Source organism: Conger conger, chromosome 9, assembly GCF_963514075.1.
Source record: "Conger conger chromosome 9, fConCon1.1, whole genome shotgun sequence".
NCBI classification, from domain to species: domain Eukaryota; kingdom Metazoa; phylum Chordata; class Actinopteri; order Anguilliformes; family Congridae; genus Conger; species Conger conger.
The window spans coordinates 48,366,598-48,510,776 of NC_083768.1; the positions used below are offsets into that span (position 1 = coordinate 48,366,598).

Here is a 144,179-nt window from a genome sequence, read left to right on the forward strand (position 1 = left end):
TTTTATAGAAAGAAGACTTTAGGGGGTTTATTATGTTTCATACGTTATATAATTTGTGTAAATTCTAGTCAGGAAGAAGTTCTGCACATCTGCTGCACATCAGAGCAAAGTTAACTATTGACTTCACCAAATTGGCTTCTTTTGGCAGCGGCCAAATATGCATCACAGCCATTGGATCAATTCTCTGTCAAGAGCCTTACCTGTGGGACCTTTTCCGACTCATCAGGGAAATTTGTGTTAATGCTGAGGCAAATCCAAACTGTTAAGAACTCCACTGTGGTCTCATGGGGCAGGACTATTTAATTTTTTATTTTATTTCCCCATAAACAAATCCAGAATATGGGGATTATATCACCTTTTCATGATTCAGACTCCTGTATTGAGTGATGTCTGGAGAGAGGCACTGGAAACAGTGCCTTTCATCTCTGATGAGTGATGGACAAGTCTGAAAAAGAGTGGTTTGTTCAACCTCAAAGTAGCTGACTATGTTTATTGTTTTGTAGAATGTAGAAGGCGGATATAGACCTCAATCACCTGTGAAATGGAGACGTAAAAAGAGTCGTACTGGACTTCTTATTATCGAGTGACTGACATACCTTATTAAAACATGCATGCGCGAGATGGCTTACACAGTACAAAGATAAAGAAAGCTTTGCTTTATTTTGCCCAGACAGCTACCTATAAAGCAGGCGTCAGTATGCAACCAGCCAACAATTTTCCTGTCTGTCAAAATGGTGGATTTAGAATTTGCTTTCGCATTTTGAACACACAAGAAACTGAAAGGTGGATTGTAACCAAGAGATCAACAAGTAAAGTTTTTACAATAGAACTTGGCAAATGTTCGTCTTGATGAATAAATGCAATGCATGTTTGCTTCCGATCCAATGCTAAAATTGTTTGACCTCTGACCTTAATGGCAAGGATTGGTATGAATTCCAAAGTGTTCAATCATTGTCCATGGTCCTGAATCCATAATGGCGTGAACAATGTAGTTGCTGTTTTTATATATATATATATATATATATATATATATATATATATATATATATATATACATATATTACCATAAAAATGACAAAACTATAATTACATTGAAATGATAAACTTGCTCATGTATTTGTACCTGTACTTGTGTTGTACAATACTTGTGGTGATGAAGGGGGTTAGGGGCTGGCAGGGGTGGGCTCCCTGCCCCCTTAAGGCTATTGAAGGGGAAGCTCTGGCAATACAATAACATCCTGAAATATACTTGGATAATAACGCAGAACCAGTGGATTGCCGGACCTGTCACTTACTCCACCCTTCTGTAAAGGCGTGATAACACATAGTTAAAAATGATTGTATTTGAGACTGTACAGCCATCTCTGACTTTTTTTTTCTCATTAAAATCCACATATGCCTTTCTGCAATAATGGCAACGTTAATTAACAAAATCATGATTCTGTCCAACGTCTTTCCAAAACAAATGTACACTTCCATTTTAGGACACTCCGATGATACAATACCAGTGGAATTTTGTAAGGCTGTATGTACTTTATCTGCTCAGTCCATCCTCTGGTGTACTCTTGGGTTCCTTCTTTTCTGACTCAGATTTGAGCAGTTCCTCCACCTCCCTCTCCAGCTGCTCCTGTTCTTTTGCTTCCATCTCTTTCAGCTTCACCTCCACATCTTCAGGAATGTCCACTTCCATCAGGTTTTCCATTCCAGGCTCCGGTTCATCCCCAATCAAGACCTAGGAGGAGGCAACACAGTGCAGTTTAATCAGTATGACCAGATAATTAACTCCTCTCATTTATCCACTTTCCCCTAGTGGCTGACCTGATTAAACAGGACAATGCAAGTTACCAGACCCAGTCCCATGAAGTGACAGACACATGAGGACACGGTTTACTCAAACATTAGAATGAGGATGAAGAAGACTAGGAAATCCAAGTTGAGCCAGACCCTGGGTACCACCTGGGGAACAACCTCACCCAGAAACTGAAGCGTGCAACTTTCACCAATTATCCAATCAGAACAGCCATACAATCAACCATACTTGGGCCAGCACTGCTATTTGGCAATATATCTGCCAATGTTAGCTATTAACTGATGTAACAAAATAAGTAAAGCTGTGAAGCTAAAGAATGTTAGCTTTAACTGAACAAACTGTATATCCTGCTACCATAGTGATTGAAAATTGCACCAAGAAAAAGGGAATGAATGCAAAAAACCCAGGCTGGTAAGACTTAAGGGGTTAAAGCAGACAAGGTTGTCCAATTAGATGTTTTATGAAACCAATTTTATGAACTAGAAAAAATTAAACAAATGAAATGCTTGTGTGTTCAAGATTCAAGTTCAAACTAATCTCCCAGACATTATGAAGAATCTTGAGGTTTAATGCAAGACAACGTGGCATCTTCTCCTCTAAGCAGCTCCCACTTATGAGCCTTGCCACTCCATGGCATGTTTTTTGTCCAGAAAATTAGTGTGTCCATTTTAAAAAACGCCGAAGCTGTAAATTTCTCCACAGAATGCTGGGCTTAATTAACTTCAGAAACTGGTCTCTTCCCAAGTACAACAATGGGCATAAATAAATCCAGTACACGGTTCTCCGGTGATGTACTGCAGAGTTATAATGGAATGTTGCTGGAAAATACACGTGCTGGAACTCCTTTCAAATGGTGAAGACCGAGCAGCAGTCAACAGATGGACAGATTCTGTGGTCACAAATTAGTAAGGGGTTTGACAAAAAACAACGGCCTGGTTTTGCTCTTGAGAGAAGCTCTTACTGTACCTGTACAAGCTTCTCACAGGCAGCCTCAACATGAGGTTCCTTCTCCCACCTGTGGAACTCCCTCATGATAGGGTACACGTTCTTATTCTTCAATATCAGGCGACCCGCCTTGGTAGCCGTTAGCTAGAGAGGGGGGGGGGGGGGGGAAGATCATCAGATCTGGACTCAAAACGTTCAGCCCCTGAGAGCATGCTACCTCAGATGAGAAGTATGTGGAATAACAAATGAGCTCATATTTTAGTGTAACAGTTATTACGATACATGATAAATTAGGTTTTTTTTTTTTTAAACTGCCAAATAAATCTAGATGTGCTGCATATTTAAATGACAGTTGGTGATCTCTGCTGAAAGATTTTAGTCTACATGCAACTACTCTTACCAGGAGCAGAGTCTCCACAAGCATTTTGCGAATATCAGGGTCTTCTTCTCTCTCCTTATCCTCTGGAAGATACTGCAGATCCACAGGTAGTCCTACAGTTGGAAAAGCCCAGTAACCACTGTGAAATTCAGATACTGCAAACAAACCTTTTTACTTATTTTCTGGGTTTTTATTCAAATTTGGAGTTGGAAGTTGTTTAGAATTGATTTAGAGGTACAATAGGTAATTTTGGACTTCTAACGGTCAAGAGAGGAATTGCAGCAACACACAACAACACTGTTTATCCCTCCCTGACTGTGGCAATTAGAACCAATTTTCAACCAATGAGTTGCCTTATTGTACAGCTATACAATGTTTTGGTACACAGTGTCGGTCCGTCAACTGCATATTTTGAAACCCGAATTTAAGGACTATAAACACAGGCAGAGGGTGAATCAACAAGTCAGTGAGCCTTTTTCAATGATAGGAAGGGGTTTACAATGGTCTTGTTTTACAATGTTTTAACACAAAAATATAACCTATTGTACCTTTAAGAACAATAACAAACGAATACCTTACCTTCGTTCTCTTCCTCAGTCAGTTCTTCAGGCCCAGCAATGGGCAGCAGGAGGAACGGTAGGATGTCCACCGCATCACTTAGTAACCACTCATGATAGCCTGGACAAGGGGCACAATCAACCCATCAACGCATGTCATTTCTACAGTTCCACACATCATTGCTGCCAGCTTTCTCAATCTAATGGTATTCTGAAGGAGTAGCCAGCTTATGCATTAGTGTTGCCCCAACTCTACAACCACTTTTTGACTGTCACCTAGAGTCTGCCATGACTTCATGTGCCAGGAGTGTACATCTTAGATTCTTCACTTACTGTAGTCAAAGCAGCAGTTTCTTAATGTGCCCACAACTCCACCACGCCTGACTGTCGACTGATCGTACTGTGTGTATGGCAGGAGTCGCTGGACCACACACCTGAAGGAGGAAAATGGAATACTAAGGCTGAGGCCAAGCAATTAAAAACATGGGCTAATTACTGTATGGTTTTAACACTGGTTCATTACAGGCAAATGCAGTTATGTTCCAGGAGGACAACAGGTCAGGAATTTCCTTTCCCATACAGCCAGCATTTATTTTGACCAATCACTGCTTCAGTGTAATAAATTTAGACAGCTGAAACACCCAATTGAGCATTCACACTGGGGCATGACCATGAATGGGCAGTGAGTACCCTTGCGTAATTAGAGTTAACCCTTCTTTTAGGGTGATACTGCAAGTTAAAATCCTGTCCAACTAAAATAAAATATAAATGGTGTCAAGTTACCTTTCCTTATCCAGGATGAAGTGTCTGGCCTCTGGGAGTTGGGTGAGGTTTGACAGCAGTGGACCCAGGTAATGGAGGGGGGCCTTCTTGTTGTACCCCTCAGTGCAGAAGATCTCCACTATTTTTGCCAGGCCAATTTCCTGTTCCTGGAGCACCCTGAACACTTCCTTACAGGTCTTCTCGTGGCGAGAGAGGTTGGAAAGAATGGTACATATCCTGTCCGCAAAGTCGTAGTCCGGGTCGAGGAGATTGGCAAAAAGACTGGGTAAAATGTTTGCCTCCTTCACTAGAACCTGATGCAAGGTCTCGTCTGCAGAAAGGTTGACGAACGCATGGTAGCAGTCTTTAACGATGGCAATGGAGTGGTCCTTAGTGAGGGTCAAGAGAGCCCGGAGGAAGTCGGGTTTCCCCCTCAGGTACCTGCAGCCATCTTTGGTGCCAGTGAGACCCAGAATATATACGGTGGCTTGACCCTTCACATCGGGCCTCATTTCCAGCGTGAGGAAAGACAACAGTTCTTTAGCCTCCTGGTCACTCAGCATCTTCGTTGATGTCCGTAAAATACTCAAATTAAGTTGTTTACTGGACACTGAACCAGGAACAAGTTAAGTACCTGTCAAAACAGAATACAACAGAATACAGCTATCAATTTCTGTAAATGTCACAGCCATTCTGAAATTCAAATTCTTAACAGACAAAACACCATCGTGTTTCCATCGAGAAGTAAGATGTGAGGATACGCGAAAGCGCAATTAATGCAACTAACGCGGGCTGGTTAGAAAGCCACTGTAAGTAAGAATAAATATTCTATTTGAATTAATAGATATGACAGAGAGCAGCTAACATGTGTAAAACCTATTTTTTTAAAAATAGATCATGCACCTACCAGACAAGATGATCATGTAACTATTATCCTGCTAGTCGGTACGGTAACGTGTTACGTGTAAAAAAGTTGGTAACGTTAAATGGACGCTTCCTTACCGAAATTTTTCGTTTTCTGAAAATACATCCAAACCAATATACACTCATTGGGAATAACGCTATATTATATCAGATAAAGGCTGCATACTTCAAACAAATAGGCACTCTACGTCCACAACATCGGTCCACATGTCAACATACGCAACATGCGCTGTGCTGCGTTGGTAGTGACATGACGCTCATCCAATAAGAGCTCGAGTCTTTGAACTATTTCCGGTATTACAGTGACTGATGCCTTCCGGGAGATGCAGTCTATACCACCTAAACCAGTGAGTTACTTCTGATAGGCTGTTCAACTGTCAGGACTACCTAGCAAACATCCAGGATTGGTGAAAGTATGAACGTCAGTTTTACTGCGCGGTAAAATTTCAAAGCACCAGTTCTGCAACAAATGAAGTGATTGTGAGCTGATGTGAGCAATCCAGAGGAATAGAGCAACTGTTTTGTGCAGCTATTGTACATTGACTAGCTATCAATTAGAAAATGTGATCGTAACGTTTCTACTGTCATACTGTACTACTGCTGAAAGCTACATGCCGAGCAGGAGGCAAGCTACCCTGTCTCAACTCACGGTAGGCTGGACTAAGTTCGCTAGCTCCAGAGCATTTTTTTTGCCTACTTCTTAGCTAGCTTGCTAGTTAAAGACTTACTCAGTAATACTTTCTCCGTTGTTGAGTATGAATTCAAATTTGGACAAAGAGATGGATCGATACAATGATGTCAAAGTGCTGCTGAAAAACTGGGAGCTGTCTTTTGTTCAGCAAAACAACAGGAAACCAAACAAGGTAGGCAAAGGAAACTGATGGGTTTAGCTAATACGTTTTTCGTATACATTATCCTGATTTGTATTTCAATTCACTTGCCTTGTTTTATTTCTTTTCAGGATGATATTGATACGGCCCCTGATGATACTAAAAGTAAGTTTATTTACGTACATAACCTTTGATTATACATTTTTTGCACGGTAGCTAGAGGGAGTCTTGTATATGCATTTTTCCCAATATTTTTTTTATATTTTTGACAGAAAACCTTGAATTGTGCAAACTATGTGGTTTATTTGTACTTTCAGGATAATTGCGAAAGTATAGCAAACGGTTACTGTTTAATTGCATGGCCAATTCTTGGTCTGTTCAACAGAACTATACAGAGAGTACAGAATGCTTAAACAAGCCAAGGAAACTACGTGCAGTGGGACGTCTGGACATTCAGACAATGCAAAGCCGGCAGAAAGTCAAAAGGAGACGGTACAACATTACTTTGTGATGATGTTTATCGTGTTCATTTGTTGTAAAACATGAGCTTGCCCCCATGTCATACAACATGATGAATGTCATCTCTGTCCCAGTGAGACTTGGTCTTGGTCTGCTGTTTGTGTTTCAATGTCTTTCTTTTGCAAACAGGAATCTGATTGTTGGGGATCTCATCTTAACCGCAAGAACATGCCCACAGCTGTCCCAAAGCTGACATCGCCGGACAGAGATTCACTGCGGGCTTCTGCTCAGTACTACGGCCTGAAGCTGAAGTCAAACTTAGGAGCCTCAGTAAAGGCAGGTTTTGGAGATGTGTTTATATGTTTTTGCATGTCAGTGTGTGAAATTGCATCTTTGGCAGGGAGAATAGCAGTACAGATTGCCACAATTTTTTGTTTGGCAGGTCATGTCTGAACATCCAATTCCTGTTAGAAACCATGTATTTCTGTGTATTATCCATGATGGTAGTGGCCTTGCGCTTTTGTCTGCCATTGTGAGTGCCTAGCTAAGAATTACTTCCTGTGTCATGAGTGATCCTACAAAATGTTTTTTGATTCAGATATTATGGCTCATGCATTTAAATATTACTAAAATTGTATTCCTCAGTCTTTTTTACTTGCAAATATTTTTAGCCCCCATGTTTTATTGACAGCCATTTTAACAATCATGTGGTGTTGCAGAAAAATGGACACAATGTTTTAGTGAGCATTTATTTAACATTTTGGTTTTAATCGTATTCCTACATATATGGCCATCCGTGGAAGTCACACATGCACATAGCCACAAAAAGGAAAACTAATACATTTAAAATAAAACAGCACTAACAAACTTACAAATAAGGTTAATGAGGAAGAGGAATTTCGAAACACATTTTTAAACTAATGGTAAGATCTGTATATCAAGATCAGGCCTGATCAGATAAATCTGGGCTATTTCATTTTATTTCTCCCCAAAAGAAAGATTTTATTACAGCCTGGGTACAGGCCAGGGTGTGCTTGCTTTATTATTTGAGAAATATCCTTTGTCTCCTGTGTGTCTAGGAACGGTCTGTCTCTCTGAAGAAAACCTACACTCCGCGGAGAGCTGCAGTGAAGTCATGGAAAGAGGGCCCGGGTCCAAGCGACGAGGCCAGCAGCCCGGGTCTCCAGCCCCGGCCGGCCAACACTTGTCCGGATCCGTGCGCGGCTCTGCCGCAGACCTCCAACGCCCCGGCGGGGATGGAGCCCTTTGAAACCGTACCCGCCTTCACGCCGTCCAAGGCCCTCTCTCCAGACGCTCTGGCGCGGAAAGCGCGGCTCTTGAGACAGTCCGCCACCAGGAGGCTGACTTCGGTGGACAGCGGCTGGCTCAAGCGCTGCCAGGTGTTTGATGAAGTGGAGAACAAAGAGAAGCCCGTCTCGGGTAACTTCTCCCCTGCGGGAGGAGGGGGTGCGGTGGTCCCTGAGGCTGCTGGTGACTACCCCTCCCCTGGCACGCCCGCGCGGTCCAGCGAGGCGACCGTCAAAATTTTGGAGGGTGCCCACGGGAGCGGGCGGAAGCCGTTGGCCGCACGGGTTGCCAGCGCGCCGTCCCCGGCTAAAAGTCCCCCCTCTCGACCTGGCGGACCCGGCCCCTCGTCGAAGGCCGGCAGGGAGGACGGAGATGGGGAAACCAGACGGGGCCGAACGGGAGAGGCCCACGGAGGAGCGGAGACCCCCGCCGTCGACGCCGCAGAGACGGGTCGGCCCCCGGCCGGGGACGGCGAGGACACGGCGAGGGGCCCGGAAGCTTCCAGAGCCGGGCCGGAGGAGAAGGGGCCGAAGAGGAAGAGCCGGAAGAGACTGAGGGAAGGTGACGCCGTCGAGGGAGAGAGGCCCGACGAGGCTGAAGAGGGCGCGGCAAAGAAGAGGCGGCGTACCAAAAAGGGCTCCGCCGAGGGCCCTGCCAAGAGCCCCTCTGCGCGGGGCGGGAGGAAGAAAGCGGCCAAGGTGTCTGGAGGAAGCGTCGATGACCCGGAGCCTCCTGCTGGCTCGGGGAAGACGGCCAAGCCGAAGGTCCCACTCCACAATATCCTGGGGGAGGAGGAGGCAGAGGACATCAAAGCCAGGTCTGCTAGGATGAAGAACACGGTGAAAGTGAGGTATGATTAAGGCACGGCTGTTCAGCCCTTTACCCCATAACCACATGGGGTTGTGGAGTGTGCATTTAACGGGGGAGTTAGTCAGCTGCTGTGGTTAAATCAGGAATGCTGGAAAAGTGTTTACTGTTATCGGATGTGTTTTAGGAAATATGTTATCTATCATTTGAAATATAAGAATTTGCTCTGTTCTGTATCGATCATTGAGTGCACGTTCAGGTTCATCATTTAAAATATGTGAGTACTGTATGCACATCATCTGTGTTTCCACTTGTGGCTGTGATGTCCCCGCCCGCCCTCCAGAGCCCCCAAGAATTCGGATGGGAACTTTGTGAAAATAAACCTGAAGAAGAAGAGTCACGTCAAAGGCTTTGCGCTCAGAGGGGCCGCCCTTCGCAAGCAGGTCAGCGGGGGTCACGGGTCTGGGGGCTGGGCGGACCACCTCAGGGATCAAACCCAATGCAGCCTCTGCTGTGGTCTGTGGCTGTGCCTGCACTGAAAGCCATTCAGAATGACTGAGTTTGACTCGCGGTGTTTGATGGTCGGTTGGGCTAAGTGATCTCTTTCCGTTGTGCAGCGTTATCTAGCTTCCTCTGAAATGCACGTAGCAGGTAAACTGCTTTTTAATTGGTGAGCTGAGCCTGAAGACTGTGCATGTGATGTAGCTGGTGCAGGCTGACTGGCTGAGAAGCTGCTGGTGGGCCTTACCCTCCTGGTTGAGGTTAACACTCACTCATTGGGTAAGGGTAATGCCCAGTCCTGGCCCCATTGGATCCCAGCATCAGTTGACTTTGAAATGAGTCAACTACAGTCTAGAGTCAATTCCAGCATCAGGAGAATTTTTCTAGAATTTGTTTATTGGATTTTTTTGGGCAATTCGGGGAATCTTTCACAGACGCAGATTAGGCTTTGTTTTTTACTAAATTGAGTTTCGTCAATTTTGTTGAACTAGACTTAATGAAAGTATGTCTGCAAAACTGACCCATAAAGTTGTGCCAACAAACCACACAAACCTGACGCAGCATACACAAGAGAACCCCCGCGCCCCCCCAAAAAAATGTATCCATCTATTCTTAATCAGCAAGCCACGTAAGAAAGATGGCTTGCTGATTCAGCTCATTTTGTAGTCTCAGCCACAGTCACAAAGCACCTGGAGCTCAGCTTGTATATTATTGTTATCAATTAATAAATAATTATATCATGTTTTTAGATATAATGCTTTTATTACATTCATCACTAAGGACTTGAATGATTGTAGACTTTATCATCGCGGCTTGCGATTAAATCAGGAATTTACTCTGAATGTCCGTAGTATGCTGGAAGTGTCTGCAGTTATCAGATGTGTTTTTGGGAATACGTTATCTTTCATTTGAAATATGAGTGTGGCAGAATGCATTGTGGGATTGTCCTGGTTTCAGATGTACCTGGAGAAGTTCCAGCTGAAGGGCGAGCGATTCGGCGGAGGCTCGGGCCGAGGCGGGCGGCGGTTCGGCGGCTACAATCCCCAGGGCGACAGCTGCTTCAAGTGCGGGGGCACGGGGCACTGGGCCCGCGACTGCAAGGGGAGGGGTGAGGAACCGCACCGTCACCGTAGCGACCCAACATCATGAGAGCTTAAGACTCCACCTGATTGGACCATTTCTCCTCTCACTCCTATTGGTCCTTGTAATGTTAACAATGTAATAAGTAATTGAATTGGCTGTATAGTTTTAGTGAGAAAGGAGCTACTGGAAAAGTGTGCTGTGTCACTGACGCCCCCCTGCGTGGTTCTGTAGCTGCTGCTCCCGTGGCGACCGGTGGAGGTGCAGAAGGAGAGGAGGAGGCGGCTGAGTTGGAGCCATTTGAGCTGCCCACCCTGAGGGAGGTGGCTCTGGCCACGGGCACCCTGAGCGCAGAGCCTCTCGGTGAGTGACCTCAGACTCCTCCAGCCTTCTCGCTGAGCCTGCTGGGTAATGTAGTGCACCTGCACAGCGTAGTGGTAGTACACTATAATTCATGGAAGGCAGTGTGTCTGGTTTTGGTTCTTAAAAAGTAGTGGAAGAGGGTGGGTGAATTTCCTTATTTTCCTTTAACAAGTTTACAGAATTATAGGGTGTACCCTGTATCTACAGTATGGTAATTGTATGTAAATATAACGGTGTGATTAAAATAGACAGCCAAACCAACAAAAAAAGAGTACCAAATTGAAGTTTTGCCATTTACGGAAGGGGTTTCAAACCTGTTCTGAATCACGGACCCTCACCCGTGCTCAAAGCCATCCAAATGCACCCTCATCATAGTTAAAAAAGGTTATATTTAAAGGAAAGATTTAGTATTTCGAAATATTTTCCCAAATCTATATATAGTCTGCATATCACGTCTGGCCAGAGCAGTAGATTCCGGGATCCCGAGCCTTCTGTGGAAAACCCCAGCTTTAGCGGAAATGCAGGATGTTAAATTATCGTTTAAATGCCCCTAATTCAAAGACTTGAAAGGATATTAAATCCCTTCAACAGCTTAAGTAGCTCTGTGATTTGGTTTAGTTTGGCTTGGATTGGTTTGGTTTGGAAAGGAGCCGGTACAGTTTGATTGGGAGGATACTGGTCTACAGCATCACCGTCAAAACCTGCGGTGAAATATCAATGAGAATACGAGGGGCATTGGAGCCTTCAGGACACTTTCAGACCAGAGTGGGGAAAAAGTCCACTAGATCCAAGCAGATGGCCAGCACAGCTCCGATCTGCACAGAAGAGAAACCGCATTTTACTGAAGTAGCTCATTAGCTTCACTGAAGCTGTACGGCTTTTAAACCCGCAATAAGTATCCAAAATGCATTAAAGGGGGAAAAAATGCACCCAGCACAATTACCGGAGGGCTAAATGCTTGCAAGTTCGAAATGTACGGCAATTTCCAGAGAAATTTGGACAGGCAGCCTACGCAAAGACGATGTCCAGCGTTTAAACGTTCACGAAAATAAACCCGGAGCCCGCAGTTTGACACTTGAGCAGTCTTGCGGCTAAGCAGATGAGCATAGCAGGTCTCCGTTCGTCTGGCGATGATGTCATGCTAACCTGTTTGCCAACAGGTCGGAGCTTATAACTTGCGCACGCTTCTTTCTTTACCCACCTGCTCGACCCAACAGCGCCCCCCGGCTGCGCCGAGGGGAATGGCGTAACGGAGACGGAGAACGAGGAGGCCCTGCTCAACGTGATGCGGCCCGACTACGAGAAACCGCCCCCACCCCCGCCCATGGAGCCCCTGTACGGACTGGGGGAGGACGGAAAAGTGCAAGGTACGGCAACTGCTTACTGTCCTCTCCTGACACTGCCACCTGGGTGGGTAATGCTTTCTTTTACAGTCCCCTAGGTACTAGGTGTTTACCTGGTAAATGTGTGGTGATAATGGCACATAATTGGGTAATTGGCAGAAAAAGGTTTTGTTATAGCCTGAGTGTGATTGTGTGCTTACTTTCCATACTGATAGAAGTGCTCCCAAGGAAGTATCATCTAAATTCCTAGGGAGTACATAATTAAACTCAGGTTACAACCAAGCTTGAGTTATAGTTTCTTATTTTTTACCCATTACATTACATTACATTACATTAATGGCATTTGGCAGACGCTTTTATCCAGAGCGACATACAACAAAGTGCATACCCATAACCAAGGATAAGTGCACTGAAAGACCCTATTCTAAACCAATATTGATTATTATTATGTGCTATTTACAATATGCTCACAGTACTGGGTAAATATACTCATACTTGTGGGACTGTAAAATATAGGCTAACCGAGAGGTGATGCGAGGTCCAGCTTCAGTGGTCTTTGAAGCACATCTTTTGGTGGAATAACATGGTTCTTCTCAATACTTGGTTCATTAACAAGCCACTGATTTTTGCTCTGGTGTTTCCCAGCTGCCCCTCCGGAGGTCTATGAAGCTCTGACAGACTTTGGGTACAAGAGCTTCAGGCCTGGACAGGAAATGGCCATCATGAGAATCCTCTCAGGTTGGTATCTGTCTGGATGGCTGGAGATGATGCTGGAGGGCCATTTTGAGGGCCGCCAATGAGAAGTGAACTTGAAGTGACTCTCCATATATAATGAACACACCACATAAAATATCCAGCCCTCCTGTGTAGAAATAGCATACTTGAATCAAATAGATGATTATTTTCTAATTTAAAGTTTATTTAATTTTGCTTAATGCAATGAAATAAATAATGCGCTTTAAGCAACTGGCCTTGAAAGTAGCAAAGTATGTAACCTGAATTATTATGTAGTATAATACAAATTTATTTGCAGAACAGTTTATTTGGATAAGAGCATCTGCTTACAAAAAAAATCTATAATGTAATGTAGTGAAAAAGTTATTTTTTGACTGTTGGTGGTGCCATCTGTGTTATTTTTCTTAGGTCTGTCCACTCTAGTTGTGCTTTCCACTGGAATGGGGAAGTCTCTCTGCTATCAGCTCCCAGCCTACCTCTATGCCCAGAGGTCAAATAGCATTGCGTTGGTGGTGTCCCCTTTGGTTTCTCTGATGGACGACCAGGTAACGGCACATATTATTTCACTGCGGGCTCGATGACGGTTGCACAGTAGCATCTCCAGTTGCTGCCTGTCTCCATCTTTCATTTTACTGTCACCAGAAGTAGACAAGTGCTCTCTCAGGATTGAATTCAGCCTGCAGAAATGTTGCCAAGGAATTGCTGTAAAATATGTATAAAATATGCTGTGTAATTTTAGACAGCAGCTCTCTTAAACGTTCTTCTCCTTGGTATGGAATCTGTTTCCCCCACTGTTGGATAAGGAAGAAACGCTTCTCAAGAAAACGTCTGCAATGTCTGTTCGAATAGACTATATCGTATAGATTATATAGTGCTGTAAGTGTAAGAGTGGCAAGAGGAAAACGGTGTGAACTTGTTCGTTGTCAGTTGAGGCAGGATGGCCAAGAGTTCATAGCTTTGCATGAGGCCGTTTTCACATTTCATTGTCTAATGCTCGCTACTTAAGACACGAGTCATTACCAGAATGGATGGTTTCCCCTAAGCCAGCTTATCTGCTGCGGATGTTTCTGGAAAAGCGCCAGTAGAACGTTATTTCAAGGGCGCAGGTGTGGGTTTTTTTCCTCCATGATACGAAAGCCAGAGATAAAGTGTCATCATTAAAGAGACTAGGGGGGAAAAAAGGGTTTTTCAATGTGCAATGACTTATAGATCACAGTTTGCTTTGTTTTCTTACATTTCCAGCATTTGTTTTGTGTGAATGTTTCGGTTTTGACAGTTTTAGGCCTACTGAAAAGAAATATTTGGACAGCATTGATCACTTTATAACATATTTTCTCTCCCCAAGTTGTCTGGACTCCCTCCAAAACTTAAAGCTGCCTGTATCCATTCCAACATGTCCAAGAAACAGCGGGAGGCAGCGATCGAAAAGGTTTTTCCCCTTCCACCGAAATTTGAAACACTGCATTTACACAGCTGTATTTTCTAAATCAAATTCAACACGGTGTGGCATTTTACTGCAGTTCCTGTGATTGTTGCTGTTGGTTTAGGACGGTGAACACTTTTTTTTTTTTTTTTTTTAATGTTGCCATGGCTGGCTTGCCTCCTTTAAAGGCCCACACGCATGAGCGTGTTCTTCCTCGTTTTAATATCTATAACGCCCACAAAACATTCGCAAACAGCAGTGACGTAGTCCAATTCCCCCACCCCACCAGCTCCTGTGGCTGTGTTATATATTTAGCATATTATATTTTGCAAAAATGTACGTCATAATCGTTTTGGGAACCTTTTGGAAAAATCGCAGTTAGACCTTAAAATATGCATACTTCTACCAAACTTGCAATAGTTTTACTTTAATCAGTATGGAACACAAATTGAAAGATCCAGCATGATATGAAAATCTCAAGAACACAAAATCTGCAGGTGGGCCTTTAAGCTGGTCTTAATGGCGTGCTTTTAGCATGATATAAAAATCTCAAGAACACAATCTGCAGGTGGGCCTTTAAGCTGGTCTTAATGGCGAGACGGTGCTTTTGGTGGTAATTCACACCTGGACTGGTGTGTTTGTGTAGGTGAAGGCAGGCCTGGTCCACGTCCTGCTCCTGTCTCCGGAGGCTCTGGTGGGCGGGGGGCACTCGGGGTCTGCCTGCCTCCCTCCGGCAGACCAGCTCCCCCCGGTGGCCTTTGCCTGCATTGACGAAGCCCATTGCGTGTCCGAGTGGTCTCACAACTTCCGGCCCTGCTACCTGCGGCTGTGCAAGGTGAGTGAGGCTCAATATGGCGGGTTTCTCCACTGCGTTCATTTGTGTCATGTAAGTGAAGGGTGCCTGTCTCTATCTCTCTCACTCTCTCGCTCACTCTCTCACTCTCTCGCTCACTCTCTCACTCTCTTGCATACTCTCTCTTTCTCCCTTACTATCTCTGTCTCTTTCTCTCTTTCTCTGTCTTTCTGTCTCCCCCCTCTCTCTCACTCTCACTCTCCCCCTTCTCTCTCACTCTCTCCCCTCTCTCCCCTCTCTCTCTCTCCCTCTCTCTCTCTCACTCTCTCTCTCCCTCACTCTCTCACTCTCTCTATTTCTCTTTCTCTCCCTCTCACTCTCTCTATCTCTCCCTCTCTCACTCTCTCTATATCTCACTCTCTCACTCTCTCCCCTCTCTCTCTCTCTCTCTCTCTCTCGCTCTCTCTCTCTCTCTCTCTCTCTCAGGTGCTGAGGGACCGTCTGGGCGTGCGCTGTCTCCTGGGTCTCACCGCCACGGCCACCCTGTCCACGGCTCTGGACATCGCTCAGCACCTGGAGATCAGAGACCAGGAGGGCATCGCGCTGCGGTCGGCCGCCGTACCGCTCAACCTGCAGCTGTCCGTGTCCACGGACCGGGACAAGGACCAGGCACGTCCCCGACACGTCCACACTGATCTACAGTCTGCTTCAGTCTGATCATTTGAATTAAGTTATTGAGGCCAGAGTTCCTGCTCACTGACCTCAGATCAGCGCTGCTACTCTGCAAAGCTTTGTGAATGTGGGATGGAGAGCTCTGTTTTCTTTAAGATACTGGAATCTCATACTTTCAGATACTCAGTTAGTGAACAGTCACTCAAACTGGGTGTAAAACTGTTGTGTCTTACCAAGCTCAGCGTTATCTCTGATGCAAATATGTTTTGAAGGGAATTAATTTGCATTCATATTAGTTGAACTCATATTGCATTTATAACATCCATATGTTAGCATATTTATGTATGACCAGTATACTGTATTTGTTTCTCTGAATGTCCGATTCATAACTGTGTTGTGTTTCTGGTCCAGGCTCTGGTGACCTTGCTGAAAGGGGAACGGTTTGGCTCTTTGGACTCCATTATCGTTTACTGCACCCGGCGGGAGGAGACGACCCGGATCTCCGCTCTGCTGCGGACCTGCCTGCAGGGGGTGAAAGTGAAGGAGTCGGCCAACGCTGTAAAAGAGGGGGAAGGCGCAGAGGAGAATCCCGTTAGTAAGAAAAAGAAGGCCCTGGGTGTGTGTTTTAAATTATTGTTCTTGTATAGTTGAGGGAATATGTGCAGGATTAGTTTACTGACTAAGCATGGAGTCTGGGGAGTAGCTAGGATTACAGAAAGGAGCGTGCTTTACTGGCAGGTAGAAAACTGCTGTATTTCTGAGGTCGAGTTTCATCATCCAGGTGGTAATCTAGGCAGTGCATACAGGGACATACTCAAGGTGACCTGGGTGAAAGAGTGAGTCAGGTGGAGAAAGGGGTGAAAGTGAGTCAGATGGAGAAAGGGGTGTAAGAGTGAGTCAGTTGGAGAAAGGGGTGAAAGAGTGGAATGTCAATGATGTAATGATAGGGAAGAGTAATCGGATATAAAACAGAAGGGGGCCGATGACTCCTTTTATGACCCATTCAAGCGGTGAACCATCTCAGGGCAGTGTCTGTGAGATTCCAGTGCCATGTACATAACTATTCAAGACCAACAACACTAGTGAGAAAATTCCGGCTATCGAATGCCCGGAGAACTAATGCAACGGTTTTCCATAGCCAGTCTTGAAATATTTATAAATCAGAAAATACGGAATGCACGTAAGTTTACATGGCTGCTGACAGGCAAAATGATAAAACATGCAAAGTTTGAATGTAAAGACTCGCTTTTAAAAGGTACGTTTTATGCGCGTAAGTGAATATGTGTGACTCTGAATCCCAGCCCGGAAGAAGATCCGGAAGCCGCTGAAGTGGATTGCGGAGTCGTACCACGCGGGCCTGTCGGCCGGGGAGAGGCGGCGGGTCCAGAACAACTTCATGTGCGGGGAGCTGCGGCTGGTGGTGGCCACCGTGGCCTTCGGGATGGGCCTGGACAAGTCGGACGTGCGCGCCGTCATCCACTACAACATGCCCAAGAGCTTCGAGAGCTACGTGCAGGAGATCGGCCGGGCGGGCAGGGATGGCCACCCCGCGCACTGCCACCTCTTCCTGGATCCCGAGGTGAGTCCGGGAGAAATCCGCCATCGAGTTATGTTATGTTCTGAGGTCAGCATCTGATTTGATTGGACCATTGATAAACCCAATCACAAAAAAAGAATGTGGAGTCAGTATTTGTCATGCCTGGACAAGGTGTGGTGGTCGGAAAAAGCTAGCATTGCTGGGCTAAATGGCCTGTTCTCGCCTTTATGTTATGTTATGGTAAGAGTCTTGCAGCATCCAGTGTGCTGGTTAGTGTCATGGATGCAGGAGACATGGGTTTGAGGCTTACCACGTTGTGACCTCTGACCTTTCCTGTGCAGGGTGGAGACCTGCACGAGCTGCGCAGACACATCTACGCCGACACCGTAGATTACTTCACCATTAAGAAGCTGGTGCAGAAAGCCTTTCCCTCCTGCAAGTGCAAGAAGATCCACCAAAAGCGCCAGGACCTGACAAAGGTTGAGCTTCTCTCTTACTCTTCTCTCTTACTCTTCTCAAAGCCTCTTTTGCTCTAAGGTTTTAGCCATCATGTCATAATGATGTGAATTATTCAGCTGTCCGCTGATGTGAGGTACTGAGTGTTTTTACTGGTTGCTGATTTAGGCGTGGGAGGTGGATGACAGCGAGATGATGGAGCTGATGGAAACCTGCGAGGATGCCGCGCCGCGCCCACGGCAACAGGACGGTCAGCCGACAGAGGACGGGGCTCCGGGGCCGGAGCCAGAGCTACCTGAAGGATGGGAACACAAACAGGAGGAGGAGGAGGACTCTGATGTGGATCGGCTGCAGGGCGGGAGTCGGGGATCCCCCGTGGTAGCAGAGCGGAGGGGGGATGGCGGGGAGCAGAACAGCCCAGAAGAGCCGAGCGCAGAGCAGCTGCACCTGGACGGACAGACGGACGAAGAGCGAGGGGAAGGAGACCTACCACCACCCCGCGTGTGCCACACACACGAGAGGGCCATACCCATACAGGATATGGTGGAGGCCCTGGACATCACCGAGGAAGGTAGGCTGTTCTGTACAATACACACTTTTATTCATTATATTAGAATGTGTTAGGCAGCCTGTAGCCTAGTGGCTCAGATACATGACTAGAACCCGGAAGGTTGGTGGTACAAGCCCCAGTTCAGAATCAGTATGATCTGCCCAGCTGTTGGGCCCTTGAACAAGGCCCTTATAACCCCACATTGCTTCAGGGGGGATTGTCCTCTGCTTAGGCTAATTGACTGTAAGTAAGTAACTTTGGATAAAAGAGTCAGCTAAATCTTAAATGAAGTAATTAAAAGTATGGAAGTCCAGGAGATTGGAAGAGGAAAATATACAAGCCATAAAATGTTATTCTGCAGCAATTATGTGATTTTCCTGAAGTAGATTATTGACGAAATTGTACTTGAAATAAATGTGGTGGTTACACTTAGATGATTGATAAAATCTCAGTCCCAGGCAGCCTGGATTTACTGGCACCCAGTCCAGCATTGTGGGTAATATCTTCTCTGGGGCAGTTGAGGTCTAACATGGACTGGCTTTTCTCTTTGGGAGGGCAGGGAGAACAGGCGTTGCACCTGCTGCTTGACTCGGCAAGCTCTGGAAAAGAGTCCAGGCAGTTGACCACGGTTTTTTATCACACGGTGTGTGTCACACTGTCAGTGTGTTGAAGCATAAACCTGTCCTGTTGGGTCTCTCTCAGGCTTGGAGACGTTGCTGTGCTACCTGGAGCTGCACCCGCAGCAGTGGGTGGAGCTGCTTCACCCCACCCTGTCCTCCTGTCGCCTGGTGTGCTACAGCGGCCCCCAGCAGCTCCGCAAACTCACCAAAATGTACGTCAAAAACTACAAGTGCGCTTCCTGTATGTGCCGCACTCTCAGCATGTCAATGTATGAAAATGGTAAATGGACTGCATTTATATACCGCTTTTATCCAAAGCGCTTCAGAATTAATGCCTTTCCTTCACCCATTCATACACACACTCGCACACCAAGGCTGAACGGCTGCCATCCAAGGCAGCAACCAGCTTGTTAGAAGCACTTTGAGGTTAAGCGTCTTGCTCAGTGGACATTTCAACACACCCAGGGCAGGGGGTTGATCCAGCAATCCTCTGACTGCCAGACAACCGCGCTTACCTCCCCGGTGTAACTAGCATGTAAAATGTATCCATGTTCTCCCAATGTGTCAAAGCAATGTTCTTTTTTTTTTTGCGTCCTGCAGCTGCCCTCCTGTGGCTGTGGCTCTGGCTCGGAAGCGGATGGCCGGGGAGAAGGTGGAGGTCATGGACTCGCTGGAGTTTGACGTGGTGGAGCTGGCCGACACTATGGGCTGGCAGCTGCCCCTGGTGAAGAGGGGCCTGAGGCAGCTCCAGTGGAGCTCAGAGAGGGGTGAGCGAGCCCTGCTTCAGCCGTTTGGGAGAGAGGCTGATAGTGTGGTGTGGTAGTACATGACATTACAGGCTTCTGCCAGACGCTCTTATCCAGAGCGACGTACAATAAAGCGCTAAACCATAACCAGTGTGTTGAAAACCAGTGTGCGCTGGGAACCCAAGAGAAAAGTTCAGTTCTAGAAGTGACCACATAGATAAAAACTTGAACCATTGTAAATGAATCACATAAGTTGTCAGGGAACTGGACTAATAACCAGTGTGAACCTCAGGTGGGACATTTTGATTAGCTGTATATGTCATCCTGTAGCAATAGTGCATTTGAATGCAGTGATCTCAGTGAACTCAGATGCTGTAATAGCAGATGAATAAAGATTTGTGCACTTGCGGTGATGTTTGCACAGGCATGTTTGGGGGCACAGGAAAGAGTGGAGTCCTGGTGGAGCTCTCCAACCTGTCGTTCTACTTCCGTTCCTATGGAGACCTGACGGCAGACGAGATGGACGGCGTGTGCGAGTTCCTCCACAGACGGGTCCAAGCGCAGGAGAAAACCCAGCTTTACCAGCTCAAGGCCTGCTTCAAAGCCTTCCGCAGGTAAGTAATGGGGAAATCCCCTCAGTCACTATGGTCTGCTTTGCAGTTCGGTTGTTCCAATCCCGGTGTAGCCACAATAAGATCCGCACAGCCGTTGGGTCCTTGTGCCAGGCCCCCGGTGTAGCCACAAAAACATCCGCACAGCTGTTGGGCCCTTGAGCAAGGCCCTTAACCCTGCATTGCTCCAGGGGAGGATTGTCTCCTGCTTAGTCTAATCAACTGTACGTCGCTCTGGATAAGAGCGTCTGCCGCAGGTAAGTAAGGGGGAAATCCCCTCAGTCACTAAAGCCTGCTTCAGGGCCTTCCGCAGGTAAGTAAGGGGGAAATCACCTGCCTAACATTCGCAATTCAATTCAAGAAAATGAGTGTCTTACCAACCGCAGACCTAGAAAAGATGTCCTTCTGATTCTGATATTTGTTTTCCTGTTCAGTGTCGCATATCGAAACTGCAGCTACTGCACAGAGGAAATGGACGAAAGCCGAAGTCTGATGCTCAAGGAGCTTCTGAGTGACTACTTCGATAAGAAGAGGGACCTGGACCTGAGTAAGAAGTACAACACGGAAGAGGAGGATGAGGAAGATGAGGAGCTGAGTAAATTTAAGGTGGGTAGTTGAGGACAATCACCCAATCCACTCGAACGTGGGCGTATACCAGCACACTTGTATACATGGTGTACGAATTGGACATTCCAGACTGCGGTGGGATTGACGACGCCAAATAATATTGTAATCTCTATGAATAAAACACATTTACAGCTGTACCTGTATGCTACTACATTTTTGTATGTGTTCGTAGCACCAGTGCCATGCCCCGGGAGGTAAGCGTACAGCCCTGGGGGTTTTGTGGTGCTCTCTCACTGAGACGATACGCCGGTGCGTTTTCAGATGAAAGACTGGGAGGACCAGATCCGGGCTGACATCCGCAGCTTCCTGGCCTGTCGCAGCGATGAGAAGTTCTCCGGCAGAGCTGTGGCCCGCGTTTTCCACGGAATCGGTTTGTTTGAACATACACACTAATTAATTTTGATATTAATAATTTGATATTAATAATTACCATTTTAATCTAAGGGTAACTACAAGTGCCACTTTTTAAAATAATCCTTAAAAAGATTACCACAAGATTGTTGGTTTTTGATTAAGGATCATTGCACAAGATTGGCCAGGTGCAGCCTAAATTGCAGTCTTCAGATGCAATCAATGTTTGGTTCCACCTGTAGGCTTCAAAGTGTGGAATGTAAAGTGGTGGCTAGCTTTGCTCTTCCCTGCACTTCACACAAATTCTTCAGTCATTATACAAGTGTCTGAAATACATTGTTCTGTATTTTGGTATAAGATGGATGCTCAGTGCATTGTCAGTCTTGATTTTCCACCGGAGGTCAACCATAGCTTGTCCCCTATTCTACAGTGTAAAGTCAGAGCAGTTAGCCTCCCCCCCCGATCTTGACACTCCTCATTATAGTGGAACCTGTTTAGTGGCCTGTGCTTTTTGACTGCTCAACCTCCTCTCTGTTTTTGTCTTCCGCAGGTAGTCCCTGTTATCCCGCACAAACATACGGCAGAGACAGGCGATTCTGGAGGAAATACATTCAGTTTGATTTCAACGAAATCATCCGCTTCGCCACGCAAGAAATTATACGGACCCGGTGAAACTGAATGGACATTAAGAAAACATCGTATTGTCATTTATGTGTGTACATTATGTATACAGTGATATTCTTGCATTCTTGTTTCCAGAGCATTGCTTCTCTTTCATTTGATGTTGTAAAAAGTGGCGATATTTATCACAATAAATGGGATATTTTTGTATGTTGTGAATATGATTATGTATTGTATTATGTATAGAATGTATTGTGTATTTAGATTAACAAAATGTACACACTACACACATTTAGTCATGTATAGTTGTATCTTAAATATATTTTAAGTCATTTTTTTAAATAAAATAATTAAATGACAGTTTCAGTTGCATTATTACATAAACCTATTCATAACAATGCTTACCTTTAAAATGAATGTAGGGGAGACCGGAGATGGTTGTCACACTTTTTACTCGCTTGTGACTCACTCCATTTTAGTGCATCAAACTCATCAAGCACTTTTTTTTACTTTATTACACCTACTTGTTCATGCGAATATCTAATCAGCCAATTATGTGGCAGCAGTGCAATGCATACAGTCATGTAGGTTCGGGTCGGGAGCTTCAGTTAATGTTCACATCAACCATCAGAATGTGGAAAAAATCTAGGTTTGAACTAAGTGACTTTGACCATGGAATGGTTGTTGGTGGCAGATAGGGTGGGTTGAGAGAAACTGCTGATCTCCTGGGATTTTCATACACACTAGTCTCTCGAGTTTGCGAAGAATGCAGTGAGCAGCAGTTCTGAAGACAAGAAACGTCATGATGTCAGAGGAGAATGGCCAGACTAGTCAAAGGTGACAGTAATGCAAATGACCACACATTACAACAGTGGTATGCAGAAGAGCATCTCTGAACACACAACAGATCTTAACTCTAAGTGGATTGGCTACAGCAGTAGAAGTCTAATAAATACCTAATAAAGTGCTCACTGAGTGTATAAGAGTCATTTAAACATTAGTGCAAACCTTTAAGTCTCAGGTATGTATCTATGCCTTTTATCCTCTTGCAATAATATGAGAAAGTTAGAAACTCACAAAGACGACCCGTCATTTTGTGTTGTCACATGATATAAATATTGTAGTTTTACATTTATAGACATTTGAAATGTCTATTACATGAAAGATGTTAATTTAGAACACACTGACTTTTTGAATTAAATAAAAATACAGTACTGTGCAGAAGTCTGTTCTGTATAACATTCTGTACAGATAAGATTCTTTCAAAAATAATTCAATGAAAGGTCTTGAATAAACGTACTATACATTTTCCATTACATTTGAGTAATTTAGCAGAAGTTATAAACCTAATCAAATCAATATTTGTGACAACCCTTAAAGGTTAAAGGTGCATCACTTTTCTGAGATGGCCAACGCTGTCTTGCAGTTCTATAAGTCACTCAGCAGGGAGGTTGTTCCAAGCATGTTGGAGAACTTGCCACAGTTCTTCTGCAGACTTTGGTTGGGTCCTTGCTTCTGATCTCAGACAGCCTTGATCACGTTTTTTATGTAAAAAGTAGTCAATTGCTTACAGTAATATGTTACTTTTTAAAATTAAATACAAAAATGTTATTTGGAAATAAGTGTTCGTTTATACTAACACACACACACACACACACACACACACACACAAAACATATATATATCTCAACCTGATTAGCTACTGCTTAGGTAAAAGCACATGTCGTTGATGGACATAACCAGATAACATTTCAAAGGTGTAAGGGTATATTTGTTTTAGGCTATGGATTAATTAATAGCATAGAAGTATTGAAGAAAAAAATGTATTTCACTTTTTGACATGAAAAACATTATGATGTGAGGCTTATTCGTGAAATTACCATTTGGGTGAACTCTGACATTGGGTGAACATTTTGATACCAAAATCTTTGTACAGCGCCTTCTAGAGAGTGTGATATGAGCAGTGTGACAACCATCTCCCCTACAACTTGGTTAACATTGTAATTGAGAGTATGACACTGAGTTAATATGGCTATGAACAACTTTTTTTTATCCTGGTCCGTGAAATTCATATATGGCTATTCTCCAGTAGCTACTATACGATTTGTTTTCATGGTAATGTGATGTTGACACGCCTACTCTGAATCTGACTGTTGACTCTAAGCCCGTGATCAAGCGTTTCTATCGATTTAACCGTTTCCTAAGCTTCATGACATGGCTCCTGACAGGGAAAATGATAAAACTAGCGAAGTTCACACTACCTTCGATTTCAGTTGGGTCACCGCTTCTGAATGATCTGGTTTCAATGCAATTCAGAACACGTCCCGTCCCACACTTGCTTTTAAAAGGTAAGTTTGCATTCCATAATTCAAGCATAATAACCGCACTCTAGTGTACTAACTTCGAACAAGCTGAAAGCATGAGAGAGTTTTCAGACAATTCCGGGCTGTCAATGTCTACTACAAGTAGCCGAATATTTGGCAAAAGTTCTCAGTTAGATATCTTATATCGGAAACTATCATGTACTGAACTATGTGGTAGAAGTTAAAATACAGACGTAGCCTGCAATTATAGCAACAGTATGCCACTGCCGAGCATTATTTATGAGAAGTGTATTTGATTGACGACAAAAAAGTATAGTGTAGACAATAGTGATGCTTACTTTCCAAAGTGTATCCACTTGTGCAAATTCTGCTTTTAGCTTCAAATGTAAGCATTTATGTGGACCTATTTTTAGCTTCAGAGAAAATGTGACTTTTTCACTGGCTTCATGAAAACAACCTTGTAATGGATTAACAACTAGACTTCTGCTCTGCATTCCACGATTTCATGCATGGCTAACAGCAACAGTCTTGACAAATCCAAGAAGAGAAGAACATTTCTTAAAGCTATTTTTATGTAAAAAAAATCTGTGCATTAAAAATATAACCACAGTATTATGTCTTTTGAATTCAATTTTATTGCAACGTCTAGATACAACTCTTTTTGTATGTGTCTGCATCTGAAGAACTGTGGTTATTATTATTATTTTACTTCAAATGAAAGCTTGTGAGCCTTCTACTGTTCTGTCATCTCAACAACGAAATGCGGCCTGTTTGAGTTTCCCTTCTCTCCTTTCTCTCGACTAGAGGAGTGAGGCTCAGACTCCAAGGCTGTCAGATGTATTCCTGAACATCCATTTCGGGCCTCTACCAGAACAATGGAAGAGTCGGATGTGGCACGTGAGTAATGCAAGCTTATCCATTGCTCCTTCTATGGCAGGGATCATCAAATCCTGCCCTGGTTTTCTTTTCTCCTGGGTAATTAACTGATTGTAAAGATTTACCATCTTCTTTTTGAACCCCCGCAGCTTTGACCATTGGCCTGTAAGTGTGAAGCATTGCATCTTTACAGGCCAATGGTGAAGCATTGCATTTTTAAGGGTGCCTGTGCTTTCTTGCCCTCTGTTCTGGTGTTGCTCTCAGGGGCTTCACTGGCTCTGATGGATGCAGCCAATGACCGTGACCCTGCAGTCCGAGAGCAGGTCAGGAAGTCGCTGCTGACCCTGGGGAAATGGAGGACTGGGAAGATCCTGTCCATGTGCCAGGATTACCTCATACAGCATTCCAAGGTCAGAAAGCACCGACCCATAACCTGCCTTCTGCACCAGGCATGGCAAAGCCTCACATTTTTATTATGCTTTGATGGAAAACTACTTTTGATAAGAAGTAGATATTCTTGGAATTTCAAATGTAATTTCATCTGATCAGTGATTAAATTGAAAAAAATAATATTTGCAGGGGAACACAGCAATTTGGTGACTGTTCCCGTTGGTCAGTTGTGAAGATCTCGGGAAATTATTTCACACTGGCCCTTACAATGTCAATGTAGAATTATTTGACAAGTTTAAAAACAACACACCCCAATGTGCTATTTATACAAAATCACTCTGGCTGCCTTATAAGTACAAGTCCCATATTATTTAAAAAGTGACTTGCTCACTGAAACAAAATCATACCTTTTCTGACAAGGGACTTGGTCACTTGATTACCAAGATCACTGATAATAGGAGTTCTTAGTTGGCCTTGCTGCTCTTATCAACTTATCATTTTCTCTTCTATCATTTTCCTGTTGTATAATATAGCTTATGCTTGTTCTTTTGTGGGCAGCTTGAAGTTGGACATCGAGTGGTTCTGCTGCAGACCGTTGAGTTGGTGATAAAGTCTAAAATTGATGAGATAAGCTATCCAAAAATGAAGAGTCTCATTCACCTGGCCTCCGAAGAAATGACGAGATCGAAGGTAAGGATGGTTCTTAATATATATTTAATAAGTTTAATAAACACATGCATGATTTATTTGTTTACAAATTATGCTGTGTACACTACCCTCAGGTCGTAACATTATGTCCTGTGGGATGCTTAAGTTCTTGATTCCTATACGCCAGTGTTTACTTATATATATAATATATATAATATATTACATTAATTTGGCAGACACTCTTATCCACAGCGACTTTATAATTTAGATTAAATATAGACAGACTGCTCACAGCCAATCCTTGAAGGCTGCAATACTGAATTTTCAAGCTCTATTTCATCTGCTGTCACTCCCAGAACTGGAGATGGCAATTTAAAAGAACATAGTCCTTTTAAAACAACAGTTAGTTGAATTTGGTGTTTTGGCCTGGCTGTAAGAAGTTACTGCTACATACATACTGTTGCCCACAAAATTCTGAACAGCTACATTGTATGCAGTGTAATTTAAATGGCTGTGTATTCATTTGACCATTGATATCTTCTGGTATTCAATTACTGTCAACACTGCAACCACCTTCTTTTACCTTCAAGGGAACCAAACACAACAGCACTCAAAAAATGGTTCTTAGTGTGTATGAGATCATCTTTACAGACTGCTATTTTTGAAAATAGCTGATTCAAAATAATGTGTCTCTGCTACACTTGTCTTGAACTATTTTCTGTATCATTTCTGCTTTGAAAGTGTCATAAAATATTTTTATATTGCATTGGTACAATACTTCATAATAATAACAGGTTGAAAATCTCTGTGAAGGAAAAAAATAGGTATTTTATGTTCAGTATCTAGACATGCTCAGTGTAGTTCATGGTCAAATGCTAATGATATTGAAAATAATATTCATTATGTTTCCACACAGGACATAGTACCTGATTGGCAGCAGGCAGCTAGCAATATTTTGGTTGCTTTGGGTGACAGATACATCAAAGACGTCATGGAGGAGATCCTCTGTAAATTCCAGCCTGGATTTCTCCCACATTTCTTTGTGGTGCAAACATTGGCTAATCTTTCTTTCTCCAATGGTAAGCACAGATTAAATTCCAATTACTGGAAGATGTTTCAACACTACACACAAATCATGTGCCAATGTATACCGATGAGCCAAAACATTATGACGCAGATGAAGTAAATAATGTTTATTATCTCATAAAAATGGTGCATGTCAAGGTCTGGGATGTATTAGAGAGTAAGGGAACAGTTGGTTCTCATTGGTTGTATTGGATGCGGGAGAAATGGGCATGTGTAAAGACCTGAGGGACTTTCATAAGGGCCAAATTGTTATGGCCAGAAAACTGGGTCAAAGCATCTCAAAATGGAGGAACAAACCACAAACCAGCGACAGGGTGTTGGCACCCAAGGCTCATCAATGTGATTTGCAGGTAAAGGATCTGTTGCTAACATCTTGATGCCATATCAGTCCATGTCTTGGCAGGTCAGAGCTGTTTTGGTGGCACCCGGATGACCAACAGCATATTAGGCAGGTGGTCATAATGTTTCGGCTCATCAGTGTATGTTATAGAACAATATCCATAACAGTTCTGTTTATTTGATGATGACACAGTGATGAATATGAAAGTAAAAGCTTATGGTAAAGCTGTTCTGTTACATGTGACTTCCTTTTGCTATTTTAGAAAGGAATTGTTTGAGGAAACATGCTTTGTATTTCAGCCAGCAGAGATAAACTTATCTTGTCTTTCTTGAAATGAGAATTTTACATGCTGCCCCACAAACTGATGTGAGATCTCAACATACATAAATATCACCCAGTGTAATTCAGTAGTTTACATCAACATGCATAAAAGTATTAACTGTTCACATTTTGGTCTCCTTTTGAGTTCTATGCAAGAAATTCCTCAGCTGTACACGGCACTTAAGTGTGAACTTGGTTTCCAGTTTATGGAACGGTGCCTTTCCTCGGAAACATCTTGACGACCATGCTGCCCATGCTGGGCATGACGAGACAGGACAACATGAAGTGGGCGTTCTCTTCTGGTAAGCTCAGAGATGTTGGCTGTGCTGTGGATAAATCCTGGAGGGGAGCATTATGGGAAGGCACAGCTTTCTCCTGCTATTGGTTGCAGCCCTGTGCCACTTCAGTGAGAGCATTGTGGAATACCTTGCCAATATGGACAAGGCCCCTGACCCTGCGGTGAGGAAAGACGCCTACTCTGCTGAGATCTATGCTGCCTTTGACATCCTGTTCTGCAACTGGCTGCAAAGCAAGGAGACCAAGGTATGCAAAATTAGAAATGGTAGGAGTCCAATTTCCCTCTAATTCAATTGGTTCACCTCAACAACTACGTCATTGTTAGTCCTGAAAGACGCTTTGTGTCCCATTCTTCCTCATTGAAGTAGCCGGCTGACCCGTGCAATTGGGTCTAAGCATGGCACAACGCTTTGCTCTGGTCTCCGGGGATTCCAGGCTGGGGTAGAGGAATGTACAATATGCACTGCTTTCCTTGGATTCAAATCTGGAACTGTAATAGCTAATGGCTGACTGCCTGTGATGCCTGACTGAATGTCCAAATGGGTTATTGTCAGTAATCTATGAATGAACTGCAGTTTGAAGTCTCTTAATAGAAATGCAAGCACCATGTGATATCTACTCCTAGACCTTATTTTAAATTGTTTTTGAAACTTCACTATTTTACGGTCGTACTTCTCAATGATAATAACAAGTCGGGAGGAGGTCACTACATGTATCTGTAAGCTTGTTGATTTTCTGATTTGATTTTAAAACGGGAGATAAAAGGTTTTTTGGTCTGATGTCTTGTCTTGTGACATCTGACCTTGAGAGCCTCGCAGGTCAACAAGCAATTAGCTGCCAAGCAAGACAGAGTTTCAGTTAGTTTCCTCTGCAACAGCAACTCTCATGATTACACCCACAGCTTGCCTGCACCCGTGTCTGCAGGTCTGTGCAGTTGAACAGAAGTGGTGGCCAGCTACACACATTTAGGAAGACATGTATGCTCTGTGTCTTGTAGGAAGTTGCAAGCAGTGAGATGGGCAAGTAATCACAAAAGTCCAAAAGCTGTATCAAAACAAGGGAAATTAAAAATTAAAAATAGCCCAACAAAATCTGAGCAGGATAGTTGTAGTTGCCTTTGTTGAGAGGATTTCCATCAGTATGTGATCGAATCTCTGTCATATATAGCACTGCTGAGCGTGACTCTTACATTCTCCCTGTGATCACTGGCACAGCTGACGCTCACTGTCACCAGTGCCCTGGGGTCCATGAGTCTTCTGTTGGCTCAAGATAAGTTGGAGGAGCTGCTTCCCAGGCTGATTCCTGCAATCCTCTCTGTCTACAAGAGGAACTCAGAGCATTACATCATCAGCAAGGTGGGCCTTCCTTTTTTGCTGGTCGGTTTGACTCAAACACAAGTGCTATTCCTCTGTGTTCCTCATTTGCATTTTTTTCCCAAGGCATAGGTTTGGTCAACTGTCATCCCAGAGGGTCACCCCTGGCCTTTGTCTCCAAGCTATTGCTTAAGCATCAAATTAAACTAATTGTACTATTTTAGAAAGACGGACAGTTTCAGTGTAGATGTTTGATACTCTTGGGTGCTTTATCAGTTGATTTTATCAGATTCCCTGCACTGTTGTTCTCTTTCATTTAATTCTTACAAAAACAGCATGTTATGAGCATATGTGTGCTCTATGTGTCTTCCCACAGAGTCTGTGTCAGATTCTAGAAGCTTCCATGAACACTGACAGGCGGGTTCTGGAGGTACAGATTGATGGCCTCATGCTCACAATGCATCATCAGGTATCATACGGCCTCCTGATGGATGGATGGATGAAAATAAGAATAGGTTTAACCCTTTCAGTCCCAATCCCAATATGAAGTGGCTTCACCCAGGGGTGAAGGCTTTGGTTGAGAAAATTTCGACAATTTAGTAGGGATTTAATTGGGGCTCAAAACATTAGTATAGCGGTAATGTGGATTGGTTGAAAAGGCATAAGGATTTTATGGCCATATGGATTTTACGGTAGTTAAATTCATAGTTTACGCTTGAGTACCATTTGGAACTCTTGGAACTGAAAGGGTTAATACACATCTGTTGCTGCATTTTATTATATTTTACAGCATATTATAGAGCAGTGTCACTGTGTTCTTACTAGTACTAGTACCTGTACTCATTGTGTTATTGTATTGTTTTAGGCATGCATACCTGTTGACTATAGGAACCCATCAACTCTTAAGAACCACAATGAGGTCTTGAGATGCTTCACTGTTTTGGGTGAGTGGGATTTATGTGTCATTAGTAGGCAGGATTACAATCCAAATAGATTGAAGAACACAAAATAAAACTCTTGGATTTTGGGGTGTAGACTGTTTCAGCAAACAAAGTCAAATTAAAATTACAGAAGATGGCACACTTGAGCTACTTCCTGCTTAAACTGTGTGTGATAATATGGTATTTTAACATGTCTTTGGTTTGTATTTATAGCACAAAGGTTTAAAAAATAGATGACATGTGTAACTCCTGTAATACTGGAATCCCATGACTTTAGCTGTTTCAGGATTGGTGTGTGCTATAACCTAAATTCTGTGCTATAAACCGGAGTCAGTTGAGAATAGATGTAATCCACCAGACTTGCTGAGAGAGGGGATTCAAAGGAGCCAAAATGTAGTTGGGCTACTGATTGTGTTAGCTACGTGCATCTGTCATTTAAAGCACTATTTCTGAAGGATACATTTTTTGGATGGGTGGATTTATTGTGTAGATAATTCATTTGTGATCATTTTGTTGTGTATTCTAATATTTGTGATAGATTGTCAGATAAATTGAAATGCCTTTTATGATGTCCACAATTTTGGATTTATTTACATCACCGAGAGTCTTGCAACATGACTTCAGTTCACTGCAGAGAAGCTATATTTTTTTTGGACTACATTTTATTTAGCAATGGCGTGTTATATAGCAGACCGTTCTCGCCTTCTCTTAGGCAGTCACTGAGAAAATGTATATGTAAATTATTGAAACTGTTATCATTTTATCTCCGTCCTCCCCGTTTTAGCCCACACTTTCTCAGAACGCGTGATACCGTTTGTCCTCCAGAAGCTGGAGATCAGCAACGAACGCAACCGTCTGGGCTCCCTAGCGGTGCTGAAACACCTCATCAACACTTCCAGTAAGACCAATGAGCCACACGCTGAGTATTTGCCCTCTAGGTTAGCAAATTCACCTCAGAGTTTCCAAAATATCTATCCCTTAATTATTTTCACTTTATTCCCCAGGACTGTAAATAACAAAACACTTAATTGCACATTGCACATTATAGATTTAATTAATTTTTTCAAGTCCTTGACACATCTGAAAAAGGTTAATATGTGCAGCACTCCCGGGGCTGTATACTGTATAGTGGGGGTATAGTGGGGTAAAGTGCATTTTAATACTATGACAAAATGGCTGACTGAACCTTTCATTTTAGGTTCTGTCATGGAATCCAAGAAGCTTCACATTATCAACAGCGTACGACAGCCAATGCTCGATCGTAGCAACAGGGTAAAGCTCATCTCTGCGTGACAAATTAGTGCCTTTCAAGGATATCAATGTGCTTATCGGTGAAGGCGAGCCAGGTGATGCATGACAGCCATTTTGCACTCAAACGGTCACCTCACATCAGCTGAAGTGGGGATAGAGATGAATTTTAAACTATTAAGCCCATTACAGCACAGTATTACAGCATTAGTTAGGCCACAGCGACGGTCACCTTGGCAGCTTGCAATATTCAGTACAGTACATGTGCAATAGGAACCTCTTTTGCTCATTTATGCTGAAATTGGCTGCTCCAGTTATTGACTTTTTTTGTTCTTGTATAATAAATACTTTTTGATTTGTTTGACATCGCCAAGGTGATATCTCAGTGCATTTTAAAAAGACTTGCACAATAATTGGGACTCCATTCAATTCGATTTTCAGATTTTTTTGCTGTAGCTGCAAGTGTACTGATTATACAAACCAGTTCATCAGCCTGGACCTTGGGGATAACATCGACCAATGGCAGATCCAGGCTGCACCTTTTCTATTTTTGAGCAAAGCTGTAAACTAGCTGTGTGTCGCACTGCCCCCTACAGGTGAAAAAGATGTTTATTCAGGTAATCAGTGCCATGGCTCACCATGGCTACCTGGAGCTGGAGGGGGGGGACCTGCTGGTGAGGTTCGTCATCCTGCACTGCGCAGTCCCCGACACTTACCAGGTACATCCGCCCTCCCTCCGCTGGGCTGTACTTATCCTGTCTTGTTTTGGAAGATGATTATAGAACTATATATAATTATAGAAGGCCATTAATTATCCAAATCTTCTGTGTCTCCTCCTCCCCCTTCCGTGTTACAGCCTCAGCGTGTGTGTCAGTCCCCTGGCCTGGAGGACGTGACCAATGAGGCGCTGCGGAGCATGTGTGAGAACATGCTGCACCTCTTCACCACCACCGTGGACCGTCTGATCGACGTGAGCCCCCTCCTCACAACATTTCAACAAGATGTTCTAGAATATTCTCCTGAATTGAATTGAATAATGCAGTCCTCAAACCTTTGTAAGCAAATGTTTCACTGCATAATTATTTATATCTATAACACAATATGTTCTAGAATATTTTAGTATCTACATAGTAATAATAAAACAATATTTCTACATACAAGTCATATCTATATACATACATACATACATACATTGCGAAAGTCTATAATTGACAGGTTTTATTGAATTGAATAACGTAGTCCTTATACTTTTGTAAGCAAATGTTTCAACACATAATTATTTATATCTATAACACAATATGTTCTAGAATATTCTAGTATCCACATATTTAAAACAAAACAATATTTCTACATACATACATACATTGTGAAAGTCAATAATTGACAGGTTTCATTGAAGTGAATAATGTAGCCCTCATACTTTTGTAAGCTTATGTTTCACCACATAATAATTTATATCTATAACGTTTTTGTAAAGGAATTTTTTAGCCAGGCATTTCTCTCTCTCCCCCCTTGAAGTCGCATCCCTTGGAAGGTGTTTGCCCCTTTTTTTCTGCACCGTAATCATTTCCTTTACGTCACCGATGACCAGAAGTCATTATGCCGTTGACAGTTCACATTAATCACCCACCACAGTAACTGTAGCCCAATATTATGCCCAAGCCTCAATTGTATGCAATGCCTTTCCCGCTGCATTCCAGGATTTGGGGAATCATACTATTTTTAATAAGCCGTGCTCTAGCCGTCATAAATATATTTCAGTTTTTAATTATCCTTTTTCGGCCTCACGTTGGGGATTCTGCGGCATAGTCCGTATGCTATGCCTTCATTCCGCTGAGCCGGTTCAGAGAAATTCTCACCTATTCCTGCCACCTATGGTGGTGTGCGTTAGCATGTTTTTGTTCCAGTGAAAACACTGAATGGTTATCACAGTGTAGGGCGGTTATTTGTGTCAATAGGGCTGAGCCTCAGTATGCCTTTACACAGGAAAGTTTAGCACTAATTTGGCTCGATGTGATTTCTCACATTATGTCCCTCTATCATGCGGTGAAGATCACAGCTGTGAGTGACAAAAAAACACTCTACTCCACAGGGTCTGGGGGCTTCGCAGATATTTTTGACGCAAGTTATTTTCAGGTTGAATTTTTCTGTTAAAAAAAAATTATGTTAGAGTGTAACAGAGCCAATAAGCCCACTGGGAACTTTTAGAAGCCAGTTCTGAGTGTGACATTGGTATTTATGTCCTAGTATTTGTCTATAAAATACCTGTTCCAAGACCAGCAACCAACATCAGATTGGCTGTAAGCCCCCGTTGTCTCGATCCAAATGTGTCTTGATGGAAAAATAATTATCCCCTTGCTGGGGAAAACCCCTAAATATGATTTCAATTTCACAGCCAGGCGTCTTGTGCTTTGCTTACAATAGAGAATCATTTTTGTGTTTTTCCTTTGTTGCTACCAACCAAAACACGTTTTCATCACGACGGACAAGGCACTTTTCAGGCACCCGCAGTCTTTTCTGTGGCAAATCAAGAGAATGCTGCTTAAAAATGCAACTGGGACGGAAAAGGGTCTGTGTAGCTCTTAATGGATGTATCGTTTTTGTTGTCTACTGTTGGCGGTCTGAGTAGGCACCCTGTGATGCAGTTTTTTTGTGTTGCTGCATCACATGCATTCTCCTCTACCTTCTGTACTTCCTTATTTAAGTGTCATCTGCATTCCTACTCTACTAGCTGTGGATATTCCGTGCCCCACCACTTGAACATTGGCAGAGAGAATTCCGTCTATGTTGAGAACGCAGACTGACCATCTTGTCAGTCTCTTAATGCCTCTTAAACACGGTCCTGGAGCACTGGGTGGTGTGATAGTGTGTCGTGTTGTGGTGTTCCCTCACTCCCCAGGTTCTTTGGCCCTCCCTGTTTTGCTATCTGACCCAGGCCCAGTACACCGACGCCACCACGCCGCTGTGTAAGAGCCTCATCCTGCTAGCCCGCAAGAAAGCTGCCCTGGAACCCGGCTCCATCGTTGACTTCGATGCAGAAGGTCGGGCACGTCTCACAACAGCGACCAACGTAGCCTGGAATTAGCACGTGGCGTTGTAATTAGCGGTAGCATCGGCCGCGGAAGGAGGGCTGGCCCAAATTTATCGCTCGTTAGCAACTGCTGTCCTCCCCCCTGCTTGTGTCGGCTGTGCTTTTTTTCACTGCGGTGGCTGTGGCAGCTGGCAGGTTGCAGACTAGAGAAGCAGCACCATACAATTGGCCGAACAGAACTGGGGTGACAAATGTGGGGAAAAGTTGAAGGTCATGTAATGACATGGGTTTGCAGGAAGAGAGGCTTGTGTGCCCAGATCTAGTGGCGCTCAGTCAAAACTGACTTTGGGAAATAAATCTAATCTAATCTAATTTTATTTCTCATGTGAGCAATACAATGAATGAAATGAATGCTTACTTGCAGCAGTCCCCTGACTAATAAAACAATAATTTTATAATTAGAAAATTAGAAAATAACATTTAAAACATCTGACATGAACGTGTATACAATAAATACCTTTGGTTTGGTAATGTTTTAATGGCTGGTAATTCTTGATGGTTTAACAAGTTGTATGCATTTATTTATTATGTGATTGAATCCCAAAAATTTATTGATGCCAGGGAGAGAACATTAGATTTAAATTGAATAAAACATGGGAAGGTTTTAGTAAAAATTATGTAGAGCCGTGTAAACACCAACAAAACACTGCTGATATTCTGACTGCATGAAATTCCCTGTAGTTCTTTTGCCTCAAATTATGTTTTCTGATCCGATTTGTTAGGCTGCTCATGCCACTCCATATACCACCATATGCTTGGAATATGAAATAAATAGTTTTTTAGAGGGGTAGGGACAGGCTTCTTGAATGATTTAAGCCAGCTATTCTTCTCGGGAGTAATGGTCCACATCAACAGGGGCCTTTAGTGGAGAGGGAAGTAAAGTGCTTCTGACTGCTGTTGGACTGGGACTGTCACTGTGGGAATTGGCTCCTTCCAGAGATGTTTTGAGTGACGCTTTATTTGTGATAAACAGGTGTTTTGTGCTCGTTGCCGATGGTTGCCTCAGCTAGACTATGTGTTTAATGACTGTGAACAAGTGAAAATGTTTCATAGAGTGAAACCAGCTTATAACAATAGTATCTATTTGGATCTATTGTATTGTTATGATGGCATGGCACCCAGATGCCCTTTATAAGTGGCATATCTGTAGAAGAGGTGTACAAAAAGCATCTTTGTGTGAAGAATAATAATAATAGCCTTTTTTCTTTTTTTATATTCGCAAATAAAGTTTCCAACTTCACAGGTGTGGTAGAACAGTACCGTACATTAAAACTGGTTTACTGAATTACTTGTATAGGAACTGTTTGATGCTGTACTACTGTGTGAGCCTTGCTACAGTAAATGTATTGTCAGCCCTGTTCACTCAGCTTAAGGTCCTGGTTGTTCATCAGCAGAAATAATCAGCCCTTTTGCTGCCTTTTCTGACACTAATTTGTTGTGATGCTGTTTAGCTACCATTTTATGTGAGGCTGGGGTATATTCGGTTAGTTACACAAGTATATTTGGTCAGTTACACAAGAAGTTACACAAGAAATGGATTGTTACAGTGTAGTCCGTAAGTATTTGGACTGTGGTACAATTTCTCTAAAATGGGGTAGCCTTTGTATAAAAAGGGATACAATTCCTTATAGATGCAAATACCCTCAAATTAAAAGTGACAGACTTTAACCTCATATTAATGTTTCATTTCAAATCCAGTGTGCTGGAGTACAGAGCCAAAAAAACTGACATTTTACAACTGTCAAAATACTTACAGACCATACTGTGTGTGCCATTAATGTCTTTCTGAATTTTGTGAATAGCTGCTGAAATTATTATTAGAAGCTTTTCATTAATACGTGCACTGCTTGCCTCCCATCTACAGGACCTTTAATGACTCAATCCAGGTTATTGTCGCATTCCGATATATTCACAAATGGCTTCAACTGTGCCACTTTTAAAAAAACAAGTGTTTTCTAATCCATGAACTAACCTCACTTGTCACTTTGAGGAACAAACATACTGTGATAAAGAATAGGGTATAGTGTGAATATAATGACTTATCCTTATTGACTGCTATAATGTTTGGAGCATGAGCTTGCCAACTGTAAAATCAATTTATTCAATTTTTTGTTGTGTTTTTTTTCCATGTAGATAATCTTCCCAGTTCCTATGTGCTCATGATGAGGCTGCTGGTAAGTGAATGTAAACTCTCCTAAGACTCTACAGTAAAAGTCTGTGGAGAGGCACTTGGACCGGACCGCCTATCGTTTCTTGCCAGGTCAATGCCTCCTTCCCGTTCCGCTGCCGGGGGCGGGGCGCCCCCTCGCTGGGCCTGATGAGGGTCCTCAGCACCAGCATCCACCCCAAACTGGAGTATGTGTGGCAGGCTGAGATTCCCCCACTCCTACACTGCCTGGAAGGTAAGGGGCTCCTTTACTGTGTGCGAAGGACAGTACATCAATTCAATTCAATTTAATATGTTATTGCCCCATCCACCATACAGTAAAGAAAGAAATAGTACCATTTCTCATAAAGAAATGGTACCAAATAGAAGCCTGGTATTCTCCTATCTAGAAAGAACAAAAAGGGTTCCTCTATGGAAATCCAAAGAACCCATTTCTCTGAGAGTGTATGGGTGCTAGGAATTTGTTTCAGTGCACTATTGAACAATTCAAAAGACCCAAATACAAAAATCAGACCCATGTCAAATCCGAATGAAACCATACAATATTTCAAAAAATCTAATAGAAAGGTACAAGAAAACACATAAGGTATCAGACCCAAGTCAAACACCCTCCTACATAGCCTATTGCACACTATAGAAAACTCTACTGCTCACCCAAGTACATAATACTCATGGGTAAGAGGATAAAGTACTAGGATCAGTTGAAATAAGCTCTATTGCCTGGGTTCATCATAAAGTGCTTGATAATATCCTACGAGGTACAGTATTTAAGATACAGACAAGCTCCGGATATGTGCTGTTCCTGAACCTAGATATTCGGGTTTTAATACTCCTCAGTCTCCCATAATCCCAAAGCAAATTTACATTGCACATAGCTGGGTTTAAATGTACAACTAAGTAAGTAAATTTGTAGGAAATCGGGCATCAGAGCATGCAAATAACCAGATGTCAGGGTCTACCTCTTTATGTTTTGTTTATGACAACAAATCACTTCCTGTTATAAAGAACCAGGAAGTGTAATAGGTTTGCCCTGTAATACTGTTGCAATTTTTGTGAAAAAGGGGGAAAAAATCTTAGCCCAGTCAGTTGCACAGCAGTAAATTATTCTGTACTAAAGTGCATTTTGAGTTCAAGTAGGGCCCTGAGTATTTCTATGGCTCTTCAATCATATGAAGTGTTTGATTGTATTGGATCACATGCAGGATTACAGGCAGAAATATTCCCCTCAAGGTGCGACTGGAAGTTATTAACATGGCTTTCAAAGATGAGGGCATGGCACCAAGATGCCCTTTACAAGTGCAGTCTATTTTTATACCTGTTTATACACAAGCAGCAATTTTCCATCTATTGACCTTTCTCGCATCACTGATTTTTTTGTGTAGTCAGGAATAAAAATGGAATACAACTGCAAAATAAATCCCGGTGTTAAAAGCTGTCTTTTAACAAGAGGCTTGGATGTGGTTCACAAAATGACCTAGTCCGAGTGGGTAAAGAACACTGTGTTTTACAGAAATCTTTGTCCACTTAACTTCATTTTGTTCACTGTTATGTAAGTCTGTATGTTTAGAATATTTCATAAATGAATACCCTGTACCCTGGTGTAAAATCCAGGTAGGACCATCTTGAAATTACCAGCTACCATCTGTTTCTAAACATAGCTTGAGCTGGTCAAACCTTGTTGAGTATGGCACTGGTCTTAACTGGTCAACCAGCTACCAGCTATTTCAAAAACTAGCTTGAGCTGTTTTTTTCAGCAGGGCAAGTACTTGGACATTGACACAGGGCTGTGCTTCCGGCAGAGTGCACTCCATATAGTCCATACCCTAAAATTAAAGCTGAAATAATGGCTTTCTTCCTTTCTGTCTTTCTGTCTATCCGTCTGAAAAACACTCGCTGTCTGTCTGTTCGACGCAGAGTCAACAGAGGAAACGTTGGACCGGAGGAGATGGGAGGGAAGGCTGCTTGAGGTTTGTGTTGTTTATGCGAACGTTCTCATGCCTCTGTGCTGTTTCCTCAAGGTTGTCGAGGCTTGTTTCAACGTGCAGTTCTGTTCGTGAAATGAATGTGCTGTTAATGGGAGACAGGGGAGTCTTGGTGACGGGTTATTTTGTCGCAGCTCTTGTCCAAGACTCTGGTGGCCATTTCCTATGACAAGTGGAGCTGTCAGCTCGCTACCGAGGCAACCCGTTACCTTCCCACCTACAACAGCTACCTGGAGGAGAAGGTGAATCACAGTCTTACAGGAGTACCCTGCAAACCGAGGAGGAAGGTCCAGGGGTCAGAAAGTTAAAGTCGTGCCATGTGTTCCATTAACTCAGCCAGCTGATTTCACTCATTGGTTCTACCTCTTGGCTGAACAATTGTGCAAATTAGCACATCCTTTGGTTGGAACAAAGTACTGGGCAGGACTTCACTTTCTGGAACTGGATTTTCCACCTCTGATCACAAAAGTATATTCTTCATGCCTTCACTCATGCCGCACAACATGCCTTTATTTTATCTCCTGCACATTTACCTTATCTCACCCACAAACCTTTTTCATTTGACTTACACACCTCCCCCCTCACCTACACCTTTCCATCTCACCTCCACCTCTCCCTCTGCTCACCTACACACCTTCTTCTCTCCTCCCCTCTGCAACTCTACACCCCTCTCCTCTACCCTGCACTCTCTGCTCATCTGTACACCTAAAAGCACTCTCTACCCACTCACAAAACAATCCCTCAATCTCCCTACCTTTCTCTACTAAATAAATACCATCATTCTCTTTAATACAGATACTTGCTGCTTGAAATGTGCACTCAGCTGAATTACAGATGTTGTGATATCAAATTGACTTACGGACTTTTTTCCTTTACAATAATTGATTTCTCACATACCTACTCTTGCATGCAACTGTGTGTTTGTCTGTGCGTGCGTGTTTTGTGTGTGTGCATGTGTGTGTGTCTGTCTTTTGTGTGTTTGTGTGTGCGTTTGTGCATGTGTGCATGTGTGTGTGTGTTTGTGTGTCTGTGCATGTGTGTGTGTCTACATGTGTGCGCCCATGAGTGTATAACTTCAGTAACAGAACGAGTGAATTTGCCTTGGTGGCCGCCATCGCTCACTGACTCCCGATCTGTTGCCCCGAGCAGAGCTTTCTGTACAAGTGCATCGGCGTGACTCTGCAGCACTGCAACAACAAGGAGGTGGTGGGGAGGCAGCTCCGGGAACTCCTGGTCTGCGCCCGTCACCACGGCGCCATGGAGAGGGAGGTCCGTGGCTCCTCTCTCAGACACAGCACGATGACTGGCTTGTTTTGCTCTGCCAAGCTGCCTACTGAATGATAGCCTTGTGGCCTATAGCTGCTTCTGTTTGACAGTTATTTCGAATTCTTCCCTGCCTTCTAAGCTCTAATTTATGCCGTCAAAGCTAATTCATTTTCATGTCCCTTCAAAAGATTTCAATTATTATCATTTTCTGGTGTTAATGTCTGTAATGAAAGAGCCACAGGCAGCAAGGATACTGTAAATATATTGTTTTGGGCTTTGGGGGTTATAATACCCATTTGAAATCTGTTAATAACGGGTATCCGGGATAATTGGTTTTGCAGGGAGCAGCGATGGGAATCGGCCTTTGCGCCAGCAGTCATCTGCACGACGCTCTGGCGAAACTGGAAGACTTCGGGAAATCCGACATCTTCAAGAAAGCCTCAGGAATATTTGGGCTGCTTAAAGTAGGTTTTACATAGATTTGCTTAACCTGAAAATGAACAGGCTGTAATTTGCAAGCCACAGGATGCCGGCAAGGAATGCTTAATACTTTTCCTCCTGTATACCAAAGGGCCTGCTCCATTGTATCATTAGCATGGACCCCGGTGTTGCTGTAATAATGGTTCGCCAGATGTATTCATCACCCACTTTGGAATAACAAGCAAAGTGAAAATAAGAATTAATTTCTGCTGTAATGTTTCTGTTACAAGGAATTAAGCCCCCACAGTGATTTTGGTTTCTGTTATACACAGGTGAAAAATAAAAAGAGCAGTGCAGTTAATTTCATAATTTCAGAGACGCCTAAAATATGTATCTGAAATGTTGTTGATATTTTACACCGCAATTTTAATTCAACAAGAATATTGTGTTGTTAAACTCCTATGCATGTGAGATGGACATAGCTTCTAATTCAAAAAAATAATTTGACAGTCATCCTAAGGGTTCATATCACAGATTGATGTTTTAAAGGTGAGAGCACTGGATGAAGCTCTTCCTGAGTTTTATTCTTTTACTAAACCACCAGAGCTGCCCTCTGCCATTGGGGCAAACACAGGGCACACTCCTCGTGGGATATCGCGCATGCTACATTGTCTTCCAACCAAGTATTGTGGCTTCATTTTCACTGGTATACAGGATAGACCTGGGTGAGATATGTCATTGTTTTGAATTGAAATTCTTTTCTACATTTGGTTTATTGGAACTGATGCAAACCCCACCTTCTGGTCCTCTTGCTTGGCACAAGTGCACCAGGCAAGATCAATCGAGCACAGAAAACTATTTGAATCCAAATTAATTACGTATTTGACTGAGGTCTAATGCTGCTGCACCCTGATCGTAGTGGCAAAAATTCACCTGGGATCCAGCGGACTAGTGCTGAAGCTCATGATTGTTCAAAATGTCAGATAATTTAAACAATTGTGCGTATTTGACAGATGAAAGCAGCAGGTGGCATGAAACCCTAAAATAAAGATAACAATTTCTTATTTAGCTAATACTTTTGTCCAAAGTGACTTACAGTTGATTAGACTAAGCAGGATTCCCCCTGGAGCAATGCAGAGTTAAGGGCCTTACTCAAGGGCCCAACGGCAGTCATACCTTACCCACTAGGCTACAGTGAAGGCCTCTTAGTGCATCTCTGGGTTAGTGCAGCTCTGTGAGGTCCCCTATGTTTATACCAGCCCTCCGATTGTTCCCCGGCCTCAGGATAAGGGTGATTCGGATGTGGACAAGGCGAAGAGCACGCTCATCTTGTGCTACGGGTACGTGGCTCTGCTCGCCCCTGAGGACCAAATCCTGTGCAGAATCGACTCGGACATCTTGCGGAACATCAGCAAGCTTTTCAACACCAAGGTACAGTAACGGTCAGCCCGTTGGACAGCGGTTGTTTGCCCTTACGTCCAGTTTGCTAAGCGGCAATCACTTTGTTATGGACAATAACACATAATCAATTGTACAGGACCAAAACGGCTAACCTAAAGTAGCACAAGCGATTCTGTGCAGCTTTTCCATCCACTGTCCTGAAAAAAATAAGCTATTTAAGGAAATGTCATCCCAAATAAATTTTAATGAGTAGTGGGATCTGACCAGCCTTTCAAGATTGATTTCTCAGAAGAAGTATAGTAAGCACTTTGAGCACAAATGTGGATTTTCCAGTCCGGAGAACTCCCCATGGGTCGGTCTGTGTACATGCTGTATAACTACCGCGCTGCTGTGTATCGTATGCCCATAGCGCTGCTGCTAAATCACGCTCCTAACTCCTGTTGTAATGGCTGACAGGGGCTGCTTTTCATCTTGCTGTCAAAAAGCAAACAGAGAAAAGTAACCGAACCACCAGGGCATTTTGGCGGTTTCGGATGCGGCCAGAGAATACAGTACCCCTGCCTTTCTCTGCTGTGAGCTGGTGATGTGTTTTTTTTTAAACGGCAAGGAAAATAGTTGGAATAGCTGAGGTTTAACATTATGCTTGAAAATCAATTTGTACTGTTCCTGGAACGCTGCACTTGCTATGGTTGGCATTATGGGGAATGACTTCATGGGGTTTGGCTCTGGAGGGGTAAGGACACGCTGATCAGACGCTTGGTGCTGTGCACAAGGGCAGCGGGCAGGAAAATGTCTATTTTTAAACAGGGCCTTTCCATGAAGCTTGTAGACACAATGACTAGTTCCTAGTTTGAACAGATATCATTTTGGACTGTTACTAAATATCATTTTAATATGTGTGGACAGCATTTTTAGGTGTTCTCATTAATAAAATGTCACACACCACTTAACAGGCTTTGCTATTTTTATTTGGTTAAAGACCTTGTAGGGCTCCATGGATGGTGCAGTGGGTAGCACTGCCGCCTCACAGCAAGGAGGTCCTGGGTTCAAGTCCCGGTCGGCCTCTGTGTGGAGTTTGCATGTTCTCCCCGTGTTCACGTGGGTTTCCTCCGGGTACTCCGGTTTCCTCCCACAGTCCAAAGACAGGTTAGGCTGATTGGAGAGTCTAAATTGCCCGTAGGTATGAGTGTGTGAGTGAATGGTGTGTGTGCCCTGCGATGGACTGGCGACCTGTCCAGGGTGTATTCCTGCCTTTCGCCCAATGTATGCTGGGATAGGCTCCAGCCCCCTGCGACCCTGTTCAGGATAAGCGGGTTCAGATAATGGATGGATGGATGGATGGATGGACCTTGTAGGGCTCCATGGATGGTGCAGTGGGTAGCACTGCCGCCTCACAGCAAGGAGGTCCTGGGTTCAAGTCCCGGTCGGCCTCTGTGTGGAGTTTGCATGTTCTCCCCGTGTTCACGTGGGTTTCCTCCGGGTACTCCGGTTTCCTCCCACAGTCCAAAGACAGGTTAGGCTGATTGGAGAGTCTAAATTACCCATGGGTATGAGTGTGTGAGTGAATGGTGTGTGTGCCCTGCGATTGACTGGCGACCTGTCCAGGGTGTATTCCTGCCTTTCGCCCAATGTATGCTGGGATAGGCTCCAGCCCCCCTGCGACCCTGTTCAGGAGAAGTGGGTTATGATAATGGATGGATAAAGACCTTGTGCAATTACTTTGTTCTTAAAATGCTCATTAAGCCACAAGGAAAAGGTGTATTCTTACTTAGTTAGGAACTGGAGAATTGTGAAATTTGAAATACGGTACTGTACCTGTTCTGTATGGATATTCACTTCACTTTCCTGTCTGAGTGGCAGCCCACCACAGTAGTCAGGTCACTTACTGTTTAAACGGAAAAAATGCCATGTTAGTTATACAATAAACATGATCTCCAATGGCATTTAGCCATTTAGTAGGTGCTCTTGTCCGCAATAACTTTTACAGAGTATATTTTCACATAGAATATTTTTATTGGAGCCATTTAGGCTGAGCATTGTTATCAAGAATTTTCAAAATGGCAGCCCTCCAACTGGGAATTGAATTTCGTTACAAGGTCAAGTCCCCACCGTTATACTACTCTGCCTTTCTAGAGATTACAATACAAAAACAAATCTTCTGTGGGTAGTATACAGTAAGATTTGTGTTGCTGTCACAACTGAACAAAATAGTCTTGGCATCACGGTATTTGTTTTCTTTGGTCTTGTCTGTACAATATGATTTTGATTTGAAGGTCTTTAACAGTTCAATGGTCATCCTAGACTCCTCAAAACCTGTGATTCCCAAGAACCCCATCTAGTTAAAGGGCTCTTTGCTGGATAAAATAGTTTTTTGTCTGGGAGCTTTCACAATTCAGACCTATGATATAGGGTTCCATAAAGAACTACAAAGCCTTCCTCTATGGAGACCAGTCTTATGTTACTCTACTTTTGTGTGGCGTTGGATATCGATGGATATTAGAATTTGTTTGACAGAATGCAGTGGTGTAATTTTACTACATTTCCATTTGTCACTTCTTTAAGTATGTGGAATGTCTTGTCATTTTTATAAATAAATCACCTTTTCTTTGAAATTGAATGCATTTCTTACTTTTCTGTTATGTAGGTACTGGGAATGAAAGTCGAGACTAAGGTATTGTCAGAGGAAATCATTTGAACAACCCTCTTCCTTAACTAAACTCTCAACCCTCTAAACTGCTTCTGAGAATCTTGGCATGCAGGTAAAAGTGTTCTAGTATCAATCTTCTTAACTTCTGAACTTCTTAAATAAGCTCCAGAGGGGCCTGTCCTATGTTTAGTTTGGGTTTGCTGCACAGAAACTGAAATGCTCAAGTACATGTTTCACTACAGAGGGGGGAAAAAACCTGGCTTCTTTGTTACATTGGGAAATAAGCATGTGGTCTCGTGTATTGAGCCAGTACTGGCCGATTCAGGTAGAACACTAAATATCTTGCTTTTGACTCTTTTGAGTCTTTTGAAAGTATGAATTATATCCAAAGAGTCTATCCAGTTCATTCCTTTTATGAGATTTTAGGTCTTTAAAGATCTTTAAAATTCATAATTAGTGTTAGTTTTAAACTGTTCTACTCAGCAAATATCTTTCTGAGTTTCTTACTAACCCAGCATCATAATTCCAAACTTTCTTTAACTGCAATTATTCACTATATTTGCTCAGTGCTCATAACTAAGATTGAGCCTATTACACCCATGTCCTAATTACAGTGTGTTTGATTCTCTCAATCAAAAGCCATACTGTGAAGCCTTATTATTTCCTATAAATAGATTTCCCTGGTTAATTCTGTGTACAGTTGGTAGATTAGTGGCTCAAAGAGTCTGGTCTTTGCCAGTTTAGTTCGCTTACTGTCTGTTCGGTCTCCATGATGCACTTTACCTCTTAGTATTATGTATAACATTATTATCCATAATTGAGAAGTTATCTGTCTGTATATGTGTGTGCGTGTGCACATTTGTGTCAAGTCAAATTTGATTTGTCATATGCACAATACAGTCATAATGCACAATGAAATGCTTACAGTACTTGCACCAGTCATCTGGCTAATTAAGAAATACATTTTTTAAAAATATTTAAAACATATTACAATATTATAATATTGTTGATGTGTCTGTCTGCATGTGTGTGTGTGCTGTGTGTTTGTGTGTGCTGTGTGTGTATGTGTGCTTTGTGTGTGTGTGTGTGTGTGTGTGTGCCTGCATGTGTGTGTGCTGTGTGTGTGTGTGTGTGTATGTGCTGTGTGTGTGTGTGTCTGTGTGTCTGTATGTGTGTTTGTATGTGCTGTGTGTGTGTGTGTGTGTGTGTGTGTGCACGTGTTCTGTATCTCCATCAGGACCTGACCATGAAGCTGAGTCTGATTCAGAGTGTGGGTTTTATAGCCCAGGCCGTCAGTGCCTGTGTGCGCCGGCAGGGCTACCTGTTCACCCGCAAGCAGGAGCTCATGGGCGTAATCATGGTCAGTTGCCATATACCTCTACATCCTTTCAGATTTCCAAATGAACATACTGTAATGGTACAGAAGAAGCAAGGGAAATTCAAATGTAGATCTTGTAAATCACTTTCATTGTCAGTCTAATCAATCAGTATTTTTTGCCTGTACTGTATATTGAGTGAATTTCATTTTAGAACTGTGGTGATCTTCACTGTTTTTCTTTGTGGACAAACTTCTGAAATGTTTCTTTGTCTTGGAAATAATTATGAGCTGGCTGTCTCCTCTGTCTGTTCAAGGACTTTGTTAAGGCGGAGCCATTGGATGTCATGAGGAATCCAGTTCGTCATCTTGCCATGACTACGTGCTCCAGCCTGTTGTATCCTTCCATGAAATTGATGATGTTGAAATGTCAAAGGCAAGCCCTGCTCTTTGCATTCACTGTTTGGATTATAGCGAAAAAGCACCCTGTCACACTCCGTGACACACCCCTGGAGGACAGAAGAACTGGATACGGACAGAAGAACTGGGAGCTATGGAAAGTCTAGATTGCACCAACGTTTTATTTAAAGTACCAGAAACTGTTGAGAGAGAGTGAGAGTGAGAATGAACCAAAAGTCTTTGCCCATCTCCCTCATGGGTTCTGGGCTCAAATAATACATGAAAAGAAGAGCTTTTCAGCTCTGTAGCTTTTCAGCTCCACTTTGATGAATACCACTCTCTCTCGTACCGTAACGGTGTTTCCCCGGTCTCAGACTGTGGAAAGAAGCACACATTTGCCACACACTTACTGTTTTTCTTCATTTTGGCTCTAGCACATTCTCCCAAAGCACACTTATTGTAGGTGAACACCGCTAAAACCCCCTTTACTCTTGCGGTTGAGAACTTTCGACGATTCCGTGAAAGCGTTGAGCACCTCCGCATTTTCACTCACCGCCTTGAACGCACGGAGGCCAGGCTGAGAGGTTCTCCCCGGAGACCGGGGTCGCCCTTATTCCAGAAGCTTCCGGGCGTCATGCCCGAGCTGGCGATGAGCGACGGTGTTTACCTTTGACTCCTGAGCCCAGCAACTTGGAGCCGGCGCTGACAGAGAACGAGAAGTCTGACATGCTGCGCACCTGTCTAAACAGCACCTTCGGCCTACCCCCGATGGAGGAGCCTGACCGCGGGAAGGACGGCCAGGCGCTCGACCCACGGGCGAGGGAGGTGAGGGTTACCTCTGAACGGCCAACTAACAAAAACATAAAAAAGCTTCCTATTTTTCTACAGTCTTAGAAAGCTTCCTCTTCTCTCCGTCACTCTGGGGCTCGGCGTGGCGGAGTGCAGATGCTGTAATAATAGCACCGTCCTCCCAGTAGAGCGTGGTAACTGTACAGCTCGCATAATTCCCTGCCTGCTACGCTTGACAGCTTGTCACCCACCTGGCCTCAATTTCCCCTTATTGTTCTAGTGCAACTGCACAGCCCTGGCCCTTAACTTTAACTGAGATTAGTCCTGAAACGAGTGTCTCCTTGAAGAATGCCTCGTTGAATTGAAGTTTTATATAAAGTAACGCGTTTCATATCCTGTCTGAGTACATATGATGTGACCAAAACACATTTTAAAATAAAAAGTGAAATTTTATTTGATCATACTTTGTCAACAGTTTTGTTTCCAATCCATGTACCACCCTTTTGCTGCTAGAATGTGTTTTATTGGAAAAGAGTGGAAAAATTGCTCACTTATGTAACTGCTGTTATTCTCCACAGACCCTCTACAGAGACACATTCTGCACTCTTCAGACTCTTCTTAAAACTGTGCTCATGCAAGACATGAACCCAGATGGACTCCAACGCATATTTAAGGTACCATAGTCCTTGTTTTGAATAGCACTGTGTATAAAATGGCCGCCCAGTTTGTTGTCTGTTATGTTCTGTTAGCTTCTCCTCTCATGGCGAGCAGGCAGAGGGCCTATGGTGACGCCTGCTGAAGTCTCTGTTTTGTCTGTCAAGCATATCAAGGTCTGGCTGTGCTCTGAGATGAACCACGAGCGTGAGAGGGCGATGCGGACCGCAGCTGCCATGCTGGCTTTCTACCTGAACCATCTCAACATCAAGGTGAGCAAGTCACAGACCTGGATCAAGTATTTCATTGTTTTCAATTCAAATACTTTTTTGTGCTTGATTGATCTTGCCTAGTGCATTTGAGCCAATCAAGACGACTAGAAGGCAGGGTTTGTACTTTTTCAGAGTATTTCATTGGTTCCAATACACTAACCAAGCTAGTAAGTAATACATAGAAAAGTATTTGAATCCAAAACAATTACGTATTTGACCCAGGTCTGGATGAACAGGTGAGATGAGAGAGGTGGGATAGTGACTAAATATCAGTTCTGGAACATGTAGTGCTGTCATGTGATGCTCCTCTTGAGCCATAATGAAGTCTTAAGTACTTAGCAAGGATGTTCTCCCACAAGTTGTTATGAAACTAAAAAAAGAGCTGAAGCAGTTGAGTAAAGAGGAGTGGGTCAGAATTAATCAGATTTGATGTAAGAGCCTGATAACCTCACACAGACAACCATTACTTCATGATTTCAATGTTTTATATGAATCATGGGGTGCACTTACTCTTTCACACATGGCTTCCTATTTTAGCTTATTTTTCTATTTAATATGCCATTAAGTAATTAAGAATTAAGCAAAATGTGTGTGTTTGCTGAGTCACATGAGGTTATATTTATTTACTGTTAGGACTTGGTAGATGAGAAGTAGATGAAAGTTAGTCCTATTATGTAAAATCATAGAAGTAAAAGATGGTGCTTGCTTTGGCCCTTATATTATTAAATTGTCACATTGACCCATATGAAATACTCTTGCATTGAACTCTTTGTGCTATTGAACTGTAATATATTCACCAATGAAATTTGCATGTCATCTCATGAAATGCTCATTACAGTGCATACAGTACATAATGATGCGCATTTGCATAGTTAGCTTCCTAGACACAAATTTGTTGCATACACTCATACTAACACATACATGTACCATTGCATAGTTTTTAATGAATCCATTACAATTTATCATGCATGTGAGACCCTTGGTTTATTAGAGCTACTCTCATTATACCAGTGAAATTGTTGAAGCCACACTTAAACCCAACCACTCATTATATTCCACTGTGAGGATACAATTCTGTTACACTTACATATCGCTAACACACAACAAATTACGGCATGTGCTGGCATGACTGCATGAATTTCCAAAGTTTCAGAGAAAAAAGAGGTTGCTTAGTTTAACAGGGTGGCATTTCAGTTTCACTATTTTTGTGGTAACTCATCAGAAACCTTGGAAAGGGTATCAGAACAGACGTATGCAGCATTTAAATAGCAGAAGGCTATAGCACAATGTTAAATGACTTTTTTGAGATGACCTGCGAGTGCGTAACTGTACTGGAGTCTTACACCTGATCCATGAGCCTTGAGCTCTATGTAGTTTATGTTTATGTAGTGTCTGTTTGCATTTCCTTTTATTTTTGGTCAGTGTCAGTGTTATGTATGGTATAACAGGTAGTGTTTTCATCAAGCGATTCCAAATGGCTGATTATTCATGGGATGACATTGTTTGGGTCTCTGTAGAAGATGGGGGCGTTCCATAATCTCGGGGCTCTGCTGGGGGAGATTATCCCCAGATGTACGGACCCCAGCCCGCCGGTGAGACTGGCAGCCATGGACTGTATTCAGGCTCTGCTGTACGTACAGCTGGGCTATGAAGGTAAGACTATGAGGAGACGGTAAGACTTGTGTCAGAGACTGTGCCGAATGCCTTATTTTCTCCCAGCTGAATGCGTGTGTTCGCTAAACCACATGATAGTGTTTATTTCTCAGTTTTTCGAATGCGTTAACACAGTGGTGTCAAACTAAATTCCCAGGGGGCCACAGTATCTGCAGGTTTTTGTGGTTTCCTTTGAATCTTCTCCCAATTGAGGCCTCTAGAACAAGATGTTTCTTTAGCCAATCAATCATATAATGACTGGTGTCACCAAGAACATCCAGAAAACCAGCAGACACTGTGGGCCTCCATGCCTAGAGTTTGACGCCTGTGCCTTAACAGCACAAAAAATTACCTCAAACTGACAGCCCAGTAAACAGTAGCACAGTTCATTGTTTAAACATCTAAATGCTACTTTAATTACACACTAACAGTGGTTCCAAATGACCACTACAAAATTATGTTGTCAGAATTGCTTTCAGTGTAGTTAACATAATATCATAGTTTTTCTTCTTTGGTTCTTTATGTACACTGTGGACTAACAGGAAAAAAACCTTTAATTTGAGGGTATATACATCCATATTGGGTGACCCACATATCATGACATCCCTTGTCATATGTAATTACCACATTTTAGGGGACCAAAAGTAATCGGACAGTTGGCTTCTCAGCTCTTTCTGAATAGGCTGGCTTACATCTGCTGTGTAAAAACAGTACTCTGTGCTCGTGTTCTGCAGGGTTTGCATCGGACTACAAAGATGAGGCCGTGGAAAAGCTTAGGACACTCTCCGAGAAGCTGACTACCTCCGACATGGCAGCTTTGTACAGGAACTGCTCTGAGCTGACAAAGGTACTGTTGTGCTACCACAAGGAGTAACACAGTAAAAATAATACCCAGTAGCCCAGGGCAAGCCAATGGCTGCATCTACAGCATAGTAATGGCATCCCCAGTCACAAACTGTGCATGGTCTCAATTTAAGACTGGTTTGGCTGGTTCTGGATCAGACTAAACACTGGACTATTTCTAGAAAACGTAAAACCTTACCTAATTAGTCCTCATAAGAGGCAAAGAAGACAACTTTTGCTGCTGATAATGTTATTCAGTTTTATCCAGAGTGATGGGTTGTGCTTCTTTATTGCATATTACTCATAGCTGCTGGTGGATTTTCATTTTAAGGTTTCATACTGAATAATAATAATATAAATAATTTGTATTATTTAGCTGACACTTTCATCTAAAGTGACTTTTGATTAGACTAAGCAGAGGACAAACCCCCTGGACCAATGCGGCCTTCCTCATGGGTCCAGCGGCTGTGTGGATCTTATCATGGCTGCACCAAATCGCCAACCAACCACTGGGTCCCAGTCATGTACCTTAGCCACTAGGTTACAGACTGTAGGTGTGCAGACATTGTCTTAATGTATTTTGAACCATACTGAGATGTTGTTTCCTTGTTTCCTGTAGATAGTTAGTAAGCATCTCCCTCAGCAGCAGCTTCCCGCTCTGGTCTTCACACTCTTGGACGGGCTGGCTGACCCGCAGACCAGCTGCTCCTGCTTCTCCAGCATGATGCTCCACGTGCTGCTGAAGAGCCGGGGAGCCAGCCTGCAGGATCAGGTAACGGCCTCGTCTCCGTTCTCCCCCCCCGTCTCAAAACCCGACGGCGTCGGCAGCCGTCAGACGCCACGCGCGTGTAGGCCTGCCGCACGTAACACGCTGTTTGAAAATGGAAGATACGACGATGTTAAAATGTGTTCTTGTTTCTGTTCAGGCAGGGCAGTGCCGTCCTGTTCCTTCGTTTTGAGCTGAAGGTTGTTGTTTTTCTCTCACACACAAGGGGGCGCTACTGCATCGCAGCTGCATTTCAAAGGACGCAGGGGAAAGCAGCTGTTTTGTGCAGCCTTTAAAAATAATACGTTTGACGTCACCGGTTTGAGTTTATTTCCTGACAGTTGCGTTATTGATATTCTCGCTGTAGCTGTGGAATAATTTTGGATTAGTGGGCTGCAGATTGGCTGGTGGAAGGGCTACTGCCCTTCGAGCAGACTGTTTTTTATTTTATTTTGATTTTTAGATCTCATAATAGGATTTTTAATCCCCTTGCATAAGTAGCCCCTCTGAGAAGACGATTGACACTAAAATGTCCCTATGCTGAAACACACTGAAGGTTTACATTTTCAGTGACTTTATTCTTAGTCTTCAGTTTAATTACTAAATAAGAATTGATATGCATCTGGAACATTGTGTGTGTAACTGATAATTGTATTTTATTAATTATGCACATTGAGCATCTTATCACATTTTCATTTGAGAAGATTAACTCTTGACATTGCAAACCAAGTAAAAAACAGTGAAATTCTGAAAACTTGCAATTTACAGACCAATCCATCAAAATGAGCCGTGTCTACTCCCGATCCGTGTTATCCATAATCCTGAAAGTTTCACCTTTTGGCAGTGACAAAGCTCAAAATGGATGCCTGTCCTCCATCACACTTGGGGCAGTGTTTATTTTAACCTCCTCAAAAGTAAAGTCATCATAAGGGATATGCTACTCATGTTTAAAGATCCGGATCTACCAATATTGTGCAGCCTTTCTGTATTTCTCAAACTTATGCTTACATTTCAAGGTTAATTGAACTATCTTTTTGTACTTCTTTTTAGCTGTGAATTTTAGGCACAATCTGACACAATCCATTACATGGCAACATTTAAATGAAAATCTGTTTCCAAGTTCTGTTCCCTTTGAATGCTGAGGTTCTTATAAAAGTAACTATCGAGCTGCTGTTTTTTCAGGAGGGGGGTGTTCTTTTTCATTTCAAGTAATGTCTTTGTGAGCGAACATTTCTCTGTCCTCAATCATTAATAGGGATAGGGAAATAGCAATCTTTTTTTTACGGATGGGTGTGTACAAGTTTATTATTCATCTCTGACTGTTTTACTGCTGTGAAACAGTGTTAGTAAATACTGTATTTTAATTTGACCTTCGGTTTGATTGAACTACATTGTGCCCCATGCGTGGAAAATAACAAAGTACACAACCTGTTGTTTGACCTAATTCAAGGTCTGCTAGTGTGAGCATACACCAAAGTTATGGTTGGTTTAGAGCTATTGGCTGTTATATTTCCTGTTGCCGGGCGTGGTTTGACAGGATGCGGTCCTGCCGTTGTCAGGTCCCCGAGGTGCTGGAGGCGATGCGAGTTCGGTTGCCGACGGTCTCCGAAGACCAAGTGAGGGCCGTGGTAGCCCAATCCCTCCTCGTCCTTGCCGCTCAGCACCTGCAGACTGTTGTCAACGTCCTCACTTCCTTCCCCCTGCCCTTCGACAGGTGAGAGACCTGCAGCATGTTCAACCCGCACCTTTCCCTCACCTCCACCCTCCCGGCCTCATCTCTCTTGGGGAACTTGGGAGAGAGTGCATTGCGACATGCATGCCCTTCATGTTTACATACTTTTATTATGGGGTTTTGTGAACAAACCTGCCAGCTTTGTTAGTGCAAAGGATATCTTGAGGTGCAAGATGTTGCTCAATGCGAGTGGGTACAACGGCTCTTTGTTTTCAGAGTTTCAGTCTAGTTGACTGAAAATGGCTGCTCAGTCGATAATATCACATTTTTGATGTGTCAGACAGAATAGCCATATTTTCTTTCTGCTTTCTCTTCATGGAAAAAAAACTGGACTCATTGGTAGATAGAGGGACACCAGTAGTTCTAATTTCAGTTTTTTAGTCTTTATTTTTTATATAAATATGGTCCCTAGAATGGGGCTGAGTCCAGTATATCCAATCCCCAATTTGGAATGGGCAGTTGTCCATAGCCATGTACATGCACACATTCCCCACTGTCAATCCAGGAGAGTGTAGACATCCGTGGTTCTCCAATGAAAAACAGGTGTTATCGCCTGCTGCACACTGCAACTGAGCTCACACAGAACAGAGTCGGAGGAAGATTGCAATCTGCGGGCTCTGATCGACCAGCAGGGGTCAGTAGATAGCGATGGTCGCTGAACCCAATCCAACTGAATCCTCTCATTCCCTGGGCATTACCCATCACCCTGCAGCTGATGTCCACAGTTGGCACTGGCTGAGTCCGGATTCGAACCAAGGCCTTGAGGCCCATCCCTGTACCATTGTGTGGTTCCTTTACCAAATGAGTCACCCAGCATCCCATCACTACCGTTAGTGTTAGCCCAAAGGTTCTTGCCATTTATGCTAGCCTACCAAGAGGTCCTCAGTGCTGTGCTCATTGCCGTTTCTTGTCATGTTTTGCAGCTGGGGCTGTGAGGTGTGGCTTTCTCTTGGAGCTGACAGCACTCTGACCTTCCAGATCATGGAAATGATCCTGGAGAAGCTGAACGTGGTGGTGCCATTTGTGGACAAGAGGGACTCTGCGCTCCGGACCAGCACGGTCAAAGTGGCCACCAGCCCCCCGCTGGCAGTGAGTGTTGGCAGAAATGGGCAGGTCTGAGTGTGTGTAGAGAGTGCCTGCAAGCAGTCTCTGAAACAGTGAGCAATACCTAACGTTTGTCATTTGTTCTTAGCCGGGGAGCCATTTTAGGTTCTGTGAAATTGTCCTACAAAGTCCTACAAGAACGCATGAATTATTTAATGCATGGCGTAACTCTCGAATCGCGGTTATGCGGTGCGTTTTAAGTGCCTTGCGATGAAGGGAACTTTGTACCCACCAACCACCACCAAATGTGCTGCACCCACCCAGGTGGTAGATGGCTGGCATTTCCCGTGAAATGACTCACCACACATCAGCTGAGGTGGTTATTTCACCAGTATTATTGGGGTTTTTAATTAGACGGCCAATTTCAGAGAGTGATAATTGGTTATACGGGCACGTTTAATAGCATTGAAATGAAGCCCAGGAGGAAGCCTTAGGCTTTACATTTAGTTCCTCGTTTGGTGCCTAATGGCCTAACGTCCTCCCCCACGGCTTGGTGCCAGATGACGTGTGCCCTGCACGGGATGATGTCGAACAGTCAGAGCCAGGACCCAGTGGCGGCCCTCTTCCCCCAGCTCTTTGGAGCCCTGCTGGTGCGTCTGGGCTCCAGCGTTGGGGTCCTGCCCCCCAGGGACCCGGTGGGCACCGGCCCCTCCCCAGAGAGGAGTCCGTCCCCCCAGCTGCCGCCGTCCATCGATGTGTGCGGGTGAGAAAGTCTGGCTCTGTCTCACTGGCCTCAGACCTGGGTCAAAACAACTTTGTTTTGGATTCAAATAGTTTTCTACGCTTTACTGAGCTTGTCTGGTGTATTGGAACCTATAAAATACTCTCAAAAAGTGCAAACCCCACCTTTTGGTCCTCTCGGCTGGCTAAATTGTATCAGGCAAGATCAATCGGGCACAGAAAAGTATTTAAATCCAAAACGATTGCATATTTGGCCCAGGTATGTGTGCCCATGCTCCAGTGTACATGTACAGGTGTATATTCATGTATCCAGGTACAGTATTTGCATGGTTTTGTCTGGATACAATATGTACACATGCTTGTGTGGTTGCCTGCATGTATGTATGTATTTTTGTGTGCATGTGTGTGTGCATATGCCTGTGTGCGCTTGCTGGTGCATATTTTTGTTTGCATGTATGTTTGCACATTCATACACATGCACATGCATGGAAGTAGCAGTAGGTGCATATTTTGCACTGTAAGGCTGTGTCTCACTGCTCTTTTTTTGCTATGGCTGCAGGATGGCGGTGGAGGCCTTGCGTGTTCTTCTGGTCCGTGTTCAGCTGGAGAAAGTGCTGAGGGCCCTGAACTTGGCAGGAGCTTGGGACAAGATCAAAGACCTACAGCAGCACACCGAGGGGGTCACACTGCTGGCCAGGTATACCCCTCACCCACAATCTTACCCATTGTGCTTCTCCAAACTCATACCCTGGTGTAGAATACAGCTATGTCCGGCTTGAAATACCAGCTATCAGCTCTTTCAAAACAGCGTGAGCTGGTCAAACCATGTTTTGTATTGAATTGGTCTAACTTGTCAACCAGCTACCAGCTGTTTCAAAACCTAGATTGAGTTGTTTTTTTCAGCAGGGTGCAGTCTGGATATGAATACACCAGACCATGCTGTATGGCTACAAATATGGAAAACTATCATGAAGACATTAAATGATATTTTAGATTTTTTATGACTTGGACCCAGTATTGCAAACTAGTCTGATCGGTATCGATAATAATTTTGTCACATATTTGTTTGTGAACTGCTCGAATCTGCTTTGTGATGCAAGGGGCCATGCAAACAAGCCTTGCAATGCTTTCTAAATGTGGTTTCCCACCTAATAAGCTTGATTAGCATGTACAAATGTATTTAATACATAACTGTAAGCACTTCTTTCTCCAAATGTAATAATAATGTTCATTTTCAAAACATTTTTCCACTGTAGAAACACTTCCTAAATTGCAGTGCGGCAGGCTGTATTCGTGTGAACAGCGGGGTGCGTTGATAGAATTGTTCACTTCAGAGACCTCCTTGGCGGCACATCGCACACTTCTCTACTTGCCGTAGTTCACCGAGAACAGTGTATCCTTCCGCCAAAAAAAACTAGGCCATCAACCAAAACTGAAAATGATGTAATTGAATGTACCTTTCAGGCTATGCAGTTAGTATTTTGAGGGACTAATATTAGGGGCATTTCAAGGCTTGTTTGCATGGTCCCATTAGACTGCATTGCAAACCAGCAGTGGAGCAGTTCTCTGGGTGACTACAAGCTCCACAAAGAAAGATTTGATTACCAAAAAGTAGTTAATTTTGAAGTGGGTCCAAGTAAAAAAAACTAAAAAACCCGGAGTTATACTTTAAGCCTGTGACCTAGAATCTGAAAATGAAGACATTAAAACTTACTTTGACAGTATAGTCTGGCAATAGACACATTGAGTTTCATCATAAACACACAAAACCCATATTTCACCGTCTAGCTGTAAACGCATGAAACCGACTTGGTACAGAGCATATTCATGGCCGGCCCAAACCTGCCCCTCTCAGTGTCAACACTTTCTCCTGTGGTCTAAAAATAAACACACAAAGTACCTCTCTTATGATAAACCAAGACCCAGGGTCACAGGTAAAGATTTGTCACCACAGAAAAACAAGTACAGACCATCACGACTCTATTGACTAAGGGGGTCTGCCAGAGGTCTCCGGGAAATAGGGCATGAAAAAACCCAGAATGAGTCAGCTATTCCCAGAAGCCCTCTCCTTTCATAAGTATTCAGGATTGTTCTTCTGTTTGCTTTATTTACTGGCCAGGTTAGAGTTTACTAAAAAAGTACATAGAAAAATGGAGAGATTAGATGAGTATTAACCAGTGCCAAAGTGATGGAAAGAGGAAGTGTGGAGAAAATGCCCTTCCTCATCTTTCAGACACGGCGCTGGAGTTACATAAATCCCAACATTGTGAAAGTTCATTTCGGGAGACCGACGGACTGGGGGGTGGGGGTTGGGGGTTGGGTGCCGTACAGTACGTGACCAGGGGATGGGGGGATTCCAGCGCACTTTTCTGTCAATTCGTGACTGGATACTGTGCGAGAGGTGAGATGCCTGGCATTATGGCTTGGGCATGTAATGCTGACAACAATTTTGAAGTGTACAGAAGGTGTAGTTCACAACTTCAAAACCCCCAAAACATACAGCTAAAGCGAACTAGGAGTTTTTCAGGGCTGAAAGGTGGAATGTTCTTGACTGGCCCAGTCACCTGTCCTGAATCCAATAAATAAAAGGCATTTAATTTGCCGAAAGCTAGACTGAAGGTAAAATGCCCCAGAAACAAGCAGGAGCTGAAGAGGGCTGCAGTACAGACCTGGCAGAGCATCACCAGCGAAGATGCCAAACAACTTTTCCCTAAAATGAGGAGACTATTCAGAAAAAAGGCTGTAATTCCTACAGGGATCACCTGATATGGATGTAAAAACCCTCAAAGCTGAATAAACGGCTTTTGCCAAAATTTGTAAAAAAATCTCTAAAAACATGTTTTCACTTTGTCATTTTGGGTTATTGAGTGTAGATTTATGGGCAAAAATTGTGATTTTATCAATTAAAAATGTAATCTACAAGGCAATAAAGTGTTCAAAAAGTGAGGGGGCCTGAATAATGTATGAAGCCGCTGTATATATTGTATGTGATGTTGATCACATGCATGCAGCTTCCTGTGTGTTCAGGATTGCTGCTGCCGGTGATGAGAAACACATGTATTTATTCGCTGAAACAACTGCTGCCAAGACGGGTTTTACAGAGCATGGGATTGTTATTACAAACATACCGGTTGCATGGCATATCATATCTAGATATACAGTTCTGTATTTATTGTTCAATGAAATTTTACACAAAGAAAGTTTCTTGAAGCTCCCTTTGAAGTTTTTTAATTTAATGTTTTGTGAACTCTGTAATACATACAGTACTATATATACAATGTGATGTAGGGTTAAGGGCCTTGCTCAAGGGCCCAACGGCTGTGTGGGTCTTATTGTGGCTACAGCAGGGATTGAACCACCGACCTTGCGGGTCCCAGTCATGTGCCTTAACCACTACACTACAGGCCACCCTACGCCCTATACTGTGTATCTACTGTAAATACTATATGTAATGTTATGATTTAATATGTATTGCACTTCAAATTAATTTCACACCAAGCAAGCTTCTTGAAGCTGAAGGTGCGATGTTCTTACACATCTAGGTGTAAATACCAGGAAATAAAAGCTGAAATTCTGAAATCTTGTTCATCATTTTATCTCAACCCCAAAGGTATTCAGTGTTTTGCAAAAACAAAGGAATTGGCCTTGCTGTTCCAATAGTTTTGGAGGGGACTGTATACTGATAAGATGGCTGGTTGTTGACTTCAACCCTTGCCCTTATCTGCAGGCACATGGCAAGGCATGCCGGGCAGCGTCTCCCAGCCTTGGTGGATAATCTGTATCCTAACCTCAGCAACATCTACCAATGCCAGCGCATTACGGTGACGGCATTCTTCTCTGAGGTGAGGGACAACACTCTGATTTTCCCAGGGCTGCACCAGTGAACTGCTGTTGGAGACCTCTATAAGACTTTTAGCATTTAGTCTGTGTACCAGTGCCAGAAGTTCAAGAATGGCTCTACACATAACACAAGTCAATTCCTCTTAAAAGTACACATTTGAAGGATAAAATGACGAAAAATTGTATGAATGTATATGGAATGTCATACATTACCAATATTTATTTTTAAATATAAATCTTTTTTTTATTTTTATCTCCTAATATATCTCCTAATGTCATCAGTATGTGTGTTTCATTGCTTCATAGGAACAGGAAGTATGTTTGCTTGTTTGTGACCTGTTAGTGTGTTTGAAAGTCTATGAAGAGTTGCAGTTCTTGTCTGTTAGGCATAATAGTTATAGACCAAGTGCATTACAATGTCTAACCCTAATGACTAGACTGATGTTATTTGATTTGGCAGTTTATATCATAAAGATATACTGCTCTGTACAGAAGAATACATTTTATATCAGGTTGTCCATGTTTGTTCAATTTGATCATTCTTGTGAATGAATCTTCAATGATTTGGTTTATTGTTGATGCATGTTCCAAGATACTTGCACTCTGTTTTTCAACCTTTCGATCCACTATTCATCCACCCTTTTAATGACCAGATAATGATCTTCTAACAACTTGCCAGTGTGTCTGTGGAAACCACCCTTTAACTTATGTAACAGTCATATAGTCTGATTTTCATATTGGGCAATTGTGCAGTAAACAATATTAGGTCAGTTTTGTAAGGGAGGAGTCTTACGGGACATGGTATTTTGGTGTATCTGCCTATGGTGGGAGGGTGCTAATGTTAGCATGGCACAGGGCAACCCCATTGTGAAATGTTCACATTACTAAGACTTTTGGTAATAAAGTGCAAAATGACTCATGTGGGAGGCATCAGTGCTATGCGTAGGTCACTAAGCAGGAACTGTCATTGTGGCTGAGAGGATAAGGGTTTAATGTCTACTCTAATGCAAGTGTAGTCAAGAAAATGGCAATATGAAGAACAGTAATAATTTAAATAATTTTACTCATTTAATTCCAACAGACAGTTCAACCGTATGGTAGAAATTATAATCTCCAAAAACAAATGAGCTCAGTTCTCCCACAATTAGGTTTTTTGTTAGCACATGGTGATGGGGAAGGTTGTTTTGGAGCCATTGTGAATGGAAAGCCAAACCACTGGTGCCAAAGACAGCTAATTTAATTGACACTTATTGACCTCATAAACTCTTAATGTTCTCCAAACCAACAACATATATGGAGACTCTTTTGGAGTTGAGTTGTAACCGCTTTTCTGGTGGTGTTTGAGACAGACGTGGAATATCTGAGTGTGTCTGAGTGTGTGGAGTATCTGAGTGTGTCAGCGTCCCCCTGTGGCACGTCTCTAGCTGCTGAACCATCGTGTGGTGACGGAGCTGCAGCTGATAGAGGCCCTGATGAAGCACGTGACGGAGCGCCTGGCGGACCCCTGCTGTGCCGTGCGCGTGCTAGCCATGCGGGGGCTGGGGAACATCGCCACGGGGTCCCCCGAAAAGGTGCACCCCACCTCCCTTCCAGCACTTTCCGCTGCTTACTAACCCCAGTGGAAGCCATTAAGAAAGAGATGCGTGTAAAAGCATGCCGCAGTTTTGCATTCACGTTAAGAATATGTAGGTCAGAAATTTACACTTTATATCATGGGAGAAATCACCAGTTGAAGTTTCTATACAGCTCATTCTAGACACCTGTTTTTGTTTTGTTTTTTTGTATGATGAATATTATATGCATGTTATTTTATATGAATGTTATACATGTTATAGTTGGTTTATGAATATAAAATGTTTCCCATTGTATTTTCATACTAATGTTCTATAAGGGAAGGCAGTTAAATACTGTAGATACATTATTATTATGATTATTATTTGTTTTCAAATTTTGATTTAGATATAAATTTATCCAGATGGGAACATCCTCAAATGTATGTAATTTTTCAGAATCTAGTATACTGGTTTTTGTATATACCATTGAAGCTACACCGGGACTTGAACCACCAACCTTCCAGGTCCCGGATATGCATTATTCTCTTTATTCTATTTCTCTTGCATAAGAATTTGTTCTGTCAGCTACTACAAATGGAAGCATGCCTGTTATTTCCCTATATGCCCTTCCGAGATCAGTATGTTTTAGGAGCACCAAACTTCATACAGTATATAGAAACAGAAACAGACTGTATGTGCACACTCTTAGGGCCAGTTTCACAGACACAGATTAAACATAGATTAAAATGAGTTTTGCATTGGGAATCTACATTCAATGTAATTTAGTCTAGGACTAGGCTTAATCTGTGATAATGACTTGCAGTTTTTTTTAAAGTGACATGGCCTTTTTAAGGTTCCATGAAAGATAGTGGATTAGCTGAGGTTTTGAGCTGCATTTTATGGGCTGGTTCATTTCACCGTTTCACTGTGGGACAGGTCTCTTCTCATTAAGTGGAGGGACCTCCAGTGACCAGCTACTTCCCTCCATGCTGCCAGGTGAACTCATATGCCAAGGAGCTTCTGGCCCCCATGAGCTCTGGGCTGGAGGACAAGGATGACCCTGACAAGCACATCGCCCTGGAGGCCTTGTCTGGCCTGACCAAGATCCTGCGGTGCCTGGACAAGGAAAACGTGCACCTTCTGGTAGTCTACATCTTCATGAAGATCAAGCCTTTCCTGGAGAGCGTAAGGGATCATTATATCTGATATTAAATACATGGTGTCCCACACTGTGGGCCTCCCCAGTGGTGTTTATCCTGCAACTGCGGGTTCCCCAGTGGTGTTCATAACTGTGGGGTTCCCCAGTGGTGTTCATAACTGTGGGGTTCCCCAGTGGTGTTCATAACTGTGCAGTCCATAATTATTTGGATAGTTGCACATTTTCTTTTCTTTTGGTTGGGTACTCTATACATTGGATTGGAAATCAAACAATGACTATGAGGTTAAGGTGCAGACTGTCACCTTTAATTTGGTATTTACATCTATGTCGGGTGATTCATGTAGGAATTAAATCCCTTTTTATACATAGTCTCCTCAAAAATAATTGGACTGTTCTGTTCTCAGATGTTTCTGATTAGTTATATGTATTCGGTCACTTCCTTAGTGCAGTTTTAAGAAAGCTTTCAGTATCTACAGTAGTCTTAGGCTTAGGCTTTTGATTGCCTTTGGAGTCTCTTATTAGCATTTGTGAACATGAGGACCAGAGTTATGCCAATGATAGTCAAGGAAGCCATTATGAGGCTGAGAAATAATACAAAAAAACAAGTCAGAGACATTGGCCAAACCTTACACTTACCATAATAAACGGTTTGGAACATCATTAAGAAGAAAGAGGGCAATAGTCTGCTCAGTAATCACTGACATCTTGTTTGATTACAAAACCTAAAATTATGGAGTGAAGACCCAAACATGAATAGATATGTCTTTGTTCCAAACATTATGGAGCTCATTGTTTGAAAAACTGTTCCTAATATCCAATATGGAAGTCTGGTTGATGCTTTACAACACCAGGGTATGGTGTGTCCATTACGTTATTTGTGCATATGTTGTAATATAAGTTGCCTGGAGAAGCTCAAGTGTGTGGCGCAGTGACAGTGATGTCCAGCAGGGGGCAGGAGTCTCATGCCTGTGTGGCTGTGTAGGAGAATGAGGCCATCCGCTGTGCTTCCATGACGCTTCTGGGAAGCCTGTCCAAGTTTGCGTACGGAGAGCCGGTCTTCAGGGACCAGATCCACAACGTGCTGATCAGCCTGCTGCTGCACCTCAGCGACCCCAGTCCAGAGGTGGTCAAGGTGAGGGCATGGCTGCTCCGGATCTCACCGCCTATGTCTGAACACACCCTTCCTGGAGGGCAGACCTCACCGCAAACATCCCTCCTGAAGGACAACTAACACCCCCTATGTCTGCACACATTCCTCCTGAAGGACAACCATCACTCCCAATGTCTACACACATCCCTCCTGAAGGACAACCATCACTCCCTATGTCTGCACAAATCCCTCCTGAAGGACAACCAACACCCCCTATGTCTGCACACCACTCCTGGAGGCTGCCCATGACCACACATCTCAACCAGCCTGGGTCCTTGTGCAAAACAATAAATCATGGGCTCTTCCTTTGCATTGTGTGTTTTTTTTAACACCACAGAAGGCCAGAAATTCACCGGTGCTGCTCACTGGTTTTTTTATCAGAGTACTGGACTCTATACTCATGTGTCATAACAAAATCCTGGGAGGACATTTTGTTATCGCACCTTCAGGAATACTATACCTTCGCTGCGGCAGCTGAAATCCAAATGTTTGCCTTACAGGATGTACTAGATAAGTTGAGAGGCCCTGGATAAGATGTCTCACAGGAAGGTGTAACATACAGTTAAGCACACTATGTTGTGTCTGCAGGCGTGTAAGTTTGCGATGCGAGTCTGCGGCCCAGTGCTGGGCTCAGAGATAGTCGCCGCCATGTTCCAGAACCATCTACACGAGGACAGAGGGTTGCACTACGGCGAATTCATCAACGACCTCACCAAATACATTGTGAGTTGATGATGTACATGTTCTACGGTAGGAGCAGGGGGTTGCTTGTGCGGGACAGCGGGTGTCTCTTATCTTGCATGTCTTACAGATCCGAGACTTCCCCAGCATGCTGAACTTCTACCACATCACCATCGTCCACTTCTTCAAGAGCTCCTGGCCCGAAGTCCGAGCAAGCGCAGCTATGTTTATCGGTGAGGAACTGACACAATCTTTTTACAACCCTTTGACCCGCTTAGCCTCATGCCCGAGACATGACTCGTTGCGTTACCTCCGGGGTGAGATGCCCTACCGAGCCTTAGAGGAGAAGTCCTTTATGGTGTGGAGTTACAGATGAGGTAGGGATATTTTTTATAGCCTCTTTAAAAACCTCAGATTAGCTTTACAGTTGGAGTTTATTGCGAGTGAACTTTGTCTGCAGTGTGAGCGGCCATTTATGACACCCTTTCCCAGGCCAACTTTAATGGGATGGAGACTAGGAGTCCAGTTCTCTCAGATGTCCTGCTGCTTACTCTGTCTTCTGGTTTCCACTTCAAAAATGGTGCAGCAGCTGTGTCAATGTTTACACCCCAAAATTAAACTTTGTCTTTCTAGGGTTTCTATTGATCAATCTCCCAGAAGAGCATCTATCAGAGATGAACATGGGCAGTGTCATTAAAGGTGGGTATTATTTATTTATTTTTGTTCCAAGTGGAACTTGCATTTAGACCCCTGTTGTAATCGCCAGCAATGATATGAATTTGTGGAGGGATTCACTGTTATTAATGGTTGAAACCAGACCGGCTTAGAGAGGGTTAACAGCATGCAAACTGTTTAAATAAACATGTTTTATTGTTGCCTGATTTGGTACAATGGTCAGGAGGTTGATACCTGCAATATCTAGAAAATTGCAATTAAGTATTGCATTGGCATGCTGGTATTTACACACACACACACACACACACACACACTATGTGTAATCATATGCATTTCCACTACTGTAGGGATTCGCCTAGCCATGTCTGCTAGCATGAACCCAAGGCCTTGTGTTAGCCTTCATTCATATCGGTCATATTCAGCTTTGTCTATTACTTACAAGAACAAATGACAGGGGAACACCTTATCACTGGAACTGGGCTCCATAGTCTGCTTAGCATGCTGACTGCCACCTCTGTCACTGGGCAGGCTACCCTCCCCACTTAAGAGTTTTCCCCTGTCTTGGAGCTCATGTGGACAGGTCCACAGGGGGTCACCTAGGGGAACTGGCGTAATGATAAGCATGGGGAATGACTACGGGAAACTCAGGTTTTGGAGAGGGCATAGGTGGGAGGGGGGGGGGGGGTCGGGTGGCTCCATAATTATGGCATATTGGAATAGCTGTTTCAGTGCTCTTTTGGACTGTCCTCAAGCTGCTCTCGATTTATGATATACACATGGCTTAAGTATGTGCTTTTATGAATCACGTGTTTAACTAGAGCTCAGCCGTGAAAAAATGGAATGGGGGAGCGTGGGAGGTTTTGAAATTTTGTGCAGAATGTCAAGTTTCTTTATGTTGCCAGGCAAAGGTTACAAGCAGGCTACGGGAAAAAACATCTAGAAAGTTCTCCGCTGAAACAATCTTGCCGAATGGACAAAGGCTTTCTGTGACACAGCTAACAACATGCCAGCTAAGAAAACCTATTGTGAAAATGGCAATAAAAATAGCAAAAAAAAAAAACCAGAGAACATTTTGTGAGTAGTCTTAAGTTGTTTTTTTATACGCCCCCATGGAGTTTTATTGTAATCAGGCCAAACATCAACTTCTTGCATCACTAAATGTGTTTGACTCTATTCCTGTATTTGAAGGCATCACATTGGCAAAGGCTTGTGTTTTATAACTGTGCCATCACTGAAGTGCAAATTGTTTTCCAAATTCGGCTGCCACAGCTCTTGAAGTGTTTATTGTGCCAATGAACAGTCTGAAAAAGGTCTCTTTTTTTTTGGCCTCCGAGGATTCCTAGAGAAATGGCAGACATTTATCACCGGGTTGTTGGAATTTATTTGGCAGCACACTATTTCAGAACAAAGAAGAGCCATAACTTACTTAAAAGACCATTTTTTTCACAACAGAAATGAATTGTGTTGGTGATTAAATCAATTTTTCTAATGATATTAACCAAATGCAGCATTAATACTAGCAAGTTCATAACAATAACTAATACCTTTCACAAGGAGTGCATATTTCATGTGGATTGCCATCTTTTCTTGTTTGTGCTTGTGTCCTGTCAGAAACTTTTACCAAAAATAAATTAAATAATGACTGTATTAATTTGCTAAGCAGGCAAACTTACCAGATAAACTTACACATTACTGGGTACATACTCAAGCAAGCACTGAGCACCCTGTTTGAGGGCACAACAGCTATATCCCATCAAAGGTTTAACCTGCAGCCTTCTGTTAGAAGTCCAGCTCTTTTACCCCTACTCACCATCGCTGCCTTATTATACAGTGAAACTCAGCTCGGGTTAGTCTGTAAACAGTCCTGTGTGTGTGTGCGTCTAATAAAATAGAAATGTGTCAATTTGCTGATGCTTCTGTGACTTGTGACTTGACTAGACTAAGCACGGGACAGTCCCCACTGGAGCAATGTGTGGCCCAACAGCTGTGTGTGTGTGTGTGTGTCCGTCTGAGGATGGGGGGTAGGGTTGGGTATTCCTGGCAGGGGGTTGTGAGGACGAAAATGTACTTGATGACCTTTGACCCCGCTGATGTACCTTGTCAGGTCTAGTCCATCTGCTCCAGGACCCAGACCCTTCAGTCCGTGCCAAAGCAGCAGAGGCCATGGGACACTTCCACCACTTCTGATCTGAACCAGCTTCCTCTGGCCCATCAAAGAAGCCCCAGCTCATTGAAGATGTTCCATCATTTACAAATCTGTCTGTTTTGTGCTTGAGTTGGCCCAGGAGGAGCTTATCAAGAGGCCTCTGTGTCCTCTCGCGATCCGAAATCTGTATCCTGTATCCAGCCGCTCGGAGCTGTATGTGAAATGATGGCATTGCTTTTGGAAGCAGGGTGTAAATATGTGACAAAGGAGACAGTTTTGGTGTCAGCCTGTCAGGGGTTGGTTAGTGTGTTCAGATAGCCATCACCTTTCCTGCTTCATTGTCTAGCTTGCCACATTTGAGTACCAGTGTGATGTCAGTCCTGCCCTCACGACCCCCACCTGTGTCATAAACACCACGGCACAAGCAGTGAATCTGCTGTTTCTGGAAGATTGAAGACTTTTTTTTCTCTCTCAGCACCAGAGACTGAAAATTAGGTGCCGGGGAGAAACCAAGTTTGTGAAACGGTTTGAATTCACAGACTGACAGTGCCTTCCTTATTTATTTTGTTTATGTTTCTTTGTGGTGGAGAGGGCATTGAACACTGCTTGTTTCCAGGTACCAATAGGATGTGTGTTACAAAGTGCTTTGCTTAATGCAGTGAGTTATCTGTAACTATTCGACGGTGACATTATTTTTGTTGTTTTGGATCTGTACTGGTGATGTCTATGGGTCGCAGATTTATGCAGTTATTGAATGCAAAGGATTTGCAACCAAGCACTAAATAATGCCACTTAATTTAAGATTATGATAGTTTGTCATTTTTTTGGTCCCCTTAGAACTATGTCTGTAATTCCTCCAAGGTTCACCTGATATGGATGTAACTGGCCTCAACTTAAAGTTGACAGTCTGAACTTGAAACTCATATACACGGTTTTATTTCTGATCCAATGTGCTGGAGTACAGAGCCAAAACAACATAAATTGTGACTGGACTGTGTGTTATGAGTAGGACAAACTGCTGTAGACAGTCATAATGGTACATGTTCAGTCAAGGAATTAAATCAAGACAAAGAGAGAAAATTGATGTCATTGTATCCTTTTGTATTCTATTTCTATCAAGCTTTGACTCAACAAGCACCATTAAGATTGCCTGCAGAGGTTTATTGTCTGGGTGAAGTTTTCACTCTTCCTATTAGGATAATTATTCAGAGGTTTAAGAGAGGATTGAACTCTCTGACCTGCTGTTGCTATTATCTAAATTTGTTCCAGCTACTATTTTGTCACTGAAAGTTACATAGTTACAGTTGATACTTGTTAATGATCCAAATAATAAAATTTAGTGGAGCTAAATTACTTAGTGGATTTAGTGGAGCTAATAATTAATCCTAAAATGGCGTATAGAATGTTTAGAATGCTTTGGTTTCAGAAGGCTTTTAAATGTATAGTATTTTGTCTGCTTTAGATGATGAATAGGTTATTATACATTGGAGATTATTATTATCATGTTTTATTTATTAGGCAAATTGTTCATGAAGATAGTTATTTTGATTTCACAAGTTTCTCAACCAAATTATTTTGTGTAAACCCCATTAGTATTTCTTTGGCAACCTTACACACATGACTAAAATGTCTAAGGAAATGGGCTGTTTGGTGTGATTTCTCAACTTTAAAGACCAGCGACTCTTTCTGGTACATCAGCACCCACATTCTGCCTCCTCATGCTACAGCCGAGTGAGAACAAATAGTTTTACGGGACATCATGTGTTTTCCGGTGAGAGAACTGCACTGTCCTGAATTCGTGGTGATGGGCTTGAACACACAAATCCAGCATTCCAAATTGGGAGAAATGGAGTAAAACTTGAAAGCATGGCTCAGGATTGTATTCCGATTTTAATTATAAATAATGCTAATCTTGCTGGTTCAGATGTCAGTTTTTATTATATCCGTCTTGTGAAAAAAGAAAAACTCACATGCAAGAGCACTGCACAGCTGATTCTGGTGCAAGCCAACCACCACTTTCCATACTACAAGAAACAAAGTACTACAGGAGACCTGGCACTGAAGAACTGTTACTCACTGAATCACATTTCTTCCCCGTTCTGACATTTGGTCTGAAAAAAGCAGCTGTACCTCTTGAGCACGTCTGCATGCTTTTATGCATTTTGTTGCTGCCACATGATTGGCTGATTAAATATTTGCATAAACAAGCTGGTGTACAGGTCTACCTAATTAAGTGCTCACTGACTGCATGCACTTGCAATGTCTGGGTTATTAGGCCCCAAAGTACATGCATAATGAGTGTCCTTACAGATTGAGGAACTCTGAAATCATTACTGGTTTAGGAGGCTATTGAAACACAAATTGCTTTAGCAGAAGCAAAACAGCCAAATGAAACCACTAGCGCCTCTAAGATATTTTATATTTGACTCAGTTCTTCTGGTAGTTCCTGTTTTCTGCTCTTGTCCTAATTTACGCTGCACGCTGTGTTTACATGTGCAGTGCGCAATGCCATTTTATACATCACGTGTTTATGGCCAATTTATGGCCCTTCTTGTGCGACTGGCAGCCACAATCAGCCCTAACAGAGGCCACACTGGATTCCAGACCTCAGGGCTTGAGTCGGTTCTTAAATGTAGAAATTTTAGTAACCAACTGAATGCATTAGCAGTGCGGTGGTTTCATGTCTGGTTGCATTTGTCATAGCCCTATAATAATGTCATTCGACATTTACTGGATATGCTTACATACTCCAAAACCAAAGGATATGCAAATTGACAAATGCTATAAATGTAATAAAGTACAAAACATATTATTCCCTACAATAGTCTTGATCGTGTACTGCTATAATCGTGTGGTGTCACCTGTGTGAGGTCACATTTGACTCTTAACCAAGGTTTTGAAACCCTGTTGTAATAATGTTATGGCAATTCAGTGGTGTCGTCTTTATGAAAATATATGGGTAACCCTTTCTGTACTTGACACTTGACATAAACATACATAACTATTCATAAAGGTCTGTTCCACTTAGTGTCACTTGACATAAAGGATGATGTAAATTTGACATTGAAAGCGACAGAATGAGCCTCTGAATGGTTGTGTATGTTTATCAGGTGTCATGTAGTGTTTATGTAGGTTTCATGTGTGCATTATGCATACCCCCTTCAAATATACAGTAGTGTTAGCAATATATGTTTATTGTTTGTAAATGCTGTGCATTTTCTACCACCATGGACTATGCTCATGATTTATGCAGTGGTACGAATGACTTTTTCATAGTTGAAGAGAAAAATACATCTTTCAAATTCAAGGCAGAGCCCTGGTCTTGAGGCTATTTGCAGAAGTACCATTGATCCTAATCCCATCCCTGCAAATATTATTTTTATATTGTTTCATTTTTAAATGTACTCAATGTCGCACTTGTTTGTTTTATTTGTTTTATTATTTACAATGTCAAATAATACACCTCACACCGACCGCAGAATACACATAAAGTTGGCTCCAGAATTATTGGCACCCTTAATAAAAATGGAGAAAAAAGGCTGCATATCATAAGCAACATGAATAAGGCTCTATATTTTATGTTCAAACATATGGGAAAATTATTATTTAAAAACTATTTAAACTTTTATTTCAATACCTTTACTCTCATGTTTCAATGTTTTTTATTTATTAATCTGTTTTTTTCTGAAAACCACAGGTGCCAAAATGATCAAATTATTACAATTATTGTATTTAAAATCAAAAAAGTGAAATTGACAATACAATTTTACTTTCATTTAGTTAATCTCAATCTAAAGGAACCATATATTCACTAGAGTATAACAAATGAGGTAACAAGTGTGAAAAATCCCTTTGTCAACCATCAGCATGGGAAAAGCCAAAGAACTGTCAATTGGTTGATTCCAATGAATCGTAGTTTTTAGTTTACAGCACTTTTTGTGCATATTTATCAAGGGTGACTATAATTCTGGAGCCTACTGTACTAACATGGGATACAATGCCAGTTCCAGTCTATTTATAAAATGTAGCACTTATTTATGCTTGTGCTTAAAGTTTCTCCCATTCACCATGTAATATGTCACAGTGACAACTCTGCTGGGTCACGCCGCCCACGTTGATGATAAGAACCTTAATCATTTCTCCTCTGTACAGTCCTGGTACACTTATCAGATGGTGTACAGCAGGGATCAGCAACTGGCCCTCAAATCCAGCCCTGGTTTTCTTTTCTCCCAGGTAATTAGTGCTACTGATTGGCCAGACTGTCTTTACACCTGACTTCCAGGTAATGGAAGGGTGGAAAACCAGCAGTCCTTAAGGACTGTGAGTTGCTGATCCCCGGTGAACTGGATGTAAACTAAAGATACTATTCTCCTGGATTCAGGCCGATGTAAACATAGAATCCTCTGCTCCAAGAAAATCTCAGCACGAATGTCTATAAATTCAAGTGATTGTCTAGGAAACTGAGTATCAGTTTTCGAGCATGCCTGATAAACATTTAATGTTGAGCAGACTATCTGATTATCTTATTTACTGGCATAACTTATCAGACCATAGATTATCTTTGTGACCTCGCTTCAGACTTTACACAGAGCTGTTGGAAGCCAATTTGTCAAAGGTCTTAATACTTATTTCCAGGCACATGCCTGTGCGGTTATCTGTGACTGCCGATGGTTGTAAAAAAAATCCTAAAAGAATTGTGTACACAATGGGAGAAGGAGCGAGGTTCAACAAATTAATATACCGTTCACATGTCTGTTTTGTTCAGCATATTTCAGAAAAAACCTTCCAAAATATTTTGTTCCTTTCATTTTGTTATAGATTTAAGGTTGCTTAAGGCATTTTGTGATGATTCATCACGCTTTAAGCATGCCTCATTGTCATCAAAAAGAAATTTACAATCTGAGGACATCTGTGATCTCAGTGCCTGGGATGAGCTCAGTAAACAAACTGTTATGCAAGGTTTTACAGCGTGCTGCTGGGAAGTGTAGTTCACCACCAATGGCACGCACTGGACTTGCTTGCTGAACTTAACCCTTAGTGTTGCGCACATGTACAGCAGCCTGTTACCGGTTCTAGAAATACACAACAATATTAATACATACAAAAGCTAATTCTGCCAAAAGGGGAAAGACGCATCAATAGGATACTGCTTACTGGCAGTAAAAAGGCACAGGTATGAACAGAGCAGTGTGCCGCAGGCCTCTCAGACCCCGATGCGATCTTCATAAAGGGCGAGCAGAAGCAGGATGCCCCAGCCTGACAGCAGACCCACATTCTGCAGGAAGAACGTCAGCCAGCCCTCCCTGTTCGAGTGGATCATGGACGGCAGCTGGGTCACAGAGACAGAGGGGGAATCAAAGAGGGTCACACACAATGGGCAGAGAGCAGTGACAACAGCTAAGGAGTACTATAAGCACTGCGTGTACCTGACCAAAATTTATTTACAAAATGTATAGTATCAAATCCAAGAATTACATCATTAAAATACGTAAGTATAAGTATTAGTTAACTTATGAGAAAAATAGGATGTGTACAGTTCCATTTATGAACTATTCATGTGAGAAATACTGTATGCAAAACACATATACATGTATTTTAATGTTAATATAATCTTTCTTATTTAGAAATACAGTATAAGAATGATTATATTCTTAAATAAGCATAACCTTTTAGGAAATGTGGAACAATATATTCAGATTATTGCATGCATGAAAGTGACAGTAATGCACACATACATTATTTTTAAATTCAGTTTCGACTGTAGGACAAACACTAAATGTAATGCAAATGTAGCAAGACTATCAAACAACAAAAACTTAAATGACTCTTAGGACTGTGAGGCTGAAACGTACCATGTCTGCAAGCCCCACATACAAGAACAGACCAGCTGTGACTGCTGCAATCCATTCCTGGGCTGATGGATCGGTGGAGACAGAGAGCGCAATGTACAGTCCAACGAAGGACGTCAAAGCGCTGCCAAAGTTCAGTACCAGAGCTTTCTTGACAGATATCCCACAATGCAGCAGGAAAGCAAAATCGCCTGACAAGAGACAAGAAGAAGTGGTTAAAAAAGTTGTGATGTGTAGTACATATGCCACAATAAATATCAGATTTTTATACAGAAAATATTACTGTATATGACGGGATTTTTTTTCGTGGAGCTATGCTGATACGTGGGTGTGTTGTCACTCACCCAGTTCATGGGGCAGTTCATGACAGAGAACAGCCAGGGAAGTAGCCAGCCCAGACCTCCAGGACACAGAGAAGGCAGCTCCAATGGCCAGGCCGTCTGCAAAGTTGTGGATTCCATCGCCGATTGTGATCATGTAGGGGATCAGACGCTGCTCTGGAGGGGAAAACCGACACTGGGGCTCAAAGAGGGAAGCAGTGTGCCATGTCAAGGGTCAAAGGTCACAATATCCATGCTTTTGTATGTCGATCACTTAAAAGCCAATCACAATGTTGTTTGACAGTATCACATATAAGTGGAGACCCATACAATGTCTCAAATTTATGAAACATACAATGTTTTGGGTAATTGAGACCATTATCAGGTATCTGTTTTTCTATTCTGACTCATCCATTACTGTAGGTGTACTAGAAGGTATACTTTTTAAATGTTGTTTTACAGGAAGTAATGTTAAATGAATCACTTGTGCATGTCTGCCTTATGAATAAATAATCAACAACAGTGCAGGGCTTGTCATTGGAATCAAATCCCTAAGTATCTACTTGACCTGGGAATGTTTTATAGGTGGGCCATTCTACAGAAGTTGTGCAAATTGAGGGTTGGAAAAAGGGTTCTTTTTTTTTCCCAACAGGAAGCACAAGGTAAATGGTTATTTAAAAAAAAATATATCTATTATTACTGATTTATATTTTGGGTTCATAAGTGTAAAATGATCTAATGAATTATGCAACATTTAAATATTTTATTCGTCAATTTCTTACTTTTATCAGAGAGGGATTGTAATTTGCACGTCTTCTGTAGAATGGCAGGGCAGTGTATATAACTGGATTACCTTTTTTGGTCAAACCAGGGATTACAGTGCCAAATTCTAAATCATACTATCTTTGTGAGGTAATGCTGATATGGACAGCAAGTGTGCAGTGTGAAAACACCACACAGGCTTGTCCATGTCAGATGTCACAGAGTTAAGTGTTATGTTGATATTTTGCTAGAACACAAGTGTGTAATTAAGGACAGCAAAATATCATCTACAGCATGGAGGCCATTTTGCTAACTACACTGTTGCCAGCTACACTGTTCACTATTTCTGCAGTATGACATTATATCCCTCCTCCTAGTATATTTGCTGGAGATGACCTAAACACTCAAAGACAACAATGACTAACGCTAGCATGTGATGAGCTTTAAAACCCAGACTCAGAAAGTCTGAAAACAGCTGAGCATACCTCTCGTACGACTATCTGAACTTGAACGTGCTTTCTCGTCGTCTTCAACCTGGATAGAGGTCATATTTTTCAGTTAATTTCATACAGAGATCTTTGACAAAATGAACAAAATATGAATGGTGGTGTACTGGAATATTTACATGTGCTTAACCACATGGTCTAATACCCATCAGAATTCAGTGGGGGAGGGACTGAGGGGTACCCATTTAACATTCTGTCACTGCCCAACTGAAAAAACAGCTGAAGCTAGGTTTTGAAACAGCTGGTAACTGGTTGACCAGTTCAGACCAGCTCCCAGCTTGACATGGTTTGACTAGCTCAATCTATGCTCTGAAACAGCTGGTAGCTGGTTGACCAGCTACTGGCTCAGACAAGCAGCCAGCACTAGCTGGGTGGGTGACCAGCTCATACCCAATAGACCAGCTTTATGTCCAGCTTGGCCATGCTGGTTTACCAGCTCATACCCAGCTAGACAAGCCCATGACCAGCTTGACAAGCTCAATTTTCAAGCTAACATTAGTCAAGCTGGCATAGCTGGATTTTACAGCATGATGTTAAAGCCATTTAAATATGCAATGGCACATCCCACTACACACAGATGTCTACTTGCATTTCATTTTCATGAACATTATTCCATCAAATCTACACTTGGTTAGTTAACTACTAATTAATATTGAACTGGACATTTTAATCTAAATCCTGTCAAATAAGCATTGAAGCTTCCTGTGACATTCTGAACAGAACCATTCCCACTACTGTAATTCTTACAATAGACACCATGCTCTCTCTCAGTTCTATCAAACCAAAGACTCTCCTTGCGATGGCTGTGGCATCTTACCAGGTCTGCTTGTGAGGAGGACTGTCTGCCCATCCTCTCATTCTGGTACATCTGTATGACTTTCCCATGGTCGCAGTGGTGGGGATCGTTTTCCTCCTAAACCAAAAAATGGAGGTTTAGTTTTCGCACCTAGTCAGCGTCTGTTTCCAAAATGTACAGTGTTTCGGCAAAGCAAATAAAGTCCGCTGCATTCATCAGAACCGCTGTTTAAACACACTGTTTGCAACTGCTGGCTATCTACTCCCAGCAGGTGTTTGATATCACTGGCAGATCTTGAGCAATATTTTCTGGAAAACGTGCTCTGTGTATTACTAGGTGTATTATTACATTAAAATATCTCTCTAGCTTGATAAAAAAAGGTCCTCAATCTCATGTATATGCCATCTTTAGCTCCTAAGACCCGGCAATTCATTTTTGTCCCCTGTAGGGGAATTGAATCTCTGGTTTTATTTTCAAGAACCATAGATTCTACTATGCTGCAGCCTAGACTACAAGTGTCCTTAAATTTATAAATACATAATAAAAAAGAAATTATATATTTGAAAATATTATCACTGCATGTATGTGTTTTTGTCATCCCACAAAGTTGCATCACGTAAAAAATGTTAATTCCTTTTTTTGCCATTTCTCAGGAGGATAAGTCAAAGTCTTAGAAGGTGTTAATAAATCAATACTGATTTGGTTTCATACTTTAGCGATATGAGTGAAAACATACGCTGTCGTGACTGTGACCGTGACCGTGACCGTGACCGTGACCGTGACCGTCGTGGCTGCCTTTGTGGGTCACGATGGAAAAGATGGTCTCCATGAGGAAGAAGTAGTAGATCCCCGCCAACACCACGAGGAGCTTGTAGGTGTGCTCGTGGCCACTGCCGTCATGGTCGTCGTGAGAGTGAAGGCCCAGGAACTTGGCACAAACACCAGAGACACAATCAGACGCAAACCACCCCACACATCATCATCACAACCCCCCACGGCAACACGGACGGCCTCTCTCTCTCCGCGCCGTTCGGACCTCGTGTTCCCCGCCCGAACGCCATTACTTCTCCTTACAGTAATGATGCTGCAGGAGTGATATCCCTTTGACAGCCTGATTGCGGCTTTTGGCCACAGTTTTGAAGTGTATCTTAATTCAGTGCTCCGGAGCGGGGAGGCGATGTGCTGCTGCAGATTGCTCTGGGGAAATAAAATTTTGAGGAATTGCCTGGCCGCAGTATGAGGGATTGTTCAGAAGAATTGTCCTAACAATTGCATTTCTCTGAGCAAGCAAAGCTGAGAAGCCAAAAAAGAAGAAGAAGAATGCACAACTGTCTTTCTCATCGGGGGAGAGCACTTCTGTTAAGCTCGAACTGTCTTCAAAAATCCCAAGAGCTTTCAACATATGCAATTGCTGTTTTATGACTCCTATATTTATCTAAACCAAGATCTGTTTTCTACATTATGAAGTTATTCCTTTCTAAGATAAAAAAGGTTTGTTCGATGAAAAGTGCTTTTCCAGTGGAACATGGGCTCAGAGAATGGATTTCTTACGAGAGGTGGAAAATCCAGGTTCAGAAAGTAAAAGTCCTCCCCAGTATTTTGTTCCAATTACCTGCATTGGCTAATATGCTGAATTCTTCAGCCAGGGCCTGTGTTTGAAATTGCACAATTGTTTAGTTGTGCACTCATGTTCTAGCAAGCAAGAGCACCAACAAGTCAACTACTTAGAATGCAAGGACATAAAACCGGTTAATGTGACCTGTGAGATGCACTTGTTCTATATCATTATGGCATTCAGGTTAGACTAGCAGCAGTGACACACAGTGCTTTTGTGGTTTACATATGTTGGTATAGTTTTATTTATAAATAAAAAGGGAAAATACTTATCAGTATATTAAGGTTAAGATGAGGTAAAATTTGATGCTCATGGCTAAGGTTAGTCATCTCCAGTCAGTGACGTTAACTAGTACTTGTAGTATTTCATTAGCTGCTGAATATTGATTGAATATTTAAAATTCTTCTTTGCTGTCAGCTCTGAAAACACAAACTACTGGGAATGGAAAGAGTACATTTTCATTACAACAAGAGAACTTCCGGTGAATTCTATGTGTACTTGCCAGTTTGTACCTGAGTTTGGGACACCCTTGTTCACGTGACCATTAAGTTCCACACTTGATGTAAGCACTAACTAGTCCACAAGTATTCAATTTGAGACACGGCCCAGGAGGCACTGTAGAACCAGTCAGTGAAATCATTCATTCATGGGTGAAATTAACACATGGCTGGGCCTTTACTTTCTGAGCCCTGAACTTTCCTCCTCAGCTTCTTATTCTGACACATGCTGTATGATGAGAGATGTTTTGGAAGATGTTTGCTGCTCACCGCACAGGTGCTTACCACAGGCAGGAGGTGCAAGATGGCGTCCCCTGTGAGAGAACCCACGGCCAGGCTGATGCAGAACTGGATGGCGACCTGAAACAGGGTGGTGCAGGCAGTGCAGAGCAGGATCACGATTCCAAACACGGCCATCAGGCAAATCACCAGGTTGGCCAGGCTGGCGTACAAATACACTGTAAGAACAACCATAACAACATTGCAGCACTGTCAGAGCCCCGCAACCAGCAGAAAGGGGGTGGGGAGGCACGTTTCAAGGACCCTGCCTCAGGCAAAGTAGTAAGGAAGTGACTCACATCTTAATCCTTATTTTATATTTAGAATGTGAAATCATAAATCTAGGACCATCACTGCCTACAGTACACTGCTTATTGGGTCAGTGCAACCTCATCTGAAACACGTGTAGCCAGCTGCCACATCGTTTTCACCGTGCGAGTCCACCATTCGAGTTAAACAGTTACTGCCCTCGGGGGATTACACAATTTACGCAGCAATGCTACGTCCAATTATGCGCTGCCTCACAACTGCTCTGACTGCCACAGTCAGCACAGAATGGCGAAAATTCTATCTGGGTCATAAAACATATGACTGCAGAGGGCTATTGCAGTCCTTTAGCTGGACGCATGACCAAAAACCCCAAACAGAGGAACGTTTCGTAGGGAGGTTCCTCGTCTGTCCCACAGAGAGGTGAACCTGAGGCTCGTTACTGAAACAGGTCCCGAACTGTCCAATCAACATACATAATGGAAAATGCTAGAAACATTTGTGTACCACCTAACAGCTGGCCACACATGCTGGTAGGGGTGATGAATTATTCTCGTTGTATCGCACATTCCAGTTTGTTGCAGATGTTTTTGGACCTTTATGTTCAAATTCAGCTGTTGATGCAGCTTATCAGTCTGACTGATGGGAAAAGAAGTTCAGTCTCATGGCATATACAGTATATAAAAATGCTTGTAATGTTACATTTCTTAAATTACCACCCCTGGTGGACATCTGATTTGAAAACTGCTGCAAAGTGTACAGGAACATATTTTCCATGAGACTGGGTAGGGGAAAAGGCACTCACTCTCCATCTTGCTGAGCTTATCGGGGTGTACGAGGTGAGGCTGGTTAAGGCACGCCCCGCTGAGGACCTGCTGCACCAGGGCTGGGCTGAGTAGGGAGAACTGGGTCCTGGAGATGGTGGAGCCATTCACGTGATGGATCTCCATGAGCTCCTGGGCTGAGAAGCAGGTCTGCAGGACAAGAACATTGTACAAAAACAATCATTAATGCGTGTTATGTTGTGTGTTGTACATAACACTTTCATTTACAGTATATAGAAAACCCTTAAAAATGCTCTTTATGACTACGTCTGATGTACTGCGGGATATGAAGGTTTATGAAACTTTGTGAATAGCATATTGTGCATAGGTTAACCCTTTTTTGAAGGGTCCTACATAAGTCCCATACATAACTCCTTCATAAGCATGACATAGCACATTCATAAGCACTACATAAGCATTCATAAGTGTTTATGTCAATAACCTCGAATAGGCATATAGTGTGCTATGTCAATGAAAGTGTCAACTACAGTGTACAGGTACTGTAATGCTTGGTTTAGCTAAAAGTTAGGTAGTATCTAACACCATCAACCCGAGTCATGAAAACCCCCCAGAGCGCCTGCCTCCACTTGATAACCTGGCAAGCTATTCTGCACAGTGGCCGCTCTCTGTGTCAAAATAAATACTTATACACTTATATAAGGCTTACACATGCTAGACGAAACACTGCAGGGTAAACGGGCACAAAAAAACGGTGTGTGAGCTACAGCTCAAACTTTCAAATTTTACATTGATTCCAAATCCCCCCTCCACCCCCAGATAGTGTCGGTCGGATTTCCCCAAATAATATGTCTGAGCCAGCGGCCCCGGTGATGGAAACACATCATTATGCGCTTCAGCTGCAGCGAAGACTTGGGTTTCACCAGGACCGTAATGAATGCGTGTGCCCAAGTGCCCCGCAGCACCTCCATCGGAACAGAGCAGCCTCGTCCTAATTACACTCCTGCACGGTAATTACCGCGTCCCAGCTGCTGTTCCGCCTCTGCCCCTCTCCGTAGCTGTGCCCGGAGCTCCGGTGGCCGAGGTGGTCGTGTCCGTGGTCCTCGTCTGACTCCCCGCGTCCCAGTTTCAGAACCCCCATCAGGGCCTCCAGGTCTGCGGAGAGACGCGGTCCACAGGGACCGTAAACTTTTTAGTAAACACGGTGAAAGTAGAGTCACTGCACCGCAGAGTTTATGTCAGCCCAGCAGCACAACTCCAATCTTTCACAAGGCCGGGACGAGCACTGACTGGCTGTTAAATCAACGCAATACTGCAGTGTTTACTTTAGGAAGTGTGAAGGGCACCTATTTGCAGTGAAGTGATGAGCTAATGCGGTTAGCCGTTGCTGAGTTGACTAACCGTGCTCCGTCATGTTGTCGGGGCCAAGGCCTTGGAAAATGTAATCTAGGAAGTACTCCTCTTCTGGCAGCGTCTGCGAAGCAATGCAGTCTCCGCGCAGGACGTGGTACAGCACGTCTCCCAGGACAGTGTCGACGCTGTGTGGGGTGCTGTCGCTCAGAGACACATTAATCCCCTCTGTGATATCTGTCCCAGTGAGACAGTTCTGTAGATGTAGAGAGTGAGACAGGAAGAAAGCTTCAGGTGACTTCAGCTGTAGAATAGTGGGTAACACTTGATTTTAACGCTCCTACAGTAGAGCTATATAAGCACTACATAAGCTTTCAGAAATTCTTATTTCAAAAACTGACATAAATATACATTGCTTAGTTCACTTGCTGTCATGCTAATGTCACTTGCAGCATCAATGTTGACATAACACACCATACGCCTATTTGCAGCTATTGACATAAGCTCTTATGAATGCTCATGTTGTGCTTATGAATGTGCTATGTACTGCTTATCAAGGATATAGCTTTTATGATGGAGCCTTCAAATAAAGTGTTAAGGAATATTGCACTTTAATAACATTGGTTGGAATAAACTCCATGGTTTAAACTACCATAGTTAATTTTAACAACTGCATGTTTACTTCAAATCTTTAAAGCAAGCACTTTGAGTTCAGCGGTCTTTGGAAACCCCAAAATGTAGCTCAAATTAATTAATTAATGCACCACTCTTAATTTGAACATTATGTACATCCTGTACATTCATGATACACATGACTGGGAATGTGGTCTTGCTGGTTTATTAACAGCAGCTAGTTGCTTGGAATCTTTCAAATCAGATGTTGGAATGTGCACTATAAGATAACAATAGTTAGCTTGCAAGTTATAAACCAATATGTGTAAAGCTATGGGTATAGCTATAAACCTTTTTGTGTAAGGCAGTGTAAATGAGCAAAGTATGTCCAAGCTAACACAGAAACAGTAACAATGCTTGGCTTGACCCCATGAACAGGTTAATTCCAATCAATGTGTCAGAGATTTTTTAGCCATTCCATGTTCCTGGAGCTTGGGACAGGTGCATACCTGATCCCCTTCTGTTGGCCTGTAGTGCTTTTCAATTTTGTGGAGCAAACGATCCAAGCTGCCAGTTTCTGCACTGAACCCGTCCCCTTGGATGTCCTTGGCCATAACGCTTTGAACAAATTGGTCAGTCTCCGTCGCCCACTTCTTGTTCTTTATGGCCGTGCAAGCCTCCTGGGGGGAGCTGAGGTAGAAACACCAGCCCAAAGCCACCTTGAAATATCCCTCCATGTGGAGACTGCTATCTTGCAGGAAGTCAGGGACTAGCTGGCTAACATCCTCCACAGAGATGCACTAAAGATAGGCAGATATCGAACGCAGGTATATTTAATTAGATGGTGAGGCACGAAATATTAAATATGAAATTACATGCAAATCAAATTACTATATTTATAGAATAATTTGGGCCAAGATTTCGATATTTTTACAAACCCATTAAATTGTAATATCTGTTTTCACCGAACACTTTTTGAACATAACGGTGTAACAGCATGGTCGTGAAAATGGTCTGCTTTTTGGTATAGCTTTCCGCAAAAGGACCAAAGAATATACGATAGCGCGCGCGACAGGCTACGTCGCCATTGCTGTAGTCTACTGCAGCCGGTTTAGTGCGGAGTGCAAAGCAGCAAAATCCAACAATCCTCACACTTGAGATAAAGTTAAAGGCCTGCATTATTATGAACCATGAAAAGAATTTAAAAGGGTTGAATAGAGATTGCACAACGCCACACAATGAAGGAAAAAGTTTTGTTTGGATAAATGTAGGCTACCACCAAAATAATTAGCCTAAAATAAGGTAACGTACAATATTTTCTATCAGAATATTAAGTATTGTGAACTACAGAAATGTTTCAACGAGAATACGGTCTTACAAATACAATACAGATCAATTAAAATGGGCTAAACTATTTTTATGATTAATGTATTTATTTCACAAATCGCGACATATTTCACAAATCAATAGTTTTTAAAGTATATTATTTTAGGCCTACATATTTATAATTTCCGTTGAAGTATTTCATATGAAAATACAGCACAGTACAGAACAGGTGGGCTACTGCTTTGAACCGATCGATTCAATTAACCTATGCAATTATGAAACACGATTGAAATTGTCAATCAAGAAACAGACTACTTCTGGAAATAAGTTATTGATATTAATCTATAGTTAAAGTTGAAACTGGCATGCGCATTATGCCGAAATAGCCATACATATTCACCATTCTGGAGCATTAACGTTTACAGACATTTACAGTTTCATTTGTGGTATATTTTAAGATATATGCTCATATATGACTTGCTACCAAACACAATTAGCCTAAAGAAAACGCACATTAAACAACGTAGAAGCATATAAGCTACGAAATGAAAACTATAAAGTGCGCATTGTTTAGCTGAGAACTCAAGCTGCTGGCAAGTGAAGTTTGGACCTCGACCCTCTTTTAAGCCAGTAAATTGAAGCGAGTAAAAAAAATACCTTTTCACACGACACACCAGGGCACTGCACACGTTTCTCCAACATCAAGAAAAAGGAGCGAACAGCGTTTTCACTTAGGTATTCATCCCCGGGCGACACCATGTCAACCACTTTCCTATATATGTTTCTTTTGGTGGAGAGCGCATGGATCAAAATATTCAAACTTAGGCACAATAGGAGAACATGTAAAATCTTAAACATGGCTGCCATTACTTAAATAACGTCTAAAAAATTTGATTTATAAAATAAAAGTAAATGAAAAAGTCTGTTACAGTGAATCTCCCTGTTGAATTGAAATCAAAGGCAAGTAACATACACTGTAGCTTTTAGTTCTTCTTATAGGTAAAATCAGCAAAGGTAGACGATCCTCTCCCCCTTCTTCGCTTTGCTCTCATTTGATTGGTTCAAGGGAGGGAAAGCGTTTCTCCAACGCCAATGCTCAATAAAAAAAACCAGTGGAGCTGCAAACTAAGATTAGATAGGGGGCACGCGACCCCGCAAGTATTATTTTCTCTCCGGTCAATATTTCTGTCTGAACACTGTTATCTGTTAGCTGTGGGTATAGAAAGGCCACTGATGGTCATTTGAAGATGATACAGTTATTATACGCGCCTACGGGGCTGATTTGCCCTTATTTACAGTATAGCTGAAGAACAATTTGATGGTTTTTCTATTGGGAATAATACAGGGGAAAAAGCTGTTATTTGTGTTGGTGATGTATAATGAATTTGATGTTGTTTTAACACAGTGTCAGCACCACTGGATTCATTTGACCCACAGTTTTTGTCTCAAACTATAATCACAGGTTATAATTACTTAATAGCCCCAGTGTCTTATAGACCTATAGTTTTTATACCCACTAGAATTAGACAGCAAAATACATTTTAACAAATATAGGGTTCCCAGTATCTTTTTTGTTTTTGTAAAAACATTTTATACAATGATCATCCATGATATATCAGAAGGCCAAACATTAATACCCTTTCCAAGTCACTTGTTGAATATGTATGCAAACCAGGCTAATTACAAAGTTGTTGGAGAATTCCTGTTTTCAGCATTTGTAACTGACCTCACAAGATGAGTGTGCAATAGAGAGCAGAAGAAGAAAAAAATTAATTGTATCCGCTACTGACCAAGCTCTATGACTGACTAATGGTTTTAATATTTTTCAGTACAGTAAACTTGAAAGAGATGTGCACCAGGTCTCTTATCAACTCATTGTCTCTCCTTCATAATTCTCTATCTTTGGCAAGAAGTGACAGCAGAGGATAAATGGTGTTAAATTGTTGCATTGACAGTGTAATAACAGGGTTACTTCGAATTGTATCTAAAGTGAATAACATGGTGGTACAGTGGCAGGATATTTAACCCTTTAGTGACCTTCTGATACTATTTTTATGGAGGCAATATTGCTGGGATTTCCTTTCTATGGTTTAAACCTCCCTATGTTAACTGTCATTATTGCAGATTGGTGGTACCTGAATATCTCCCAAATCATTTATTTAAACAATTTAACACGAGTTAACACTGACATCCACAAAAAATTATTTGTTGAGAAGAAAAAAAGATGCACATGCTGGTTTTGTGTTCCCAACAAAATACTTTTTATTCCTATTTATGATTACTTACTAATGAACTGTTCTCACAGCAAACATACACATACTTATAACCTTGACCTATGTGGCAATGTGAACACCCAGTTGGTCACTCGGTGGTGCCAATCACCGGTGCCAACTCATCCGACACTATCCACAACAGAACGCCATTTCTGAAATAACGCCATACTGCGTAATACCCGGGAAGCTGCTCATTCTGCTTTCCTCATCTCTATTTTCTCTCTCCATATTCTATTTACAGCGTAACTGTTATTGTCCTAATCTACCTAGCCAGGCTTGCTGAAAGTAGATGATTGCTCAGGTTTGTGCTGTCACATTTTTACATGAGGAATCCCAGGCAGGTTAGAGGTGTAACTGTGAACTCAGCATGTAGGTGTTGCAACGTAAACCTCCCTGTGGTAACGCAGCTGTTATGTACAGGGTGGTAAAACATAACCGCTCAGTGCAATCATCTGTGGAGTCCTGCAGTACTAACAGGAGAAAGGGGTTTAACCTACTTATTCACCAAGCAATCGCACTGCTGTAGGGAAGCTCATATGGCTCATCATGCAAACTGCATCAGTTAATCACTCTTTCATATATGTCATTTAAAGCCTATTTCAGAGCATGCTTTTTAAAATGAAATATCAGAATACATTCTAAACCTGTGGCTTTCAAAAGTATTGACACCCTTCACAAACACAAGCTAATTAATAAACGGCGCAGTCACTGTAATTATCTATATTGTATTCTCAAAAATGAATAATAATAGGTGTCAATCTTATTGGTTCTGGTGTGTTGTGCACCCTCTCTTTGCAAGGATACCATTACTCAGTGGCAATCTATTACCATTCCTCTAAATCCCTCATAGCCTTCAGTTTGTACTTGTGGACTGTTCTGTTCAATTCAAACCACAAGCCTGGAGACTAATATGACCATTCCAAAACAACAGTTTTTTACCATTTATTTGTTGGTGCCCTAAGTCTATCATTTCATATCATTTCCATATATAATTGCATTTAACTTATAATTACGAGCCAGTGCAATACTACATTCATATGGTACTGTACATAAATTAATTCAGGGCACTGCTACATCATTCACAATCCATCATACTAGGATTTTGTAACACATAGTAACAGGTCTTTTAAACAAATCTTCCCCTGCCCCTTAATTGACTTCCGCTTGGTTTGTGGGGAAATGGAGGCAGTTGTAAAGGTGCACCAGTTGCCTCTGACAGATGACGGATAAAAACACGTGTTTATAACCACAATGCTTCTGTAACCTGGCGTGTTACCAACGCCAGTTTGAAAGTGGACTTTGATTATTTGATTATACTGGTTACGTAGGATATAATTGTTACCATAAATTAATTTCCAACTTTTGTGTGGTCAATGTCATTGGCCGTTGAGTCGGGTAATTACACTAACGAGAAGAAGGATTGTTTGGCGGGCACTGGTGTTGTCTTTGTCAGATCCGGTGTTTTTTACTCCTCGCTCGCAGGAGCATTGATTTGTCATAAGCCGCATTTCCGCGATGGGAAGATAATGATTATTCTATGAACCACATATAAAGTTTCCACATGGGGGAGCTGTGGCTCTTCTTACATTTTTTTTTTTTTTTTTTTCAATTGCTAACAAGCATTTTTTAATACCGAGTTTACGTTTTCAAAACTCTTCACACGGTTAGCACAACAGCACTCTATGTGGACCAAACTGTGAATAATATTTTCATTGCTTTGGCAAAAAATGCCTTCAATGGACATTTTTCAAAAACGTTGAATTCATTTCTCAGTCAGGCTCAACCACCAAAAAACTGTTGATTTCTACAGCTCAATTTGCAAATTGCACATACTATTTAAAAACTGATACACTCAAGTTCAAAACCTAACATATAGGCTAAAATAGCAATGTGGATAGCAATTTGCTAACCCAAAATACTATATTGAAATGCATTCAAGACCCTAAAAAGTTTTCATAATAGTTGATGCAGATTATGCTTCTGATTTTGAACTGCTTTTTCAACGGAACAATCAAACCTGATTCGGTTGGAGACCTACACAGATGTTGAGGGAATTTCAATTTCATCTTTGGAATGATTTTGTTCAAGATGGACCCAGGAATAAATACAAAAGTGGGTGAAAGAGGAAGACAAATGGCTCAAAGATGGAGGGAGAAAGGAAGAGCAGTATGTGGTGCCATTCAATGTAGAGAATGGATGCTAGATATATCAGCTGGTGATGGATCAGGCATGCACAGAGGTTCTTTCCCGAGTGTGTAGCAAAAGAGGACATATGGTGTGATGTTGATGAGAACATGTGGCCAAATAAAGTAGACCAGGTAGACAAAAAAACAGCATGACTGTACCTGTGACTTCCAAAAAGATTATCACTGTAAATGTCAATTTGAGATGTTTGGAGTATTGGAATTTTGCTTTCTCATATTCATTTGTAATGGCTATGTGCCAATAAAACCTTTACGACAGAATTCCTATGACTTATCCCTGTTGCATATACTGTTGTACAATACATTCCATACAATACAGGTGTGCCATTCTGCTTTGTAACGGACAGTCAGTTAAAGTAACGACTGTAAACAAAGTAATGCTTTAACACATGGCAAAATACAAATAAGAGAACATTACTTACTACTTCAAATACTTACAGAAAATAGTGATGCCACTGGTTCTTAGTGTTTTTTGGATCATTGTGCTATGACTGAAAAAGTATTCTTGTTGGAAGAAAACTAGTGCTGGTGTTTTATAGAATTATTTTATTTTGAGACATGTTTGTAGTGTTTTAATGCATTTTGGCCATGCAATGAACTGTTGCACCAAGCTGTGTGTTGGTGCAGGGAGTTGTATGAAGAGTTTTGAAAAAGTTAACTCAGTTTTGAAAAATGCTTGTTAGCAGTTGTAAAAACTGTAATGAAGTACTTTCTAGCTCATATTTAAAACTTCCCATGTTGTTATAATCAACCGTAGGCTAGATATGTGTCGATGCACATTAAATAAAATTCATACAAGTAAGTGTGTATGCTAGTTTACTGTATATAAAAGGTAACGGTTTTATTGGATATCTCATATATCCAATGAAAAATGTATTTGGCCATACTATATTCAATTAAATGGCCTACTCTATAGCATACTCAACACGGTGTTAGGCTCCTAATTGTGTGGTAGCCTACTGCTTACAATAATAGTGCAAAAACGTCAAATTTGGTAACATACTCAGGAGACGTGGTGTTTATTTGAATGGTGTCGTTTTAATTGAAGAGGACACCAATTTCATTTATTTGTAGCCTAGTTTAAACCTTGACAAATGTACTTTGTGCGTGGGCGCGGTTTCTAAAAACGGTCTACTCCAGTGTGCATTTTTTTTCTGTTGAAGACAGTATCTGTCCTTCAGTATATTCAAGTGCATAATAATCTTCTCTCAGGCAGCCTCGTATACAAGTCGATTGTTCTTGCCACTCCAGACCATTGAACGGGGATTAGAGCCCATTTGCGGCAGGTTGATAACGTCTCTCATTGTCTGCCTGATTTCAGCGCTAGCCAATCCGGCGGATGTAATGGGGAGACGAGCCCTCCAGAGGCCTGCAAGGTGCCAAGGTGTTATTAATCACCTGACCGATTTACACACACCACAGCACATCGCCGCTGTAATTTTCAAATCCGACCAGAGTAGGCCTACTGAAGATATCTTATTTCGAGCTTCGTTTGGGTGGGCAGCCAGGTTTCGGTTCGTGTTCCCAGGGAGATCTAAAACTGAAGAACTAGGAGGTGAAACAGGAGGTCTGAGGAGCATCAGAACACGCACTATAATATTTTCCTTTTCAATTACTCAGATTCAATTGGCTATGAATGCACATTCATCCGTGCCAAAGGATTTTCCTTGATAGTTTTGGTGACTTTAATCGTATTTCCTAAAATGCAGACAGACTTGTAGAATGCCCCGCAGATTGCAGCATTATGAAATTGTTTCCCCTCAATAGATTGATTGACACATCTTTTCCGGAAGGAGGACTATAAAATTACAGTCGTTCACTTTAGCCTGAAAGGAGGGGAAACGCAGAATTAGTTAAATGAGCATCCAAAATTAGTTAAAAAGGGACCGACACGGTGTTATTTAGCTATTTATTTTTTATTTTATTTATTTTTTTATTTAAAAAAAATTTTTTTTTTATTTATTTATTTGGAAGCCATTAACTGTTGCTTGTCATCAACGATAGTCTTTTACCCTTTTACTAAGCGCTGATTATGAAACAGCTTGTCGGTCAGAAGAGTTTCTCGCTCATGCGTTGACATTATTTTTTGTAGTTGTGTCATGAGATCGCTACAGAGAATGTTACGCGTTTGTTCGGGAGACCTAGGATTTAGTTGAAACTTTAGTTAGTAGTTTATGCTGCAAATTCAGCTATCCTCCTTGTTCTTGGGAGGTAATAATTTGTGATACTGCTGTCACCTTATATCTAAACCTGTGAACTGAACTAAAACTAAACTCATTCCCTTCTGTCCTCATTACACATAAGAAATTTTGGCCTATTCTATGTGTAGTATCTTCCCATTAATGGCATGTTTTAAACAAGGTTTTGGATCTTTCTATTTTCTGTTACTCTGAAACTGAAGTAGTAGAGTTTTAAGAAGTATGACCTGACTGAAAAGAAACAATCAGAATGAAAAATAATAAAACGTGTACCATATGCTACAACACAAAGCAAGTTTAATACCATACTGTGCTGTCTGTGACTGAACAAATAGCCTTATTATTTTCCCAGTGGCCTCTGTGAATGACCCCCCCATCACCCCAGACACAATTGAACGGGTTGTCCCCCGCACTTAATGATCTTCAAATTACGTGGGCTTCTAGGACCCTGAAGTGGAGTGTGCCAAGTTGCACATGATTGCATTCTTTGTGTCTGGGTGGAGGATACTGGCTGGAGATCCCCAACTCCCGTCCCCTCCCTCTCCTGCTCCCCGGTACACGCATACACGTGAGGGTGCGCGCATGCACACACAGTTAGTTCGACAGCCATCACAAATGAAGCGTTAAATTAAGAAACAGATAGCGCTCTCTCTCTTGGGGGGGGGGGGGTGGACCCCCGCACAATAGGGTAGAGCGGCCGAGACAGCAGAATCATTAGCTTCAGAGAGACTCAGCCTCCACCCTGCCACTTCATAAGGTAATTAGGGGGGTTACTCACTACACAACAATGATCCATCAGGGGAGGAGAAGGGGGGGTGTGGGGGGGGGGAGGCGGTTGTGACAGTACCCGTCCCTTGAATCAAAGGCAAGGGTCCTCAGTTAGTCCGCCCTGGTTGGAAGGAGAGGGAAATTTAGGACAGGCGGGCCACTGGCCGTCAAGTGCCCCATCCAAGTCGTTTAAACCGCGCGCAGAGATAGCCAGTGACACGTTATGCAGTGAAAATTAATCTCATGGGTCAGCAGTTTCCACAGCATTGATTTAAAAATTCAAGTAATCCAGCGTGGCTTAATGTTGGGGAGTGGGGGGGCTGTGGGGGGGGGGGGGTGGGGGGTGGGTTGGCGAGCTCTGACTCCATCGACAGGGGAAAAAGATGCCTCACGGCTCTGTGTCTCTCGCTGGCCGAACGGGGCCGGGTCTGTCAATCTGCGACCGTCCGTTTCACTGCCCATCTGGGGCCCTCATTTCTGAGTCAGCCAATCACATTACTTCCAGCACCGCTCATTGTCAAATCGGGCAGAAAAAAAGTCTCCAGCGCAAACAACATTAAACATATTTCAGCGATACTTATAATCGTGAAAGAATGGAGTATTTAAAATCTGGTCATCGAAGGGCTAATCAAAAATATACTTCACGGATTGATCGGTTAATAAATCGGTCAGTGGATCAGGCCTCATGTTTGACACGGTCAATATTGAATGATAACAGCAGTGCACAGTTACTCAGCTGAACATGCCAAGCAAATGTATGGGTTATGCTTTACAAATATATTATCCTTTCAAATGATGAGCATGCCCAGATTTTGATGTTCTCTGTTTCCTTTGTGTAAGATGACAAGTTCACAATTTAGAATCTTGTGTTTCATGGCATAACAAGATGTCCTCCAAATTTGTTATCAACAATAAATAATGTATCACCTAGGAAGGTGGCATATCCAGTGGTTAATAGCACTAGCACAGGGAGATTAATGTCCTGTGTTCATGGCTCTGTGTTGCATTCCTTGCTTTCAAACCTGTATCTTCACATTATGTAGTGTTCATTGACTCTTTCATTGACTTGAACTTGAATATTATATGCATTATATGTAACAGGAATCCTATGTCATTCTGATCAACATGTCTACACTGTAACAATAGAGAAGTTAATTACACCAATGCTTAATTAGACAGTGATATGATGGTTTGAAGTAAAAAAAATTGGATAGATCTTCCATTTATCTATCCAGATCTGGGTCAAATACATAATTGCTTTGGATTAAAATACTGCTCTGTGCTCAATTGATCTTGCCTGATGCAATTGAGCAAACTAAGAAGACCAGAAGGTGTTGCTCTTTTTGAGACTATTTCATAGGTTCCAATACAGCAGACAAGCAGTGTGCTGGTTTTGGTTCTTCTTAATATCAACAACCGATTCAGACCCAAGAAACCAGGTGAGGTGAGTTAACTGTGTAATTAACTGCATTAATTAATCAATTAAGTGCTGCGTAAGAACAAAAACCAGCACACCCTGTGGCTGTTCAGGACCAGGGTTGAGAACTACTGAATTACGTATTTGGCCCTGGTCTTGTGCACTACTTCTGGAACTGGGGCTTCATTTATAAAATGGTCTTGCAATAATATTGTATCTTAAGTAGTGGCTTAAACAGAAAACCATGAATACATGTTATTTATAAAAACCCCACTGTATGTGATCCTATTTCTATGTTTACACTGGACACAAGTTAATTACCTGCTGGTTGTGGGAAGGCACTGCATGTATTTTGCACAAAACATTTAATAGATAATTAATTTTAATCATGAACAGAGCAAGAATCATGATAAATCCAAGCTTTGCTTTATTTATGATGTCTTATTATGTTGTGCTATTTGTAAGGCATCATATGTGACAACTAATATTCCATCATGGCTGCACTCGCATTATTGAAATTGAAGTTCATTTGATATTTACATCAACTTTTTTTTACATCAAGTTATTATTATTTTACTCAACTTGGAAAATTATTTTATGATTGCATTCAAATCCAATAACTTTTTTATAAACAAGGACCTGGGTCTTATGTTTGTGTTGCATGTGGGTTGTAAACTGTTGAGGTGTCATTAACTGTGAAACAGTTAACCCAGCTAACACAACTCATTCTCACAATGTATATACCTAGGAACCTTGGAGCCCAGCTGGAAGTCCTGGTCATGGGCTATGATGGAAGGCAGAAAAGGTCAGTAGATTATCAACTTATCTGAGTGGTTGATAGTAACTACAGTTAAGCTGAAGTTATAACCTATGGCTGGAAGACCTTTGGCTGGAACCTCACACGACTCTCTTGAATCATACGAACAATGCACGTGTCCTGTGGGTGAGGTGGTCACAAAGCTGACATAATGATTGCCAGGCAAAGAACGAATAGGTCCAAAAGCCCTGGTGCTATTTGTACCTGCGGAATATCTTAAATACGCTATGAATAATTTATGACAAAGAGCTGTCTTTCTGCTCTAATTTGAACTGGCAGTTGTACACAGATGTGTAGATCAATGGCATTAGGTAAGGAGACTGTGCCTTCCTTATCTTTTGTTTTACCGCAACCTAATTAGACATACCAGAGTTTTTATGGCAGTGTTTTCAAACAGCTTCCCGTTTTCAGGTTATGCTGATTCTCTTGCATCTTATGGATATTCCTTCAACATGAATACTCCTTTAATATGCCATACCAAATGATCAGACACATGACTAAATGGCCAAGGATAGCGACGGCTAATCCCGAGACTGACATGCTGAATTTCTGACCCTTGGTGAGGGCGGCGAGTGGACCTCCCTGGCAGGCTGGGGGAGATCCCAGCGTCCTGCTGACACAGGGAATTCTGGGACAGTGACCGGCCTGCTCCCCCCAGGGGCGTGAGAGCCTGCGCATCTGCACACCTCGCTCCTGCGTCCACTACAGCGTCCCTAATCGCAGACGCCCCCCGCCCCCCGCCCCCGTGCGGCCCCTCTATTTCCGTCCCCTCTGCTGGTCTTGCCCTTTACACTCGCCGTAAACCTGTAGCCCCTCGCGCACACAAATCAACCCCCCCGCCCCCCCCCCGTCCCCGTCCCCACCCCCCTCGCGGGCTGGCCAAGGTCACCGGCGCTTACTTCAAAATAAAAGCGCTGGCTAAAGCTGTGAAGTGCGGCGGAAATATCACACTCAAAGCCGTCGTCGAGCCTTCATCGAACCTCAGCTGCTTATTCATGGGTGTTTGCGGATGAGAAACAAGTCGGGAGGAATCGGCGGTGGATACCATAACCCGGAATTCTCCCCCGAAATAATCAAATATCCTCCTCCGCGTACCACTCGCTATCTCCCTTTCTTTCTCCCTTTCTTTCCCGAGCCGAAGTTTCCCTTATGAAAATAAAGCGTGTCGGCTAATCCGTTTAGCGATTTTAAAGTGTTTTTATTTATCTATTTCTTTTTTTTTTTCCCTAGAGTATGACCAAGGAGAAAACCGGGGACCCTGTCTCCGAGCGCTGGTTCTGCTGATTGAAGCCGAGCCTCCTGCTGTGCTCCTGCGTATTGCTGCTAACTCCAGAAAGCCTCCTAATCTCAGCGCGCCTCTCCCTCTACCAGCCTCCGTAACGGGGAGGGCGCGACAGAGAAAGTTTGTTAGCATTGGGATGGGCCTGAAGGGCGCTCTCCCTTTTCCCAGACGCATTGTGCCGGGCTCCTCTTTGTTTTCAGAGGTGTTCAGCTGTTGGTGTGCGTTCGCCGGAGAAAGTGGCTGGAGAGGATGATTAAGTTAATTAGCAGCAGCTCTGTCTCACATGTCAAAGAGGAAGAGAGAGGTGGTAGCGAATAAATGGGGGAGGGTGGCACAATTGGAATGAGCTTACCACCAGCTGGGAGGATGGTGAGGCTGATCAAACACACTCTTCCACACACACACACACACACACCCACAGACACATGCACACACACCCACACAACCTCACACACACGCACTCTTTGTCTGACTAGGCTGGATTGCTTGTAATGAGTACTGTAAGCAGCACTCTCACTCAGTCACAGAAAAGCGACAAAGACTTTGGGGACTACCCCCTCCCTTCCCTTCCACATATCCCCCAAACTGGCCGGCTGCCTCCACCCGCTCCCACCGTTCCATCACCCAGATGGGAGGTGATGTACTTGGGCCGACGGGGGCTGGCCTGTGAGAGCTGAACGTGTGGCAAGCTGTCCGTGTGTGTGAAGCCCACTGTCCTACTGTATGCTAAACAGACAGCTCTGTGGCAACCACAGTCAGCTGCGCTGTCAGTGCAGAGAGGACACGATGGATGTGTGCAAGGGGGATAGCAGGAACACTGAACACTCCCCCTGTCACACACAGGAACACAGACGCACATAATACACACACCCACACACACGCTTACAAACGCGCACACACTCACATACAAACACATGCATGCACACACACACACACACACACACATAAACACATGCACACACTCACACACACATACACAGACACACACACATGCAAACACACATACAGACGCGCACACACTCACACACAAACACATACACATACAGACACATGCACACACACACACACACACAGGCACACACACATGCAAACACACATACAGACGCGCACACACTCACACACAAACACATGCACACACTCAGGCATGCACACAAACACACATACACAAACACAGACATACATACAAATGCACACTTACAAAGAACACACACACACACATACACATGCACAAAACTGCATTCCCTGAACTCTTAATTATTTCTGGTTATAAATGATTAATGATTCTCTTCACCTTTCACAGAACCATCACATTGAAAGAACACTTTGCACAACATTTAACACAAATGCACAGTATCTCACCTTTTACCATTTAACAGTATCTCACCTCAGTCTTTTACTCACTATAATCTCAAGCTTTTCCAAATATAGAGAAATCTTTTGGAGCTGTGTAGGCTCATTCCCTGTGTGGGAAAATGCAGAGCTACCAAATCTTTGACTCAATACATAAACACATAAAGCGACACAACAGGTTAGTCACTTAAATCAAAGAAAATGGAGGCAGAGGGAGTAGGAGATGCAGCTGTGAGATGTAGGGGCAGGGGTGTGCGAATGTGAGGTGGGAGGGCTGGACAAGCCTTAAAAACGAAATATACTCTATAGCAAATTAAATAAGGGCAACGTTTGTGGATAATGTAATAAACTGTGGGCTGATGTTCAGAAAAGCAGGCATGAGGGTTCAATCAAATATGAGCAGATCAACAGTTGCATCAATTATTCTTGTCTTCAAGGGGGAAAGCTGCCAAGTACTACTGCAACCACAGAGCAATGGACCAATTACCATATACTGTCCTACATACATCAAATGCTGTACAAACAGCCTGCTTTGACATTGCGTTTGCATTACTACTACAATGGGAAATATTATTTTACTGTACCCTATACAGTATACGGTTGAGAAAAGGCCATATGGTGGTGGCAGACAAGCAAATAATTGCAGCTGAACAGGAGACTGCTACTGGACATATGGTCCTTGAAAACAATGCCCTCTGCCTGAAAGACAATGTTGTCATTCAAAATATCACCGGTCAGTTTGACCGGGTTTTGTAGAGTAATGTGTTGGTAACCATGAAGCAAGTCCATAAATTACACTAGTTCGCAAGTATAAAGCCTTTTATAATAAATATCCAAGTGTACAGAAGGGCAACTATAACAGCGTGTAAACGCTTAAGCCAGCTAAGAGCCTTTCAGTTCTCACTTTTGGCATTTTTTCCCATTCTTCCTGGCAGAACAGCTCTAGCTCAGAAATATTCTTCGGCCTCCTTGCATGTACGGCATATTTGAGATCTCTCCCCAGAATTTCAATAATATCCAAGTCTGGTTGGTCATGGTTGATTACGAGGTATGCTTTGGATTGTTGTCTTGCTGCTACAGCAGTGCCCAGGACAATGCTGGGAATCCCAAGCAAGATAATCATTGAGAGATAGCCCTGTCTCATTATAGAACACCGCTAGAACTTGTTGGCCCTCTCCCAAGCCCTAATAATAAGGGCGCAGCTCCTTAACTCTGGGAGTATATTCCCAGTTCCCCAACATGTCTCTCTGCTTACATGTCAGAATCCCCTGATTAGACCTATGCCCGTGACCAGAACCTGGACCCCAGACCTGTGCAAAGATCCCGACCACCCAAGCCCACACAAGCTGCCCCAATCAGCCTGCCCTGGAGGCAGTTTACCCCAGGGTATTAGGTAGACCTGAACACCAGCATGTTAACGCAAACATTTAATCAGCCAATCAAGTGGCAGCAACTACATGCATAAAAGCATGCAGACATGGTCAACGCAACATTCTCTAAAGTTTTCAGAGAATGGTGCAAAAAACTAAAAACGTCCAGTGAGCAGCAGTTCTGTGGACAAAAATGCCTTGTTAATGAGAGAGGTCAGTGGAGAAGGGCCAGACTAGTCAACGCTGACAGGAAGCTGACAGGAAGATGACAGTAACGCAAATAACCACACATTACAACTGTGGTATGCAGAAGAGCATCTCTGAACATGCGTCAAACCTCTAAAGTGGAGAGGCTACAGCAGCAAAAGAGAAAATAATCGAATAAATACCCTGGCTGGCCGGTCTAAAAATAAGTGCTCACAGGTTAATGTTGAATGACATGACAATTTACATGAAATATGTTGCACAAAGAGTAAATGAAGTACTGATCCCATACTATTGTTTCCACGTCTCATCTGTTATACATTTCTTGAAATTCTGTGCTGTGAATTGCTTATGTCTAATGATATACTGACTGCCTTTGTCATGAATGCTTTCAGTTGGAAAAGGTGCTGATTAATGCATAATGAACATATGCTCTCAAATATAGACATGGAATCTCAAGAAAAGCCACACATTTGAATTATTTTTTTAAATATTAGAAATTTTTGCATACAATAAATTAAAGTGACACATGTACTTTTGTGAAAAGTATATTACAATATGTGCACTACAGGTGTGGAAGTGACAACTACTAACTTTCATATGGGTAGACATGCACATTGAGTCTACATGCAGAGCGGGAATGACCTGGTAAATAGGCTAATAAAACATTGCTTAGGACACAATACTCATTAAAGAGTAATGAAAGTAGCTGGTGCACACAACTATGTAACTATGTAAACACGTAATCGTGCTAACGGAAATGTTGAACAGCAAATGGCATTTGACCTACATGCATCAGGGCAGGTCAGCTAAATTAATTAAACCTGTTATCATAGGTAATATGCATCACTTCACAATATTAGATAGAAAAAAATGTGAGGAAAATTTACAGAGGTTCTTATCTGTTAAATATGTATTCAGTGTTAATTGAGATTCACTGCCCGTTAATGGTGCTTTAATTACCTATAAATTGCCCTCCTTATAAGTAATTAAACGCTACTTGAACCACTTAATCGAGAGGATTCTTAAATTGTTTTTAGTTTGGCATGTCTAGGACCCTCCCAGTGGAAGTTACAATAGATAAGGATGAGCGTTTCTCTTTCAGAAAACCTGAATGAATGATTGCTTTGTAAATCTGCAAAAATGTATTTGGTACAAATTCTTTCTGCCATATTTTTATTTTTGACATTTTTGAGGGAGTGGGTGGTGACTGGATATGTCTTTATAATTGCACATGGATATAGGCCCTTGTTCCATATCCAAATAATATATGGTTTGTGGTCAATGTTTAGTCGCAATCTATATATTTGGAATCTTGAACAATACAAACAATACATATAACTACATTGCCCCACTGTCATTATGTGTCATCATATTGAAGCTTGAGCAAGACACCAAACCCCCAAATGCTCCTGACGAGCTGGTCGGGGCCTTGCATGGCAGCCAATCGCCGTCGGTGTGTGAGTGTGTGTATGAATGGGTGAATGGAGAAGCATCAATTGTACAGCGCTTTGGATAAAGGCGCTATATAAAATGCCTGCCATTAAAGATAAACCTTCTGAACTATTAATGATAAGCATGGCCTTGAACTGATAAGCATGGCCTTGGTACTGATGAGGAACCTCTAGCTTTTTTCGATAGTCTCTAGATTATCTACAGCATGTCAAGAGTTTCAGTCACATATCAACAATGTCTCTGTTGACTCTCAACAAGATTGTTTCAACTACATTTTAATGAAAACAACTGTCTATGTAACAAGTTAGTTACAGCTCATGTGTTACCCGACAGGTACCTGACACAGTATACCGATGGTTTATTGAGTGGTTGTTGATAGTCCATTGAAACAGTCAACTGGCACTTTGTTGAGTATTAATTCATAGTCTGTTGACACTATTTTTTTATCTACAGATTTGCACTTCAGATTAAACTAATTGTATACAGATACTTGCTTGAATATCCGTTAAAAAGTAGTTGAATCTTATTGACAGAGACATACTTGAAAATCTACAGATGGACTATCTAAATAGACATAGTATATAGTATAGTAATTAAACTATTAAATGCATCAATTAAATTGTGATGTCCCTGGCCTCCTTGACCGGTGATTTTAAGAAGACAGATTGAGTAGATCAACAGTATGAAACCCAATGAATCGCTCTTAATCACAGCAACCCGTTCATACTAGGCCTTGATGAGATGGCATCCATTACAAATTATTATGATGGTGCCCTGTCAATATCAGTTTTCATAAAAAGGCTGGATGGTTGACCTATAACAGAAAAAAGCAAAGGTCTAAGGGGGAACTTCACTGTTGCAGCAACCCTCTGCATGCCCTCTGCAGGACTGGGTTGCGACAGACGTATTTCAGTTCAAACATATCCATCATACTAACATAAAAGACAGTGACTCCAAGGAAATAACCTTAATTGCCTGCACCTAAACAAAGTACAATCATTGTAGGCCATTATGTAACTGATTCTACACTTACGGGATGTAAGAGATTTCCTCCTGTGATATGCTTAATTGCACACAATTACAGATAAGAGTGCGCAATGACTAAGGTAACCTCAGTTCAGTCCATTTCTGTATAGCACTTGTATTGTAGTGCCTGTCATTTTGATAGTAGTTCATGATCTTCACTCTTGTATGGTGCAGGTGAAATACAGAGAACTTGAATTCCATTTACTGTCATGCATAAATGCAAATATTGAATCAGCCAATCATGTGGCAGCACAAATTGCTTAAAAGCATGCCGATGTGGTTCAGCTGTAGTTCAGACCAAATGTCAGAATGGGGCTTAGAGTATCTCGGAAACTGTTGATCACCTGGATTTTCACACACAGCCATCTCTAGAGTTTGCCAACCTCTTGACCATGTCTGCATGCTTTTATGCATTTAGTTGCTGCCACATTATTGGCTGATTCAATATTTGCATTAACAAGCTGGTGTACAGATCTACCTAATTAAGTGCTCACTCAGTGTATATGTAAGGTTAATTCAGATAATGATTCCATTATAAGATAACTGTTCTTTTCAGTTGTAGTCATATGATGGCCATAGTCATACATTTGGCCACAGTCATAACAGTCCTATCCAACTAGTACATATAAACTTAAAGGTACAATAGGTAATTTTGGACTTCTAATGGTCAAGAGTAGAATAGCAGCAACAAACCCCATCAAATCATGACACTGTTTATCCCTCACAGTTCTCTGTAAACGCGCTGACGTTGAAACGCCATTGGTTGTGGCAATTAGAACCAATTTTCAACCAATGAGCTTGACTTATTGTACAGTTATACAATGTTTTGGTGTGTAAAAACTCTGTCGGGCTGTCAACTGTATATTTTGAAACCAGAATTTAAACACTTGCAGAGGGTGAGTCAACATGTCAGTGATCCTTTTTCAACTATAGGAAGGGATTTAGAATGCTCTTGTAACAATGTTTTAACACAAAAATCTTCCCTATTGTACCCTTAATCGATAATGCATTTGAGTAATTAATGTGTTAGACTGAAGCCTTTTGTGGAGGATCTTTGAGTTTAAGGACAATCTTCATTTTCACAGTCAGATCATTTGTCATTTGTCATGTTGTCAAAGCTTCACAGGTTGCAATTTGATAGCATGCAGCACCATTTACCCACTAAATGTTATTTGGAACAGAATTACCAGTTGTTTATGGGGAACAATTACAATGCATAATAATGATTGTTTAACCTTTGTTAATTTAGTGCAATTAATTGAAGCTATTCTTAGCAAAATGCGCGTTGAACATAAATATATCACTCCCTTGACACTGAACAACCTGTTTAGATACGCGGAGAATTTTCAGATGATGCATATTTAATATACCCTTCAACCCAAGACCTGGAGTATTTCCTAAATAACTCCGCTCGTGTTATTTAATTTAATCTTTGAAAACACACGAGCGGCAGTCCTATATTACATTTTCACAGTGTTTTCAACACCCAATTAAAAAAACTCCCAAAGCCGCAATCGCACTGTTTAGGCTAATTGGTGTTGCTGTGAAGCACCTGTCCCGTGCAGTTTGTGTCAAGCGAACACATGTCCATGCAGAAGGCTAGACAAGTGCCCCAGCCAATGGCAGTAGCCCCAGAGGTTCCTGACCGCTCGTTAGCCTGCCAAGACAGCAGCGGCACCTCTGTGGCCCTCTCCGCCCGTGCCGGTCCAGAGGTTGGAGAGAGGCAATTTAGAGTGATGCACATTCAACTTGTCAGCTCACAGTTGCAGCCCAGGAAATAATTACGCAGGGAAGCATCTGGTTTTTTCCCCGGAACAAAAAAGACGGATGCTCAAAGCGTGGCTAAAACCGAAAGTCTTTTCCCCTCTGAACTCACCGGATCGGAAGAAGGGACCACCTGGCGGAAACTATACGCGTTGATGACTGCACCTGGTTAATGTAGTTCACCGTTGTGTTAATTACAATACCTGCCCTCTGCTAAAAGGAAAGAGTTACGAAACTCTTAAAGCAGAGCGAAGGTGTAGAAAAAGATAGGTCACAAATATACCTGGGGAGAAAGACAACAAAAACTGTTTCAGTTTGCTGATATAATAATGTTTTCCTACATGCTTCAGGTAATTGGGTCTGTTTTTACATATTATGTACTTGTATGTGAATCCTTTTCCTTTTATTTATTTTACCTGCAAAATATTTTGTTGAGAGCTTTTTATGAGTCGCACATATTTATTTGAATGTATTGGACCTTGTACAAGATTTTGGTACAAGACTGACCTTGCCATCGATTGCCCCCTTTTCACTGCTACATTTGAGCCAAGCTGTATTTGACCCGACTAGATCCAGCCTGCTGGGCACAGCTCAAATTGCTCTCTGTTAGCCTCTAGCAGGGATACATGACTAGGGCAACAAGGAGCTGATATCATTTCTGATGCAGGTTTTTTTTTTTCCCTGAAAAGAAAAGCATAGATTTGGCAACATAGACATGCAGCAATGTTTGATGTAAAGTAAGCTATGGAGATTACACATTATTACAAAGCATTACACAAATAATTAGTTATATTTGTACTAATTATGAAATTATGCCTTGCTTTGTCTTTGTGCAGTGTTCATGTACAGTGCCCCTTCCTGTTTTCCTCTATTATAGCATATTTGTCACTGAATGATTTCAAATCTTTACACAAAATGTAATGTAAGACAAAGGGAACCCGAGTAAACACAAAACACATTTTTCAAATTCTTATTTCATTTATTAAATGAAAAATGTTATCACACACATATGAATCCTGTGAATCTGTTAATACATGTATAGACTTTGCTGTCTGCATGGTTTACTGGTATATCCTTGTGGAGAAATTCAGAAGTGACAGTTATTGAAGTAACTGTTCAATCCCAGTTCACTCATAATGGCTAGCTAGTCCATTAATAAGCCATGCCCAACACTTAGCTTAGTTTAAACAGGATAACTGTGAATCTACTCATCATCTACAACCAGCATAGTGTCAAAACAACTCCATCGTTTTATCTGTTTCATAAAAATTGCATACTGACCATCCATCCAAATGGAATTCAAATAGAAATTGTAAACTAACTTATCTTTTAAATCAATCTATCTGCATAGTTTGCTGTTCAGTGAATTTTACGAGACAAAATATTACTGTCAAAGCAAATACTTCCTTCAAAACAATTCTCTCATTCACATCACTGACTTTGAAATGCTATATGAAAGTTTGTGGTATGGCCCTTCATCCTTTAAAATAATTGCCTTTTTCAAAACACCTTATGTTCCATTGTGCCTTATACTGTAGTCCTTTACAGTCCATTCCGGTCTGTTACCAGATAGTAATAACCAGCTTGTGACATTTGTAGATAAAGCATTGCCAGGTTTCAGTGCTAGTTTAAAGGTTCAACAAAATTATATTCATGGAAAATGCAGGTGATGTACTTGGGCATTTCCTATACCTATTCTAGCACTGTAGTGAGTGAAACCATTTTTATTCTGGAAAACATACAGCTGCTTAATCAGTACTTAGAGTGGACTTGCTGCTTTCACCTTCGTCTTTATCTTAACTACATGACTCAGATAGATTAAGAATGCTGATTACTTTTTTCTTGGTTTTCCCAGAAATGAATGCCATTATGCTGGAAAATTGACTCTCCTCCAACTTAGCAAAAGTGATTAAGACAGATATATGACTCTTCCATTGACAATGTATCAACATAAACAAGCTCCCACTTTAGCTTAAATGTGGACTTTTGTGTTAACTTCATATTACGATACATAGACTGTGTAATGCTATCCTGTAATTATGTAATTTATGATCACAAGTATTGCATAACCTTTTCCTCTTTATGCTTACTGTACATATAAACACACATATTACTTGTGCATATAGCATACATGGGCTGAGATGAACACACATTGTTATTGAGTCACATATTACACACACATAAGTACACGCACACTTACGTGCAGGAAATGCAAGTCATGAGGAGAACGTATTGCATCTTTGAAGTGCTATGCCTAAACTATATATACACAAAGTATACAGTATATATACATTATTAGGTACACCTGTTTGTTAAAGCAAATAGCCTGTGCCTCCATTTCAGAAACAACAGCCCTCCTGTGAGTTTCATACCATAAACACAGATATCTAAATAAAGTTCTATGGCAGAAAATGCCTTGTTAATGTGAGAGGTCAGAGGAGAATGGACCGACTCGTTCAAGCCACAAATCCTCAAATAACAGCAATAGTGATGTGCAGAAGATTAATAATCTCTGAACACACAACACGTCAAACCTGGAAGCAAATGGGCTATGGTAGCATCAGACCACACTGGGTTCCACTCCTGTCAGCTGAGAACAGGCATATGATCTCCAGTCGGCAAATGATCACCAAAACTAGATAGCTGATGACTGGACATTGCCTGGCCTGATCAGTCTCTTTTTCTTTATGACATGTAGACAGTAAGGTCAGAATTTGGCATCAACAGCATGAATCCATGGGTCCATCCTGCCTAGTATCAATGGTGCAGGCTGGTGGTGGTGATGTAATAGCATGGTGAATATTTTACTGAGGATCATTTGAATGCTGCATCATACCTATCTGAGTATCTGCATCCCTTCAGGACCACAGCGTTCTCTTTTTCAAATGGATACTTCCAGCAGGATGTAGGATGGCCTACACAGTCCACATTTTAATCCAAGGGAGCACCTTTGGGATGATGTGAAATGGGCGGTTTTTAGCAAGAATGTGTGGACAAAAAATCTGCAGGAACTGCATGGTGCAATCAAGTCATTATGGACCATGATCCCACAGGAATGTGTCCAGCTGTTATAGAGGCAAAAGGGGTCCTACCCAGTAAAAAATAGCATTGGTGTGTAAAAGCCTGCAATAAAAAGCAGCAACAAAACAGATAGACTGTACTGTCTTTTCTTTTCTTATCTCCCCTGTTTTGGTGTTTAGAACCGATTGACACCAGGATCTTGTATTGGATGACATATGCACAATCTTTCTACCAGGGAGATCAGTGATCAGAAGGTCAATAAAAAAGATACTAAAATGTTTTGTTTTCAGCAACATAATGAACACTCTTTGGTAACAGTTTCCTTGAACCCCTCACCATAACGCAGACGTAACACTGTCATACACATGACATAGCAGCTGTCACAAGATGGCATAACAGATGATGTCAGTTGATGTCAAATGATATAAAACTGTCACTATTGGTTACTATCATAAATTTTACTGATAAAAGTATGACAGTTTTATGTAATTTGACATAACCTGACCTCATCTGTTATGCCATCTTGTGACAGCGTTTATGTTGTGTATGACAGCTTTATTTCATACTCACATTCCCATTACAAGAGCTTTCTGGGGACTGGGGGCTTATTTGATACATGGGTGTTATGTTGAGGGGAATACCTTGTTTAGCTGAACAGGTGAGTGTTGGGTGGGGGGAGCACTTGAATGGCAATATACATCATTTGTTGGTGTGTTTATGATAAGGAGAATTTAATGTCTCAATATGTATCATGGGAAGGTGCGTGCTTAGAACTTATCGTGTATCTTAAAATGTTTTTATTATTATAATCCTTTGTCGTCAGATTAATCTACAAGACTCTTATCTAATCTACAAATTCTTATCTTTGTGGTCATTCCGAGCACTTGAAACTGTGCTTCCCTCTAGGGTCTTTCAGTGCACTTGTAACTGGTTATGGGTACACACTTTATTGTATATTGCTCAGGCTGCCAACTGTTATGAATCCCACGGCAAGATTTTTTGGGTTTATTGTTTTAGCAACTTCTCAGCATTTTTGCGTACTCATCATGGTCCTGTTTTGACACAAAGAAGGAATGGATTCCAAAGCTGTCTATGACACGGAAAACGGTTTTGTAGCCATAATTAATGTTCATAGATTGTTATTTGTTGCAACTTTAGATTAGGGGCTGCAAAAAGCTTTATAAATGTTGTGTAAATGATTTATTAATACCAGTGACAGCTGCTCAATGCATGTGCATCGGGTGCCACCCCACCCCCAATCTGTCAGTGAGGAGAAAATAATACAAATATTTTAATAAAAGTGTATTAATACAGGGCGGCACGGATGGTGCAGTGGGTAGCACTGCCGCCTCACAGCAAGGAGGTCCTGGGTTCGAATCCCCGTCGTCCGGGGCCTCTCTGTGCGGAGTTTGCATGTTCTCCCCGTGTCTGCGTGGGTTTCCTCCGGGTACTCCGGTTTCCTCCCACAGTCCAAAGACATGCACGTTAGGCTGATTGGAGAGTCTAAATTGCCCGTAGGTATGAGTGTGTGAGTGAATGGTGTGTGTGCCCTGAGATAGACTGGCGACCTGTCCAGGGTGTATTCCTGCCTTTCGCCCAATGTATGCTGGGATAGGCTCCAGCCCCCCTGCGACCCTGATCAGGATAAGCGGGTTCAGATAATGGATGGATGGATGGTGTATTAATACAAATATTGAAATATCTAACATTGGATTCTCAGTCTGCTAAATCGCTCATTTACCTGACAGAAAAACGTATACGTAAATACATAATATTTAATATATAAAAAGGAAGAAAATACGTTTTCTTCCTGTTTTCTCTCATCTGTTTTGGCTTGGAATCTTGCTTCTGGCCATGGGGCACACTTGGAGTGCGCCCATGTGGGGGTTCAACTGGAGGGGCATTTTTTCTCTTTTGGGTGACCTATTTTGACCACGCTGATTGGCAGGGGCGCATCCAGAAGCCCAGAGAGTTGCAAGTACGGTAAGTTATTTATTTATTTAATTTCTGAAGGCATCTTACATGGGAGGCCTCCAGGCCTCACATTTGTACAATAAGGCTGAGATATAGACTGCTCGATAAACAAGTATTTTGGGGTGGAGGTTGAGGTTGCTGTTCAGGAAAGCACTTCTCCTAACACGACCAAAAGATACTGAGGCTTGTTTGAGGCGGGTTTCGATCTCATCATCCATTATGCAGTTGTCAGATATTATGCTTCCTAAGTAAAGGTAGGAATGGCGGCTATCTGTTGAACTTCTACTGTGAAGGTTGTTGAGTTGTGAAGGTTGGCACTCATCTGACAGATTATCTCAGTTTTTCTCCTGTGTGCAGTTACAGCTGCTGACAGGGTGTTTTGACGGGCTTCTGGTGTGAAGGCTGCCAGGGCACAATCATCGGCATACTGTAGCTCAATGATATCCTCTGAGGTCAATTTGGTTGTTGCTTGTAGCCTCCTGATGTTGAACACACACACAGACACACACGAACACATGCTCAAGCACAGACATGCACATCTAGTAACAAATGAGGAAGAGGGGAACTTTTAATGATCAAAACAACATATTTAATTAATGTCTGTATCATTATATAATTCAATAATTTATCTCAGAGATATTGCAAAGAGCCATACATCAAATAACATTTGAAATTAATACGGGTCAAAATTCAAAACCTAAGAAAGGAAAAATAAATAAAATGATTTGTGATCATCAAAAACAAGGTAATTAATGAATGCCTTGAATATAAAAATTAGATTAATAGAAGTAAAAAAAAAATAGTAGTAGATTAATTAAAAAAAATATATAAGAAAGAGAACCTCAGCTATGTATTGAATGCCATAGGAAATTAATATGGGTAGGGGTATTTAGTATGTTGCGCATTCTAGGGTTAAGATGAAAATCACTCGATTAAGAAAGATGAAGTGCATGTTGACATTATTTGATTGCAATTGGGGTTGTAAGATTGTGAGGGAGGCCATAAGTCACCCAAGGATCACGGTTTAAGAATTTCAGAGATTGTTTGTGTCTTGAGGTCGGTAAGTCTAAAAAAAGAAAGGCACCTCCTCACCAGCAAACTCTTCAGAAGGGTGGCATGAAGACAGCCCTCACTGAGCACAATAAACAAAAACCGAGCATCTTGAGAATGGAATTGTAATTATGACTGGAACAGAGTGCAATGGCGCTACGCCTCACCCGCCCCCAGAATCCTTCGCTGCATGGTGCCTGCGTACACATCGGCAGCGTCCTGTGTGACACTTTTTTTGGGGGGGTACTCTGGAGCTCTCGTGGCTAAAGTAAAACCAAGGCCCCCGCCCCGCTGGGCGCTCTCTGCAGGCCTGCCGCTGAGAGAACCGCATTCCCCGGGACAGCCTCGGCGGAGCCCAGCTGCTGGCACTTCCAGCCCCCAGGGTGCCCGGCGTGGCACTGCCACGCGCCTCCTCCACCCCCGCGCTCGTATCGGGCCCCCTAGGCCGCCCTCCCACAGGGACACAGTCACATATGCCTCTGGACCCACAATCCCCTTCAGCACTCGCATTGCAGGGAACCTTATGAGCTTTTTGTAAACCCATGAACCGCAGAAAAAAAACATTACAATAAGAAATCGCTGCCGTTCCCAGCTGGTATAAGGTGACTGTAAGTGGAAATAGCATGAGGAATGTCATTCTAGAATGAATGACTATATTTACCACGGAATTCGATGATGACAGTAAGCAGAAAGGATCCCTAAGGCTATTGATACAAAGTCTGCTGTGATCAGACCCATTGCACCCAAGGGCATTGTTTAAGAGTGTAATATTCAAACTTTGCCGTGCAAACACTAAACTGTTTCATAGTTGTAGAAAGAATATATCATGATTATATATTCTGCCATGATGGATTTAAGAATGATATTGACAATGGTTGCATCTGACCTGATTTCTGGTGGTCTTAGAGCAGACTAAATCCTAAATGTAATGTATTATAACATGACCATTTAGAATTTATGGGTAGTACATGAAATATGACAAATCTCATGATGTATAAAATGTTTTCCCCTGTGAACTGAGTCACTATAAAGGTAGAGCATCAGAGAGCCAACGCTTTCTGATGACAGCATGAAGCTCCTGATGGGTTTAGAAAACTCTTCTCTTCTGTCGCTCCAGGATTCAGTACAATATTTCAGTATTATATCATTCATAACAGAAATACTATTGTTCATTGAAAGCTTTTTGGCAATATAGCAGCTCAACGATGTGTCCAAAGCCACATTGAATACCCAACATGGTGAGATCACACACTCTAAAAATAATCTCACACAAAATGAGAGCAAGAAAAGGTAAACTATGCAATTTCAAGTTGAATTTAAAATTGTAGTTCATATTTGATAAATTCAGTCTTGTAAAAATGTGTCAGAGAACCGAACAGAACCACACGCAGAACCTAGGATGTAATAAATGATGGGCTTTCTTCTATGTACACAAAACCAGGTTAATCTCCAGTAATCAGATATGTACAGATCAGGCAAAATGTAAACAAAGTCCAGGCAGGGGTCTAGGTCCAGGCAAACAGGCCAATACGGAGAATGCAGCGTGAATTCCAGAACCAGGCGGGAGTCAGAACCAGGAGATCAGTCAGTGGGGCAGGAGAGCAGGAGGGCAAAGGGTTGGAGCAGGGTTTGGGTGAGAAGGGGTGGACAGGTAGGTGGCTGGAGCAGGGCTGGACATAGACAGGCAAGGCAGGCAGGAGAACAGAGGCAGGACAAGACGACGCAGGACTGGAGACGGGAACTTGGAAAAGGTATGGGACAGGCAGACCAGAACCACTGGAAAGTAATGACACATGCATGAAGGCAAGGCACTAGACGGTCTGGCACAGAACACAGAAACAGGTGAGCTTATACGCAGGACTGCTAATAAGACAACGTGGAACAGGTGAGACAATTACAACAGAGGACATACAAATATGGTGCGGGGGGTGTGGACACGTCACAGGGAAGACAGAAAATGTCCAAACAAATCCAAATACATGGGACATGGGACTTGACAAAAATGTGGAATGATGTCATGTCACGTTTTGTTTACGCATGTAGAAACTGCCATTCATTTTCTTTTCACAAGTGAACATTTTAATTCACATGTGAAAATATGAAATTCCCATGTGCAAAATCAAATTCTGCATGTGATTGTTTTGTAGGGGTACAAATAAGTCAAAAGATAAAGCTTGGTCTATACTATGTACACAAGTCAGTGAATCACAGATAAATTAGTGCTTGAGTGTACACCTAGAAATAATAGCTATTGATGTGATATTATGCATAAGATTAAATAATTAGATGCAGCAATTGCCCAACCAGTATATGAGGGCCCCACAGGGTATGTGGGATGTCTTAATGGTTTAATAGCAGTGTGATGTCAGATTTGACTTTCATTTATTCAATCATCTACAATATTTACCCACTTGACCCACAGATATGTCTAAGCAAGTTCAGCAGTGATTGCTTGTAACATAGCCTCATTTAGAATCCCTCCAATGCCATGGCCATACAGTGTGGCTTGGCTTCAAACTGTTCCTGATAATTAGGGCACTAGCGGGACTGTTAGCAGCTCCAAGTAAGGAAATACCACAAGAAAAGTTTTTTAGCCACTGGTTTATGACATTTACACTTACCCATACTAAAATAAAATTTCCATTCCAAGGACTTGTTTGCAGACATTCATAAATGCAATTTGCAATGGGCAGCGAAAAAAGGTTTCTACGATTTCATAGTATGAATCTTCAAAGCGGTAAAGAATTCAGAGTCAGAGCTAAGCGCTCCCTTTCCAACCAGCTGACACCGAGAAACATGTTGGTTTGATTTATGTAGTCATTTAATGAACAAGCTGAGCAAACAAAGGGGCCTTTCTTTTGATATTACACTCTCAGATCAATTGTTGATTTTAATAAGACGTTGTTCACGGGTCCGCGTATTTAATTTGATGATGGTGGAGCGAGTGTAAAAGAAAGCGCGATAATTCCACATTGCACCATTACCCTAGCCCTCCTGGGCTGAAACTAATTGGTGCAGGATTAGCGTTTGAGGAACAGAACAACCCCAAGCGTTTTTTTACATTTGTGTATGAATGACCAACTTTGAGCTAAAAGACACACAGAAAACTGTATTCACCTAGAATAGTCTGCTTGTCAGATTTAGCGACCACATATGCTGTAGGGGGAACCATACATTTTTACAGTCTTGTGAAATGTACTGATGCAAGTATTAGGACAAATAAGGAGAGGCAAACCGTTCTGAATATTATTGACTTTATGAAATGAGCAATGGTCATGGTTTGAACCAAACATCTGTTAGTGGTTGTCAATTATGCATCTTTATATCTTGGTGTATCAGCGTGTGTGTGTGTGTGTGTGTGTGTGTGTGTGTGTGTGCGTGTACATCAGTGATGTGCATCCGTGGGTTGAGCTAACATCTGAGCTAATAATTGTGGCCTCTGTGTCCATTCCTTTAAGAATTTGGAATCCTTCCAATTGAATATATCAAGCTTGCGTGTATAGATATTTATTAATAAGTCTGTCCACATGTATGTGCATGTCAAAGAGAGAGAGTAGTGTGCATCCATATTTGTGAAAGGGAAACATTAAGTCTTGGGAATGTTCCTGTCTTCCATATCTATTTGGAGAAGAACAGTGCAGTGTGATTACAATTACCAATTGTTTGAGCCATTACTTAGATGTGTTACAGTACGCAACAATTTATTCACTTCATGAGAGCACAAATCCTCTTCATTAACAGCTGACATTAACATAATGGATGGTAGCCACATACACTGTAGCTTTCCACTTATAAAACATATGAGTTATTAAATTATCACAATCCATTTATTCCATCCAGTGTAAGCATCAACAAATAAGACAGTGGCAGCATACAATCAAATGTGGTGGTGGAATCAGAGTGGCAGGAGAGCTGTGGAATGTAATTATTTAACAGTAAATAAGTCCTCTGGACCGTCGTTGAACTCCGCTGAAGTGTGACTGCTTTCCAAAGGCCAGTGAGATGTGAGAAATTGTGGATTCAAAGGGGAAGCTGTTGACGTGCTCTCCCGACACAACAAGCGGAAAAAAAAGTGTCGGCTTCCAACCTTCCCGGGTCGTCAACCAAACGTCTCGTAAAGAGCGTATGAAAATGAGTGGAATAACAGGTACATACCGACAGGTTCCTGTATGAAAAGTTCAAAAAACAAATTGGCTGGAGAAAATTGAAGTACTTCTCGTAAAAGAGAGAAACCGTTCGGTGTAATTAAACGCATGGCGGACCAGGTCCTTTGGTGTGTTTAGGAAACCACACGGTGAAGTTAATGCTGTGTTCATGTTGCTGGCGTTGAGTCTGCAGTGCCCTCGAGGACTTGCGGGCACACTCTGTGACTGCGCCAAGGCCCCCAGGCTGTGGGGTTCACCCTATGCCAAGGGCCAAGGTCACCAGATGGCCCTTTAGTCCTCTCTCAAGCCTGTTGTCAGAATATCAGAGAGAAATATTCGCATTCCCTGTCAGGGCCAAGGCTGAGGTTAGAAGTAAATATCAACATCATTATCATCATCACCATCATCGTCAGCCAAAGCAATCCAGAAGAAGCTCTCCACTCACATTAGCAGTTTCACATACAAATGTCTTTATCATGCAATTATCAGCGTAATTTATTTCTTACCCAAGCAGTTTGTTATTTAGTACAGAGCAAGTAAGATGCATCAACAAATGTGTCTCAGACGTTTAAACGTGTACACTGTTAATTACTTTTGCTGCCAGAGAACGTATGGATTGATGAGATCTCACAATATTCTGATGTAAAAGAAACTATTATCTGTTTGTTGTTATCGTTCTTTGTGTCTGTTCAACCACTTAAAATGGCTCATATTAAGAATGTACGCAATGCTTGCACCGGTGTTATAAAAATAGAAAATAATCTTACAGAAATTCAGTAGCAAGTGGACACCATGAAACTGAAAATAATCATTGAGTGGGAGCATTGTTGTACTTTTTATCTTTTAAAATGCAGATGTTAAAATCTAAATGTACAGTTGGAAGTATCCAACGGTCAAGAAGCTACAGTGTAAATGATAATGCACTTTAATGAGGTTTGTCTTTCAGAAGTGAGGGAACGCTGTGAAATACTGTTCACTTGTCACAATACGGATTCTACCACTACAGGGAGAAGCAACAAGAAAGATGAAGAAATGGGAGAACAAAGCAATAATATGTAAGAGACAGACAGCCCGAGGAAGGTGATCTCAAGGGACGCCAGAGAACGTAGAAAAAGAAAAGTGATGACCGAGAACAGAGCACGGTTGGCCAGCAACGAGAACAGTGATGGAGAGTCAAACTGAGCCACATCATAGCCGGAGAACAACCAAGAAACAAAAATAATAATAAAAAGCTTGGCAAGCAACAGAGCTCTGTATGATCTCACAGAGACATATATCACGAGCCGCACAGCCTGCAAGGAATAATGAAAGTTTTTCGGATGAAACATCGCCAGGCCTATATCCTAGATGTGGAATTTTCAGGATTACTTTTTTGTTCTTGTAGAAATTGACAGATTCAACAAATACGGAGAAGCTGCAGGAACAAACCACAAGAATTAAATTGAGTCTTGGTGAGAGAATGGCTCGGTTTATAGCCGAGTTTGAGAGAGAGATAGACTCCAGAGAGATGTTACAGGTCAGCGGATGTTTATGAAGGACCAGGAAGAAATACAGGGTTCAATTTGGAGAAATTGGCGATGCACCATGGGACGCTGTCTTGCGCTAAATGAGAGAAGCTTACCAGATTACAAAACCGCCCACTCATTTTCAGAAGATTGTATTCAGTGACAAGGCATTCACTCAAAGTGCTGCCTGAGGATTTGACCTTTCTTTAACTTGAAAGCACTGGGGTCTTGTGAAAAGACAAGCTGTTTCTTATCACTGTTTTATAGAACATTCAGTAAGTCAAATTACAAATGCTGCCATTTAACAAATGTTTAACAAAGCAACAAGCAACCAAGATTGAACATGATCGAGTACCATTACAAGTAGTTCTTTTTTCTAATCATATACTTATTACATAAGTATGTGAATCATGCACTTGCCTCCTCTGCTCCTCATGTTTGGCGGGAAATAGCCTAGATAATACGTATTGTGTATTGAATTCATTTTTAATTAGTTTTTAAATATGGCGTGTGAAAAGTATACCAATGAAAGCAATTTCAATAGAGAAGTATTCAGGCTGGATGTTGAATGTATTTATATATATTTAATGGGCATTCTACATAATGATACATTTCTGAGGGAGCACAAACTCAATAATTAATAATAAAATAGCACAAAACACAACTGCTAATGTTATGAATATGAGAGTTCATGTTAATACGGAATTAAATGATGAAACGTGTATCTGAAAAGTATATGAAAATATGAAACAACATGTCTGACGATGTCATACATCAAAATATAAACCATGTTTCATGCGCTCAATTTATTTATTTATTTATTACTTTTACATATCAGATCAACCAAGTGAGAAATTGGAAAGACATTGTTCAACGCTGCTGTTCTACATTGATAAAGAAGTTGAAAGTTAATCCCGTGATTTGCTTGGCCGTCCAGGGAAAACATTACCAACCATGACAAAACGTCTCCGGAAGCTTCCGCACCTGGCATGGAAAAGGGCTCCTGTCACACGTCAAATAATGCCAATTAATTAATGACAGTTATATTGTGATAATTTTAAATTTCTTCCACAGTATGAATATGCTCGTGAAATTAACACATATAAGTAATTCAATTGCGGCTGGCTTAATGTAGAGGCTGATTCTGTACACGCATGTTTATAGACATCGTTGAGATAGAGAATTAAACTGCAGAACATTAAATACAGTCATTTTAAAACAACAGAAACTGTGTCACAACTGTGTGTTCTCCCTGATAGACAATGATGGATGAGCACTGGTCTCTAAGGTTCCGTGTCCAGGCTCAGGCGACCACTGGGAATGGAGAGGAATGCACACTTCACAGCTGTCATCACAGCTGTGTGTGTGTGTGTGTGTGTGTGTGTGTGTGTGTGTGTGTGTGTGTGTGTGTGTGTGCATGCGCGTGTGTGCATGTCTATGTGTCTGTGTTTGCACAAAAGAGCCACTGCAAACATTTTTCAAAGGGGCTTGCCATTGCCCTCTTCGCGGTATTATTTAAATACTTAGACATGCATATGTGTATATAAGGGAATTAATACAAACATCATTTATTTTCAAATGCATGCAAAAATGTAGAAACGCAAATCCATCCCACCAATCCAATTACTCCCAAAATAATCTCAACACCTGTGTTAACAGGCGCATTGATCATTTGTTTTGGATTCAAATACTTTTCTCTACTTGAATCAAATATGTAATAGTTTTGGATTCAAATTATTTTCTGTGCTTGACTGATCTTGCCTGGTGCAATTGAGCCAACCATGAAGACCAGAAGGCAGGGTTTTTGAGAGTAGTTCATAGGCTCCTATAGCATACATCATACCAGACAAGCTCAGTAAAGTGTAGAAAAGTATTTGAATCCGAAACAATTATTTATATGACCCAGGCACATGCACACACAAACACAGTGACACACAAGCGCTCACGCCAACATTCATGCGCATGCGCACACATATGCACAGTTATAGCCAAGCATCCCATCAGAATTTTGCAAACAGTACATGAAAAGCACAGGCAATAAAACGAAAGTATCTTTGCGACTGCAACTTGAGCTTAAATGTCATGCCTTCAGGTTGCAAATCACAAAATAATTTCATCTGGAAAAGGCTTCAAAACCTAGCTGCTGAAAGAAAAAAAGCGACTTTCCTGTGTCTTCGTTTTCCTGAGGGCTTCCCACTCCAGCTCTCTGAAGATCGCAGGGATTAACCGCTATTAAAGCTCCGCAAACAAACGCCGCACGGTCGCCGAGGTGGCTCCGTTTCAGTCCGCTTTTAATTTCTTATTAGCTGTCGCTTTATTGCTCAATTAAACTGATTGTTTATTGAACAAATGACTTGCCGCGGTGTGCGGGAACCCCACCGCTTTCAGAAATGAATTGGAACACTTAAGACTTTCAGCACCGAGTTGACAGCTAAGAGCATAACTCCTATGCCGTTCCCAAGATTTAAACTTTTCACATTCCCCATATGATGTATCAGACTACATAAGAACAGTCAAAAGAACAGGCTGCGACCCAAATAGCAAACTCAATAATTTTGTGAAACAGACTGTACAAGTGGAAAAGATACTTCACATGCTAAAAATATGAAAGGGATTACATAGCAACAGCGTCAACAGCAACAACAGAGATAGCTGGGGAAAAAATGATATCAGAATTGATTGGTAAAGAAGAGGTCTAAAAATTACGACTGCATCAGTCAAACTGTGTGGAGGTTCTGGCAGAATTTGAACCGCTGATGCTGTGCAGATCAAATGGCCAAGTTGCCAAGGAGGAGGGCGGAGGTGTGACGCTGGCAGTACGCCAATTTAAACGTTAATAAAGGATCTATTCACAGTGCCGACTGATTCGGTGGTAATTGACCGTTATCTAGGGGAGTCATTTGTCTTTACACCGAGGCTTTAGCCACAGTTCTGGATACGTTTGCTGCATTAAGGTCGCATTTAGCCTTGAGAAATGTGAACAGAAGTATGAGGGAAGATGCTAAATGCGTGACCAGTTCTTCCTGGATTCGGTTACAATTTTCAAACATTTATGTTGTTTCTTCTCCTTTAAGGTTTTTGCAGCCATAATTATTTTAGCATGACAGAAATAAATATTTGAAAAACAATTTGATTTTCTCCTTTCTGGCCTAACATCTCACGGTCTTAATTGTGCTTTCCCTTTCTGAAAATAATAGATATTACCACAAACAACATGCTTTTAAGTTAACTAATTGTGGTTAGCCAGTCTAAATTTTGGGTTTAAACATTAAGCTATTTGCTCGTCTGTCACTTGCCCAGAACAACTTATGTGGTTCACATGTTTACAATATTTATACAGCTATTGATGAAGACCCTTCACTGAAGGGAAGAACCCACTGGCATACTTGTCTAAACATTTAACCACAATAGCACACTGCACTGTCCAGCTGATCTGATCAACCAAAACTATATATTTAACCTCCTTCAGCCGCCTTCATATATCCCATGTGCACTGGGCTCTAACACTGAGGGCAGTTGATAGTGAAAAGCTGGGCAAGTTTTATGGTGTTGATGGGATGTGAAGTACACAGCCAGAGGCCATGGAAAGTGTTTTAACCAAGGCTGAACTTCAGCTCCCATCAGCACCTCAGTGAAACACTGTGAAATGTGCCGCTTATTGGGCCTGCCCCTCGATTACACTTCACACGGCTACTGCGGTGAGAGGGAGCAGGAAAGGTGAGCTGACCAGGACCACCAGCAGGAAGGGAAACACAAGCCAATTTTTCTTTATCCGTAAAACAAGCAGAGCAGCAGCACTTACTCATCTCAAATCAAGAGGAAGCTCAGTCCGGATGATGCCGATTTATCAGAATTACCGGAAATATAGGTCGCGTACATCTCAGCCCCTATGAGGACCTGTCCGCTTCTCAGTCCTATCTCCTAGCCTGCTGCGCATTGAGCTGCATACTTTTACTGCTGGTGAGATACACCGGTTTATCTCTGACGGAAGTGGACATAAACCACTCAAACACCCTATTGACACGCCAGACATCTGCCCCTCAAAAGCACAGCGACCAAGGAACTAAGGGATAGAGTTGCATACAGCCTTGACATGGACTTTTCCTCATCATAGACGCACCTTGAGGTAGACGTGCATGCCCACACGTAAGCGCACAAACACATACTGTACACACACACACACACACACACAGAAGAGCCGGAGCCAGATGTTATGCCCAGGGAAGTCCTGCTGGGAAATTGGACAGTCTGCACAGGTTCCTCGGGCGACCAAACACCGCCACTAATTGCAGTAATGACTGCGACGCAGACGCTAATTAAAGCAATAGCTGTACGGTGGTCCGCAGCATGGGAGAACACCAACGAGGTCTGACAGCACACGCTGGCAGGAGGTAACAAAGACACCGCCGTGACAAAAAAGTCAATATTTCCACACGAAGCCTGACCTGAGACCATATGGCATCAAAGTTATGGTAGACTTATCTTCTAATAATTGCAGCCATGGGTTAGGCACACTCCTCAAGTACAGCGGCTTTTTAAAATGGATGAACAGGCTATCTTTTGTGATGCGCTCGGTTTTTATGGTTCAAAATCAGACCTGGGTCATATATGTCATTGTTTTGGATTCAACACATTTTCTATGCTCGATTGATCTTGTCTGGTGCAATTAAGGACCAGAAGGTGAGGTTTGCACATTTTGAGAGAAACTTATAGGTTGTAGTACACCAAATAAGCTCAGTAAAGCGTTGAAAAGTATTTGAATCCAAAACAATTATGTATGTGACCCAGGTCTGTTCAAAACACATATAATGTCCTTTACAGGTGTTCTAGTCATTCAAAGCTGTTGTATAATTTTAAGAACTTGATTATTATGCCTTTAAAATGTAATAATTCAATTTGTGGTTGGATGGAGACGGTGTTAGTGCTTATTCAGCAGATCCATCTCCCTCTGACCCTTACTATGACATTCTCTCATGTTGAACATGTAGATGCAGTGTACGTTAATATTCCTATGCGCAAACACTCTAAACGTGGACATGATAAATATTTAGAGGGGTCACATTTTACATGATTGTTTACATGGCTGTAAAGTCTGCTTGTATTATCATTTGCAGTATGAATTTTTGGGCCGGCATTAATAGTGGTCTATGGAATCTGACTTATAATGCGGAAAGCATACAATTACTTTCTTTGACAGTCGGGCTTTTATTTGCGGGAGGTGCTCATTTATCACTGTCTCCTGGGACAATGGGAACCTGTGGAGCAGGCCAGGCTCTGAGTGACTCAAAATGGATGCACTAGTGCATTATAATACAGGACCGCAGATAATAAGGGATAGGCTCAGGCGTTTGCCTTTTCTCATTATGGCGTCACCTCTAACAATAGCGCAAGAAGATCGCACATGATGTAACAGTTGCGGGTTGTGTTTTTTGCGCTATTCGGCTGACGTAGGGTCCCTTTTCTCCTTCTCTCAGCTCCCCTGCCAAGAGTGAACCACACACAGTATGCACACAGGGACATGTGCGTGTACACACACACACATACACACAGACGCAGGCTCTCCCGCAGAAAACCGTGTATATAAAAAAAAAAAGGGGGGGGTAGGGGGCGAGTCTGTGATTTCTGATATCAGCTTTGTCCCAGACAACCATTCCAGAGTCTATTTGCTTCTCATAACAAAGCTTTTGAGGGGGTCCACTAATCAGGCTTAGCTGGGAGCCCAGGCCTTATCAGGGACCGTCAGACCTCGGGGCCTGCCAGCTTGTTTAGGACTGATAGCGACATCGGCAACTAAATTAAATCTAGATCCCAAACAAAACGGTCCCCTTATGAAGAGAATAATTGCCGCCCTCCCCGCCCCCCGCCCCGTTAAAGGTCTGGAAGAATAGACCCCGGACTAGATACTCATAACCGAGGCCGGAGTCGACCCCAGCGTCGGCTCGTGGTGACTCCATCATCTTGTCGAACACGCGTTTGCATTTACACGAGGGTGTAGGTGAAACAAGGCCGATGAAAGCCAGACTGGTGAGGACTCATGTCCTCACTTTGTGCTTGAAGTGATTGACTGCCTAGCTGTTGATTTAAAGCCTCCTTTCCACACAAAAAAAGCCCAAAAAAACCTTGGTCCCTCATTGTCATGGAGCTTGTGCGGGGTCTGCCTCTTCGAAGGTATGGCAGAAACCCGTCGAGAGGACGAACAAGTGCTGGGGGCAATTAAGGCTGAGAGCTCTTCAGCACGTGCACAAGTGAAACGGCAGCATAAAGACCAGCACGCCTGACTTAAGCAGGAAAGGATTAAAGAGCATTTATGCTCATCGCTCAGATGCGCGCTTTTTCTTTCTCGACATTAGCATTTTTAAGGATCGAAAAGTGACACGTCTCCACGGTCTCAACATTAGCACGTTAGCCAACGAACAATTAAGTCCCCGTTTTTCATTTTGACCGGCAGAAATCCATTACGGTTTAGCGGTCTCTTCAGAACTGGCTCCTGTTGTGTGCAGCCTCCTCGAGAATTCCTTTCAGCCTTCGCAAACCGTGACATTACATTCATTTACATATAATTCTTAAATAAATCCTCATATGACCCTTCATGGCCTGCAACAACAGGCAGTGTCAAAGAAGCTATTCCAGTCACATCCTACCTAAAACCCCCTCCAGGAAAGTTTATTCCGTTTTTATTTCAACGGTAGCACTAGAGACTTCTCTGGCTCAGACATCTCCGTTCAAATGCCCATCAGCATTAATTCAAGTGGCACTTTACCGCATTATATCTTTCAATTTAAAAAAGTATCCATCCAGAAGGAGTCTGCATTATGTAGAATTGCTTCGTGCGCTGATTTGCAACAGATGCGCGTGGCGGTTCCTCGCCTGTCCTTCCAGGTTTGAGGAAGTGACCCTTAAAAAAACTGCAACAACAACAATGCATTATCAGGAGGCCGCCCCAAGATCAGCAGTTCAGGCAGACCTGCATCGCTATGGTAACACACTGTAACCGGGGAGACATGTAAACCCAAAGCTATGTTAAGCCCCTAAAACCGCAGTTGATATGATGAGGTCCGCTGACTGACTGCCTCAGAGCAGGAAACTTGCCGTAGCAGGTGGGAAGCAACATTTTTGTAATTAGAAGTAAATCCAGTGCAGGTATTTACTGTAAAAATTAAGAGTGAATCCTGAAAACCTAAAAAGCTACGTGTTTGTGGTGAAGAATGTATTGTGGAGAAATGTGACAAAATCCTTTTTTTTTCTGCTTGGCTGAGAAACAAGCATTAACCGATGAACTGGAACTGTACATCAGCATGCCACGTAAGCCACTGTTCTTTTTCTGAGCAAACTGGGCCAGAAGAACAGTTTTATTTGAATTAAATATACTTTAAAAAGCTGTAGCCAATCCACCCTTTCCGCCCTTTTTCACAGGACTGTTGGCATCCCTGTTTGGGAAATCGAGTGAAAACGTCCTGTAGGAGCCGTTTTGTTCTACCACAAGAGTGGCTCACCATTAATAGAAATCTTCCACGAGAACTTGGTCGGCGGATGACATTTTGATCCATCTGGTGAATTATTCAGCCATCCGAGGCATTGGCGAGATTACTATATTCCTTCATTTTTCCCTTTCACCTCCTATTACCCCCCTCTTTCATCCAGGCAGGTTCTACGGCGACCCGGGAAAGATTAAAAACAGGAGAGGAAAAGGGCTCAATCTGTCAACACCAGGGTCGGAGGAGCAGAATGCAGGTGGAGCGATAGAGCACTAGACTCAAAACGTCCTGAGACAATGGCCCGTGCATCTTTGAGAACAATGAGAACACAGATCATCAGGGGATACAGCAGAGACTCAGCCAAAATGCTTTGCCCTGAGCTGCCTATTATTGAATATTGTAGAGTGGGGCCTGTTCCTGTGTGTGTGCGTTTGTTTGTTTGTGTATGTGTGTGTGTGTGTGTGTGTGTGCGTTTGTGTTTACGTGTGTGTGTGTGAGTGTGTATGTGTTTGTGAGTGTGTTTGTGTGCACGTATGCACATGCATGTGTGTGCGCGCGCATGTGTGTGTTTGTTCCGTGTTTTTATATATGTTTGCGTGTGTGTGTTTACGTGCGTTTTTTTTGTGCGTGCGCATGTCAGTGTATATGTGTTTGCACGCGTATGTGTGTTTGTGTTTACATTTGTGTGTGCATGTTTTTGTGTGTGTGTGGGTGTTTGTGTGTGTACAAACACCCTTTGAAAACTCAGGAGCACAGCTTCATTAGTGTCTAATGAACAAGCCAGGGAGTTTCTTTGGGCATCCTGTCTGTTCAAATGCCGGCCTGTGATTGGCCGGGGCCCGGTGACCTCCTGCGCCGCGAGGTTATCGGGGTCCGGCGCTGACCCCGTGGGGGAGAGGTCACGGCTGTAATGGAGGTCAAAGGCAAGCAGAGACCGCGGCTCATTAAACGGAATCCTCCCGGCCTCCTTCATCACGTCCATCTGCTTCCGTCCTGTTTTTCTCGCGAGCCGTTTCATCCAGATCAAAAGGGGGCATTTCTCCAGCCCCGCGCCGCAGGATAGCGTAGGGGGCTGCAGGCAGCCACCTTCCTGCTTAAACTAACCCCCCCCCCCCCTTACCTCTGCGTGGCTTTTGTTGAGGAGGGAAAGCGCTTTGTCTTTCCCCGTCAGTCTGGCACCTTGAACAATGACAGGTTTCATCAGCACTTTAAAGCCGGCTGAGGTGCCAGGAGATTTCAAACACGCCGTACAGAGTCATCAGCAGAAAAGGCTAAATAAAGAAGAACCAAGCCAATTTCGCTGCTTGCAGCAGTGGAAAAAAAACTGAAAAAAAACGAGTGCAAAAAATTGTGTTATCACATTGCATGCAAAGTTCAATAAGCTCTGTTGCATTGTTTCAGCAAAATGGTGGGGGGGAAATGGCATGAGGAAATACATTTTCACCGTCCCATAGGTATTTGTGTGCAGGGAATGTGCTAGCCACTGCACATTGTTATGTGCGCTTAGACAGGTGGTTTAGACAGAGCTGGACACATAGGAATACTTTAAGCATTAAGCAGTCTTCCATAGAAACATTACATCCCGTACATCTGAGACCTAAATGGGTAAATTATCACGGCTTTGCTTTTTCTCCTCTGTTCCGTTAGTCATTTAGAACCACAGCCTGAACAGACTCCACAGAGAATGCCTTTGCCTTTGGATTTGGGGAGACCAAGGAAGTGTTTTCCATCACATTGGAACTGATTTACAATATCCTTCTTCACACATGCTTCTTGACCAGAAAGCCAAACTAATTCAGCAATCCTTCGGTAAGCCCGATAAACCCTCTATTTTTGCTTCTGGTGTGAGATGTACCAGATACTTACATTAATGATGCATATAAACTTAACAACCAAGACCCCATCCGGTTTATGACACATCTGGCCTGTGCGGTTCGAGTGTAGACAGTAGATGAGGCTCACAGAAAAAGAACGCGTTCGTGAAAAAAGTCATTTTCGGTGCATTTAAAAACAGCAGAGCATGCTGCAGTTGTGCATCTTTGCAGTACATGTTTGTCCGTTGTGGAATACTTTTTTGCCAAAAGACAAATTATATCTGTAAGTTCCCGCAGTTACTACCAACAGTACATTACACCCAACTCAGTATTGATTTATTCCTCTTCCAGGAAAAGTACATGCTGAAAATTACAGCCAGCTTGGAGATAAGGTGGAGCTACGTGGGGTATTACTATATTTAGGAATGCTTTGACATTACGGAATAAAAGAACGACAAAGGATCTCCTTTGAAATTCAAATGGAAAAATGGGACAAGAAACATAGCACTGGATAGTGACAACTAAAAGAAATAAGCAATCGTGAATGTAACACTTTCAATGGTGTGTGCCTTTCATGTGACAGTGCATGTAAAATTACAGAATATAAAACAGTGCTGCCTTAAAGTTAAAGGTGCAATAGGAAATTTCAGACTCCTAATGGCAATGAGAGGAATTGCAGCAATAAACACCCTCAAACCATAACACTGTTTATCCCTCCCCCTTCTCTGTGAACATGCTGACATTGAACTGTTGTATTCTTAAGGATCATATGGTTCATGTCTTGGCATTAGTCTACTAGTTGCCTAGAAATTCAGAATTTAACGCTCTATTTTGTGCTTTCCCTACAGATAGTCAGTCAGATATCTATTTAATGTCAGGATGGCTGCTACACGGTACTGTCTCTTATTATTTTAGGTGGACTAAGTGACATTTCCTTTTAAAATTACCACCCAAGTGTATCCATTCCAGTGACACTATGCAAGAATATATCCATACACTCACATTTAAGCTAAGCCAGCAGAGATATTTTGTCAGTCTATCCTCATTATGTTAACATATGCTGCTTTGAACAGTAATGGTAAAACATATAGGGAATATCTCTCGTGGATGTTTCGTGATATACTTCTAGAATTCTTGCGTAATTCCTCAAGATAATTTGAACAGATTTAGCTATGCTGCCACGCTACAAACATTTACTCTATGTGATGACATCATCCTGGCATTTAATTGAATAGATGTTCCATCTTATGATGGAATGTGCAGTCACTGTAGTAATCTTCTTCCACAATCATACGCATACACAAACAAGAAATTATATACTGCTACCACAACAAACAATGACAGGAAGAATAAAAAAATAATATTACTTAATTGATCATTTATCAGCTTTAAGACATTGGTGTCATATGCCAATTTGACCGGAACTATTCTGTTGACACACTATGAAGTGCTGTACTGTGTTATAGTTGTGGTTATTTCAATATAATATTCTGAGAAACGATTTATAAATCTTGCAATATAGACTTGTAGAGGACATCCTTAATGTCTTCTTGGTACTGTACGTCTAACCAAACATTGCACAAAAAAAACGCTTAACTGCTACAAGGAGCAATACAATTTTCAAGCTCGCTGCGATACATACGTAAATCTTAATAATAGGAAGAGGAGCCAGCAGTAACATTACGGAGAAACGCTCCAGACATAATTAATCCAATTACTTATGCATGTGTCATGTATCAGAGATAGCTGTTCAGCAAACAGAACATAATAAACAGGCCACAAGGTTAACATCATGTCATTGTGGGCTGCGGAGTTCTCACTTCTACACAGGAAGTATGTGCATAATCAGTGCTCGGTTAGTTATTACATCGCTGGCAATGAACACCTCTACGAGTTTTCTCCCTGCGCTGGAGCATTCAAATTCAGCTGGGCCTAATTTTTGTCCTCTATGTGAGCGTAATAGCTGACATCAGCTGAAAAAGCCAGGGGCTCTAACTGTAGCCTCTTCATCCATTGTAATCACAGCATGTTGCTCACGTTCACACGAGCAACGCCCTCCTCCTCAACAGAATACTAATAACACATTAGAGCAAGCAGAATGCTTATCATAAGACCTCGAGTGTGCCTGGCCCCTGCAGTCGATGCAAATGCGTGCAAGGTGACTCGGTGTTCACTGGGAAATTGAAGCCATTCCAACACCTCTTTGCCGTTCAGATAAAATGTTTGACTTTGGGAGTTGTTTATTGTAATGCCTTTTCTCCCCACCATGATATCCTATCTGGAAATCTGAGGGTGAAATACAAATGCTTGCAAGGCGGGAGGTGCGTTTATAGGCGCAAACCTTCCTTGTAAGGTTTGCCGCTCGCACAAATTTATTATGGTATTCATAGAACTTTCTAGAGATTTCATTAGCGGAATGTGTGAGCCAAATGTTCTTGTTTGTCAAGGATGTGCTGAAAGGCCCACAGTAACCAGATGAGATGCTATCATATAGCACTAGCATGTACGCAACTTGTGTCCATTTCTGTTTATCATTAGGGAAGAGCATTATGAAAAATATCTTGTTCAATTACCTGCATTATCAACTGTCTATCAACAGTATGTTAGTGGACTAAAGCATGAGGTTGAAGAGTGTGCATCTATAGACAAAATAGGGTTGCCCATATCGTGCTAGCAAATGTCCACAACTTTTGTCTGTTCCTGTTTATTATTAGGGAAGAGAATTATGAAGACACTACAGCAAAAAATATCTTGTTCAATTAGCCGCATTATCAGCTGTCTATCAACAGTATATTAGTGGACAACAGCATGAGGTTGAAGAGTGTGTACCTAGACAAAATAGGGTTGTCAATGCAAAGCGCCTATAGACAGGTCACATCAGTAGTGGTATCTGGGGCAAACAGGGATAAAAGCTGTGTCACAAAGTCTGTTCATGCAGTATATCGCCATATGAAAAGGCGGTAACGTTTACCAGCGTCGTCAACAATAGCAGACCCCCCGCTCTGCCGCGAGGTGGCAAAACGAGAGGGAGCGCGGAGCTCTGAGCCCGGCGCCGCGCGGCAGCCGGGCCCGGCGGGGCGGAGAGAAAGACCAGGATGCCGCTAACCCCAGCCAAAATAAACAGCAGCCTCTCGAAGTGGGCCCTCGCGCTGGCGCTCGAGGAGGGCGAAGGAGCCGGCATTCTCCGCCGTTCCCCCGCCGCACAATGCGTCACGCGGCGCCTCATTCACGGCCGCGACCGGGAGACGGAGGGGGAAGCGGGGCGCCGGAGAAAGGGAAGCGCTGAAAGGGCCCGCGCGAGGGGCCCATTGACGCTGCGAGCAGGTGGATGTTTCCCTTTCATGCCCGACTGGCAAAAAGAACATGTTTCCTCTTTCAAGAGGATCACTTATCTGAAATCAGCGGCCTATTGAAAGGGATTTCTTCTCCCTCCCTCCCTCTCTCTCTCTCTCTTTTTGGCTGTCTCTTCCACACGCTCCCCCCCCCCCTCCCTCCCTCTCCACCCCTCATTCTGCCTCTATCCATCCCCTCTCTTCTCGGAGCACCTGGCTCTACACAGCGGGTAATGAACTCAATAACAGCCGAGCGAGGCGGTTAGGCGCCATTATATCGGCGTAGCGAGGGAGCGGTGACAGGCCACTCAGCGCTCCCGCCATTAAGAGCCCAGGGCTGGGCCGCGCGGACGCCGGAGAAAAACCGCGGGGCGAGCAGATGTTCCCGCCCGCCCGCTGCAGCCCTCTCCTCTCCGTCCTCCAGCCCGAGAGGAATGTCCTGTTGCTCCCCAAATTGGCCTCAGTTTGATATTTTGCCATACTCCTGAAACGGGGAGGGAGGGAAGGTATTCTTTTCATGAGGCTAGGCGCCCCGGCACACGTCTGCAAGCTGGCCCCGTTTGGTACCAGCGGTGCGGGGTCTGGGAGGGGGGTTAGACCGTAGTGCCCACATTTTTACATTTCTGCCTTTCGGGCGGTAATGTACGAACGACAGGAATCGTTCTTGTGCCATCAGGTTTGTTCCAGTGGGCTTGGATACAGTATGTTGTAGGGTTGTTCGGTGGCAGTGTCATTATCCCCATATCAAGAAAATAGATAGGTAAATGTGAGAGTTATGAACACGGTAAATTCCTGTCGTTGAATTCCTGTGATGCATCTCCGTCCAGTAATTGTTTATGAATGGCAGTAATATTAAGAGTGTAATGGAAAATTACTTTACAGCACAGGTAGTTAATTTACATGTATTTTCATCAGTATTATTTTTAGCAGGCTGTCAAGAATATAATTCTGCTTGCTTTTGTAAATTACTGCATACCTTGGTATGGTGTGGATTCCATAGGTCTAATATTTTTGTCTATGTTCAATTTCAAAACAACATTACAAATGAAAGTACTATACAATGTGATTTTAACTTCAGCATACCATGACTCAAAAATACAGTGGTGTTGAGGTAAGCCATTTTAAAAGGAAAAATTAAAAATGTTGCCATATTAACATGTTTGTAGCCCACCATTTATAATTCACATTACCTATTTTATCGTAAAGATTTCAACAAAAAGTTATATTCTTGCGGTTAGTATAAGGCCATTGACATGCGTGATTATTTCTCTATGAGAGTTTTTTGTGAGACTCACTGTTAATTACATGGTTTTAATATCTAAGTTCATATTTTGATTTAGAATGACAGAAGGACAAAGTTTATCCTTGAGGGACACAAGACAAAAGTTCAAAAGGACATGTTTTTTGCAACCAAATATTGAGCCTCTATCATACCCCTGTACTCCTGTTTAATCTGTTGCCAATAGAGTCACTTGTAACATATTCATAACAGTTTAATCCCACATTGCTTACACTGTGTTCACAATGTCATGTTCATAAATAGTGGCAATGTTTAATCGAGATATGTTTAAAGTAACATTTATCCATAGGCCTACATGTAACTCTAAAATGGTGAATTAGTTATTTGGATGCTATTGAAGTAAGACCATTGGTAATTTAATATTCCATGGTCCTACCAGAAATTGGTCCAACTCAAGTAAGTATACTTTCAGTTTAAATCAGCCAATAGGGCTTCATAAGAGTTTCTCTCTGTTAAAGGAATCCATCCAATCATCTATACACAAACATTTGAAAATGTGCTTAATTACCAGGCAAGCGCAATTTGGTCCTATAAAATCACAAGTCTGACAGTAAATCCTTTGCAATATGCTTTGGAGATGCCAATTCGCCAAGATGTGACCTTGGCATTGTAATATTCTATCTGCGTTCTGAGTGGTTTTGAGAGCTTCAAAGATACCAAAGTGAATGGGCTCCAAGCAGATACAACCTTTTTCCATTTCATTCTTTTAAACAGTATTTTTGTGTAAAACTTCACACACATATCGACTGCCCTATAAACAACATATTTATGACACCGACACATTTTCGTCAAAAATGTCAGTTAGAACCTTAGAATTCGAAGGTCTCGAAGAACAAAAACAACCCTGTTTAACTCACGCACCGCGGTTAAAAAGGAAGGAACTCCTTCAGGAATCGGGAGGTCTCAGATTTTGACTCCATGCAGCTGCGAACACTCCCTCCCACCCCCCTCCCTCCCCCATTTCAAAGGGACCCCCAGAATCGGTGACACTTTCCAAATTATAAATGAGCCCTTTAATGAAGGCTGGAAAGCGGGGCGTCTGGTACTGGGGAGACGCCGCTCGTCCGCCGCTAACGGATCATAGGGGATTCGTCAGAGGATCGCCAGTGGCACATATGTTAATCAATACTGTTAATGTAGCAATGAATTAGAAGTTTAGATGTCACAGGGGGGTTACCGCAGCTGATCCAGGATGGCCCGGGCCTCCCCGTCCCAGGGTTAGAGGGGCTGCTCCGTTCGGGGGCTAATTACGGCAAATTGGAAAGAGGGGGTGGCCGCATGTGGGACCCCTCTCCCGCCGCCGTCAGGGTCTGGTGGGGTCCGCTCGCGCGCATCTGCTCGCCGCCGCCTCGCGTGAGGGGTGATAAATCGCGGAGGGCCCCCTCTCTCAATTACGGGTCTCAACCGATTGATCCGGGGAGGAGGGGGGAGAGCGCAGGCTTTGTGGGGGAGACTCATCTGCCGGGGGACGGTGGCCCTGCCTCCGCCGCACCTGTGCGGAGGGTCGGGGCGGGGCGGGGAGGGGCGGGGGGAGGAGCGGGGGTACCTTTGGGGATCGGTGCGGAGAAACGCGGCGCCCTGGCGCATCGGGGTGAGCGTGAAATTAACAAGGGGGCGAGCGCATTAAAGAGAGGGGGCAGCAGTCGGCCACATGTGCCTCCTCTGTTTATTATGGGGTAATTAGCCCTTTGGCAGCCTTCTAGAAGACAGAGTGTCCCCCCACGCCGGGCGTCTGTGTTGACAGACACGCGCAGACAGAGAAAACAAACAAGCGGCGGTTCGCTCCGCGGACGACTTGTAAACAACACGTCCGTAACTCCGAGGGAAGATGAGCAAATACCCCCTCGGAGTGATTTGGCCGGCTCCCTGAAACAGGGCCCCGTCTGATGGCTGAACCCGCATTGTTCAGGGGTCCTTTGGCTTACGCAGTCGCGCTGGGCCCCGGCCACACCAGCTGATCCCAGCCGGGCCCGCTTCTTTAAGGGCTGCTGGGTAGAGCCGTAAACGCCGCCGCTGATTCTCACTTAGTGACGGAACCAGACGTATGTCGGACTCACGCATGTTCATATTTTTACTCATGAAATGCAGTGGTCTCTAACCAAAATATAAATAAGTGTTATAAACAAGGTAATGAACGTGTTCATTTTTTTGCTCCCGCTGGTCATTGATTGCCAAGATTAGCTGTTTGTAAATAAAATAAATTAATATTTAGTATATTTAAGTATTTTGGAAGTATTTTGTTTCAATCAAAATTAATGAGCGATTTGCGATAATTTCATTTGTAAGATTACTGATGATGAAAGCAGCATCTTTTTTTATTTATTGTTTCTATTGTGGGAGGGTCCCATTAAGATAACAATATCTTTTATTCCTAAGATCTTTTATTCCGTTAAGACGGAAACAGAAGTCTAAAAGTTTCACATTCAAAAAAACCCCCAAAAAAACATTGGTTCATATAAAAAATAATAACATAAGATAACATACAATACATAACAATGTAAACACAGGGAAAAATAAATAGTTGCAGAATTTCACTCACAGTAAGATGAACATAGTTCATGTAAATTGTCGTATGAAGCTGTCACATACACAGTAATATCGTTCATCCACACAGCTAAGGGATTGAAGTTTGACATCTGTAAGAAAGCCTTTTGGACTAACTCCTAATGCAATGTAAGATATGAGATTCTGCTTTTCAGGTGAAAGGCGTGATGGGAGACTATGAACAGCAGTGTTTCGGCGGCTGTAGACTAGTTAGTTATTCCCAAAAGTAAATGAAAACGTCTGTGTCTCACGCCTCCATCTGTTGCAGGTTTCAGGCTAGCACAGCGCTGGTCTTCCAGGATCTACCCTATCAGATGTTGCTGTGAGACAGAAATTTCAGTTGAAGTCAGCAATGCCTAATCTAGCTTATACCAAGTTTTGTAGTAGGATCAATTTAATATGGCCGCCCTCTCTGCTCCACGGATTCTCAGATTCAATTTACATACACCCCATCTGTGGTCAATAGAACTGCCAGAATTACCTTTGTCTAGACAATCTAGATTCAGTTGTGTAGCCAAAGGGTTTTTGGAGTGTAAATATGTATGTTATACCCTGCTGATAAAAACAACTCAAGCTAGGTTTTGAAACAGCTGGTAGACCAGTTCAGAACAGCTGGTAGCTGGTAATTTCAAGGTGGTCATAGCTGGATTTTACACCAGGGTACTTGAGTAGTTTGTCTGAGGTGGCCTCTCGATGGGATAGAAAATCTAACCAAAGCGGGACAAATCATGGCTGTGGTTATCATGATACTATTGTGGAATGAATCATTCATTTGCATATATTCAATAAACTGTTTACAAAAATAGGGAGGAACAATCATTGGTAACTGCAGTTTTGCGAGTCATGCGAATGTAGGCAGTACTAGGTCAAATAAAGAAATAAATAGAAAGATATATATCTCATTTATAAGTGGTGCATCTTTGGGAGAAGCTAAAATAGTGGCAATTATTATACATTTCCACTGGGAGTGAGAGGCATGGTTAAATGACACCATATACACACCCTTGTTTGTGGCTGCAGCAAATCTCATTGAAAATATGACCATCCACCCTCTGCACAGCTCACATCCAGTAAGGTAAGTTAAATAGCCAGGGAAAAGATCTGTATTTTTGGGTGAAAGAACTTCCGGCAGCTTACGAGCAGCTATAAGCAGCTATCTTGGTAACAATATTTTTAAAAAAACTTTTTAATTATTCTTTTTTTCAAACCAACAGTTGCTTTGTTGACCCTGTTAGTAGCTTTTTTAAGCAAACAGCAGCTGTTTTGACAGTCTTCATCAGATCTGGATTATGTAACTTTAGAATTAGCTGTCAGCAAGCTTTTTTTTCAGATATGGAAATAGCCATGATATACTGTATCACTTTTAGTCAGAATTTAAAGGCCTCTTCATGTCAATGAGACCGTTACATTTTGTTCTTCTTTTTCAGTATAAAGTCTCCGAGTTCATCCAGCTGAACTGGATGAGTCCCCATTCAGTTCATCGAGCCTTGTTGTCACCTTTCCCCTCACATTTTCCTTTGGCACTCCCATTACGGGGTGATTTTGAAATCCTGTGCACACCCCTGATTACAAAAGTGCAGTTTATTGCAATATGAATATACCCAACCATAGACTCTTGCTTTCTGTTACACATTACATGCAAAGAGCAATTTGAAGTAAATTATTTTCTACAGCTCCCTCCAAGGACTTGAGTTGGATTTAAAAAAAAAACAACGTTCAACAAATAAGATGACAGGCAATAGTTCCATTAAATGCAAACACCGCAGTACGAAAGTAAAGAGAGAGAAAAAAAGGGGGGGGGGGCGCAGGAGGCCATAACGCTTTAACAATCGCAGATAAATTGAGACGCAGTCTATCTCAGCCTGGAGTAATTAATCAAAAGCTGTCATCTCACCGCGGACATTTACATTTTGGTGGATGTGTACGACGGAACGCGCACGCTTCGTGCTTTCTCAGTCGGGGAAACACAGACGGCTGCTTCACCTGCGCCATATGGAGAGCGGCGAGTGCCCGCTCACTGGGATACCACGCCCCGAGGAGGGCAGCGCGCGCGGTCATTTGTCATTTTAATCACTGTTATCGTTATGAACGTCGGACATTTTTACCTTTGCTTCACGTTAGTGACCCGCATCGCTTGCAGCAATACACAACGATACACAGACTACGTGGTGATATAATCGGTATGCTCTAGTGGTATTTTCTGTCGCGTGTTCCAAATGATCCAAACGTATTCCCCTGGAGTCATTATAAATAAAGCTGGGCTAACCTTTGTATGGCCAACCATATATTGTTTAACCGAATCATATCACACACTGCTTATTTAAACTTACCCAGTGAGCACTTTATTAGGTATCTATTAGACATATTTTTTAGACGTAAGTCTTCTGCTGCTGTAGCCTATCCACTTAGAAGTTTGACACCTTGCGTGTTCAGAGATTCTCTTGTGCATACCACTGTTGTAATGTGTGGTTATTTGCATTACTGTTACCTTCCTCTCAGCTCTTCCTCTCAAGCCATTCTCCTCGGACCTCTCTCATCGCAATTTCTTCCCGCAGAACTGCTACTCTTTGTTTTCTCTCGGCAAACTCTAGAGACTGTTGTGTGTGAAAAACCCAGGAGATCAGCAGTTTCTGAGATACTCAAACTACCCTGGTTGGCACCAAAATAATTTGATGTTCAAAGTCATCACATTCTGATGGTTGATGTGAACATTAACTGACACTCCTGACCTGTATCTGCATGATTTTATGCATTGCACTACTGCCACATGATTGGCTGTTTAGATAATTGCATGAATAAGTAGTTGCACCTAATACAGTAGGTGTTTCTAATAAAGTGCTCAGTGAGTGTATGTAATGAAGTATTTTAGAATTGGACCAGAAATTATATTACAAGGGATTGTTTCAACACATCTTTTGTTTATGGCCCCAACTACACTGATTTCAGACAAATTCTCACATAGAATATGTGAGAGGGATAAAATTAGTGGTCATTAAAAAACTGACAATAAAAATAATGTGGCTATCTTATTTTAAAAAAGAAACCTTTAGGCGTAACATTCTCTGAAGTATTGAAACCGCCAATGGAAGTTTCCAGATGAAGTATTCATAGCATTGGTGACAGTGTTACTGAAGTATTCACAGCACTGGAGACAGTGTTACAGAAGTATTTTAAAGGTTTAAACTGTCATAAGACTTACACATCCTCTGAAATAGATCACTGCTGTAAGGTGAAGTTAATGTCAGAGCAGCACTGGGATACCTTGTTTGTATTCACTGTGTCTGTTCTTACATCCCAGGCGAGGCTGGTTTAGGGCCGAGAGCAAATGCAGAGATTACATTTTCTGAAAGGACTTCAATTCATTGTACTCTCTTTTTCTTTTGTCTGAAGGGGGAGTCGCATAAAGGAAGTTAGTTCTAACTAAGAATGGTGGACAGAAGCCAACAATTCCCCCCCTGTTTTAAGGGACGTTCATTCTATTTTAACTCGTTTTAGTTAAACTAGCATTTTGGGTGCTAATCTTTGGTAGCAAATGGGTCCAGTGTACCATCCCCCAGAAATCCAGTATGGTCATTAATGAGCCTCTCTCTGGACCCAACAGGCCGTTAATTAGCTCCTTGATCATGTTCTTCTTTAGAAACCTGCTTCAGCAGGTGGGGGGTGGGGCCAGTTTGGAGAATTGAGGGTTATTATTGTCCACAAACTGGCTGAGCTTAATATATATACACTCAGTGAACACTTTATTAGGTATGATAAAGTATATTAGGTTATCAGACTTATTTCTTATACTTATTTTTTTGTGTATTTATTAAGACTTTTGCTGCTGTAGCCTATCCACTTAGTTATGATGCGTTGTGTGTTTTGAGATGCTCTTCTGCATACCATTGTTGTATGCATGGTTATTTGCATTACTGTCACCTTCCTTTCAGCTTCAACCAGTTTGGCCCTTCTCCTCTGATCTTTATCATTAACAACGAGTTTCTGCCTGCAAAACTGCTGCTCATTAGATGTTTTTTGTTTTTGACACCATTCTCTGCAAACTCTAGAGAATGTTGTGTGTGAAAATCCCAGGAGATCAACAATTTCTAAGATACTTAAGCTACCCTGTCTGGCACCAACAATCAGCCCATGGTCAGAGTCACTTAGATCACACTTCTTTCCTATTCTGAAATTTGAAAAACATTCTGAAAAACAGCTGAACCTCTTGACCACATCTGCATGCTTTTATGCATTTAGTTGGCTGAGAAAATATTTGCATTAACAAGCTGGTGTACAGGTCTACCTAATAAAGTGCTCACAGTACATATAGTACAGAACCAAAATAACAAAAAAAATGTCACTGTCAGAATTATGGTGCTCATTGTGTGATGCAACGGCAGCCATTTTGCACCAGAATGACCACCACACAGCAGGGGAGTCAAACTGAGGGGCCATTCAGGGGAATTATACTCTGTGTTGCCTCCTCAGGTCCTAATGACGATTTCTGAGCCATTAGGTTCCACTGGTCACTGGTACTCTCCTCTCTCGGCTCTTTGAAGTACTTATCATAGCTCCAGGACATAGAAAATCACCAATAGTTTCTGTGAAACAGCTATTCTTTTCTGTTCATTGTACTTCCGTTGTTTGTTGAGATAGGCATCTCTGGATGATTCAAATAAACTCTTTGATTCCAGGCCTGAATCAATTGTTTTCTACGCTTCACTGAACTTGACTGGTGTACTGGAACCTGTGCAATACTCTCAGAAAACACAAACTCTGGTCCTCTTGGTTGGCTCAGTATTTGAATCCCAAACACAGGTCTTTTTGATTCCTCATCCACCCCTTTGTATGCATCCATGATCCGTGAAGTTGTTTTTCTCATCACTTTACTTCTGAGAGAAAGAGCTACAGCTGCTCACAGGAGCAATCATCGTTATCTTCTCCCATAAGCACCTGAAATTCCATGCAATCTACAGTATTAATTCAAGGTACAATATCAGTGTGTTCAAGCTGAATTTCAACAGTAATTTCACCGAATGCATAATGGCTCAGTAAAAGAGCAAATTCTAGCCTAAAATTCATCCCTCTCTTTCAATGGCTGATATCATACGGGGAGGAAATCCACAGGAGTTGAAAGCACTGAAAGCACTGAATCAATGTTAAAACGCCGGCACCAAGCTTGAATGTCTCTGTACCAATCCATCAAGTTTTGTTTGTCTCTCTCAGTTCCTGCATCTCCGGAACACAACTGATAACAGATTCACATCTATACTTGACCGATTCATGGCGTCCTGTGCAGTGTCTTCTTTTCTGTAGATTTTTTTTCTGTAAGTGGTTACCATGCCACCCACTGCTCTAGTTCCCTTTTGGGCAACCGAATGCTGAAAGCTAGTTCCTTCATCGAAATCACAGATTAAACCCAGCATTGTACAGCACGTGCTCTCTTGGGAATTTGAGACATTATTATGTAACACATTATTAAGCTTCACAATGTGAAGCTAGACAAAGCAAAGCAAAACTCTTCTATTGATTTCGTTCTGCCGGGATATTCCTAGGCGGAGTCTATAAAGGTTATGGAGTCTGTCGGAGAAGCCAGTAGGATGAAAAAGGAATGGAATTTAATGACTGCTACTGACAGCTTCGCCTTGCTACAGGACCGACTGTTTGCGATAAAAAATAATATTGTCCTCGATCTACGATAGCCCATAACTGTGTCCTGTGTCTGTCTGGTGTCTTGTTGACATGTTCCTGTCTCGTGATACATCGCCATGGTCTCTCATAAGAGCAGGGCCCTGGAGTAGGCCCGCGCTGATAAGCCATCCAGCTCTCTGCTCAATCCATCTTGCACAGGGGTTATCTGAACGGAGGGCCACATACGCCCCATCTCTCTATATCTGATGTCTGCCTCTTGACACTGATAGACTGTGCATCTCCCATTTAGAGGATAATGAGATTGTCCCCCCCTCCACCGCCCTCTCCCAAAACCTCCGTAGACTGAGGAGGAGAGAGGAGGAAGAGCACGGGGGCGACTTCACCGGAGCTGGAGCTCACCGGCGCAGCGCTAAACAGAAGGCGCCGGAAAACGATCTCCCCGCAAAAACCTGGAGACCTGCGGGCGAGGAGGGGAGGGGCGCGGGCGAGAGACCTGCGCGTGATGCAGGGAGAGAGAGCGACGGCGTAATACCCTTCCACATGGCGCTTTCCTCAGGTGGCGCGGAGACGCAATAAGGCCACGGGAAAGAGCTGACTAATTGAAAAGAGCCCAGCAGAGCTGGAGCCGGCGTCAGCACGCCTCCGTTTCGCCGTCGCCCCCAGCGACGCCGCGTGACTTCGCCGTCGTCCCGTCAGAGCGGGAAGGAGTGGCGAGCCCGCAGATGGTGACACGGAGTCAGGGTGTGCGGTGCGGTGCGCACGGCAAAGTGACCCTCTGTGCTCTTTTGTCTCGATTGGGATGCAGAGCCTCTCTCTCTCTCTCTCTCTCTCTCTCTCTCTTTCTCTCACTCCCTCCCTCCCTCTCTCATCTAAGGAGAGTGTTTCTCAGGAGTCTTGGTATGGATGTGCAGAGACAGTATTGAATGTTCCTCTTGGTTGGCTCTCAGTTGCGCCAGGGAAGATCAATCGAGCACAGAAAAGTATTTGAATCCAAAACACAGGTCTTTTTGATCATCTCATCCTCCCCTTTGTATGCATCCGTGATTGGCACCCTTGCCTTTTGCCGTAATGTTGTTTTTCTCATCACTTTAATTCTGAGAGAAATAATTCTCCCCCCCCTCTCTCTATCTCTCCCTCTCTCATCTAGGTTGAGTGTTTCTTAGAAGTCTTGGTGTGGAGGTACAGAGACAGTATTGAATCCATGCAGAGCCTTTTAATCCCACACTACCTTGCACACACACATACACACACATGTACACATGCACATATGCACACACACACACAATAGTTCACACACATATTCATACACACCTGTATACACACTCACACACTATAATGAACAGACATATACAGTGGGCTCCAGAATTATTGGCACCCGAAATACAAAATGGAGGAAAAAGGCTGCATATAATAAACAACATGGATAATGATCTATATTTTATGTTCAAACATATGGGAAAGCTATATACTTTTATTTCAATACAGTTACTCTCATGTTTCATTTTTTATTTAGTAATTTCATGTTTTTTATGAAAACCACAGGTGCCAAAATAATTGTATTATTGTAAATAACACCAAAACAGCCCATACTGAGCAAAATGAACAAAACCAAGCATCTTCAGTTTGTTAAAATTCATTGGAATTATGACTCATCGTCAGATGAGACCAAAATTGAATGTCTCTAACTGCAAAGGAGAGCACCAAAGCTACTCCCCGTCCCAAACTGTTGAAGGAGAACACCAAAGCTACTCCCTCGTCCCTAACTGTTGAAGGAGAACACCAAAGCTACTCCCCTGTCCCTAACTGTTGAAGGAGAACACCAAAGCTACTCCCCGTCCCTAACTGTTGAAGGAGAACACCAAAGCTACTCCCCCGTCCCTAACTGTTGAAGGAGAACACCAAAGCTACTCCCTCGTCCCTAACTGTGTAAAGGAGGGGAACAAAGCAACTCCCCGTCCCTAACTGTTGAAGGAGAACACCAAAGCTACTCCCTCGTCCCTAACTGTGTAAAGGAGAGCACCAAAGCTACTCCCCCATCCCTAACTGTTGAAGGAGAACACCAAAGCTACTCCCCCGTCCCTAACTGTGTAAAGGAGAGCACCAAAGCTACTCCCCGTCCCTAACTGTTGAAGGAGAACACCAAAGCTACTCCTCTGTCACTACCTGTGAAGGAGAGCACCAAAGCTACTCCCTCATCTCTAACTGTTGAAGGAGAACACCAAAGCTACTCCCTCGTCCCTAACTGTTGAAGGAGAACACCAAAGCTACTCCCTCGTCCCTAACTGTGTAAAGGAAAACACCAAAGCTACTCCCTCGTCCCTAACTGTGTAAAGGAGAACACCAAAGCTACTCCCTCATCCCTAACTGTTGAAGGAGAACACCAAAGCTACTCCCTCGTCCCTAACTGTGTAAAGGAGAACACCAAAGCTACTCCCCGTCCCTCACTGTGAAGGAGAACACCAAAGCTACTCCCCCGTCCCTAACTGCCGAAGGAGAACACCAAAGCTACTCCCCCGTCCCTAACTGCACGAAGGAGAACACCAAAGCTACTCCCCTGTCACTAACTGTGGAGGAGAGCACCAAAGCTACTCCTCTGTCCCTTACTCCACGAAGGAGAAGTGGCGAGAAGGCGGAGAAGGGCCCAGACTGCGGGAGCAGCCTGCCGGAACAGCCCGCAACACGGCAGCTTCACCGCACAATAAAAATGCTAATCTGCCCAATCCCCTGGACACCAGGCGCTATGTAAAACACTCCCCACTCCACACGTGCACTCCCCATTTACCCCTGCCCCTACGCCATTTTAATCCTTTCATGTACTCTTCATTAAAACATATCGGCCTGGATGTTTTTACACCTCGCCTCGGAAATAACGACGGCTGTCCGAAACCCCGTCTTCCCGCCGTCACACTGGCGTAATGATCTCGCGCCGTTCAGCGTTCAGCGCCGGGAGCGCGGCAGCGTCGTTACGGCTAAAGGTCGCGAGATTTGGCAGATTAAAAAGGTCTCGGAGAATGGCACGGCGTTCGGCACTAATGGCTGTTTCACGCACCTCTCATTATTTTCCACACTAACCGGGCCTGCTTATTGAAAGCATGCAAAGCCGTTTTTAGAGTTAATTCTGTTGCGCTCTAATCATATTTTATGGTGTTGCTGCAGTCGTAGCAACAGAGAGAACCGCGCCAAACTGTTGTCTGTTTTTACTCTTTAAGCTTCAGAGCAATGTCTTCACATTTAAGTGAAAGGTTTGGCTTCTCTTTACAGATTTTATTAAGCCATCACAAGCGCAGCAAGTACAGCAGGACTGGCTTCAAGCACGTTGTAATGGCTTTTGTCCAAGGGCAAATCCGAAAACCGTTCTCAAATTTATGCTGCAGTGTAATACCGTCAGTAACAAAACACTCACCTGAATGGACATCCTATCAATAAAAGCTATGAAAGAGAGTAGATTATGAATATTAATATAAATAGGCACTCGTTGTCCAGTATAACTGAGCTTCCTTTCATGTCGTCTTGAAGATTTGCTTTATATACTTTAATTACATATTTCAGTATTGTGTCACTTTTCATTTCTGTCTTGTAATTTAGTTTAATATTTTTTTCTCTTTTTCATAAACCATGATTACGGGTATTACTCTAATAATTGCATCAGTAGATAATGTTTTAATGCCTCAAGGCTTATGCCTTTATTTTTGGACTGCTTCTCTCTAACTCATGGCCAGTGTATTGAGCTCCACTGAAATCAAGATGAATCATCCGAGATATATCTCCAGGCAACAAATAAAAAGGCAAGGAGAGCAACTCCAATTATACATGGATTTTGCATGGAGCGTCCAAGTTCCCGAACCTGGTGGTTGAATCTTGTCACAGGGTGTTTTGGGAAGGGGGGGGGGGGTCTTACAGCTTTTCTCCCTGTTGTTCTTTTCATTTTTCCCAAAGATAGGAGTACAGAAAGAAAGGAGAGAGAGAGAGAGAGGGGGGGGTGGACAAAAATCAAACAGAATTTGCATAACGTGGTCTTTGTCCCCATTTCAAGCTCTTTAACTTTCACATCTAATTAGGCTCACAGACTGCAAGGCCGAGATAAAGGGGGTCCAGGAAATCCTCCAATTGGGGTGCCCCTCCCGACCCCCCCCCCCCACTGCCCCCCCGGGAGCAGTTATGACAAATAAGATTAATGTCGTGCTCGTCCCCAGACTCTGACAGATCAGACTGATGGGTGATTTTCATTGGACCTCCCCCCCTCCACCACCGGACACATGGACCCCCCCCCCGCGGCCTTTCCACCCCCCTGGCTCTCACCACCGCTGAAGCATGGAGAGCTCGGGAGCTGGGGGTCAAAGGGCAACAGCGGGAGGGCCCCATCTTGAGGAGGGCCGGGGTCCAGATGAGGAACGAGGGGTCCCTGGATGTTCTGTGGGTACATCCACCATTGGTTAGGAGCAGGTCTAAACCAAATGACATGCAAGCTTCAACTGAAGTTCATAATATGGAATATATTGCAAATATACATTCAAATCTGCTCCATCTATTATGTGATATATTAAATACAACATAGGATGCTAGATATTGTACAATGATTTTGTAAAACTATGTTTACCACGTATTTTTGCAGCGTACAATATATCACACTGGAAAGAACATATATTTTGTGCACATGTATTTATTATTATACAGTATATTATGTATGATGATCAAAAGGGCACACATTCACAGCACAGTGCGTACGTGGCTATTATTATGCATAATTCTATTACTCACTCAACTGTATGCCTTTGTCCTTAAACTGTTGCGCTGGATTCAACAGATCTAGGTCACTGAGCGCAAGCCTTCCACTGCTTCCCAGCCTGCTCTCGCTGCAATAACACTGATCACCAGACACGGACATCTCCTCAGCACTGCTTCATTCTACTAGCCCCAAGGTGCCAGCCTGGACTGCTAGCACTTCCCCACTGCTATCGCTACCACTTCCCCACTGCGATCGCTATCGCTTCTCCACTGCTATCGCCATCGCTACCCCACTGCTATCGCTTATCCACGGCGATCGCTATCGCTTCTCCACTGCTATCGCTTCCCCACTGCTATCGCTACCACTTCTCCACTGCTATCGCTATTGCTTCCCCACTGCTACCACTTCTCCACTGCTATAGCTATTGCTTCCCCACTGCTATCGCTACCACTTCCCCACTGCTATCACTATCGCTACCCCACTGCTATCGCTTCTCCACAGCGATCGCTATCGCTTCTCCACTGCTATCGCTTCTCAACGGCGATCGCTATCGCTTCTCCACTGCTATCGCTTCCCCACTGCTATCGCTACCACTTCCCCACTGCTATCGCTATTGCTTCCCCACTGCTATCGCTTCTCCACAGCGATCGCTATCGCTTCCCCACTGCTATCGCTTCTCCACTGCGATCGCTATCGCTTCTCCACTGCTATCGCTATCGCTTCCCCACTGCTAGCGCTTCTCCACTGCTATCACTACCACTTCCCCACTGCTATTGCTACCACTTCCCCACTGCTATCGCTACCACTTCCCCACTGCTATCGCTACCACTTCCCCACTGCTATCGCTACCACTTCCCCACTGCTATCGCTACCACTTCCCCACTGCTATCGCTTCTCCACTGCTATCGCTATCGCTATCGCTTCCCCACTGCTAGCGCTTCTCCACTGCTATCGCTACCACTTCCCCACTGCTATCGCTACCACTTCCCCACTGCTATCGCTACCACTTCCCCACTGCTATCGCTATCGCTTCTCCACTGCTATCGCTATCGCTATCGCTTCCCCACTGCTAGCGCTTCTCCACTGCTATCACTACCACTTCCCCACTGCTATTGCTACCACTTCCCCACTGCTATCGCTACCACTTCCCCACTGCTATCACTACCACTTCCCCACTGCTATTGCTAGCGCTTCTCCACTGCTATCACTACCACTTCCACACTGCTATCACTATCGCTTCTCCACTGCTATCGCTATTGCTTCCCCACTGCTACCACTTCTCCACTGCTATAGCTATTGCTTCCCCACTGCTATCGCTACCACTTCCCCACTGCTATCGCTATCGCTACCCCACTGCTATCGCTTCTCCACAGCGATCACTATCGCTTCTCCACTGCTATCGCTTCTCAACAGCGATCGCTATCGCTTCTCAACAGCGATCGCTATCGCTTCTCCACTGCTATCGCTTCCCCACTGCTATCGCTACCACTTCCCCACTGCTATCGCTATTGCTTCCCCACTGCTATCGCTTCTCCACTGCGATCGCTATCGCTTCTCCACTGCTATCGCTTCTCAACAGCGATCGCTATCGCTTCTCAACAGCGATCGCTATCGCTTCTCCACTGCTATCGCTTCCCCACTGCTATCGCTACCACTTCCCCACTGCTATCGCTATTGCTTCCCCACTGCTATCGCTTCTCCACTGCTATCGCTATCGCTACCACCTCCCCACTGCTATCGCTACCACTTCCCCACTGCTATCGCTACCACTTCCCCACTGCTATCGCTATCGCTTCTCCACTGCTATCGCTATCGCTATCGCTTCCCCACTGCTAGCGCTTCTCCACTGCTATCACTACCACTTCCCCACTGCTATCGCTATCGCTTCTCCACTGCTATCGCTATCGCTACCACTTCCCCACTGCTATCGCTACCACTTCCCCACTGCTATCGCTATCGCTTCTCCACTGCTATCGCTATCGCTATCGCTTCCCCACTGCTAGCGCTTCTCCACTGCTATCACTACCACTTCCCCACTGCTATCACTACCACTTCTCCACTGCTATCGCTATCGCTTCTCCACTGCTATCGCTATCCCTTCCCCACTGCTATCGCTACCACTTCCCCACTGCTATTGCTAGCGCTTCTCCACTGCTATCACTACCACTTCCACACTGCTATCACTATCGCTTCTCCACTGCTATCACTATTGCTTCCCCACTGCTGTACGGCGCCACAAAACCCACAGTTTGTGTTTCTTTTTCCACAAAGTCAATACAACAGGGGTGCACAGCAAGGGCCCATCCGCTTCAGGATTTTGTGCCAACTTCTGATCTTAATTATCTAATTAGCTAAATAATGTATTGATCAGACATTTGTATAGGCATCAGCTACAGCCGCAGACAGCAAGTGTATCCTAAAGATTTTACTCTGCTCAAGTACAAGAGTTAACCAGTATCATTTATAGAGCTGTCAGAAAAATAAATTAAGGTAATTAGTTGGAACAAAAACCAGCTCGCAGACCGGCCCTCCAGGACCGGAGTTGTGCACCCCTGCTCTACAACCACAATTACAGTCCTTTTGCATTGTTAATAATTATAGTTGATCAGACTAAGCAGGGTACAATCCCCCCAGGAGCAATGTGGGATTAAGGGCCTTGCCCAAGGGCCCAACAGTTGCAGATTGTATTGGGGCTACATTGGGGCTTGAACCACTAACCTTCCGGGTCCCAGTCATGTACCTTAGTCACTACGCTACAGGCTGCCTTCATTGCTGCTTCTGTAGCTGTTGCTGGTCTGTTGTTCCTTGGGCACTGTAGTTTGCATGAACAGCCTTGCCCTGAAGATATCGCAAGTCAGCACTGGTAGCTAGTAATGTCCAAAACAGCTCCAGACACATGGAATAATAACAATAAGACAGGGATTCTAAGAGCCAATGAAATGGGCATGATCAAAAAAACAGATCAATGCAATTGGTATCACAGTAAAGGTAAAAAAACCTATTTAAAACAGTGTGTATGTGGCTCTGTTTGTGTTATTGTATTTATCTGTGTTTATTGTAAGCACATCTGCATGTTTGTGCATTCAGGTCTGTATTTTTTGTTGGGTGCGTGTGTATATATTACATTACATTAATGGCATTTGGCAGACGCTCTTATCCAGAGCGACGTACAGTTGGTCAGACTAAGCAGGAGACAATCCTCTCCGGGAGCAAGGCAGGGTTAAGGGCCTTGTTCAAGGGTCCAATGGCTCTGCAGATGTTATTGTGGCTACACCGGGGGTCAAACCACTAACCTTGCAGGTCCCAGTCATGTAGCTAAACCACAACGCTACAGGCCGCTCTATACACGTTCATGTGTCTGTGTGTGCATGTGTGTGCATACACATGTCTGTACACACATGTCTGTACACAGAGTTGCTTGACTGTACATGTGCATGCGTCTGCAAGGATTGGACTGTGTTTTTTGGGCACTAGTTTTAGTGACAGCCCCCTCCAGCTAACCCGAAACACCTGTATTAAAAATGAATTACAACTCCAGGCAGGGGGTGGGGACCTATAGTCCATCCAGGACAATAGTGAAAAACTTGGGTCAAATACAAAATTGTTTTGGATTCAAATACTCTTCTATGATATACTGAGCTTATCTGGTGTTTTGTAACCTATGGAATACTGTGCAAACCACGCCTTCTGGTCCTCCCGGTTGGTTCAATTGCACCAGGCAAGATCAATCGACCCAGGTCTCCCACCCCAGCATTCACAGTAAGCAGAGGACACCAGTCATTCTGAACATGGCTTGGGCCCACTGCTGAGGTCTGCCTTCATAATCAAACTCTCTGAGCTGGCAATAAAGGCTGGGAGCCGCCCAATGGTGGACTCTTATTCCTGGCTACACCACGAGCGTCAGAAACGATACGCGTAATGACGTTATCGCCGAAGAGGAGGAAATATTGCGCTGCCTCCATCCTCTGCAGCACGGCTCTCAAAAATATGTTTTCCTTTATGGTCTGTGACAGGTCAATGTTCTGCCATCTGCAGAAGAGAAGGATATTTTTTACTCTCCCATACCACCACCCCAATCCCCCCCCCCCCCCCAACCTCACCCCTTACCTTCAACCCCCCTCACCACCACAACCCCAAACTACATTTGTCTGCAAAGATTTTTGTACCAAACTTGGTCATGAAAGTAAAGTGACTTTGACAGTCACCAGAACAATGAAATGGTTCAAATCTCTTGTAGTTCCATACGTAACAGCGAGATCGGTTGCTTCCAAGCTAAATCCATGTTTGATTTCCAGCTTCAGTACCTGAAATGCAACACACATATTTGTATATGTTGAGCTTGCTCTTCGCTCTTCAGAATGGCCCAGTAAGGCAATCCCTAAGGTCCCCAATGAGACGGTGCTGCTTGGTATAGCTCTGATGTTTCTACTCTGATCGTCAGGGCAAAACAACGTTGTTTAAAATGGTTTTCATGAGTGTTTAAGGGAACCCAGTTTTCTTTAGTCAAATAATGCACCCCAGGGACAGTTTACTGTATATTTGGACATCCCATAAAAGCAGGATTATAAAGGCTATCTACTTAAAGGTACAATAGGTAAGATTTTTGTGTTAAAACATTGTTACAAGACCATTGTATATCCCTTCCTATCATTTAAAAAGGCTCAATGACATGTTGACTCACCTTTTGCCTGTGTTTATAGTTCTTATATTCAGGTTTCAAAATATACAGTTGATGGCCCAAAACTGTACCAAAACATTGTATTGCTGAACAATAATTCAAGCTCATTGGTTGAAAATTGGTTTTAATTGCCACAGCCAATGGTATTTCAATGTCAGCACGTTTACAGAGAAGGGGGAGGGACGAACAGTGTTATGGTTTGAAGGAGTTTGTTGCTGCTATTCCTCTCTTGACCATTAGAAGTCAGAAATTACCTATTGTACCTTGAAGGATTTTGTATTCAAATTCTCTGAATACAAAAATAGAGCAATGGGAGTTATGTCAACAAGCAATCTAAAGGCCAAGGTTTAGAATAAAAAAGTAAACTTTGAAAACCAGTCGATCCTAAATTGCTCTGCAATTGTCCATGGACCAGTATGTTCGGATTAGGATTCTTATGGCAGCTATCAAATAAAAGTTGCAGGTTGCAGGTCTATTTATGATTCAAGGAATGAATGAAAACAAACTGAGTTATATTCCTGTTAATGCAAAAGCATAATGAAGGGCAGTACCAAGATTTTTTCTTTCATAACACTTTGTACCTCATTAAGGGACTGCTCTACTTTCATGAAACAATGTCTAGACAATAGATTTGATCTAAAGAAAGTGAAGAAAGAAAGAAAGGTAATGCACCTCATACATATGTGTGTTTGATTGCCTGTGAGAGAGAGAGAGTAAGTAAGAGTACGCATTTGTCAGTGTATGTGTGTGTCCGTGTGTGGATGCGTACGTGTGTGTGTGTGTGTGTGTGTATGTTTGTGTGTGTGCATGCGTACATGCGTGTGTGTGTGTGTGTGTGTGTGTGTGTGTGCACGACCCAGAATCTTTCTCTCGTGTGATATACACTCAGTCAGCACTTTATTAGGTATTTATTAGACTTATTGGTCTTCTACTGCAGTAGCCTCTCTGCTTAGAGGTTTGACACATATGTTCAGAGATGCTCTTCTGCATACCACTGTTGTAATGTGTGGTTGTTTGCTTTACTGTCACCTTCCTGTCAGCTTTGACCACTCTGGCCCTTCTCCTCTGACCGCTCTCATTCTGGTTTTTGCCCGCAGAACTGGATGTTTTTTGTTTTCTTTTGCAGCAAACCACCCTGTCTGGCACAAATCACCATTCCATGGTCAAAATCACTGAGATCACATTTTTTCTCCATTCTGATAGTTGATATGAACATTAACTGAAGCTCCTGACCCGTATCTGCATGATTCATGATTTTTTGCTGTCACACGATTGGCTGATTAGATAATCGCATTAATAAGTAGGTGTACAGTGAGTGTAGACCCGTTTAGGGCAAACACTGGAGTGTTAGGTTCATGATATGCTTGGTTGTTATGAAATGCACACTTTATAGTGCACATGACACAGAAATTTTCAGGTACCCGGACCTGTTGAGGCTGTTGAGCAGCATTTTGCTTCGTTTTCACCACAAAGGTAAGATATGGGAAGATTAGGGAAGATTAGGGAAAGCAGGTAATAGTGCTAACAAGTTCATTAAAACCATTTTCAAGTGCTATGCTCACTCATCTTTAAACTAGATATTGCATAAGACACCCAAGTCTGTCAAGTGTAATGCGTACAAAAAAGTTAATCCATTTTTTTTATTTGCTAAAAGCATGCTGTGAAACTGAGTTTTCTGTGGTCTGTCACATTTGGGCATGATAATGGGTGTGTGTACTGTATATTTGCATGTGCGTGCGTGTGTGTGTGTGAGGGAGAGAGAGAGAAATGGAGACAGGGAGGGGGTTTACATCGGAACTGTACTGTCCTGTCAGGTCCTCTTCGCACTTAGAGAGAGAGAGAGAGAGAGAGAGAGAGAGAGGGTGTGGACCACGTGTGTGTGTGTGTGTGTGTGTGTATGAGAGAGAGAGGGGGC

At 42.7% G+C, this 144,179-nt stretch overlaps 4 protein-coding genes across 8 annotated transcripts; 2 read left to right on the plus strand and 2 right to left on the minus strand.

Annotated features, from left to right (window-relative positions):
* Positions 1-475: 475 nt before the first annotated feature.
* hgh1 (HGH1 homolog (S. cerevisiae)) lies at positions 476-5,627 on the minus strand. 2 transcript variants are annotated; one of them, XM_061255197.1, is made up of 7 exons: positions 5,456-5,627; positions 4,475-5,087; positions 4,025-4,125; positions 3,714-3,812; positions 3,156-3,247; positions 2,777-2,899; positions 476-1,732 (listed from the first exon to the last, which is right to left on the minus strand). In XM_061255197.1, exons 2-7 carry the CDS (start codon positions 5,014-5,016, stop codon positions 1,535-1,537), a joined length of 1,155 nt encoding a protein of 384 aa, XP_061111181.1. In that variant the 5' UTR covers positions 5,017-5,087; positions 5,456-5,627; the 3' UTR covers positions 476-1,534. The 2 variants fall into 2 exon arrangements, with proteins under 2 accessions (XP_061111181.1, XP_061111182.1); XM_061255198.1 differs by having other exon boundaries at positions 5,361-5,627.
* Positions 5,573-22,003, plus strand: recql4 (RecQ helicase-like 4). Of its 2 annotated transcripts, XM_061255196.1 has the most exons (25): positions 5,573-6,027; positions 6,132-6,240; positions 6,339-6,372; positions 6,593-6,699; positions 6,856-7,002; positions 7,746-8,824; positions 9,125-9,224; positions 10,240-10,390; positions 10,597-10,725; positions 11,943-12,092; positions 12,714-12,806; positions 13,212-13,348; positions 14,149-14,232; positions 14,873-15,061; positions 15,506-15,688; positions 16,103-16,307; positions 16,993-17,270; positions 17,570-17,707; positions 17,853-18,255; positions 18,937-19,066; positions 19,455-19,621; positions 20,025-20,214; positions 20,646-20,817; positions 21,100-21,208; positions 21,740-22,003. In XM_061255196.1, the coding sequence occupies exons 2-25, from the start codon at positions 6,133-6,135 to the stop codon at positions 21,859-21,861; spliced, it is 4,605 nt and encodes a 1,534-aa protein (XP_061111180.1). In that variant the 5' UTR covers positions 5,573-6,027; position 6,132; the 3' UTR covers positions 21,862-22,003. The 2 variants fall into 2 exon arrangements, with proteins under 2 accessions (XP_061111180.1, XP_061111178.1); XM_061255194.1 differs by having other exon boundaries at positions 5,574-6,240.
* Positions 22,004-25,009: 3,006 nt separating this feature from the next.
* LOC133137694 (maestro heat-like repeat-containing protein family member 1) lies at positions 25,010-66,021 on the plus strand. The gene is made up of 42 exons (XM_061256031.1): positions 25,010-25,031; positions 25,275-25,420; positions 25,959-26,090; positions 26,965-27,127; positions 27,999-28,097; positions 28,187-28,338; positions 29,307-29,447; positions 29,782-29,874; positions 30,271-30,349; positions 31,131-31,244; positions 31,545-31,618; positions 32,191-32,313; positions 32,457-32,564; positions 34,494-34,635; positions 36,819-36,859; positions 36,946-37,087; positions 38,767-38,819; positions 38,969-39,076; positions 39,984-40,103; positions 40,442-40,564; positions 41,805-41,951; positions 44,566-44,592; positions 45,806-45,928; positions 46,201-46,280; positions 46,969-47,107; positions 47,650-47,745; positions 47,893-47,997; positions 49,515-49,650; positions 50,385-50,497; positions 51,113-51,265; positions 52,819-52,973; positions 53,915-54,080; positions 54,596-54,798; positions 55,336-55,473; positions 58,504-58,618; positions 60,041-60,187; positions 61,166-61,354; positions 62,311-62,460; positions 63,067-63,201; positions 63,290-63,392; positions 63,793-63,858; positions 65,939-66,021. The coding sequence occupies exons 1-42, from the start codon at positions 25,010-25,012 to the stop codon at positions 66,019-66,021; spliced, it is 4,944 nt and encodes a 1,647-aa protein (XP_061112015.1).
* Positions 66,022-69,504: 3,483 nt separating this feature from the next.
* slc39a4 (solute carrier family 39 member 4) lies at positions 69,505-99,194 on the minus strand. 3 transcript variants are annotated; one of them, XM_061255697.1, is made up of 12 exons: positions 99,182-99,194; positions 80,125-80,415; positions 79,055-79,259; positions 78,672-78,808; positions 77,677-77,845; positions 76,611-76,783; positions 74,950-75,141; positions 74,235-74,330; positions 73,397-73,445; positions 72,174-72,326; positions 71,833-72,020; positions 69,505-71,309 (listed from the first exon to the last, which is right to left on the minus strand). In XM_061255697.1, the coding sequence occupies exons 2-12, from the start codon at positions 80,350-80,352 to the stop codon at positions 71,184-71,186; spliced, it is 1,716 nt and encodes a 571-aa protein (XP_061111681.1). In that variant the 5' UTR covers positions 80,353-80,415; positions 99,182-99,194; the 3' UTR covers positions 69,505-71,183. The 3 variants fall into 3 exon arrangements, with proteins under 3 accessions (XP_061111681.1, XP_061111680.1, XP_061111682.1); XM_061255696.1 differs by lacking the exon at positions 99,182-99,194 and adding an exon at positions 81,599-81,876; XM_061255698.1 differs by lacking the exons at positions 69,505-71,309; positions 99,182-99,194 and adding an exon at positions 81,599-81,876 and having other exon boundaries at positions 71,893-72,020; positions 72,174-72,321.
* Positions 99,195-144,179: the final 44,985 nt, after the last annotated feature.

Excerpts from the sequence above, each read along its gene's own strand:
- hgh1 (XM_061255197.1), bottom strand. The coding sequence starts at position 5,016 with ATGCTGAGTGACCAGGAGGCTAAAGAACTGTTGTCTTTCCTCACGCTG. Across the intron at positions 4,126-4,474 it reads TTCATCCTGGATAAGGAAAG|GTGTGTGGTCCAGCGACTCC; the intron begins GTAACTTGACAC and ends TTCCTCCTTCAG. Across the intron at positions 1,733-2,776 it reads CCTGTGAGAAGCTTGTACAG|GTCTTGATTGGGGATGAACC; the intron begins GTACAGTAAGAG and ends GCCTCCTCCTAG.
- recql4 (XM_061255196.1), top strand. The coding sequence starts at position 6,133 with ATGAATTCAAATTTGGACAAAGAGATGGATCGATACAATGATGTCAAA. Across the intron at positions 16,308-16,992 it reads TAAGAAAAAGAAGGCCCTGG|CCCGGAAGAAGATCCGGAAG; the intron begins GTGTGTGTTTTA and ends TCTGAATCCCAG. Across the intron at positions 20,818-21,099 it reads AGGAGCTGAGTAAATTTAAG|ATGAAAGACTGGGAGGACCA; the intron begins GTGGGTAGTTGA and ends GTGCGTTTTCAG.
- LOC133137694 (XM_061256031.1), top strand. The coding sequence starts at position 25,010 with ATGGAAGAGTCGGATGTGGCAC. Across the intron at positions 31,619-32,190 it reads TGCTCGATCGTAGCAACAGG|GTGAAAAAGATGTTTATTCA; the intron begins GTAAAGCTCATC and ends TGCCCCCTACAG. Across the intron at positions 62,461-63,066 it reads CCAGTCCAGAGGTGGTCAAG|GCGTGTAAGTTTGCGATGCG; the intron begins GTGAGGGCATGG and ends TTGTGTCTGCAG.
- slc39a4 (XM_061255696.1), bottom strand. The coding sequence starts at position 81,808 with ATGGCAGCCATGTTTAAGATTTTACATGTTCTCCTATTGTGCCTAAGT. Across the intron at positions 78,809-79,054 it reads CGACAACATGACGGAGCACG|ACCTGGAGGCCCTGATGGGG; the intron begins GTTAGTCAACTC and ends GTCTCTCCGCAG. Across the intron at positions 75,142-76,610 it reads TCTTGCACCTCCTGCCTGTG|TTCCTGGGCCTTCACTCTCA; the intron begins GTAAGCACCTGT and ends GTTTGTGCCAAG.